Source organism: Ranitomeya imitator, chromosome 7 (assembly GCF_032444005.1).
Source record: "Ranitomeya imitator isolate aRanImi1 chromosome 7, aRanImi1.pri, whole genome shotgun sequence".
NCBI classification, from domain to species: Eukaryota; Metazoa; Chordata; class Amphibia; order Anura; family Dendrobatidae; genus Ranitomeya; species Ranitomeya imitator.
In genome coordinates this window covers 192,569,516-192,702,491 of record NC_091288.1, presented here as the reverse complement: position 1 = coordinate 192,702,491, position 132,976 = coordinate 192,569,516, and the positions used below count along the sequence as shown (strand labels likewise).

At 44.9% G+C, this 132,976-nt stretch overlaps 3 protein-coding genes across 4 annotated transcripts; all 3 read right to left on the bottom strand.

Moving 5' to 3' along the window:
* Window positions 1-13,609: 13,609 nt before the first annotated feature.
* LOC138645173 (cytochrome P450 2K6-like) lies at window positions 13,610-20,351 on the bottom strand. The gene is made up of 5 exons (XM_069734271.1): window positions 20,200-20,351; window positions 17,300-17,441; window positions 15,617-15,804; window positions 15,322-15,463; window positions 13,610-14,180 (listed from the first exon to the last, which is right to left on the bottom strand). Exons 1-5 carry the CDS (start codon window positions 20,287-20,289, stop codon window positions 13,993-13,995), a joined length of 750 nt encoding a protein of 249 aa, XP_069590372.1. The 5' UTR covers window positions 20,290-20,351; the 3' UTR covers window positions 13,610-13,992.
* A 6,498-nt stretch (window positions 20,352-26,849) lies between these two features.
* LOC138645179 (cytochrome P450 2K6-like) lies at window positions 26,850-33,261 on the bottom strand. The gene is made up of 5 exons (XM_069734280.1): window positions 33,110-33,261; window positions 30,210-30,351; window positions 28,527-28,714; window positions 28,232-28,373; window positions 26,850-27,090 (listed from the first exon to the last, which is right to left on the bottom strand). Exons 1-5 carry the CDS (start codon window positions 33,197-33,199, stop codon window positions 26,903-26,905), a joined length of 750 nt encoding a protein of 249 aa, XP_069590381.1. The 5' UTR covers window positions 33,200-33,261; the 3' UTR covers window positions 26,850-26,902.
* A 6,168-nt stretch (window positions 33,262-39,429) lies between these two features.
* Window positions 39,430-122,302, bottom strand: LOC138645174 (cytochrome P450 2K1-like). 2 transcript variants are annotated; one of them, XM_069734274.1, is made up of 9 exons: window positions 67,818-68,185; window positions 64,384-64,546; window positions 61,036-61,185; window positions 60,460-60,620; window positions 46,083-46,256; window positions 43,184-43,325; window positions 41,440-41,627; window positions 41,144-41,285; window positions 39,430-40,001 (listed from the first exon to the last, which is right to left on the bottom strand). In XM_069734274.1, the coding sequence occupies exons 1-9, from the start codon at window positions 68,010-68,012 to the stop codon at window positions 39,814-39,816; spliced, it is 1,503 nt and encodes a 500-aa protein (XP_069590375.1). In that variant the 5' UTR covers window positions 68,013-68,185; the 3' UTR covers window positions 39,430-39,813. The 2 variants fall into 2 exon arrangements, with proteins under 2 accessions (XP_069590375.1, XP_069590374.1); XM_069734273.1 differs by lacking the exon at window positions 67,818-68,185 and adding an exon at window positions 122,098-122,302 and having other exon boundaries at window positions 39,674-40,001.
* Between the last annotated feature and the right edge of the window lie 10,674 nt (window positions 122,303-132,976).

The following is a 132,976-nucleotide window of genomic DNA, read 5'->3' as shown; positions in this document are numbered from 1 at the left end:
ATTACATTCATCGGCGCCTGCACTGTAGCATGATACAATGTATAATGTGCATATATTCATTTTGTTTAAGCATTTTGCTTTGTTAAAAAAAATCATCTTAATCAAAATAGCGTCGGTGGCTGCGCCTGCGCAGTAGCACCAAGAGATGCTACTGCACAGGCACCGCCGGCGCCACCATTTTGGTAGAGAGAAAAAATGTAGGCTCCGTCAATGCGATAGATGCTAGTGCACAGGCGCTGCCACTAACGTCATTTCGATTAAGCCAATTTTTTTTCCAGTAAAGGGGCGTCGGTGTTGGTGCCTATGCATTAGCATCTATTGCATTCCAATAGATGCTACTGCACAGGCGATGCCAGCGACATCTTGATGGAGACTTTTTTTCTCTACCAAAATGGCAGCGGTTGCTGAATGCCTGCTCTCATTTTACCGTGGGCATATTATTACTAAGACAACGCAGGATGAGGGTAAAACAGTAAAACAGTGTTGCAATGTTGCAATACTTTATTGAGCCACAAAAACAGGCAAATAACACAGAGAACAGTCCCAGCACAATACCCCAGATGGTTCACATTACAGAGTCCTATTATTCTGCTCACTCATCGGGATAACAGCAGCTGTGACTTCATAGCTTCCTGGTCCAACTACACCACCTTTGACATGCACAGAGAGGAGGTAACAAAAAGCTTAGGAAGATAACAGTCCATCAGGGTATAAGGTCAGTTGACCAGAGGATCACAACCTGGCTTCTCCGAACATCTCCATGGAGCCAGGTGACCAGTGGGTCCCATTCCCCACAACCCCAAATGTATCCATGGTTCAGCAATGGTCAATGGAGCTGAATTCTTCCTGCCTGGGCCATGGCCCCTAAGCTGGCATCTTGTAGAATGTCAAATCTGTGTCCCTCGTGATGGAGCGATGATGTTCTGACTGCTGTCTTATAAAGTTCATCTGATTCTTTGGATGTCTGGATGTCTTGGCTGACTCTGTGTATGATTGTATATTTCTCACTTATATAGCTAAAATAGCGGCTATCCTTAAAGCAGCATCCACAGGTAAAGGGGAAGAATGATGACAAGATCAACTCACATTCTTTTATTATTTAATTTATTTGCATAGTTTTTCTTCCTCTATTTTTCAAATAAACAAACTGGCTGGCCTGGACAATGTGTAACCAACATATCACCAAACATCATTGTTGAATGACCCTGTATTACTAGTAGGGTTGAGCGACTTTTGTTTTTATAGGATCGGGTCGGATTTCACGAAACCCGACTTTTTCAAAAGTCGGGTTGAGTGAAATCGGCCGATCCTATAGAAAAGTCGGGGTCGGGGTCGGCCGAAACACGAAACCCAATGCAGTGCATTGGGTTTCTAATGGTTCCCAGGGTCTGAAGGAGAGGAAACTCTCCTTCAGGCCCTGCGATCCACATTAATGTGTAAAATAAAGAATAAAAATAAAAAATATTGCTATACTCACCCTCGGATGCGCCCTGGTTGTAACCGGGAGCCTTCCTTCCTAAGAATGAGCGACTGAAGGACCTTTCGATGACGTCGCGGCTTGTGATTGGTCGCGTGAGCGGTCACATGGGCGTCACGCAACCAATCACAAGCCGCGACGTCATCTAAGGTCATTCAAGCGCTGATTCTTAGGAAGGAAGGCTGCGGGTTAGAACCAGGGCGCGTCCGAGGGTGAGTATATTCCTAATAGGTATATACTCACCCTCGGACGCGCCCTGGTTCTAACCCGCAGCCTTCCTTCCTAAGAATCAGCGCTTGAAGGACCTTTCGATGACGTCGCGTCTTGTGATTGGTCGCGTGACGCCCGTGTGACCGCTCACGTGACCAATCACAAGCCGCGACATCATCAAAAGGTCCTTCAGGCGCTCATTCTTAGGAAGGAAGGCTCCCGGTTACAACCAGGGCGCGTCCGAGGGTGAGTATAGCAATATTTTTTATTTTTATTCTTTATTTTACACTTAAATCTGAATTCCGATACCGATTCCCGATATCTTAAACATATCAGGAATCAGTATCGGAATTCCGATTCCAGTTCAGAAGATCGCCGACCTCATGGCCGACCCCACACAGGGGTTGGGTCGGGTTTCATGAAACCCGACTTTGCCAAAAGTCGGCGACTTCTGAATCTGGCCGACCCGTTTTGCTCAACCCTAATTACTAATCATCCAGTATAACAGCACAATATGTCACAACAAATTGTCAACTTACAAGTCAATATTACAGGTTTATATGAACAAAAGTCTGTGTTTTCTTGACTAGCCAGAAAGAAACACATACTTTCAAAAGTCAACTTATAGATAACAGTCTATTCCTCCTGGCTTGCTGAAAATAGACTTCTGGTTAATAAAGATAAAATACTGTGTCATCACAAGGAGTTTAATCCACATCTTGAATCAACACTACTGCAACTCTAACGCCTACTCTAAATGATAGACTTGGAGAAAATTGCTATACATGATAAACACTTTCCCCTTTCTAATGTCACCCCTTGGTTGGTCTATTTGGTTGAGCTAAAAAATTTTATGCAATTTGTCACTTTCATAGCTGACTTGCTTTTTTATAATCTTGCCTCTAAACACATTTTTTAATTTGTCGAATGAAGCAAAAAAAAGTATTGCAAAAAACACATACATAGAAAAAGTGCTAAATAACCCCTCGAAGTGCTAGACCTTAGTGCTGAAGGTCTGTGCAGTGTTTCGGCCGGGACGGATATGGTTACCAATGTGAATCAATCTTGAACCTATCCGGAGAGTCAGGCAGTACTAGAGGCTGAGACTGTGAAGATGGTAAACTAGAGGATGGAAGTCAAGACAGAGGGCTTAAGTGGAGCTGAAAATAATTGGTCGATATACAACCTTGACTCTTTTTGCTCACATTTTTGTGGGAAGATCAGATATCTCCAGTGTGCAAAATTTTGCATTATAATCGACTATGTAGGCTTGTTGTAGCTGATGTAATTCTGTGGCCATTGATGCAATTTATTAGGATGGATATTTGGAATTTCCTCATAGTATATTTGTGAATATTATATTATGATCTGTATATATATTTGTATTAAAGTGGTGGTGACTGATGGCTTGTTATATTATCTATAATTTTATTATTATTTTATTATTATTATTTTTGTTATATATTTGCATTTATTCAATTTTATTTATTATTATTCATCATTTATTATTCAATGATCAATATTTTTCTATTATTCATTTATTTATTTTGTTATTATTTATTTTTTAATTAACTATTTTTTTCATTTTCTATAATTCTTTTATTTTTCTTTACTTTTGTGTGTGTATATGCATGCATGTATATGCACGTAAGTGCATGATTATTTTTTTCACCATTTTCAATTCACACTCTGTACAGGGTGGGCCATGTATATGGATACACATAAATAAAATGGGAATGGTTGGTGATATCAACATCGTGTTTGTGGCACATTAGTATATAGGAGGGGAAAAACTTTTCAAGATGGGTGGTGACCATGGCAGCCATTTTGAAGTCGGCCATTTTGGATCCAACTTTATTTTTTCAAATGGAAAAAGGGACATGTGACACATACACTTATTGAGAATTTCACAAGAAAAGCAATGCTGTGCTTGGTTTTAGTGTAGCTTTATTCTTTCATGATTTATTTACAAGTTTCTCTTTGTTTACAGCCATTGACATGTCGCAGATGTTAACTCATGAGGAGCAGAAAGAGATTGTGTTTGTTAGGAGTTGAGTTCCCGCCTCTGCACAAGGGGAATCTCGGGCCATCTCCACTGCGGTCTCCCATTCTTCTCCTGCCACAGTGGAGCCTGCTCAGCGGAGATGTCGGTCCAAGTGTCTTGCTCAGTCTGACTCTGTACAAAGAGTTACTGATGCTTTTCCTGCTTCTGCCATTGAAGCCAGTGCTGGGCAGCGGCGAGCAGACACTTCTAGGACTAAGTGCTGCATTTCTCGTTCTGGGCATGCCGAGAGTAAAATCTCTCAGTGGAAATCGAGGGTCACATGTTCAGATACTGCAGCTGAATCCATTGGTCATTCAGGAAGGTCTTGTAGGTGCTCAGGCTCTGTGGCAGCCTCTCATTGGTCCTTCTAGGAAGGTCCTGTACTTGCTGCAACTACTTAAAGCTCGCATGGCCGCACGGCCATGCGCTAGTATCTTTCTAAGTTATGTGCTTTGCGCCAGTGTGGTCATGTAAGATTGTGTTCAGGGACCTGACTGAAATAAGCCCCTAGAATACTGGCACATCCGGCGAGGATATTGTGTTTGTATGTATTCAGAGATCTGGCTGAAATAAGCCCCTAGAATGCTGGCACCTCCAGCGAGGAGTTTTGTGTGCATGCATGACCACTGACTGCTCTCAGTTGGGTAGTTAGCCTGTGCCTCTGTGAAGTCTAACAGGGTGCACTGCTTTGCTTTCATGGCTACTCTGTGAAATAACAGAGCTAGTTCATACCACCATATAGTGCCGCCGTTTGCAAGCAGCAGGTTCTCCTGCACGGTGGACCCCGGGCTGCGAATGCATCTATAACAATAAAACATCTATATTTACTTGGTGCGTTCCGCTAGCCCTAACAGAATACTAGCGCCAGGGTCTGGCTAGTAAATGGCGGACATTCAGTAATCCTTGCGGTATATCCAGCAGCTGGAGGGTAGGTTGGCGACTCTCGAGAGCACAACCTCAGCTATGGATGTTACCGCAGTTGCTGTATAGGCTGCTAGCGTGGCTGCAGCAACCTTGTCCACTGCCACCCCGACATTATCCACTATTCACATTATCCATTGTCCACTTTTCCGACATTATCTCGCCTCCCGCTGCCAGAAAAATTTTCTGGAGGTAGTAAATTTTGTAGGGGTTTCATGAGTCAGGGCTCTATTTACCTCGAGCTCCTGGCTGCACGTTTTCCCACAGAGTGGGCAAAGGTGGGATTAATTGTGTCTCTCTTGTCGGACAGGGCGTTGTAATGGGCTACGCCATTGTGGGAGCGTGGCGATCATGTGGTGCAGAGTGCGCCGTTGTTCCTGAGCACTCTGAAACAGGTCTTCTTAGGACCTCGAGTCACCCATGACACGGCGCTCCAACTACTAGAATTGACTCAGGGTTTGTCCTTGGTCAGCCATTTTGCCGTCCACTTCCGTACCCTAGCATCTGAGCTGGAGTGGTCGGATAAAGCCCTTATCCCCATATTTTGGAGGGGGCTGGCTGACCACGTGAAGGACACTCTGGCCACTAGGGAGATTCCTGCCACACTGGAGGAGTTAATAGCTGTCTCCACACGTATTGACCTCCGGTTTAACGAGCGGAGGTTAGAGTGAGCCCAGTGTAGGCAGAGGTTTCGGCTGGCTCCCACCTTCGCCAAACCTCTGGAATCCCCGGTCTGGTTCCTGAGTCACATGAGGCCATGGAAGTGTCATGAGCGGGATCTAAGTCCCGGACCGCTTGTGCACTCAAGGTCTGTCATGTTTGCCAGCAGTCAGGGCATCTTGCCACCAGATGTCACCAGCGTTCGAGGAAACGTCAGCATCTAGTGGTAGTAGGTGGAGGTATATTAGACACGGCAACGTTTGCCTCCAAATTGTCTTTTAAGGGGACAATTATTATAGGCTCATCCTCCCATTCGGTAGAGCTCTTCGTGGATTCTGGGGTGGAGGGCAATTTTATGTCTTCTGCCTTTGTCCAACATCACGCAATACCCCTGGTAATGCTAGCTCAACCAGTAATGGTATGAGTGGTGAATGGGTCGACACTGCCCTCACAGATAACACACCAGACCATCCCGTTTACTCTGTCCATGTCGCCATCCCATCAGGAGATTATATCTCTGCTTGTCATTCCTGAGGGAATTGATGAGGTCCTGTTGGGGATACCTTGGCTACGGTACCACTGTCCTCATATCGAGTTGTCCTCAGGCAGAATTTTGGGATGGGGTGAATCTTGTGGGGGTAGGTGTCAGAGGGAGTGCATTCAGGTTGCTACTACAGAGGTACCCACAGATCTATCCTCTCTCCCCAAGCAATATTGGTCCTATGCGGACGTGTTCTCCAAAAAGGCGGCGAAGACCCTTCCGCCCCATCGCCCCTATGATTGTCCTATTGATCTCGTGCCTGGTGCTGAGCCTCCCCGCGGTCGAGTCTATCCGTTATCTCTCCCGGAGATGGAGGCAATGTCTCAGTACGTTCAAGAGAATCTGGCAAGAGGGTTCATCAGGAAGTCAATGTCACCTGCTGGGGCAGGGTTCTATTTCGTGCAGAAGAAGAATGGGGAACTACGTCCATGCATAGATTATAGGGGTCTTAACGCCATCACCGTTAAGAATAACTATCCTTTGCCCCTGATATCTGAGCTTTTTGATAGGCTTCGGGGAGCAAGGGTATATACTAAATTAGATCTGAGGGCTGCTTACAACCTGATTCACATCCGTGAGGGGGACGAATGGAAGACGGCTTTTAACACCAGGGATGGGCACTATAAATATCTGGTGATGCCCTCCGGGCTCTGTAATGCCCCAAGACTTTGTGAACGACATCTTCCGGGATATGCTCTCCACCTCAGTTGTAGTCTATCTGGATGATATTCTCATCTACTCACCAGATATTGACTCCCACCGGAGAGATGTTTGCAAAGTCTTCGATCTCCTATGGGCAAACTCCCTCTATGCCAAGTTGGAGAAGTGTGTGTTCGAGCAGGAGTCCTTATCTTTCCTGGGCTATATTATCTCCGTCCAGGGATTGGCTATGGATCCTGCCAAACTACAGGCTGTGATGGACAGGCAGGAACCCCATTCTCTTAAAGCGGTGCAGCGCTTTATGGGGTTCATTAACTACTATCGCCAGTTCATTCCACACTTCTCAACTTTGGTAGCACCCTTGGTTGCCCTCACCAAGAAGGGAGCAAATCCCAAATTGTGGTCTGAGGAGGTCTCCAAGGCCCTTATCTCCATTAAGTCATACTTTGCTAGTGCTCCCATCCTACATCGCCCCGATGTAGATAAGCCATTTATAATGGAGGTGGATGCCTCATCTGTTGGTGCTGGAGCAGTCCTTTTCCAAAAGGATGCTCAAGGTCGGAAGCATCCTTGCTTCTTCTTCTTCTCTAAGACCTTCTCACCAGCAGAGAGGAATTATTCCATCGGGGACAGGGAGTTGCTAGCCATGAAGTTGGCTTTCTCGGAGTGGAGACATCTCTTGGAGGGAGCTCGTTTTCCCTTCCAAGTCTTCACAGATCATAAGAATTTGGTTTACCTGCAGACAGCCCAGCGGTCCTTGTTTTTCTCCCGCTTTCATTTTACCTTTCATTTTCTTTCTGGGGAGCACCTCCCGACTGTCTCCCCACCCTGTCTCTATATCTGGTAAGTTTTTGCCCCCATGTCAGCCACTATAATTTTTGGTGCCACCATGGAGTCCTAGCATGGACGGTCTTGTTGCATGCATGGGTGTTTGCTTCTCAGGTTAGGCATACTTGTGCCTTTGCTTACCTGCCTTTATACTTGGTAAGTTTTTTGCCCCCATGTCAGCCACCATGATTTTTGGTGCCACTATGGAGTCCTAGTATGGACAGTTTTGCTGCATGCATGGGTGTTTGTTTTTCAGGTTAGGCACACTTGTGCCTTTGCATACCTGCAATTAGTGACTGGTTATCTACTATCCTCCCCTCCCTTTTCTGGGGGGTAGGGCAGGGGTTCTTTGTGTGCTTCCATTTTGGTAGTTACACTAGGGGGGATTGGGGGTATGGGGGCATTTTTACAGCATGTCTCAAGCATTCATCTTTGTTCGTATTATTACTTCATGATACTTGATATTAAATTATATGTCATTGTACTAGTTATGGAATAAAGTTTGTCTAAATTAAATGTTCATCAATGCTCTGTATCTTTCTCCTTATATTATGATATGTTTTGAGTGGATTTAGTGAGTTCGGGGATGACTGGCGGTATTTTCGCCAGACCTCGTTTTCTCACATTATGCAGTTGGGATCTCTGTTTTCACTTCTCAACTTTGGTAGCTCCCTTGGTTGCCCTCACCAAGAAGGGAGCAAATCCCAAATTGTGGTCTGAGAATGTCTCCAAGGCCTTTATCTCCATTAAGTCATACTTCGCTAGCGCTCCCATCCTACATCGCCCCGATATAGATAAGCCATTTATAATGGAGGTGGATGCCTCATCTGTTGGTGCTGGAGCAGTCCTTTTCCAAAAGGATGCTCAAAGTCGGAAGCATCCTTGCTTCTTCTTCTTCTCTAAGACCTTCTCACCAGCAGAGAGGAATTATTCCATCGGGGACAGGGAGTTGCTAGCCATGAAGTTGGCTTTCTCGGAGTGGAGACATCTCCTGGAGGGAGCTCGTTTTCCCTTCCAAGTCTTCACAGATCATAAGAATTTGGTTTACCTGCAGACAGCCCAGCGGTTAAATTCTCGCCAAGCCAGATGGTCCTTGTTTTTCTCCCGCTTTCATTTTACCCTTCATTTTCTTTCTGGGGAGAAGAACATTTGTGCTGATGCTCTCTCTCGCTCAGTTGTATCATCTGTGGAGGAGGAAGAGGAGCCTCGGCTTATTGTCCCCACCGAGAGCCTGAGAACTATGGCCCCGGTTTCGCTAGAGTCTGTGCCTCCGGGCAAGACTTTTGTACCATCCAGTTTGCGACCGGAGGTTCTCTCTTGGGCTCACTCATCCAGTGTGGGTGGACATTTTGGTTCCAAAAGGACATCTGAGATACTGGCAAGGACATACTGGTGGCCGCATATGGCTCGTGATGTCGCAGACTATGTTCGGGCGTGTGTCTCTTGCGCCAACAACAAGTCTCCTCGGCAATGGCCAGCTGGATTGCTTTATCCTCTGCCGGTGGTGGACAGGTCCTGGGAGATGGTCGGGATGGACTTTGTGGTGGGCTTACCCAAGTCTCGTAGCTGCACCATTATCTGGGTGATCACGACCATTTTTCCAAAATGGTTCATTTGGTGCCTCTTCCACGGCTACCTTCTGCATGGGATCTGGCAGAGTTGTTCATCAAGCATATCTTTCACCTACACGGTATGCCGGACAAGATTGTCAGTGACCGGGGTACCCAGTTTGCCTCTCGGTTCTGGAGAGAGCTTTGTCGTCTGCTCAGTATTGAGTTGAATCTCTCCTCGGCTTATCATCCCGAGACGAATGGGTTGGTTGAGAGGGCCAATCAGACTCTGGTCACATATTTACGACATTTTGTTTCTGCCAGGCAGGATGACTGGGCATCCTTGTTACCGTGGGCAGAGTTTGCCCTTAACAACGCTGTAGCCGACTCCACCGGTCAGACTCCTTTCCTCCTTAATTACGGCTAGCATCCGTTGGTTCCTGTGCCTATGCCCGTGTCCTCTGCTGACTCCAGGGTGGCAGACTGGGCAGTGGAGGCACAGGACATTTGGGACCGCACTCAGGATGCCATCCGGGCCTCCAAGGAGAGAATGAGGTCCTCCGCTGATGCACATTGGCGCCCTGCCCCGACCTTTGCTCCTGGCGACTTAGAGTGGCTCTCCGCCCGTAACATCAGGCTGCTTGTTGAGTCCTCTAAGTTTGCACCTCGCTACTTGGGTCCCTTCAAGGTCCTCGAACAGGTTAGTCCTGTGGTCTACCGTCTAGCCCTTCCTCCACGCCTTGGTATCACCGACACCTTTCATGTGTCCCTCCTTAAGCCCGTATACATGTCCCGGTTTTCTGAGTCATCTGCCGGGGCATCGAGTTCATCTACAGACGATTACGAGGTGAATGCTATTTTGGGGTGCAAGGTGGTACGTGGCAAAAAATTTTATTTGGTGGACTGGAAGGGTTACGGTCCTGAGGATAGGTCCTGAGAGCCTGCTGAGCACATTCAGGCTCCGCAGCTCATTGCCGCCTTCGAGCGTAGCGAGGCCCAAGGGGGGGCCCTAGGGGGTGATAATGTTAGGGGTCGAGTTCCCGCCTCTGCACAGGGGGAATCTCGGGCCATCTCCGCTGCAGTCTCCCATTCTTCTCCTGCTGCAGTGGAGCCTGCTCAGCGGAGACGTCAGTCCCAGTGTCTTGCTCAGTCTGACTCTGTACAAAGAGTTACTGATGCTTTTCCTGCTTCTGCCATTGAAGCCAGTGCTGGGCAGCGGTGAGCAGATGCTTCTAGGACTAAGTCCTGCATTTCTCGTTCTGAGCATGCCCAGAGTAAGATCTCTCAGTGGAGATCGAGGGTCACATGTTCAGGAAGGTCTTGTAGGTGCTCAGGCTCTGTGGCAGCCTCTCATTGGTCCTTCTAGGAAGGTCCTGTACGTGCTGCAACTATTTAAAGGGACACTGTCACCTGAATTTGGAGGGAACAATCTTCAGCCATGGAGGCGGGGTTTTCGGGTGTTTGATTCACCCTTTCCTTACCCACTGGCTGCAATATTGGATTAAAGTTCATTCTCTGTCCTCCATAGTACACACCTGCACAAGGCAATCTTGCCTTGCGCAGGCGTGTACTATGGAGGACAGAGAATTAACTTCAATCCAATATTGCAGCCAGCATGCAGCCAGCGGGTAAGGAAAGGGTGAATCAAACACCCGAAAACCCCGCCTCCATGGCTGAAGATTGTTCCCTCCAAATTCAGGTGACAGTGTCCCTTTAAAGCTTGCATGGCCGCACGGTCATGCGCTAGTATCTTTCTAAGTTATGTTCTGTGCACCAGTGTGGTCATGTAAGATTGTGTTTAGGGACCCGGCTGCAACTAGCCCCTAGAATGCTGGCACCTCCGGCGAGGAGTTTTGTGTGAATGCATGACCACTGACTGCTCTCAGTTGGGTAGTTAGCCTGTGCCTCTGTGAAGTCTAACAGGGCGCAGTGCTTTGCTTTCACAACTACTCTGTGAAATAACAGAGCTAGTTCATACTGCCATATAGTGCCGCCGTTTGCTAGCAGCAGGTTCTCCTACACGGTGGACCCTGGGCTGCGAACGCATCTATAACAATAAAATATCTATATTTACTCAGTGCGTTCCGCTAGCCCTAAGAGTGTTGATGTATGGTAAACGCATTACTCGAGTCATTGCAGCAGATTTCAATGCAAGACACCCTACGCAAGAAAACTGTCACCATTCCAATGTTATTTAGGTGTATCCATATAAATGGGCCACTCAAAAAAGTTTGCCTCATCAGAGTCATCACTGAACATAATGTTCTGTCATTGAGGGTCCGGTTCCAATTTTATTTTGCCCATTCTGCATATTCAACATGCCGATCTGGCATCAGTCGAACATCTCTTCGGTGGATATTAGCTACTTACAAATAGCAGTCTTACAAAATCCAGCTGCTGCAGCATCTCCATGAGGATGACCCAGATTGGCGCTCTGAATTTGCAGAATGGGCAAAACAAAAATTGGAAAAGTACCCTCAGTTTAAACAGAACATTCTTAGGGCTATCGGAACGCACCAAATAATTAGAAAGATAGTGTAAGGTGCGTTCGCAACCCGGGGTCCACCGTGAAGAGATGGAACCTGCTGCTAAGTAATGACGGAATATATGGCGGTATAATATGGATTCACACATGGGTTAACTTCACCCATTATGAAGAAGGTGAACCCTGTTACGTCACAGGGCTGCGGTACCGCACAAGGAGCGCAAGCAAGGAGTCACAGAACTCTACCCGAAGACTCAGGATAGAGTACAACTAGACCTCTTGTGCTCGACACCGCAACTGGGGTGTCATAGTAACAGAAATAATAATTAATATGCACGGGAGTGCGTGCAGTGCCGCACTGGCGGATGCCACTAACCACTCAGACTTGGCTTAGGAAAGCACTGTGATAGCGCACGGCGCCACATTGGCGGTCACAGCAAACAGACACTGTTTCGTGTGTTCTAGTGCTGATAACAAGTCGGGCGCTAGATAGCAATCATCCACCTTTCACAAGCAGTCAAACACAAGGGAGGGGATAATTAAAGAGCGACTTTGTCTCATCAACACGCACACGTTCACAAGTGTACACTAGTGCATGGCCAAGCGGCCATGCGAACCTTTTATAGCGGCAGTGCTACAAGACCTTCCAGATGGAACAATAGGAGCCGCAACAGGACCTGAGCATGTAACCCCCGACCTCCAATGGGAGGTCGTCCCATGGGCATGCTCAGCATGTGAAAAGCAAGACTTAGTCTCAGAAAGACCTGCTCGCAGCTGGAAATTACTGGCTACAACGACAGAACCTGGATGGGCAGTAGTAATTAGTTGTCCAGTATTCAGCCTGAGCTAGATGCTGGGACCGTTGTCTCCGCTGAGCAGACTCCACTGGGGCTGGAGAAAGAATGGGAGATCGCAGTGGAGATGGTTTGAGACTCCCCCTGTGCAGAGGCGGAAACTCGACACCTAACAAACATTATGTTCAGTGATGAGGCAAACTTTTTTTGGGTGGCCCATTTATTTGGATACACCTAAATAACATGGGAATGGTGACAGTTTACTTGCGTAGGGTGTCTTGCATTGAAATCTGCTGCAATGACCCCTGTACTGCGTTCACCAGACATCAACACAACTTCTATCCACTCCTCACGTGTTATCCTCTGTGACATGTCAATGGCTGTAAACAAAGAGAAACTTGTAAATAACTCATAAAAGAATAAAGATACATTAAAACCAAGCACAGCATTGTTTTTCTTGTGAAATTCTCAATAAGTTTGATGTGTCATATGACCCTTTTCCCATTGGAAAAAATAAAGTTGGATCCAAAATGGTCAACTTCAAAATGGCCACCGTGGTCACCACACATCTTGAAAAGTTCTCCTCCTCCCATATACTATTGTGCCACAAACAGGAAGTTGATATCACCAACCATTACCATTTTATTTAGGTGTATCCATATAAATGGCCCACAGTGTAGATATGTATCTCTGCATCACGAGATATGCAGCACCTGAAACAACCGATATTTGAAGCCTGTGCTAGCATTTCTTCTGTGGTGTTGCTATCAGTGTGTCAAGAGTGGGACAAAAGGGTTGCATTGACAATCCAACACAATGGGCAGCACTTTGAACACATTTTATAAGTGGTCATAAACTTGTAAATAACTCATGAAAGAATAAAGTTATGTTAAAACCAAGCACACCATTGTTTTTCTTGTGAAATTCTCAATAAGTTTGATGTGTCACATGACCCACTTCCCATTGAAAAAAATAACATTGGATCCAAAATGGCCAACTTCAAAATGGCTGCCATGGTCACCACCCACCTTGAGAAAAGTTTTCCCCCTCCCATATACTAATGTGCCACACACATGAAGTTGATATCACCAAACATTTCCATTTTATTTAGGTGTATCCATATAAATGGCCCACCCTGTATATACCAGTGCATTATTTCCCTGCATGTGTGTGCAATAATAACAGCAGCAATTACAATTATTCACTATCGCTGGAAGACCCCTAGAGTACTTTCCTCTGTTTTATGTCTTATGCCATTGGGTGTAATGATCGTTTTTAGGACTTCCCTCTTCTGAATAATTGCATTGTTGTCAGTCAACGGGATGGGGAATGGCCGAAAGACCCTGATTAGTGATCTATAAGTGCCGATAAACCTAGGAAAAGATCAGCCTCAATCGACTAATAACCATCTCTACTGACATTCCAAAATATGTGCACTCTTGGTTTGTAAATGTTTAATGGCAAAACTGGAGAAAGGCTTACAGCAATTAACTTGATAATGACTGAGCGTCCTTTCTGACTTCATTAGTTGGAGAAAAGTCAGGGGGTCCCTATACACATTAGATGTTTGTTCAACTTTAGCGTAATGTGTATATGGTTTCGCACCAATCAAAAAAATCCTATCAGCATTTTCAAAAACTAAAAAAAAATCCTTTAGCTTAAAATTCAATTAAGATAATTGGAGGCAATTGCAAGATTTATTCCACAGCTTTCAACTAAAGAGATTTGAAAATGAGATTTTTTTAAAATAGAAAATAAATATATTAAAATATAATCAAACAAAAAAATCAGTCTTTGTGTTGTCTCTGTTTTTCACTCCAAACTAATAGTTTGGCTTCGCACAAGTCATGTATGGTGTGGGCACTAATGTGAATCCAACGACAGGCTTGAGACTGAGGTCTTCTCTGGAAACTCCTGGAGGGGGATAGAAAGTAAATGCTTGAAGAAGTCCAGTAAAAAACAGGAAAAGTTCCATCTTGGCCAAGGCCTCCCCAGCACAAGCTCTTCTTCCTGTAGAAAAGGGATTAGTAAGTTAACAATTTGATGTTAAAAGTAGATTTTGACTCTAAGGCCGGAGTCACACTAGCGTATGGCATCGGATGCGAGATCATCAGATGCGATATGCTAAGGAACCTCTGCTCCTGCTCTGCTGCAAGCAGGAGCCGAGTGTCATGCTACTGTGCTTCGATCCCCTTGCACAGAGAGGATCGAAGCACAGGTGTGGAGGAGGTAGAGGAATTATTTTCTCCATCTCCTCCGCTGCAGGCGTCGGCATTTAACGAGTGCTGTGAATTGTGTCACTGGCACTCATAGACTTGTTCTCGCATGCCGATTTGGCATGAGAAAATAATCGCAGATGTGAGCTACCCCATAGAGTAACACTGGGCTGAGTACTATGCAATGTATTAGCGCATGACAGTCAGCCATATTGTAAGGTAGTGTGACTCTGGTCTAACACTTGTAGTAATGAAATAAATTGGAAATAATGCATACTTTTCAAATCCCTCTAAATGACTGCGAGGGTCCTAGAAAATAAAGGAGACCTCAAGAAAGTCACAAAACTTTCCCAGACCCCCTGGAAAGAATTGTTAACTGAATGGTTCTTCTTCATGGCTTCAGGATGTTTTGCATCCAGGCCAGCCCAAGCTTATACTATACATGCATGTAGACCTGCGGATCATCCATGGACACTGACATGGGGAACGTCTTCAAGATGTCTCCACAAGAAAAATTAAATCAATATAATATATTGAATGCGCTAAGTCCGCATGAGGATTTACCTGCGTTCAATAAAAGGCAGCGCTTAGGACGCAGTGAGCATACGCTGATTCCAAAGCGCTGATAGTTCCAGATTGTGGGCACATAGCCTTTTTGTAAAATGCTGTATAATATGTTGGCATTGAATAAATACAATTATTATTATTGCTCTAGGCTATGTTGCAAAAAAATAAATAAAGTGCTCATTCATATACTGAGCATCTTAATAAGCCCATAGCACGTTTTTAAACTTTTTGGAAGATAAAATATGAGATTTAGAAAACATACATATTATTCCTTGTTAAAATATAGTCATTCTGTTGGGTAGTGTTTTGTCAGGTAGGTAACATGTAAAATGATTTTATTTTTCATCTTAATGCTCCTCATTGCTTACCTACTGAGAATGGCATAAATGCATCAGGTCGGACAAATTTCCCATTTTCATCTAAGAAGTGATTAGGATTGAAATCATAGGGAGTTTTCCATTGAGTTTTGTCAAAGAGAACTGATGTCAGGAATGGAATAACCTCTGTATCCTGGGAACAATAAATCAGCAAATTTTTTTTATTATTTAAATTTAAAAATTGTGAGATAATTTGGATGGCTGTGAACCCCATAGCAGTCCCTTTTACTAATAGGTAAATGCTTACAGTACTTGAGTATAAGGACTTTTTTATACATAAACTCACTTTTGGGATCAGGTAACCCCGCAAATAGACATCAGTTGAAGTTGAGTGCACACCGCTCAATGGGAGAATATTTCCAAACCTTTGTATTTCATGTATTACTGCATCAGTATAGGGCATTTTCTTCCGATCTTCAACTGTCGGCAGTTGTCCAGGTTTGATATGTGTTTTAATTTCCTCCTGTACCTTCTCTATAAAGCAAAGGAAAACATATTTCATTACCTTTTGTACTTGCACAACAATGCCAATGTATTTAATTAATATATTATAGGCTTTTGTTATGATTTGTATGGTCAGTCAGTGCTAGGGCGTGGTTACCACTGATGCTCACTATGTACTGACCTTTGACTGAAGCCGCGTTTGCTGCCCCACTATGACTGAAAGCCAGAGGCTGCAGAGAGGAATAAATTAAATTTCCTCACAGTAGCTGAGCTTTCAATGCAGTGAAATGTTATTAACCTGCGGATTAACCTTGCATCTGCATGTTAGTAGTGTTTGAGAACATGACAGGTTATCTTTAAATAGAGTTGAGATAAAGCATGGGCACTGCGGCTCCATTCATTCTCTATTGGACTGCTGATTTTTATTGGCTATGAAAAAATATATTTTAGGTGCAATCTAAATATCACATTCTGTCAAAAATCACATGTCCCGGTCTAGGTTGAGTGTCAGCATCATGCTAGAACATTAGAAAATATAAAACATGCAATAAATGAAAAAATATACACTAGAATTACTTCAACATAATTGATAATTTGTTCATACAATTATAGTAGAATTGCAATTAAAAATTGACTTCTACAGGGGCGGTCATCAAAAAGACGGCCATTATACAGTAAATAGAATATGATGCAAAAGTGAATAAATAACAGAAAATCTGGGTAAAGTGGTAGCCTTCAGAAAAAGGTGACTTGATGCTCTATAGAGATTGTAGCTAGGGTTGAGCGACTTTTACTTTCATAGGATCGGGTCGGGTTTCACGAAACCCGACTTTCTCAAAAGTCGCCGATCCTATAGAAAAGTCGGGGTCGGGGTCGGCCGAAACACGAAACCCAATGCAGTGCATTGAGTTTCTAATGGTTCCCAGGGTCTGAAGGAGAGGAAACTCTCCTTCAGGCCTTGGGATCCATATTTAAGTGTAAAATAAAGAATTAAAATAAAAAATATTGCTATACTCACCCTCGGACGCGCCTTGCTTCTTTCCGGCAGCCTTCCTTCCTAAGAATCAGCGCTTGAAGGACCTTCGGTGACGTCGCGGCTTGTGATTGGTCGCGTGAGCGGTCACATGGGCGGTCGCGCGACCAATCACAAGCCGCGACGTCATCTAAGGTCTTTCACGCGCTGATTCTAAGGAAGCAAGGCTGCCAGTTAGTACCAGGGCGCGTCAGAGGGTGAGTATAGCAATATTTTTTATTTTAATTCTTTATTTTACACTTAAATATGGATTCCGATACCGATTTCCGATATTGCAAACATATCGGAACTCGGTATCGGAATTCCGATACCAGATTCAGAAGATCGCCGATCTCATGGCCGACCCCACACAGGGGTCGGGTCGGGTTTCATGAAACCCGACTTTGCCAAAAGTCGGCGACTTCTGAAAATGGCCGACCCGTTTCGCTCATCCCTAATTGTAGCTGTTCATTTACGGTCTTATATAACTTTTAAAAATATATCAAGAATTACTTTGAATCTCCGGATACTTCATCATCAATAATATTCCCCACCGGACTGTTGTAGATGTGGTTTCAGTTCCAGCAGCGAAGAGATCCAGGACAGAAATAAGTAGATTTTCTTCATTAAAATATGTCTGAGCTTTCGTTGCTTCCTAAAATTACATAACATGAATATTCCCCATGTTACAATAATCAGCTTGTTCCCAGGTAATTATCATCTGATTCTTTTTCTTATTTGGTACTCACCGTCCCCTTTTTCTTAACATTTTTTTTGCCTGAAATACTAAGTTTGTCACAGTAATGTTCTCATGACTATAGCTTTCTGAATGGGAAGTTTTAAGGAAATGTTACGGTTGCACCCCTCAGTGTGTCTGGGATGCAGTTATTGACAGCTCAGCAGTCCAATCTTGTACAGGGGCGTGCTGAGCTGTCATTGTGTTGATTGACAGCTCGACTGTCCAATCTGAGACTGGGAGGCGCAGGCTGCTTCCAGGTGTTCAAAGTGCCAGGTGATTGCCAGGCTACTTTACTGGGCTGTTCCTGCCAGACATCTTCCTAACGTACAGTACATTCAGCTAAGTGTGGTTTGTCTCTCTGTGCCTTGAGTTCTGTTTGTAAATCTTTCATTGTCTGACCTTGTTCTAGCCATCCATCTTTTTAACACCTTCTGTTCTGATCTACTATCCTCCTGGTGTTCTTAATTTCCAAAATCATCACAATGCCAATTGTAGGATCAGATAATTAATTTGTTGAAGACCACTTACAGCCGTCCACTGACAGCATGGGCTGTGACATCAATACCCTCTGATGCACAGTTGATCTCTCTCGAACCTGTAATAACCCTCTTTGATTAATTTTCAGGAGAGAAAGACCAGGGCATTTAGGGAAAGCTGTCAGTTATTTTTTACCATGTGCATCCGGTCATCAGGGGAGGAGTGGGAATAACTATGTCCCTACTGAGAAGGTGTCCTCAGAACAGGGCATTTTCATTGTCCCCTCAAGCCCCAGAACAGTTCTCTGTTGATGCCTTTTTTGACAGTTTAGGTCTGATATATGACTAAGATCATGAACTCGGCACAGAGAGGTCACACAGTTGAGGACTACTGTACTAAGTTCCAGCAGTGGTCCACTGAAGTTCTGTGGAATTATGCAGATCTCAGGAGCCAATTCCTCAAAGGGCTTTTCCGAAACATTTAAGGACTCTGGTTCTTCATGAAGCCCCTTGTTCTCTGGAAAAGGCCATGACCCAGGCCATACAAATGGACTGTAGAATCTGTGAGAGATGTGTTGAACAGTAGGCTATCCGTCATACTTCCCTGCAGCAGGTCCATTTGCCGAAGGTGGATCCATTGGAGGTTAGCGTTGACAGTCTTCGTGTTGTGAAAAAAACACATAGACAAAATCTTACTCTGGAAAAGTATTGATAAATACAGTGTTATCTTTTGAGAACCAGGTGTTATCAATATTGGTGTTCATTGACTTTGGGTCTGCTGCTAGCTTTATTGATTCCAGACTGGTTTTCAATTTAGAGTTAAGGACAATCAGTTTAGAAAGGCCCATTCAAATATTCACCCTTGACAGGACACTTTAGCCCGGAATATTGTCAAGAGAGTAAAGGTGGATTTCACTCTCCAAGTGGCAGCACTTCACTCTGAATCCATCTCCTGTTTTGTGTTGGATGATTTACCTGCTGGGTTGGTACTGAGGCTTCCATGGTTGCAGATTCACAATCCTGTTATTGATTAGTTTTAGAAGGAGATTGTTAAATGGTGCCCCAATTGTTTCAAGAAATGTCTAAAAACTTTACAAATATGCTTCGCTTGTCTGAAAGGTCTGTCGGGATAAACTGAAGGTCTTCGGAGATGTGATCTCGGAAAAAACATATGGCTCAATGGCCTAATTTAAATTTCTGATAACAAATGATAAAAAACCTTGAAAAATAAAGTGCGATGCAAACAATAGTCCCCCGAAACACAGTATAATGCACCCACAGTGAATTCCTCAACAGTACTCACTTTTGCCCGTTCCCAACACTGTTCAGGTCTCTTCATGGTGTCATCAGATCCTCTGCATATATCAATACAGAGGGCGCATTGCAATGACATAATTGCGCCCGCTGCACTGAGATGTCAGACGCACAGGGGGACTCATGGGAGAGTGTCAGCTCTGATTTCCTAGTTGTATTATATGCGAAGGCAGTGATGTGAGTACAATTACTGACTACAGGGCTGGCATGAGGAAGGGGGTCCTGGGCAACTCCCTCTACAAAGATGCATAATAGTTACTCAGGGTAAGAGACTTTTGGACCTAAGGGCACGAATACAGATCAAGGATGCAAAATATCAGTGAACATAACTCTGCAGACACAAATTGTGGCTGGAAGAAGTCTTCATAGCGGTCTAAGCCACGTGAAAAAGATGGGAAAAGTGAACAAGTCCAATAAGAGAAGACATTGGTCTTGGATTGGATTTATAAGACACACTGAGGAGAAACACTAACAATTGCCTCCCTATTCTGCCCTGCAGGTCATTAACAATTGTGACATTGACCTCACACGCACTTTTTTATACTGCCAGGACAGTTTTGATTGGTAGAACTTATGTTGCCTAAACCTGTGGTGCATCTTAAAATCCAAAAATTGAACCCTAGCAGTGCCCAAACATCGGTGCCTCTGCTCTGCTCTCAGCACAAGACCTTCTATGCTGACTGAATATGATTGTGTGTTGTTGGTATAAATAGTTCAGCATTTACCATCTCACTTTTACTTTCGGCCACAGGGTCACACGTCACCTAAAACCAACCGTGACTAAGTAGATTGTAAAATCCTCAGATGTTCCCAGAATAATTGATATCACACCCTTTTTGATCTTACAATGGAAAATGAGGGTAACATATGCACCATTAACGCACCTGTTCCTGCTTCAGAAGATATGCATCGATGAATCCTGTGATATTATTTGCATTGAAATCCAATCGTTGATTCGTGAAACGTTTAAGCATAAATCTCTTCTGATCTTCTATGTTCTGCTTTACTTTCTTATGTAGGCCAAGGAGTGATCCGAGGAAAGTTTGCCTCTCGGTTCTGGAGAGAGCTTTGTCGTCTGCTCAGTATTGAGTTGAATCTCTCCTCGGCTTATCATCCCGAGACGAATGGGTTGGTTGAGAGGGCCAATCAGACTCTGGTCACATATTTACGACATTTTGTTTCTGCCAGGCAGGATGACTGGGCATCCTTGTTACCGTGGGCAGAGTTTGCCCTTAACAACGCTGTAGCCGACTCCACCGGTCAGACTCCTTTCCTCCTTAATTACGGCTAGCATCCGTTGGTTCCTGTGCCTATGCCCGTGTCCTCTGCTGACTCCAGGGTGGCAGACTGGGCAGTGGAGGCACAGGACATTTGGGACCGCACTCAGGATGCCATCCGGGCCTCCAAGGAGAGAATGAGGTCCTCCGCTGATGCACATTGGCGCCCTGCCCCGACCTTTGCTCCTGGCGACTTAGAGTGGCTCTCCGCCCGTAACATCAGGCTGCTTGTTGAGTCCTCTAAGTTTGCACCTCGCTACTTGGGTCCCTTCAAGGTCCTCGAACAGGTTAGTCCTGTGGTCTACCGTCTAGCCCTTCCTCCACGCCTTGGTATCACCGACACCTTTCATGTGTCCCTCCTTAAGCCCGTATACAGTTAGGTCCATATATATTTGGACAGAGACAACATTTTTCTAATTTTGGTCATAGACATTACCACAATGAATTTTAAACAAAACAATTCAGATGCAGTTGAAGTTCAGACTTTCAGCTTTCATTTGAGGGCATCCACATTAAAATTGGATGAAGGTTTAAGGAGTTTCAGCTCCCTAACTTGTGCCACCCTGTTTTTAAAGGGACCAAAAGTAATTGGACAGATTCAATAATTTTAAATCAAATGTTCATTTTTAGTACTTGGTTTAAAACCCTTTGTTGGCAATGACTGCCTGAAGTCTTGAACTCATGGAAATCACCAGACGCTATGTTTACTCCTTTTTGATGCTCTGCCAGGCCTTCACTGTGGTGGTTTTCAGTTGGTTTGTTTGTGGACCTTTCTGTCTGAAGTTTAGTCTTTAACAAGTGAAATGCATGCTCAATTGGGTTGAGATCAGGTGACTGACTTGGCCATTCAAGAATATTCCACTTCTTTGCTTTAATAAACTCCTGGGTTGCTTTGGCTTTATGTTTTGGGTCATTGTCCATCTGTAGTATGAAACGACGACCAATCAGTTTGGCTGCATTTGGCTGGATCTGGGCACACAGTATGGCTCCAAATACCTCAGAATTCATTCGGCTGCTTCTGTCCAGTGTCACATCATCAATAAACACTAGTGCCCCAGTGCCACTGGAAGCCATGCATGCCCAAGCCATCACACTGCCTCTGCAGTTTTACAGATGATGTGGTATGCTTTGGATCATGAGCTGTACCACGCCTTTGCCATACTTTTCTCTTTCCATCATTCTGGTAGAAGTTGATCTTGGTTTCATCTGTCCAAAGAATGTTCTTCCAGAACTGTGCTGGCTTTTTTAGATGTTTTTAGCAAAGTCCAGTTTAGCCTTTTTATTCTTGATGCTTATTAGGGGCTTGCACCGTGCAGTGAACCCTCTGTATTTACTTTCATGCAGTCTTCTCTTTATGGTAGATTTGGATATTGATACACCGACCTCCTGGAGAGTGTTGTTCACTTGGTTGGCTGTTGTGAAGGGGTTTCTCTTCACCATGGAGATTATTCTGTGATCATCCACCACTGTTGTCTTCCGTGGGCGCCCAGGTCTTTTTGCATTGATGAATTCACCAGTGCTTTTTTTTTCTTTCTCAGGATGCTAATATTGTAGCAATTTCTCGGATGGGTTTTTTCTGTTTTCGCAGCTTAAGGATGGCTTGTTTTACCTGCATGGAGAGCTCTTTTGACCAGATGTTTACTTCACAGCAAAACCTTCCAAATGCAAGCACCATACCTCAAATCAACTCCCGGCCATTTATCTGCTTAATTGAGAATGACATAATGAAGGGATTGCCCACACCTGTCCATGAAATAGCCCTGGAGTCAATTGTCCAATTACTTTTGGTCCCTTTAAAAACAGGGTAGCACATGTTAAGGAGTTAAAACTCTTAAACCCTTCATCCAATTTAAATGCGGATACCCTCATATGAAAGCTGAAAGTCTGAACTTCAACTGCATCTGAATTGTTTTGTTTAAAATTCATTGTGGTAATGTCTATAACCAAAATTAGAAAAATGTTGTCTCTGTCCAAATATATATGGACCTAACTGTACATGTCCCGGTTTTCTGAGTCATCTGCCGGGGCATCGAGTTCATCTACAGACGATTACGAGGTGAATGCTATTTTGGGGTGCAAGGTGGTACGTGGCAAAAAATTTTATTTGGTGGACTGGAAGGGTTACGGTCCTGAGGATAGGTCCTGAGAGCCTGCTGAGCACATTCAGGCTCCGCAGCTCATTGCCGCCTTCGAGCGTAGCGAGGCCCAAGGGGGGGCCCTAGGGGGTGATAATGTTAGGGGTCGAGTTCCCGCCTCTGCACAGGGGGAATCTCGGGCCATCTCCGCTGCAGTCTCCCATTCTTCTCCTGCTGCAGTGGAGCCTGCTCAGCGGAGACGTCAGTCCCAGTGTCTTGCTCAGTCTGACTCTGTACAAAGAGTTACTGATGCTTTTCCTGCTTCTGCCATTAAAGCCAGTGCTGGGCAGCGGTGAGCAGATGCTTCTAGGACTAAGTCCTGCATTTCTCGTTCTGAGCATGCCCAGAGTAAGATCTCTCAGTGGAGATCGAGGGTCACATGTTCAGGAAGGTCTTGTAGGTGCTCAGGCTCTGTGGCAGCCTCTCATTGGTCCTTCTAGGAAGGTCCTGTACGTGCTGCAACTATTTAAAGGGACACTGTCACCTGAATTTGGAGGGAACAATCTTCAGCCATGGAGGCGGGGTTTTCGGGTGTTTGATTCACCCTTTCCTTACCCACTGGCTGCAATATTGGATTAAAGTTCATTCTCTGTCCTCCGTAGTACACGCCTGCACAAGGCAATCTTGCCTTGCGCAGGCGTGTACTATGGAGGACAGAGAATTAACTTCAATCCAATATTGCAGCCAGCATGCAGCCAGCGGGTAAGGAAAGGGTGAATCAAACACCCGAAAACCCCGCCTCCATGGCTGAAGATTGTTCCCTCCAAATTCAGGTGACAGTGTCCCTTTAAAGCTTGCATGGCCGCACGGTCATGCGCTAGTATCTTTCTAAGTTATGTTCTGTGCACCAGTGTGGTCATGTAAGATTGTGTTTAGGGACCCGGCTGCAACTAGCCCCTAGAATGCTGGCACCTCCGGCGAGGAGTTTTGTGTGAATGCATGACCACTGACTGCTCTCAGTTGGGTAGTTAGCCTGTGCCTCTGTGAAGTCTAACAGGGCGCAGTGCTTTGCTTTCACAACTACTCTGTGAAATAACAGAGCTAGTTCATACTGCCATATAGTGCCGCCGTTTGCTAGCAGCAGGTTCTCCTACACGGTGGACCCTGGGCTGCGAACGCATCTATAACAATAAAATATCTATATTTACTCAGTGCGTTCCGCTAGCCCTAAGAGTGTTGATGTATGGTAAACGCATTACTCGAGTCATTGCAGCAGATTTCAATGCAAGACACCCTACGCAAGAAAACTGTCACCATTCCAATGTTATTTAGGTGTATCCATATAAATGGGCCACTCAAAAAAGTTTGCCTCATCAGAGTCATCACTGAACATAATGTTCTGTCATTGAGGGTCCGGTTCCAATTTTATTTTGCCCATTCTGCATATTCAACATGCCGATCTGGCATCAGTCGAACATCTCTTCGGTGGATATTAGCTACTTACAAATAGCAGTCTTACAAAATCCAGCTGCTGCAGCATCTCCATGAGGATGACCCAGATTGGCGCTCTGAATTTGCAGAATGGGCAAAACAAAAATTGGAAAAGTACCCTCAGTTTAAACAGAACATTCTTAGGGCTATCGGAACGCACCAAATAATTAGAAAGATAGTGTAAGGTGCGTTCGCAACCCGGGGTCCACCGTGAAGAGATGGAACCTGCTGCTAAGTAATGACGGAATATATGGCGGTATAATATGGATTCACACATGGGTTAACTTCACCCATTATGAAGAAGGTGAACCCTGTTACGTCACAGGGCTGCGGTACCGCACAAGGAGCGCAAGCAAGGAGTCACAGAACTCTACCCGAAGACTCAGGATAGAGTACAACTAGACCTCTTGTGCTCGACACCGCAACTGGGGTGTCATAGTAACAGAAATAATAATTAATATGCACGGGAGTGCGTGCAGTGCCGCACTGGCGGATGCCACTAACCACTCAGACTTGGCTTAGGAAAGCACTGTGATAGCGCACGGCGCCACATTGGCGGTCACAGCAAACAGACACTGTTTCGTGTGTTCTAGTGCTGATAACAAGTCGGGCGCTAGATAGCAATCATCCACCTTTCACAAGCAGTCAAACACAAGGGAGGGGATAATTAAAGAGCGACTTTGTCTCATCAACATGCACACGTTCACAAGTGTACACTAGTGCATGGCCAAGCGGCCATGCGAACCTTTTATAGCGGCAGTGCTACAAGACCTTCCAGATGGAACAATAGGAGCCGCAACAGGACCTGAGCATGTAACCCCCGACCTCCAATGGGAGGTCGTCCCATGGGCATGCTCAGCATGTGAAAAGCAAGACTTAGTCTCAGAAAGACCTGCTCGCAGCTGGAAATTACTGGCTACAACGACAGAACCTGGATGGGCAGTAGTAATTAGTTGTCCAGTATTCAGCCTGAGCTAGATGCTGGGACCGTTGTCTCCGCTGAGCAGACTCCACTGGGGCTGGAGAAAGAATGGGAGATCGCAGTGGAGATGGTTTGAGACTCCCCCTGTGCAGAGGCGGAAACTCGACACCTAACAAACATTATGTTCAGTGATGAGGCAAACTTTTTTTGGGTGGCCCATTTATTTGGATACACCTAAATAACATGGGAATGGTGACAGTTTTCTTGCGTAGGGTGTCTTGCATTGAAATCTGCTGCAATGACCCCTGTACTGCGTTCACCAGACATCAACACAACTTCTATCCACTCCTCACGTGTTATCCTCTGTGACATGTCAATGGCTGTAAACAAAGAGAAACTTGTAAATAACTCATAAAAGAATAAAGATACATTAAAACCAAGCACAGCATTGTTTTTCTTGTGAAATTCTCAATAAGTTTGATGTGTCATATGACCCTTTTCCCATTGGAAAAAATAAAGTTGGATCCAAAATGGTCAACTTCAAAATGGCCACCGTGGTCACCACACATCTTGAAAAGTTCTCCTCCTCCCATATACTATTGTGCCACAAACAGGAAGTTGATATCACCAACCATTACCATTTTATTTAGGTGTATCCATATAAATGGCCCACAGTGTAGATATGTATCTCTGCATCACGAGATATGCAGCACCTGAAACAACCGATATTTGAAGCCTGTGCTAGCATTTCTTCTGTGGTGTTGCTATCAGTGTGTCAAGAGTGGGACAAAAGGGTTGCATTGACAATCCAACACAATGGGCAGCACTTTGAACACATTTTATAAGTGGTCATAAACTTGTAAATAACTCATGAAAGAATAAAGTTATGTTAAAACCAAGCACACCATTGTTTTTCTTGTGAAATTCTCAATAAGTTTGATGTGTCACATGACCCACTTCCCATTGAAAAAAATAACATTGGATCCAAAATGGCCAACTTCAAAATGGCTGCCATGGTCACCACCCACCTTGAGAAAAGTTTTCCCCCTCCCATATACTAATGTGCCACACACATGAAGTTGATATCACCAAACATTTCCATTTTATTTAGGTGTATCCATATAAATGGCCCACCCTGTATATACCAGTGCATTATTTCCCTGCATGTGTGTGCAATAATAACAGCAGCAATTACAATTATTCACTATCGCTGGAAGACCCCTAGAGTACTTTCCTCTGTTTTATGTCTTATGCCATTGGGTGTAATGATCGTTTTTAGGACTTCCCTCTTCTGAATAATTGCATTGTTGTCAGTCAACGGGATGGGGAATGGCCGAAAGACCCTGATTAGTGATCTATAAGTGCCGATAAACCTAGGAAAAGATCAGCCTCAATCGACTAATAACCATCTCTACTGACATTCCAAAATATGTGCACTCTTGGTTTGTAAATGTTTAATGGCAAAACTGGAGAAAGGCTTACAGCAATTAACTTGATAATGACTGAGCGTCCTTTCTGACTTCATTAGTTGGAGAAAAGTCAGGGGGTCCCTATACACATTAGATGTTTGTTCAACTTTAGCGTAATGTGTATATGGTTTCGCACCAATCAAAAAAATCCTATCAGCATTTTCAAAAACTAAAAAAAAATCCTTTAGCTTAAAATTCAATTAAGATAATTGGAGGCAATTGCAAGATTTATTCCACAGCTTTCAACTAAAGAGATTTGAAAATGAGATTTTTTTAAAATAGAAAATAAATATATTAAAATATAATCAAACAAAAAAATCAGTCTTTGTGTTGTCTCTGTTTTTCACTCCAAACTAATAGTTTGGCTTCGCACAAGTCATGTATGGTGTGGGCACTAATGTGAATCCAACGACAGGCTTGAGACTGAGGTCTTCTCTGGAAACTCCTGGAGGGGGATAGAAAGTAAATGCTTGAAGAAGTCCAGTAAAAAACAGGAAAAGTTCCATCTTGGCCAAGGCCTCCCCAGCACAAGCTCTTCTTCCTGTAGAAAAGGGATTAGTAAGTTAACAATTTGATGTTAAAAGTAGATTTTGACTCTAAGGCCGGAGTCACACTAGCGTATGGCATCGGATGCGAGATCATCAGATGCGATATGCTAAGGAACCTCTGCTCCTGCTCTGCTGCAAGCAGGAGCCGAGTGTCATGCTACTGTGCTTCGATCCCCTTGCACAGAGAGGATCGAAGCACAGGTGTGGAGGAGGTAGAGGAATTATTTTCTCCATCTCCTCCGCTGCAGGCGTCGGCATTTAACGAGTGCTGTGAATTGTGTCACTGGCACTCATAGACTTGTTCTCGCATGCCGATTTGGCATGAGAAAATAATCGCAGATGTGAGCTACCCCATAGAGTAACACTGGGCTGAGTACTATGCAATGTATTAGCGCATGACAGTCAGCCATATTGTAAGGTAGTGTGACTCTGGTCTAACACTTGTAGTAATGAAATAAATTGGAAATAATGCATACTTTTCAAATCCCTCTAAATGACTGCGAGGGTCCTAGAAAATAAAGGAGACCTCAAGAAAGTCACAAAACTTTCCCAGACCCCCTGGAAAGAATTGTTAACTGAATGGTTCTTCTTCATGGCTTCAGGATGTTTTGCATCCAGGCCAGCCCAAGCTTATACTATACATGCATGTAGACCTGCGGATCATCCATGGACACTGACATGGGGAACGTCTTCAAGATGTCTCCACAAGAAAAATTAAATCAATATAATATATTGAATGCGCTAAGTCCGCATGAGGATTTACCTGCGTTCAATAAAAGGCAGCGCTTAGGACGCAGTGAGCATACGCTGATTCCAAAGCGCTGATAGTTCCAGATTGTGGGCACATAGCCTTTTTGTAAAATGCTGTATAATATGTTGGCATTGAATAAATACAATTATTATTATTGCTCTAGGCTATGTTGCAAAAAAATAAATAAAGTGCTCATTCATATACTGAGCATCTTAATAAGCCCATAGCACGTTTTTAAACTTTTTGGAAGATAAAATATGAGATTTAGAAAACATACATATTATTCCTTGTTAAAATATAGTCATTCTGTTGGGTAGTGTTTTGTCAGGTAGGTAACATGTAAAATGATTTTATTTTTCATCTTAATGCTCCTCATTGCTTACCTACTGAGAATGGCATAAATGCATCAGGTCGGACAAATTTCCCATTTTCATCTAAGAAGTGATTAGGATTGAAATCATAGGGAGTTTTCCATTGAGTTTTGTCAAAGAGAACTGATGTCAGGAATGGAATAACCTCTGTATCCTGGGAACAATAAATCAGCAAATTTTTTTTATTATTTAAATTTAAAAATTGTGAGATAATTTGGATGGCTGTGAACCCCATAGCAGTCCCTTTTACTAATAGGTAAATGCTTACAGTACTTGAGTATAAGGACTTTTTTATACATAAACTCACTTTTGGGATCAGGTAACCCCGCAAATAGACATCAGTTGAAGTTGAGTGCACACCGCTCAATGGGAGAATATTTCCAAACCTTTGTATTTCATGTATTACTGCATCAGTATAGGGCATTTTCTTCCGATCTTCAACTGTCGGCAGTTGTCCAGGTTTGATATGTGTTTTAATTTCCTCCTGTACCTTCTCTATAAAGCAAAGGAAAACATATTTCATTACCTTTTGTACTTGCACAACAATGCCAATGTATTTAATTAATATATTATAGGCTTTTGTTATGATTTGTATGGTCAGTCAGTGCTAGGGCGTGGTTACCACTGATGCTCACTATGTACTGACCTTTGACTGAAGCCGCGTTTGCTGCCCCACTATGACTGAAAGCCAGAGGCTGCAGAGAGGAATAAATTAAATTTCCTCACAGTAGCTGAGCTTTCAATGCAGTGAAATGTTATTAACCTGCGGATTAACCTTGCATCTGCATGTTAGTAGTGTTTGAGAACATGACAGGTTATCTTTAAATAGAGTTGAGATAAAGCATGGGCACTGCGGCTCCATTCATTCTCTATTGGACTGCTGATTTTTATTGGCTATGAAAAAATATATTTTAGGTGCAATCTAAATATCACATTCTGTCAAAAATCACATGTCCCGGTCTAGGTTGAGTGTCAGCATCATGCTAGAACATTAGAAAATATAAAACATGCAATAAATGAAAAAATATACACTAGAATTACTTCAACATAATTGATAATTTGTTCATACAATTATAGTAGAATTGCAATTAAAAATTGACTTCTACAGGGGCGGTCATCAAAAAGACGGCCATTATACAGTAAATAGAATATGATGCAAAAGTGAATAAATAACAGAAAATCTGGGTAAAGTGGTAGCCTTCAGAAAAAGGTGACTTGATGCTCTATAGAGATTGTAGCTAGGGTTGAGCGACTTTTACTTTCATAGGATCGGGTCGGGTTTCACGAAACCCGACTTTCTCAAAAGTCGCCGATCCTATAGAAAAGTCGGGGTCGGGGTCGGCCGAAACACGAAACCCAATGCAGTGCATTGAGTTTCTAATGGTTCCCAGGGTCTGAAGGAGAGGAAACTCTCCTTCAGGCCTTGGGATCCATATTTAAGTGTAAAATAAAGAATTAAAATAAAAAATATTGCTATACTCACCCTCGGACGCGCCTTGCTTCTTTCCGGCAGCCTTCCTTCCTAAGAATCAGCGCTTGAAGGACCTTCGGTGACGTCGCGGCTTGTGATTGGTCGCGTGAGCGGTCACATGGGCGGTCGCGCGACCAATCACAAGCCGCGACGTCATCTAAGGTCTTTCACGCGCTGATTCTAAGGAAGCAAGGCTGCCAGTTAGTACCAGGGCGCGTCAGAGGGTGAGTATAGCAATATTTTTTATTTTAATTCTTTATTTTACACTTAAATATGGATTCCGATACCGATTTCCGATATTGCAAACATATCGGAACTCGGTATCGGAATTCCGATACCAGATTCAGAAGATCGCCGATCTCATGGCCGACCCCACACAGGGGTCGGGTCGGGTTTCATGAAACCCGACTTTGCCAAAAGTCGGCGACTTCTGAAAATGGCCGACCCGTTTCGCTCATCCCTAATTGTAGCTGTTCATTTACGGTCTTATATAACTTTTAAAAATATATCAAGAATTACTTTGAATCTCCGGATACTTCATCATCAATAATATTCCCCACCGGACTGTTGTAGATGTGGTTTCAGTTCCAGCAGCGAAGAGATCCAGGACAGAAATAAGTAGATTTTCTTCATTAAAATATGTCTGAGCTTTCGTTGCTTCCTAAAATTACATAACATGAATATTCCCCATGTTACAATAATCAGCTTGTTCCCAGGTAATTATCATCTGATTCTTTTTCTTATTTGGTACTCACCGTCCCCTTTTTCTTAACATTTTTTTTGCCTGAAATACTAAGTTTGTCACAGTAATGTTCTCATGACTATAGCTTTCTGAATGGGAAGTTTTAAGGAAATGTTACGGTTGCACCCCTCAGTGTGTCTGGGATGCAGTTATTGACAGCTCAGCAGTCCAATCTTGTACAGGGGCGTGCTGAGCTGTCATTGTGTTGATTGACAGCTCGACTGTCCAATCTGAGACTGGGAGGCGCAGGCTGCTTCCAGGTGTTCAAAGTGCCAGGTGATTGCCAGGCTACTTTACTGGGCTGTTCCTGCCAGACATCTTCCTAACGTACAGTACATTCAGCTAAGTGTGGTTTGTCTCTCTGTGCCTTGAGTTCTGTTTGTAAATCTTTCATTGTCTGACCTTGTTCTAGCCATCCATCTTTTTAACACCTTCTGTTCTGATCTACTATCCTCCTGGTGTTCTTAATTTCCAAAATCATCACAATGCCAATTGTAGGATCAGATAATTAATTTGTTGAAGACCACTTACAGCCGTCCACTGACAGCATGGGCTGTGACATCAATACCCTCTGATGCACAGTTGATCTCTCTCGAACCTGTAATAACCCTCTTTGATTAATTTTCAGGAGAGAAAGACCAGGGCATTTAGGGAAAGCTGTCAGTTATTTTTTACCATGTGCATCCGGTCATCAGGGGAGGAGTGGGAATAACTATGTCCCTACTGAGAAGGTGTCCTCAGAACAGGGCATTTTCATTGTCCCCTCAAGCCCCAGAACAGTTCTCTGTTGATGCCTTTTTTGACAGTTTAGGTCTGATATATGACTAAGATCATGAACTCGGCACAGAGAGGTCACACAGTTGAGGACTACTGTACTAAGTTCCAGCAGTGGTCCACTGAAGTTCTGTGGAATTATGCAGATCTCAGGAGCCAATTCCTCAAAGGGCTTTTCCGAAACATTTAAGGACTCTGGTTCTTCATGAAGCCCCTTGTTCTCTGGAAAAGGCCATGACCCAGGCCATACAAATGGACTGTAGAATCTGTGAGAGATGTGTTGAACAGTAGGCTATCCGTCATACTTCCCTGCAGCAGGTCCATTTGCCGAAGGTGGATCCATTGGAGGTTAGCGTTGACAGTCTTCGTGTTGTGAAAAAAACACATAGACAAAATCTTACTCTGGAAAAGTATTGATAAATACAGTGTTATCTTTTGAGAACCAGGTGTTATCAATATTGGTGTTCATTGACTTTGGGTCTGCTGCTAGCTTTATTGATTCCAGACTGGTTTTCAATTTAGAGTTAAGGACAATCAGTTTAGAAAGGCCCATTCAAATATTCACCCTTGACAGGACACTTTAGCCCGGAATATTGTCAAGAGAGTAAAGGTGGATTTCACTCTCCAAGTGGCAGCACTTCACTCTGAATCCATCTCCTGTTTTGTGTTGGATGATTTACCTGCTGGGTTGGTACTGAGGCTTCCATGGTTGCAGATTCACAATCCTGTTATTGATTAGTTTTAGAAGGAGATTGTTAAATGGTGCCCCAATTGTTTCAAGAAATGTCTAAAAACTTTACAAATATGCTTCGCTTGTCTGAAAGGTCTGTCGGGATAAACTGAAGGTCTTCGGAGATGTGATCTCGGAAAAAACATATGGCTCAATGGCCTAATTTAAATTTCTGATAACAAATGATAAAAAACCTTGAAAAATAAAGTGCGATGCAAACAATAGTCCCCCGAAACACAGTATAATGCACCCACAGTGAATTCCTCAACAGTACTCACTTTTGCCCGTTCCCAACACTGTTCAGGTCTCTTCATGGTGTCATCAGATCCTCTGCATATATCAATACAGAGGGCGCATTGCAATGACATAATTGCGCCCGCTGCACTGAGATGTCAGACGCACAGGGGGACTCATGGGAGAGTGTCAGCTCTGATTTCCTAGTTGTATTATATGCGAAGGCAGTGATGTGAGTACAATTACTGACTACAGGGCTGGCATGAGGAAGGGGGTCCTGGGCAACTCCCTCTACAAAGATGCATAATAGTTACTCAGGGTAAGAGACTTTTGGACCTAAGGGCACGAATACAGATCAAGGATGCAAAATATCAGTGAACATAACTCTGCAGACACAAATTGTGGCTGGAAGAAGTCTTCATAGCGGTCTAAGCCACGTGAAAAAGATGGGAAAAGTGAACAAGTCCAATAAGAGAAGACATTGGTCTTGGATTGGATTTATAAGACACACTGAGGAGAAACACTAACAATTGCCTCCCTATTCTGCCCTGCAGGTCATTAACAATTGTGACATTGACCTCACACGCACTTTTTTATACTGCCAGGACAGTTTTGATTGGTAGAACTTATGTTGCCTAAACCTGTGGTGCATCTTAAAATCCAAAAATTGAACCCTAGCAGTGCCCAAACATCGGTGCCTCTGCTCTGCTCTCAGCACAAGACCTTCTATGCTGACTGAATATGATTGTGTGTTGTTGGTATAAATAGTTCAGCATTTACCATCTCACTTTTACTTTCGGCCACAGGGTCACACGTCACCTAAAACCAACCGTGACTAAGTAGATTGTAAAATCCTCAGATGTTCCCAGAATAATTGATATCACACCCTTTTTGATCTTACAATGGAAAATGAGGGTAACATATGCACCATTAACGCACCTGTTCCTGCTTCAGAAGATATGCATCGATGAATCCTGTGATATTATTTGCATTGAAATCCAATCGTTGATTCGTGAAACGTTTAAGCATAAATCTCTTCTGATCTTCTATGTTCTGCTTTACTTTCTTATGTAGGCCAAGGAGTGATCCGAGGAAAGTTTGCCTCTCGGTTCTGGAGAGAGCTTTGTCGTCTGCTCAGTATTGAGTTGAATCTCTCCTCGGCTTATCATCCCGAGACGAATGGGTTGGTTGAGAGGGCCAATCAGACTCTGGTCACATATTTACGACATTTTGTTTCTGCCAGGCAGGATGACTGGGCATCCTTGTTACCGTGGGCAGAGTTTGCCCTTAACAACGCTGTAGCCGACTCCACCGGTCAGACTCCTTTCCTCCTTAATTACGGCTAGCATCCGTTGGTTCCTGTGCCTATGCCCGTGTCCTCTGCTGACTCCAGGGTGGCAGACTGGGCAGTGGAGGCACAGGACATTTGGGACCGCACTCAGGATGCCATCCGGGCCTCCAAGGAGAGAATGAGGTCCTCCGCTGATGCACATTGGCGCCCTGCCCCGACCTTTGCTCCTGGCGACTTAGAGTGGCTCTCCGCCCGTAACATCAGGCTGCTTGTTGAGTCCTCTAAGTTTGCACCTCGCTACTTGGGTCCCTTCAAGGTCCTCGAACAGGTTAGTCCTGTGGTCTACCGTCTAGCCCTTCCTCCACGCCTTGGTATCACCGACACCTTTCATGTGTCCCTCCTTAAGCCCGTATACAGTTAGGTCCATATATATTTGGACAGAGACAACATTTTTCTAATTTTGGTCATAGACATTACCACAATGAATTTTAAACAAAACAATTCAGATGCAGTTGAAGTTCAGACTTTCAGCTTTCATTTGAGGGCATCCACATTAAAATTGGATGAAGGTTTAAGGAGTTTCAGCTCCCTAACTTGTGCCACCCTGTTTTTAAAGGGACCAAAAGTAATTGGACAGATTCAATAATTTTAAATCAAATGTTCATTTTTAGTACTTGGTTTAAAACCCTTTGTTGGCAATGACTGCCTGAAGTCTTGAACTCATGGAAATCACCAGACGCTATGTTTACTCCTTTTTGATGCTCTGCCAGGCCTTCACTGTGGTGGTTTTCAGTTGGTTTGTTTGTGGACCTTTCTGTCTGAAGTTTAGTCTTTAACAAGTGAAATGCATGCTCAATTGGGTTGAGATCAGGTGACTGACTTGGCCATTCAAGAATATTCCACTTCTTTGCTTTAATAAACTCCTGGGTTGCTTTGGCTTTATGTTTTGGGTCATTGTCCATCTGTAGTATGAAACGACGACCAATCAGTTTGGCTGCATTTGGCTGGATCTGGGCACACAGTATGGCTCCAAATACCTCAGAATTCATTCGGCTGCTTCTGTCCAGTGTCACATCATCAATAAACACTAGTGCCCCAGTGCCACTGGAAGCCATGCATGCCCAAGCCATCACACTGCCTCTGCAGTTTTACAGATGATGTGGTATGCTTTGGATCATGAGCTGTACCACGCCTTTGCCATACTTTTCTCTTTCCATCATTCTGGTAGAAGTTGATCTTGGTTTCATCTGTCCAAAGAATGTTCTTCCAGAACTGTGCTGGCTTTTTTAGATGTTTTTAGCAAAGTCCAGTTTAGCCTTTTTATTCTTGATGCTTATTAGGGGCTTGCACCGTGCAGTGAACCCTCTGTATTTACTTTCATGCAGTCTTCTCTTTATGGTAGATTTGGATATTGATACACCGACCTCCTGGAGAGTGTTGTTCACTTGGTTGGCTGTTGTGAAGGGGTTTCTCTTCACCATGGAGATTATTCTGTGATCATCCACCACTGTTGTCTTCCGTGGGCGCCCAGGTCTTTTTGCATTGATGAATTCACCAGTGCTTTTTTTTTCTTTCTCAGGATGCTAATATTGTAGCAATTTCTCGGATGGGTTTTTTCTGTTTTCGCAGCTTAAGGATGGCTTGTTTTACCTGCATGGAGAGCTCTTTTGACCAGATGTTTACTTCACAGCAAAACCTTCCAAATGCAAGCACCATACCTCAAATCAACTCCCGGCCATTTATCTGCTTAATTGAGAATGACATAATGAAGGGATTGCCCACACCTGTCCATGAAATAGCCCTGGAGTCAATTGTCCAATTACTTTTGGTCCCTTTAAAAACAGGGTAGCACATGTTAAGGAGTTAAAACTCTTAAACCCTTCATCCAATTTAAATGCGGATACCCTCATATGAAAGCTGAAAGTCTGAACTTCAACTGCATCTGAATTGTTTTGTTTAAAATTCATTGTGGTAATGTCTATAACCAAAATTAGAAAAATGTTGTCTCTGTCCAAATATATATGGACCTAACTGTACATGTCCCGGTTTTCTGAGTCATCTGCCGGGGCATCGAGTTCATCTACAGACGATTACGAGGTGAATGCTATTTTGGGGTGCAAGGTGGTACGTGGCAAAAAATTTTATTTGGTGGACTGGAAGGGTTACGGTCCTGAGGATAGGTCCTGAGAGCCTGCTGAGCACATTCAGGCTCCGCAGCTCATTGCCGCCTTCGAGCGTAGCGAGGCCCAAGGGGGGGCCCTAGGGGGTGATAATGTTAGGGGTCGAGTTCCCGCCTCTGCACAGGGGGAATCTCGGGCCATCTCCGCTGCAGTCTCCCATTCTTCTCCTGCTGCAGTGGAGCCTGCTCAGCGGAGACGTCAGTCCCAGTGTCTTGCTCAGTCTGACTCTGTACAAAGAGTTACTGATGCTTTTCCTGCTTCTGCCATTAAAGCCAGTGCTGGGCAGCGGTGAGCAGATGCTTCTAGGACTAAGTCCTGCATTTCTCGTTCTGAGCATGCCCAGAGTAAGATCTCTCAGTGGAGATCGAGGGTCACATGTTCAGGAAGGTCTTGTAGGTGCTCAGGCTCTGTGGCAGCCTCTCATTGGTCCTTCTAGGAAGGTCCTGTACGTGCTGCAACTATTTAAAGGGACACTGTCACCTGAATTTGGAGGGAACAATCTTCAGCCATGGAGGCGGGGTTTTCGGGTGTTTGATTCACCCTTTCCTTACCCACTGGCTGCAATATTGGATTAAAGTTCATTCTCTGTCCTCCGTAGTACACGCCTGCACAAGGCAATCTTGCCTTGCGCAGGCGTGTACTATGGAGGACAGAGAATTAACTTCAATCCAATATTGCAGCCAGCATGCAGCCAGCGGGTAAGGAAAGGGTGAATCAAACACCCGAAAACCCCGCCTCCATGGCTGAAGATTGTTCCCTCCAAATTCAGGTGACAGTGTCCCTTTAAAGCTTGCATGGCCGCACGGTCATGCGCTAGTATCTTTCTAAGTTATGTTCTGTGCACCAGTGTGGTCATGTAAGATTGTGTTTAGGGACCCGGCTGCAACTAGCCCCTAGAATGCTGGCACCTCCGGCGAGGAGTTTTGTGTGAATGCATGACCACTGACTGCTCTCAGTTGGGTAGTTAGCCTGTGCCTCTGTGAAGTCTAACAGGGCGCAGTGCTTTGCTTTCACAACTACTCTGTGAAATAACAGAGCTAGTTCATACTGCCATATAGTGCCGCCGTTTGCTAGCAGCAGGTTCTCCTACACGGTGGACCCTGGGCTGCGAACGCATCTATAACAATAAAATATCTATATTTACTCAGTGCGTTCCGCTAGCCCTAAGAGTGTTGATGTATGGTAAACGCATTACTCGAGTCATTGCAGCAGATTTCAATGCAAGACACCCTACGCAAGAAAACTGTCACCATTCCAATGTTATTTAGGTGTATCCATATAAATGGGCCACTCAAAAAAGTTTGCCTCATCAGAGTCATCACTGAACATAATGTTCTGTCATTGAGGGTCCGGTTCCAATTTTATTTTGCCCATTCTGCATATTCAACATGCCGATCTGGCATCAGTCGAACATCTCTTCGGTGGATATTAGCTACTTACAAATAGCAGTCTTACAAAATCCAGCTGCTGCAGCATCTCCATGAGGATGACCCAGATTGGCGCTCTGAATTTGCAGAATGGGCAAAACAAAAATTGGAAAAGTACCCTCAGTTTAAACAGAACATTCTTAGGGCTATCGGAACGCACCAAATAATTAGAAAGATAGTGTAAGGTGCGTTCGCAACCCGGGGTCCACCGTGAAGAGATGGAACCTGCTGCTAAGTAATGACGGAATATATGGCGGTATAATATGGATTCACACATGGGTTAACTTCACCCATTATGAAGAAGGTGAACCCTGTTACGTCACAGGGCTGCGGTACCGCACAAGGAGCGCAAGCAAGGAGTCACAGAACTCTACCCGAAGACTCAGGATAGAGTACAACTAGACCTCTTGTGCTCGACACCGCAACTGGGGTGTCATAGTAACAGAAATAATAATTAATATGCACGGGAGTGCGTGCAGTGCCGCACTGGCGGATGCCACTAACCACTCAGACTTGGCTTAGGAAAGCACTGTGATAGCGCACGGCGCCACATTGGCGGTCACAGCAAACAGACACTGTTTCGTGTGTTCTAGTGCTGATAACAAGTCGGGCGCTAGATAGCAATCATCCACCTTTCACAAGCAGTCAAACACAAGGGAGGGGATAATTAAAGAGCGACTTTGTCTCATCAACATGCACACGTTCACAAGTGTACACTAGTGCATGGCCAAGCGGCCATGCGAACCTTTTATAGCGGCAGTGCTACAAGACCTTCCAGATGGAACAATAGGAGCCGCAACAGGACCTGAGCATGTAACCCCCGACCTCCAATGGGAGGTCGTCCCATGGGCATGCTCAGCATGTGAAAAGCAAGACTTAGTCTCAGAAAGACCTGCTCGCAGCTGGAAATTACTGGCTACAACGACAGAACCTGGATGGGCAGTAGTAATTAGTTGTCCAGTATTCAGCCTGAGCTAGATGCTGGGACCGTTGTCTCCGCTGAGCAGACTCCACTGGGGCTGGAGAAAGAATGGGAGATCGCAGTGGAGATGGTTTGAGACTCCCCCTGTGCAGAGGCGGAAACTCGACACCTAACAAACATTATGTTCAGTGATGAGGCAAACTTTTTTTGGGTGGCCCATTTATTTGGATACACCTAAATAACATGGGAATGGTGACAGTTTTCTTGCGTAGGGTGTCTTGCATTGAAATCTGCTGCAATGACCCCTGTACTGCGTTCACCAGACATCAACACAACTTCTATCCACTCCTCACGTGTTATCCTCTGTGACATGTCAATGGCTGTAAACAAAGAGAAACTTGTAAATAACTCATAAAAGAATAAAGATACATTAAAACCAAGCACAGCATTGTTTTTCTTGTGAAATTCTCAATAAGTTTGATGTGTCATATGACCCTTTTCCCATTGGAAAAAATAAAGTTGGATCCAAAATGGTCAACTTCAAAATGGCCACCGTGGTCACCACACATCTTGAAAAGTTCTCCTCCTCCCATATACTATTGTGCCACAAACAGGAAGTTGATATCACCAACCATTACCATTTTATTTAGGTGTATCCATATAAATGGCCCACAGTGTAGATATGTATCTCTGCATCACGAGATATGCAGCACCTGAAACAACCGATATTTGAAGCCTGTGCTAGCATTTCTTCTGTGGTGTTGCTATCAGTGTGTCAAGAGTGGGACAAAAGGGTTGCATTGACAATCCAACACAATGGGCAGCACTTTGAACACATTTTATAAGTGGTCATAAACTTGTAAATAACTCATGAAAGAATAAAGTTATGTTAAAACCAAGCACACCATTGTTTTTCTTGTGAAATTCTCAATAAGTTTGATGTGTCACATGACCCACTTCCCATTGAAAAAAATAACATTGGATCCAAAATGGCCAACTTCAAAATGGCTGCCATGGTCACCACCCACCTTGAGAAAAGTTTTCCCCCTCCCATATACTAATGTGCCACACACATGAAGTTGATATCACCAAACATTTCCATTTTATTTAGGTGTATCCATATAAATGGCCCACCCTGTATATACCAGTGCATTATTTCCCTGCATGTGTGTGCAATAATAACAGCAGCAATTACAATTATTCACTATCGCTGGAAGACCCCTAGAGTACTTTCCTCTGTTTTATGTCTTATGCCATTGGGTGTAATGATCGTTTTTAGGACTTCCCTCTTCTGAATAATTGCATTGTTGTCAGTCAACGGGATGGGGAATGGCCGAAAGACCCTGATTAGTGATCTATAAGTGCCGATAAACCTAGGAAAAGATCAGCCTCAATCGACTAATAACCATCTCTACTGACATTCCAAAATATGTGCACTCTTGGTTTGTAAATGTTTAATGGCAAAACTGGAGAAAGGCTTACAGCAATTAACTTGATAATGACTGAGCGTCCTTTCTGACTTCATTAGTTGGAGAAAAGTCAGGGGGTCCCTATACACATTAGATGTTTGTTCAACTTTAGCGTAATGTGTATATGGTTTCGCACCAATCAAAAAAATCCTATCAGCATTTTCAAAAACTAAAAAAAAATCCTTTAGCTTAAAATTCAATTAAGATAATTGGAGGCAATTGCAAGATTTATTCCACAGCTTTCAACTAAAGAGATTTGAAAATGAGATTTTTTTAAAATAGAAAATTAAATATATTAAAATATAATCAAACAAAAAAATCAGTCTCTGTGTTGTCTCTGTTTTTCACTCCAAACTAATAGTTTGGCTTCGCACAAGTCATGTATGGTGTGGGCACTAATGTGAATCCAACGACAGGCTTGAGACTGAGGTCTTCTCTGGAAACTCCTGGAGGGGGATAGAAAGTAAATGCTTGAAGAAGTCCAGTAAAAAACAGGAAAAGTTCCATCTTGGCCAAGGCCTCCCCAGCACAAGCTCTTCTTCCTGTAGAAATGGGATTAGTGAGTTAACAATTTGATGTTAAAAGTAGATTTTGACTCTAAGGCCGGAGTCACACTAGCGTATGGCATCGGATGCGAGATCACCGGATGCGATATGCTAAGGAACCTCTGCTCCTGCTCTGCTGCAAGCAGGAGCCGAGTGTCATGCTACTGTGCTTGGATCCCCTTGCACAGAGAGGATCGAAGCACAGGTGTGGAGGAGGTAGAGGAATTATTTTCTCCATCTCCTCCGCTGCAGGCGTCGGCATTTAACGAGTGCTGTGAATTGTGTCACTGGCACTCATAGACTTGTTCTCGCATGCCGATTTGGCATGAGAAAATAATCGCAGGTGTGAGCTACCCCATAGAGTAACACTGGGCTGAGTACTATGCAATGTCTTAGCGCATGACAGTCGGCCATATTGTAAGGTAGTGTGACTCTGGTCTAACACTTGTAGTAATTAAATAAATTGGAAATAATGCATACTTTTCAAATCTCTCTAAATGACGGCGAGGGTCCTAGAAAAAAAATGGAGACCTCAAGAAAGTCACAAAACTTTCCCAGACCCCCCTGGAAAGAATTGTTAACTGAATGGTTCTTTTTCATGGCTTCAGGACGTTTCGCATCCAGGCCAGCCCAAGCTTATACTATACATGCATGTACGCCTGCGCATCATCCATGGACACTGACATGGGGAACGTCTTCAAGATGTCTCCACAAGAAAAATTAAATCAATATAATATATTGAATGCGCTAAGTCCGCATGAGGATTTACCTGCGTTCAATAAAAGGCAGCGCTTAGGACGCAGTGAACATAGGCTGATTCCAAAGTGCTGATAGTTCCAGATTGTGGGCACATAGCCTTTTTGTAAAATGCTGTATAATATGTTGGCATTGAATAAATACAATTATTATTATTGCTCTAGGCTATGTTGCAAAAAAAAAATAAAGTGCTCATTCATATACTGAGCATCTTAATAAGCCCATAGCACATTTTTAAACTTTTTGGAAGATAAAATATGAGATTTAGAAAACATACATATTATTCCTTGTTAAAATATAGTCATTCTGTTGGGTAGTGTTTTGTCAGGTAGGTGACATGTAAAATGATTTTATTTTTCATCTTAATGCTCCTCATTGCTTACCTACTGAGAATGGCATAAATGCATCAGGTCGGACGAATTTCCCATTTTCATCTAAGAAGTGATTAGGATTGAAATCATAGGGAGTTTTCCACTGAGTTTTGTCAAAGAGAACTGATGTCAGGAATGGAATAACCTCTGTATCCTGGGAACAATAAATCAGCAAATATTTTTTTATTATTTAAATTTAAAAATTGTGAGATAATTTGGATGGCTGTGAACCCCATAGCAGTCCCTTTTACTAATAGGTAAATGCTTACAGTACTTGAGCATAAGGACTTTTTTATACATAAACTCACTTTTGGGATCAGGTAACCCCGCAAATAGACATCAGTTGAAGTTGAGTGCACACCGCTCAATGGGAGAATATTTCCAAACCTTTGTATTTCATGTATTACTGCATCAGTATAGGGCATTTTCTTCCGATCTTCAACTGTCGGCAGTTGTCCAGGTTTGATATGTGTTTTAATTTCCTCCTGTACCTTCTCTATAAAGCAAAGGAAAACATATTTCATTACCTTTTGTACTTGCACAACAATGCCAATGTATTTAATTAATATATTATAGGCTTTTGTTATGATTTGTATGGTCAGTCAGTGCTAGGGCGTGGTTACCACTGATGCTCACTATGTACTGACCTTTGACTGAAGCCGCGTTTGCTGCCCCACTATGACTGAAAGCCAGAGGCTGCAGAGAGGAATAAATTAAATTTCCTCACAGTAGCTGAGCTTTCAATGCAGTGAAATGTTATTAACCTGCGGATTAACCTTGCATCTGCATGTTAATAGTGTTTGAGAACATGACAGGTTATCTTTAAATAGAGTTGAGATAAAGCATGGGCACTGCGGCTCCATTCATTCTCTATTGGACTGCTGATTTTTATTGGCTATGAAAAAATATATTTTAGGTGCAATCTAAATGTCACATTCTGGCAAAAATCACATGTCCCGGTCTAGGTTGAGTGTCAGCATCATGCTAGAACATTAGAAAATATAAAACATGCAATAAATGCAAAAATATACACTAGAATTACTTCAACATAATTGATAATTTGTTCATACAATTATAGTAAAATTGCAATTAAAAATTGACTTCTACAGGGGCGGTCATCAAAAAGACGGCCATTATACAGTAAATAGAATATGATAACAGGAACACATGGGCTACTTGCACAGTGAACAAGTCTGTATGATCATGTTCACACACCACCAGTAAATAGAATATGATGCAAAAGTGAATAAATAACAGAAAATCTGGGTAAAGTGGTAGCCTTCAGAAAAAGGTGACTTGGCTAGGGTTGAGCGACTTTTACTTTTATAGGATCGGGTCGGGTTTCACGAAACCCGACTTTCTCAAAAGTCGCCGATCCTATAGAAAAGTCGGGGTCGGGGTCGGCCGAAACACGAAACCCAATGCAGTGCATTGAGTTTCTAATGGTTCCCAGGGTCTGAAGGAGAGGAAACTCTCCTTCAGGCCTTGGGATCCATATTTAAGTGTAAAATAAAGAATTAAAATAAAAAATATTGCTATACTCACCCTCGGACGCGCCTTGCTTCTTTCCGGCAGCCTTCCTTCCTAAGAATCAGTGCTTGAAGGACCTTCGGTGACGTCGCGGCTTGTGATTGGTCGCGTGAGCGGTCACATGGGTGGTCGCGCGACCAATCACAAGCCGTGACGTCATCTAAGGTCTTTCACGCGCTGATTCTAAGGAAGGAAGGCTGCCAATTAGTACCAGGGCGCGTCAGAGGGTGAGTATAGCAATATTTTTTATTTTAATTCTTTATTTTACACTCAAATATGGATTCCGATACCGATTTCCGATATTGCAAACATATCGGAACTCGGTATCGGAATTCCGATACCAGATTCAGAAGATCGCCGATCTCATGGCCGACCCCACACAGGGGTCGGGTCGGGTTTCATGAAACCCGACTTTGCCAAAAGTCGGCGACTTCTGAAAATGGCCGACCCGTTTCGCTCATCCCTAATTGTAGCTGTTCATTTACGGTCTTATATAACTTTTAAAAATATATCAAGAATTACTTTGAATCTCCGGATATTTCATCATCAATAATATTCCCCACCGGACTGTTGTAGATGTGGTTTCAGTTCCAGCAGCGAAGAGATCCAGGACAGAAATAAGTAGATTTTCTTCATTAAAATATGTCTGAGCTTTCGTTGCTTCCTAAAATTACATAACATGAATATTCCCCATGTTACAATAATCAGCTTGTTCCCAGGTAATTATCATCTGATTCTTTTTGTTATTTGGTACTCACCGTCCCCTTTTTCTTAACATTTTTTTTGCCTGAAATACTAAGTTTGTCACAGTAATGTTCTCATGACTATAGCTTTCTGAATGGGAAGTTTTAAGGAAATGTTACGGTTGCACCCCTCAGTGTGTCTGGGATGCAGTTATTGACAGCTCAGCCGTCCAATCTTGTACAGGGGCGTGCTGAGCTGTCATTGTGTTGATTGACAGCTCGACTGTCCAATCTGAGACTGGGAGGCGCAGGCTGCTTCCAGGTGTTCAAAGTGCCAGGTGATTGCCAGGCTACTTTACTGGGCTGTTACTGCCAGACATCTTCCTAACGTACAGTACATTCAGCTAAGTGTGGTTTGTCTCTCTGTGCCTTGAGTTCTGTTTGTAAATCTTTCATTGTCTGACCTTGTTCTAGCCATCCATCTTTTTACCACCTTCTGTTCTGATCTACTATCCTCCTGGTGTTCTTAATTTCCAAAATCATCACAATGCCAATTGTAGGATCAGATAATTAATTTGTTGAAGACCACTTACAGCCATCCACTGACGGCATGGGCTGTGACATCAATACCCTCTGATGCACAGTTGATCTCTCTCGAACCTGTAATAACCCTCTTTGATTAATTTTCAGGAGAGAAAGACCAGGGCATTTAGGGAAAGCTGTCAGTTATTTTTTACCATGTGCATCCGGTCATCAGGGAGGAGTGGGAATAACTATGTCCCTACTGAGAAGGTGTCCTCAGAACAGGGCATTTTCATTGTCCCCTCAAGCCCCAGAACAGTTCTCTGTTGATGCCTTTTTTGACAGTTTAGGACTGATATATGACTAAGATCATGAACTCGGCACAGAGAGGTCACACAGTTGAGGACTACTGTACTAAGTTCCAGCAGTGGTCCACTGAAGTTCTGTGGAATTATGCAGATCTCAGGAGCCAATTCCTCAAAGGGCTTTTCCGAAACATTTAAGGACTCTGGTTCTTCATGAAGCCCCTTGTTCTCTGGAAAAAGCCATGACCCAGGCCATACAAATGGACTGTAGAATCTGTGAGAGATGTGTTGAACAGTAGGCTATCCGTCATACTTCCCTGCAGCAGGTCCATTTGCCGAAGGTGGATCCATTGGAGGTTAGCGTTGACAGTCTTCGTGTTGTGAAAAAAACACATAGACAAAATCTTACTCTGGTAAAGTACTGATAAATACAGTGTTATCTTTTGAGAACCAGGTGTTATCAATATTGGTGTTCATTGACTTTGGGTCTGCTGCTAGCTTTATTGATTCCGGACTGGTTTTCAATTTAGAGTTAAGGACAATCAGTTTAGAAAGGCCCATTCAAATATTCACCCTTGACAGGACACTTTAGCCCGGAATATTGTCAAGAGAGTAAAGGTGGATTTCACTCTCCAAGTGGGAGCACTTCACTCTGAATCCATCTCCTGTTTTGTGTTGGATGATTTACCTGCTGGGTTGGTACTGAGGCTTCCATGGTTGCAGATTCACAATCCTGTTATTGATTAGTTTTAGAAGGAGATTGTTAAATGGAGCCCCAATTGTTTCAAGAAATGTCTAAAAACTTTACAAATATGCTTCGCTTGTCTGAAAGGTCTGTCGGGATAAACTGAAGGTCTTCGGAGATGTGATCTCGGAAAAAACATATGGCTCAATGGCCTAATTTAAATTTCTGATAACAAATGATAAAAAACCTTGAAAAATAAAGTGCAATGCAAACAATAGTCCCCCGAAACACAGTATAATGCACCCACAGTGAATTCCTCAACAGTACTCACTTTTGCCCGTTCCCAACACTGTTCAGGTCTCTTCATGGTGTCATCAGATCCTCTGCATATATCAATACAGAGGGCGCATTGCAATGACATAATTGCGCCCGCTGCACTGAGATGTCAGACGCACAGGGGGACTCATGGGAGAGTGTCAGCTCTGATTTCCTAGTTGTATTATATGCGAAGGCAGTGATGCGAGTACAATTACTGACTACAGTGCTGGCATGAGGAAGAGGGTCCTGGGCAACTCCCTCTACAAAGATGCATAATAGTTACTCAGGGTAAGAGACTTTTGGACCTAAGGGCACGAATACAGATCAAGGATGCAAAATATCAGTGAACATAACTCTGCAGACACAAATTGTGGCTGGAAGAAGTCTTCATAGCGGTCTTAGCCACGTGAAAAAGATGGGAAAAGTGAACAAGTCCAATAAGAGAAGACATTGGTCTTGGATTGGATTTATAAGACACACTGAGGAGAAACACTAACAATTGCCTCCCTATTCTGCCCTGCAGGTCATTAACAATTGTGACATTGACCTCACACGCACTTTTTTATACTGCCAGGACAGTTTTGATTGGTAGAACTTATGTTGCCTAAACCTGTGGTGCATCTTAAAATCCAAAAATTGAACCCTAGCAGTGCCCAAACATCGGTGCCTCTGCTCTGCTCTCAGCACAAGACCTTCTATGCTGACTGAATATGATTGTGTGTTGTTGGTATAAATAGTTCAGCATTTACCATCTCACTTTTACTTTCGGCCACAGGGTCACACGTCACCTAAAACCAACCGTGACTAAGTAGATTGTAAAATCCTCAGATGTTCCCAGAATAATTGATATCACACCCTTTTTGATCTTACAATGGAAAATGAGGGCAACATATGCACCATTAACGCACCTGTTCCTGCTTCAGAAGATATGCATCGATGAATCCTGTGATATTATTTGCATTGAAATCCAATCGTTGATTCGTGAAACGTTTAAGCATAAATCTCTTCTGATCTTCTATGTTCTGCTTTACTTTCTTATGTAGGCCAAGGAGTGATCCGAGGAAAGGATAATAATTATACAGCTGTGGAAATCAACAATTCCTCTTTAGATTTTCTTGCAACAAAAAGTACAGACCAGTTCAATAACGGTGTATATTGGTAGCAGCTCGGCCAGTCAGTGGCGCTCCACCCTACATCACTAGGAGCCTAGGTTAGAATTCGGCCAAGTGTATTCCCTGAATTGGGCCCTGTTCGTTTTCTACATCACTTTTATCAGTATAGTGGATCCAACTGTATACATTTTTAGTCCTTGTGGATGGATTTTTTTTACCATTCATGTGTGTCATCCATTTTTCTCATATGAGAGAAAAACACAAGTTTCCCAAGCCGGAGACCATGGGACATGCAGGGACCGCGTCAGGAGCGCCTGGAGCAGGTGAGTATGTGACCGTCATTGCTCCCCCTCACCCGCCGACCCCTCCGTCGACCATGACTCGAGTATAAGCTGAGAGGGGCACTTTCAGCCCATTTTTTTGGGCTGAAAATCTCGGCTTATACTCGAGTATATACGGTAAGTCTTTTTTGCTATTAAGTGCTAATACTGATTTATATGATACCGCTATGTCTGTTTATTGTGTCATCATCACCAACTATCCATCATTCTACTGATATTTTATGGCTTTTTGTATTATTTAATAAAGCTACCGTATATACACTTTTTCACTATTATGTGTACCTTGAAATATATTTTTGGGGCGTTATACTCTGGTGGTCTCTATAGGTTTAATTTATAATGGGAGTTGTCCGGCTGTCCAGAGATAACTTTGACATCCTTCCCATATAGGGCAATAGCTGATATCTTAAATATGTCGTTTATGTTCAATTTATAGACTATAATAGTAGCAAATAAGAAAACACAAAACATGTACGCAAAACCTGTGTAAATGGGACTTAAGTTGCTATGTTCTCCTTGTAGGCTTGCACGGGTTCCCTCGAGGCTCTCCACTTTTTTCCATATTCTAAAAAGCATACGGGTAAGCTCATTGGTCCTAGTGTGTAGGTGAGTGAGAGGCAGATTTAAGGTTGTGACCCTCATTGGGGACAACAACTGATAAGAGTAATGGCGATCTCTGTGGAGCGCTGTACAATATTATAGTACAAACCTATTTATCAAAGAGAGGACACGTCACATCAATCAATTAATTATAGGCATTAATTAATTCATTAATTAATTAATTGCTCATCTTCTCTCAAAATCACACCTCACCACTTGTGCACTTGACCCCATCCCATCCCACCTCCTCCCCAACCTCACCACCACACTAATCCCATCCCTAACCCATCTCTTCAACCTATCACTAACTTCTGGTACCTTCCCCACTGCTTTCAAACATGCCACAATCACACCTATCCTCAAAAAGCCATCCCTAGACCCAAGTGCTAAGTCCAGCTATCGCCCCATATCTTTGCTCCCATTTGCATCCAAACTCCTTGAGCAGTACGTCCATGCTGAACTTTCCTCTCACTTTGTATCTATATCTCTCTTCAACAACCTACAGTCTGGCTTCCGTCCCCACCATTCCACTGAGACTGCTCTGACTAAAATTACTAACGACTTACTTACAGCCAAAGCTAACGGACAATTCTTTATACTCCTCCTTCTAGACCTGTCCTCTGCCTTCGACACAGTTGACCACAGCCTCCTACTACAGATCCTCTCTTCCTTTGGGGTCAAAGACCTTGCCCTATCTTGGATCTCCTCACACCTTACCAACCGCACATTAAGGCTATGTGCACAAGATCAGGTTTTTTCGTGTTTTTTTCCCGCATTTTTTTGCGATAAAAACACTATAAAAACTCATTAAAAATGCATATATTATACATTCTATCATTTAGAATGCATTATGCATGTTTTGTGCACATGGTGCATTTTTTTCTGTGAAAAAAACGCATTGCGGTAAAAAAGGCAGCATGTTCATTAATTTTGCGGATTTTCCGCGTTTTTCCCGCAATTCTATGCAGTTGGGAAAAAACGCACAAAAAATACATTAAAAACGTGGTAAAATCGTGGTAAAAACGCATCTGGATTTCTGGCAGAAATGTCCGGTTTTTGTCAGGAAAATTTCTGCCAGAAATCCTGATGTGTGCACATAGCCTTAGCATTTCCTACTCCCATACCACCTCTTCATCTCGCCCCCTCTCTGTTGGTGTCCCTCAAGGCTCTGTCCTTGGGCCATTACTCTTCTCAATTTATACACTCGGCCTGGGACAACTCATAAGGTCCTATGGCTTCCAGTACCATCTATATGCTGATGACACTCAGATCTACCTCTCTGGCCCAGATGTCACCTCTCTGCTCTCCAGAATAACGGAGTGTCTATCAGCCATATCGTCCTTCTTCTCCTCTTGCTTCCTCAAGCTCAATGTGGACAAATCTGAGCCAATTGTCTTTCCTCCATCTCGCATATCTTCCCTACCTGATCTATCTATCAAAATAAATGAAATCACACTTTCCCCTGTCCCCAAAATCCACTGTCTCGGAGTAACTCTGGACTCTGCCCTGTCCTTAAAACCGCACTACAAGCTTTTGCCAACTCCTGTCGCCTCCAGCTCAAAAATATTTTCAGAATCCGTCCTTTCCTCAACCCTCACTCTACACAAATGCTTGTGCATGCCCTAGTCATCTCCCACCTCGACTACTGCAACATCCTTCTCTGTGGCCTACCTTCTGACACTCTCGCACCCGTCCAGTCCATCCTTAACTCTGCTGACCAACTAATTAATCTCTCTCCTCGCTACACTCCTGCTTCCCCTCTTTGCAAATCCCTTCACTGGCTCCCAATTTTCCAGCGTATGCAGTTTAAACTACTAACACTGACCTACAAAGCCATCCATAACCTTTCTCCTCCGTATATTTCCAAACTAATATCTCAATATCTTCCCTCACGTAATTTCCGGTCTTCCCAATACCTCCTCCTCTCCTCCACGCTTATTCGCTCCTCACCCAATCGCCTCCAAGACTTCTCCCGAATATCCCCCATCCTCTGGAATTCTGTGCCCCAACATGTCCGGTTATCCACCACATTTGGATTCTTCAAAAGAAACCTGAAAACCCATCTCTTCAAAGACGCTTACAGCCTGTAACGACCACACGGCCACCTCAACACGATTTGAGCTACTGCAACCCTCGACCTACTGTCTCCTTCCCCATAATCCTGTAGAATGTAAGCCCGCAAGGGCAGGGTCCTCTCCCCTCTGTATCCGTCCGTCATTGTTAATTTTGTTTACTGTAAGTGATATTTGCATTTTGATGTAACCCCTTCTCAAGTACAGCACCATGGAATTAATGGTGCTATATAAATAAATAATAATAATAATAATTATGATTAGAAAAAGGGTCTCCCTTTTATGAAAACGTAATGCTTCAGCTGTGTCTAGTTTTTCACCTAAAAATAATTCACTTATAGGGAAGCTATCATCAGAAAATGACCAGAATGACCTACTGTTTGTGTTACTTTTTTTCTTTTTACTATTAAGATCTTTATTTAAAATAAAACAAAAGTAATCTTGCAATTTTCACACTGGCCACTGGGGCTTTTTTAGCCTCATACTTCCTGTGCTTACAGGAACAGTTTGAAACAGACTCTATATCATCAGAGGCAGGATTACAATGACTAGTGACAACTCTATACTCAGCTGATAACAAAAGATCCACCAACCACAATAGGCAATGTCACAGCTCTCCCTGCTATCCCTGATTTCACAATGACCTTTGCACATGCTCATAAAAACCTGATGTATTCAATAGGTAATATTATTCCCTTTAATTAATTAAAGACTATTCTTTCTTACCTAGCAGCTTATCTGTGTGCTATAAGGAACTCAGTACCATTTATCAGTGCGAATACTAAAAAGCTCCTTATTCACTTACATGAAATATGAAAAACATCTATGAGATCTACTAACTGCTAATCCTAATGATCCCTGCTGATTCTCCTGGATCTCTCTTCAGCATCTAACACTGTGGATCACCAGCTCCTCCTCACTACGCTCCGCTCTATCGGCCTCTAGGACACTGTTCTATGCTGGTTCTCCTCCTACCTCTCTGACCGCTTTCTCACTGTATCTTTTGCTGGCTCCTCTTCCTCTTCTCTTCCCCATCAATGTTCCTCAAGGATCGGTTTTTGGCCTCCTCCTTTTCTCCTTATATATTGCCACTATAGGACAAGCAATCAGTAGTTTTGGTTTTCAGTACTATCTCTATCAGGATGACACCCAATTATACACATTGTCTCCTGACATCACTTACGCATTTTTACAAAACACAAGTGATTGTCTTTCCATCTAAAAATGAATCTGTCAAAAACTGAACACATTGTGTTTCCTTCCTTTACAAAGATGTCTAATCAAATATTGCCATTTCCACATGTGGTTCTGCCATTAGTCTCCATCAGCACGTTCACTGTCTTGGGTTCATGTTTGTCTCAGATCTTTCCTTCATTCCCCACAGTCGATCACTCGCTAGCTCATATCCCCTACAGTTAAAACCAAAAGTTTGCATACATTATATATAAAGACACATACATACGTCTTTCTCAATATCTGACATGAAATCAAAATATACCTTTCCCATTTTAAGTCAATTAGGATTACCATAGTTATTAATATTTGCCAAATGCCAGAAAAATAAGATAGAGAATGTTTTAAGGCACATTTATTACTTACTGCAAGGTCAAAAGTTAACATACAGTAAGATTACTGTGCCTTTAAACAATTCTGGACTGCCCATATGATGATGTCATGTGTTTGGAAGCTTCAATTTTTTGGCAACATCTGATTTAATTAGCGACACACCTGTGGATGTATTTATGTGTCACATATTTGCGACATTTTGTTTCTGCCAGGCAGGATGACTGGGCATCCTTGCTACCGTGGGCAGAGTTTGCGCTTAACAATGCCGTAGCCAACTCCACCGGTCAGACTCCATTCCTCCTAAATTACGCCAGCATCCGCGTGTCCCTGTGCCCATGCCCGTGTCTTCCGCCGACTCGAGGGTGGCAGACTGGGCTGTGGAGGCACGGGACATTTGAGACTGGACTCAGGATGCCATTCGGGCCTCCAAGGAGAGAATGAGGTCCTCCGCCAATGCTCATCGGTGCCCCGCTCCGACCTTTGCTCCTGGCAACTTAGTGTGGTTCTCCGCCCGTAACATCAGGCTGCGTGTTGAGTCCACTAAGTTTACACCTCGCTACTTGGGTCCCTTCAAGGTCCTCGAACAGATTAATCCTGTGGTCTACCGTCTGGCCCTTCCTCCACGCCTGGGTATCACCGACACCTTTCATGTGTCCCTCTTGAAACCCGTATACATTTCCCGGTTTTCCGAGTCATCTGCCGGGACATCGGGTTCGTCTACGGACGATTACGAGGTGAATGCTATTTTGGGGTGCAAGGTGGTACGTGGCAAAAAATTCTATTTAGTGGATTGGAAGGGTTATGGCCCAGAGGACAGGTCCTGGGAGCCTGCTGAACACATTCGAGCTCCACAGCTCATTGATGCCTTCGAGCGTAGCGAGGTCCAAGGGGGGGGGGCCCTAGGAGGGGGGTAATGTTAGGTGTCGAGTTCCCGCCTCTGCACAGGGGGAATCTCGAACCATCTCTGCTGCAGTCTCCCATTCTTCTCCAGCCGCAGTGGAGTCTGCTCAGACGTCGGTCCCAGCGTCTTGCTCAGTCTCACTCTGTGCATAGGGTTACTGCTGCTTTTCCAGCTTCTGCCATTGAAGCCAGTGCTGGGCAGCGGCGAGCAGACGCTTCTGGGACTAAGTCCTACTTTGCACACACTGAGCATGCCCAGGGCAAGATCTCTCAATGAAGATCTTGGGTCACATGCTCAGGTACTGCAGCGACTTCCATTGGTCCTTCTCACGGAAGGTCCTGCAGGTATTTGGACTAAGTTCTGCTTTGCACACTAAGCATGCCCAGGGCAAGATCTCTCAGTGGAGATCTAGGGTCACATGCTCTGGTACTGCAGCAATTCCATTGGTCCTTCTTTGAAGTGTCCTGTACGTGCTGCAGCTATTTAAGGCTCGCATGGCCGCACGGCCATGCGCTAGTGTACATTTGTAAACATGTGTGTGTTGTGAGAGAAAGTCGCTCTTTAAATAAACCTCCCTATGGGATGACTGTTTGCGGAAGGTGTATGTTTGCTATCTAGCGCACGACTTATCCAACAGCACATCACACACTAATACAGCGTCTAGTTGCTGTGTCCGTCAGTGCGGCGCAGTGCGCTTTCACAGTGCTTTCCTGACCCAAGCCTGGGTGGTTAGTGGCGTTCGCCAGTGCGGCACCGCACGCACTCTCGTGCATTCCTTTGTTATTATTTTGGTTATGCTGACACCCCAGTTGCGGTGTCGACCGCAAGTAGTCTTCACAGACTCAGATCCCAAGTCTTAGGACTGAGCTCGGAGACTCCTTGCTTGTGCTCTTGTGTGCGGTACCGCGGCCCTGTGACTTAACAGGGTTCGCTTCCTTCATACAGGGTGAAGTTAACCCGTGTGTATTCACATTGTACCACCATATAGTCCATCATTACTTGGCAGCAGGTTCCATCTCTGCACGGTGGACCCCGGGCTGCGAACGCACCTTATTCTACCTATCTTATTATTTGGTGCGTTCCGCTAGCCCTAACAACTCCAACCGTTACTCTTATTCCTTCTCGTCAGGACTATTAGAACTCTCTACTAATCGGTCTCCCTCTTACTAAACACTGCGCTCTCCAATCTATCCTCAATGCAGCAGCCAGGATCACATTCCCTTCCAACCACTATATCGATTCTTCTACCCTATGCCAGCCATTGCACTGGTTGTCGATCCACTAGAGTCCAATATAAACTTAACGCTCTCACTTGCAAAGTGTAGCACCATCCTAAATCTCATCCCTTATCTCAGTCTACCACCTTATCTGTGCCCTTCATACTTAAGGTACCGTCACACATAACGATATCGTTAACGATATCGTTGCTTTTTGTGACGTAGCAACGATATCGTTAAGGAAATCGTTATGTGTGACAGCAACCAACGATCAGGCCCCTGCTGGGAGATCGTTGGTCGCTGCAGAAAGTCCAGCACTATATTTCGTCGCTGGACTCCCTGCAGACATCGCTGAATCGGCGTGTGTGACGCCGATTCAGCGATGTCTTCACTGGTAACCAGGGTAAACATCGGGTTACTAAGCGCAGGGCCGCGCTTAGTAACCCGATGTTTTCCCTGGTTACCAGCGTAAACGTAAAAAAAAAAAACACTACATACTTACCTTCCGTGTCTGTCCTCCGGCGCTGTGCTTTCCTGCACTGGCTGTGAGCGCCGGCCAGCTGTAAAGCACAGCGGTGACGTCACCGCTCTACTTTCCGGCTGACCGGTGCAGAGGAAAGCAGAGCGCCGGAGGACAGACACGGAATAATAATAATAATAATAATCTTTATTTATATAGCGCCAACATATTCCGTAGCGCTTTACAGATTAACAGTTTCAAACACAACAGTCATAGGTAACAATGTTAACAATACAGTAATAAAGCAAAATAAGACGACCCTGCTCGTGAGAGCTTACAATCTACAATGAGGTGGGGGAGATACAAAGTACAGGTGTGTATTTACAATGATGTATTTACAATGATGGTCCAGCCATCTTCAGGGGGTGGGGGATAGATGGAGATAGTGAATGGGCTACACACACACAAGCATAAAATGACTGATTAGGGAACGTGATAGGCCGCTCTGAACAAATGAGTTTTGAGCGAGCGCCTAAAACTATGCAAGTTGTGGATGGTCCTAATATCTTGGGGTAGAGCATTCCAGAGGATTGGTGCAGCACGGGAGAAGTCTTGGAGTCGGGAGTGGGAGGTACGGATTAGTGCAGAGGTTAGTCGAAAGTCGTTTGCAGAGCGCAGCGGTCGGCTAGGCCGATAGACAGAAATGAGAGAGGAGATGTAAGAGGGTGCTGCACTGTGAAGAGCTTTGTGGGTGAGAACAAGTACTTTGAATTGTATCCTGTAATGAATGGGCAGCCAGTGTAATGACTGGTGAAGGGCGGACACGTCCTAGTAACGATTAGCCAGATGGACAACCCTGGCTGCTGAATTAAGGATAGACTGGAGAGGGGAAAGTCGCGTGAGGGGGAGGCCAATTAATAGAGAGTTGCAGTAGTCCAGGCGGGAGTGGATTAGGGCGACAGTGAGAGTTTTTGTTGTCTCCATGGTGAGAAAAGGGTGGATTCTAGAGATGTTCTTTAGGTGTAAACGGCACGAGCGGGCAAGAGATTGTATGTGGGAGGTGAAGGAGAGATCGGAGTCAAACATAACACCCAGACAGCGTGCCTGCTTCCTAGGCATTATTATGGTGCCACCCACGGAGAGGGAAATGTCAGGTTTAGGGAGGTTATTAGATGGTGGGAGTAGAAGAAGTTCCGTTTTGGAGAGGTTGAGTTTCAAATAGAGAGCGGACATGATGTTAGAGACTGCAGACAGACAGTCAGTGGCGTTTTGTAGTACAGCGGGGGTAAGGTCAGGGGCTGACATGTATAGTTGTGTGTCATCAGCATAAAGATGGTACTGAAAGCCAAATCTGCTGATGGTCTGTCCAATTGGGGCTGTGTAGAGGGAGAAGAGAAGGGGGCCAAGGACTGAGTCCTGAGGGACCCCGACAGTGAGAGGAAGAGGAGATGAAGTGGAGCCGGAGAACAGAACACTGAAGGAGCGGTCACAAAAAAGATAGGAAGAGAACCAGGAGAGAGCAGTGTCCTTAGAGAGTAGGAGAGGGTGGTCAACAGTGTCAAAAGCTGCAGAAAGATCGAGGAGAATGAGCAGAGAGTGGTCACCGTTACATTTACGGAAGGTAAGTATGTAGTGTTTGTTTTTTTTACTTTTAGGATGGTAACCAGGGTAAACATCGGGTTACTAAGCACGGCCCTGCGCTTAGTAACCCGATGTTTACCCTGGTTACCAGGGGACTTCGGGATCGTTGGTCGCTGGAGAGCTGTCTGTATGACAGCTCTCCAGCGACCAAACAGCGACGCTGCAGCGATCGACATCATAGTAACATAGTAACATAGTTAGTAAGGCCGAAAAAAGACATCTGTCCATCCAGTTCAGCCCACACTCCATCACAACAAATCCCCAGATCTACGTCCCTCTACAGAACCTAATTGTATGATACAATATTGTTCTGCTCCAGGAAGACATCCAGGCCTCTCTTGAACCCCTCGACTGAGTTCGCCATCACCACCTCCTCAGGCAAGCAATTCCAGATTCTCACTGCCCTAACAGTAAAGAATCCTCTTCTATGTTGGTGGAAAAACCTTCTCTCCTCCAGACGCAAAGAATGCCCCCTTGTGCCCGTCACCTTCCTTGGTATAAACAGATCCTCAGCGAGATATTTGTATTGTCCCCTTATATACTTATACATGGTTATTAGATCGCCCCTCAGTCGTCTTTTTTCTAGACTAAATAATCCTAATTTCGCTAATCTATCTGGGTATTGTAGTTCTCCCATCCCCTTTATTAATTTTGTTGCCCTCCTTTGTACTCTCTCTAGTTCCATTATATCCTTCCTGAGCACCGGTGCCCAAAACTGGACACAGTACTCCATGTGCGGTCTAACTAGGGATTTGTACAGAGGCAGTATAATGCTCTCATCATGTGTATCCAGACCTCTTTTAATGCACCCCATGATCCTGTTTGCCTTGGCAGCTGCTGCCTGGCACTGGCTGCTCCAGGTAAGTTTATCATTAACTAGGATCCCCAAGTCCTTCTCCCTGTCAGATTTACCCAGTGGTTTCCCATTCAGTGTGTAATGGTGACATTGATTCCTTCTTCCCATGTGTATAACCTTACATTTATCATTGTTAAACCTTATCTGCCACCTTTCAGCCCAAGTTTCCAACTTATCCAGATCCATCTGTAGCAGAATACTATCTTCTCTTGTATTAACTGCTTTACATAGTTTTGTATCATCTGCAAATATCGATATTTTACTGTGTAAACCTTCTACCAGATCATTAATGAATATGTTGAAGAGAACAGGTCCCAATACTGACCCCTGCGGTACCCCACTGGTCACAGCGACCCAGTTAGAGACTATACCATTTATAACCACCCTCTGCTTTCTATCACTAAGCCAGTTACTAACCCATTTACACACAATTTCCCCCAGACCAAGCATTCTCATATTGTGTACCAACCTCTTGTGCGGCACGGTATCAAACGCTTTGGAAAAATCGAGATATACCACGTCCAATGACTCACCGTGGTCCAGCCTATAGCTTACCTCTTCATAAAAACTGATTAGATTGGTTTGACAGGAGCGATTTCTCATAAACCCATGCTGATATGGAGTTAAACAGTTATTCTCATTGAGATAATCCAGAATAACATCCCTCAGAAACCCTTCAAATATTTTACCAACAATAGAGGTTAGACTTACTGGCCTATAATTTCCAGGTTCACTTTTAGAGCCCTTTTTGAATATTGGCACCACATTTGCTATGCGCCAATCCTGCGGAACAGACCCTGTCGCTATAGAGTCCCTAAAAATAAGAAATAATGGTTTATCTATTACATTACTTAGTTCTCTTAGTACTCGTGGGTGTATGCCATCCGGACCCGGAGATTTATCTATTTTAATCTTATTTAGCCGGTTTCGCACCTCTTCTTGGGTTAGATTGGTGACCCTTAATATAGGGTTTTCATTGTTTCTTGGGATTTCACCTAGCATTTCATTTTCCACCGTGAATACCGTGGAGAAGAAGGTGTTTAATATGTTAGCTTTTTCCTCGTCATCTACAACCATTCTTTCCTCACTATTTTTTAAGGGGCCTACATTTTCAGTTTTTATTCTTATACTATTGATATAGTTGAAGAACAGTTTGGGATTAGTTTTACTCTCCTTAGCAATGTGCTTCTCTGTTTCCTTTTTGGCAGCTTTAATTAGTTTTTTAGATAAAGTATTTTTCTCCCTATAGTTTTTTAGAGCTTCAATGGTGCCATCCTGCTTTAGTAGTGCAAATGCTTTCTTTTTACTGTTAATTGCCTGTCTTACTTCTTTGTTTAGCCACATTGGGTTTTTCCTATTTCTAGTCCTTTTATTCCCACAAGGTATAAACCGCTTACACTGCCTATTTAGGATGTTCTTAAACATTTCCCATTTATTATCTGTATTATTAGTTCTGAGGATATTGTCCCAGTCTACCAGATTAAGGGCATCTCTAAGCTGGTCAAACTTTGCCTTCCTAAAGTTCAGTGTTTTTGTGACTCCCTGACAAGTCCCCCTAGTGAAAGACAGGTGAAACTGCACAATATTGTGGTCGCTATTTCCTAGATGCCCAACCACCTGCAGATTTGTTATTCTGTCAGGTCTATTAGATAGTATTAGGTCTAAAAGTGCTGCTCCTCTGGTTGGATTCTGCACCAATTGTGAAAGATAATTTTTCTTGGTTATTAGCAGAAACCTGTTGCCTTTATGGGTTTCACAGGTTTCTGTTTCCCAGTTAATATCCGGGTAGTTAAAGTCCCCCATAACCAGGACCTCATTATGGGTTGCAGCTTCATCTATCTGCTTTAGAAGTAGACTTTCCATGGTTTCTGTTATATTTGGGGGTTTGTAACAGACCCCAATGAGAATTTTGTTACCATTTTTCCCTCCATGAATTTCGACCCATATGGACTCGACATCCTCATTTCCTTCGCTAATATCCTCCCTTAAAGTGGACTTTAGACAAGACTTTACATAGAGACAAACCCCTCCTCCTCTCCGATTTTTACGATCCTTTCTAAACAGACTGTAACCCTGTAAGTTAACTGCCCAGTCATAGCTTTCATCTAACCATGTCTCGGTTATTCCCACTATGTCAAAGTTACCTGTAGATATTTCTGCTTCTAGTTCTTCCATCTTGCTTGTCAGGCTTCTGGCGTTTGCAAGCATGCAGTTTAGAGGATTTTGTTTTGTTCCAATCTCCTCGCTGTGGATTGTTTTAGAAATGTTCTTACCTCCCTTCTGAGTATGTTTTCCTGGATCTTCTTTGTTCAAGTCTAATGTTTTTCTTCCCGTCCCCTCTTCTTCTAGTTTAACGCCCTCCTGATGAGTGTAGCGAGTCTTCTGGCGAATGTGTGTTTCCCAGGTTTGTTGAGGTGTAGTCCGTCTCTGGCGAGGAGTCCATCGTACAAGTAATTCACACCGTGGTCCAGGAATCCGAATCCTTGTTGTCTGCACCATCGTCTTAGCCAGTTGTTTGCATCAAGGATCCTGTTCCATCTCCTGGTGCCATGCCCGTCTACTGGAAGGATAGAAGAAAAAACTACCTGTGCATCCAGTTCCTTTACTTTCTTCCCCAACTCTTCAAAGTCTTTGCAGATTGTCGGTAGGTCCTTCCTTGCCGTGTCATTGGTGCCAACATGTATCAGAAGAAATGGGTGGACGTCCTTGGAGTTGAAGAGCTTTGGTATCCTATCGGTCACATCCTTGATCATCGCACCTGGAAGGCAGCATACTTCTCTTGCAGTTATGACCGGTCTGCAGATGGCTGCTTCTGTGCCTCTCAGTAGTGAGTCTCCCACCACCACCACTCTTCGTTGCTTCTTGGCTGTACTTTTTGCTGTCACTTGTTGCTGTGTGCCCTTTTCTTTTTTGCTTGCTGGTATTGCTTCATTCTTAGGTGTGCCATCTTCATCCTCTACAAAGATTTGATATCGGTTCTTCAGTTGTGTGGTTGGTGATTTCTCCATGGTCTTCTTGCTTCTTTTGGTCACATGCTTCCACTCATCTTGTTTTGGAGGTTCTCTGACACTTTTTTCACCTTCTGTGACCAGTAGAGATGCTTCTGTTCTGTCTAGAAAGTCTTCATTCTCTTTGATGAGTTTCAAGGTTGCTATTCTTTCTTCCAGACCCCGCACCTTTTCTTCTAAAAGGGCCACTAGTCTACACTTCTGACAGGTGAAATTTAATTCTTCTTCTGGTCGATCTGTGAACATGTAGCACATGCTGCAGCTCACCATGTAGGTTGTCACATCTGCCATGTTGCTCCTAGATCCTGCTGACTTGCTGTGTGTTTTCCTTCTTGTGTAATCTACTCAGCCAAGCTCTCTTGCAATAATGTCCTTACGGCGCGCGGTTTACGACATCGTTGAGTGTGAAGTTACCATTAGTGACCTAAAACTTACATACTCAATAATCCAAACCTCCCACTCCTGTCTCCAAGACTTCTTACATGCTTCACCATTTTTTTGGGAATGCACTACCCCTGACAATAAGATTAGTTCCCAATACCCCCAATTTTAAGTGTGGCCTAAAACACATTTCTTTAGATTGGTCTATCACCTCTCCTCACTTATCTAAATATCCCATTTTTGCCCATACAAAATTTTCTATGAAATCAAAACCTTTCTAGCACATATTCACACATACTCTATGCACTTAATAGCCCTCTGTATCAGTACTTGTACACATACTGGCTGGTGACTCGTTCATGCAGCGTTATGTATCTTATTTATGATATTAATAACCGGACCACACAACACAATCACTTTTTGCCATCTACCATTCAGGGCCCTCACTCCTCTTGGTATTTTATTTATTATTATTATACATTTTTATAGCGCAATTTATTCCATGGCACTTTACATGTTAAAGGGGCAAATATAGACAAGCACAATAAGCATAACCAAAACAAGGCAAACACAAGTACAGAAGAAGAGAGGACCCTTCCCGCGAGGACTCACAGTCTACAGGATCTGAGTTATGTGTAATTCTTTAATTGTCTGTACAAGTCCCATCTAAAATGTGAAGTGCTGTGAAATATGTCGGTGCTGTAGAAATAATAAATCAATAGAGGAACACAATCAGTATTATCTAGCCTCCATAGCAGTCTGTTTCCTTAAACTCCCTATTATGTTCATATTACACCCACTGTATTTGGTGAAAGTCTGAGGACTGTTCTGCTCCAGTATAGTGACCCATTGAATTTGAGAAAGGGGAAAAAAATATTAATTGGATATTGTACATTAATTGTAAGGAACCATGCACAGAACCAAGTTTGTACATCATCATCTACTATGTAGGACACTTTCATTATATAACTGAAGCAACTTGAGTGTATTGGGTGAGAACCAAAAGATGAGTTTGGCTCTGTTTGTCTGAGCTCATGATTGCACTACAATTAGTCCTAAATGTGAAACAGATACTATTCTTCTGAGAATTCACTAAAAAGGTTAGATATAGCATTTGAAGGTTTTCTTACCAGCACTTTGGGTGAACCGACCAGGTTGACATTTTCATCTACGATTTTGATTAATTTTTCAAACTCTGGGTCATCGTACTCAAACCTTTTCCCAAAGATAATAGAGCAGATTACATTGGAAATGGCAGTGTTTATCACAATGTGAGTATTAAATGGTTTGCCTAAAATAATAAAAATATACATACAGTATACAATAAAATAAAATAAGAATAAAAAATGCTCCAGGTATTGTAACCTCAGGTCAAAACTATCTTCAGTAATGACAGTAGATTACTGAAGCAATCAAGTGATAATTGAAGCAAATCTACAGCCAATTAAACTTCTAATATGTTTAGATGCTGCAGATGTTTTCCACGTGCAGCAAAATATGATTCAAATATAAAGCAAAAACTTCACACTGTGGTGTATCCTCTACTATATGTGAATGGGGGTCTACAAAACCCCTCTGAATATCGTTATAGTTTAACTGTGTTGGGGATTGACAATGTGGATTGTGTAGACCGGGTTGTAGAAAGCAACAGACAAGAGGTTAGAGTATATGAAATCTAGGAGATAAATGGGAATGATGTATCTTACCATTGTGAGATCTAAAACTTTCTATAAGGGGCATTAATTCATCTTGAATTCTGGCTTCCATACTTTTCTTCCCCATTCCAAAGTCTCGAAGTGTTGATAGCATGAATCTCCTCATGGATCTCCATGTTTCTCCATTGGAAAATAGTACACCTAAAATATAGTTACGGTAAATATGAAAAACTTTGGCAAGTATAAATTAATCAAACTGAATAGAAAACAGCCTTTAGTAATCTAAACAATCCAACAAGTGTTTTTTTTTTAAAGTTGAAGAACTTTAATTCTGTGACTTAAAAATGTCATTTATAAAAAACACCCACAAGTAAGAAAATACAAGTAAATTGACAACCAAGGGTGTCATACACAATAATAATTTTATTAATAACTAGATGGTGGCCCAATTAGAACGCATCAGGTATTCTAGAATATGTATGTAGTTTATTTATGAAGATTTCAGAATAGTGCAATGAATACACAGGATTCGGCCGGCCGGGTGCAACCAATTAGCGAAGCGTGGTTCAAATCCGGGGCCACTTCGTGGCCGGACTGCGCCCGTCGCTGATTGTTCGTGGCCGGCTGCGAACAATAAGTGAAGCCAGGGCCCGCTGCAGGTTTTTGAGGGCCCCGGGCAAAAGAGTCTCACAGCCCACACGTAGCATATAACACAGCCCATGTAGTATATAGCACAGCCACGTAGTATATAGCACAGGCACATAGTATATAGCAGCCACATAGTATATCGCCCAGCCACGTAGTATATAGCACAGTTACATAGTATATAGCACAGCCCGAGCAGTATATAACACAGCCACGTAGTATATAGCACAGCCATGTAGTATATAGCACAGCCACGTAGTATATAACACAGCTCACATAGTATATAGCACAACTACGTAGTATATAGCACAGCCCATGCATTTTATAACACATCCACGTAGTATATAGCACAGCCCATGCAGTTTATAACACAGCCACATAGTATATTGCACAGCCACGTAGCATATAGCACAGGTATGTAGTATATAGCACAGGCACATTGTATATAGCACAGCTATGTAGTATATAACACAGCCACGAAGTATATAACACAGCCATGTAGTAAATAGCACAGCCACATAGTATATAACACAGCCCATGCAGTATATAGCACAGGCCACGTAATATATAGCACAGCCCACGCAGTATTTAACACAGCCCATGCAGTATATAACACAGCCCATGTAGTATATTGCACAGCCCACATAGTATATAGCACAGCCCACACAGTATATAACACAGCCCACACAATATGTAACACAGCCCACGCAGTATATGATGTAGCCCATGTAGTATATAACACAGCCCACGTAGTATATAGCACAGCTCACGCAGTATATAACACAGCCCATGCAGTATATATAGCACAGCCCATGCAGCATATAACACAGCCATGTAGTACATAGCACAGCCATGGAGTATATTGCACAGCCATGTAGCATATAGCACATCCCACGTAGTGTAGAGCACAGTGACGTAGTATATATAACACAGCCCACGCAGTATATAAAACAGCCCACGCAGTATGGAACACAGCCCACGTAGTATATAACACAGCCCACATAGTATATAGCAATGTGGGCACCATATCCCTGTTAAAAAAAAAGAATTAAAATAAAAAAATAGTTATATACTCACCTTCCGGCAGCCCCCAGATCCAGGCCAGGCCTTTAGCGATGCTCCTCGCGATGCTCCGTTCCCAGTAATGCCTTGTGGCAATAACCTGTGGTGATGTAGCGGTCTCGTGAAACCGCTATGTCATCATCTCGCGAGACAGCTACGTCATCACGGGTCGTTGCCGCAATACATTCTTGGGCGTTGCGAGGAGCCGGAAAGGCAGCCTTGGACGCCGGAAGGTGAGAATATAATGGTTTTTTGTATTATTATTTTTAACATTTTATGTTTTTACTATTGATGCTGCATAGGCAGCATCAATAGTAAAAAGTTGGTTACACAGGGTTAATGGCAGCGTTAACGGATTGCGTTACACCATGTTATGCAGCGGTGTAACACAGTCTGTTTAACAGACTGCTAAAACGCTATGTGGGTGCTGACTGGAGGGGAGTATGGGGGCACTGACTGGAGGGGAGTAGGGATTGGCCAATTTGCGGCCGGACTATGCCGGTCGCTGATTGGTCGCACCCAGCCAGCGACGCGGGATTTCCACGACAGACAGACAGAAGTGGAAAACAGATGGAAATGAACCTTATACAATTATATATAGATGAGAAAGATGAAAATGTTGCAAAAGTAAGAGGAAAGAAGAAGAGAAGAAACAGAAAAGAAAAAGATGATGGTTACAGAAAAGATGGAGAAAGGGAGGACAAAAAAAAGAAAAAGATAAGAAAATAACAGGAAAAGTAAGAAAGAGAGAATTACGAAAATTACAATAAAACTGAAGAAGAAAGTTGGAGAAGAAGAAGATGGATGATGAAGACGAAACAAAGGAAGAAATTTAAACCGTAGATAATAATAATAAAGATGGTGATGAAAAAGGTGAAGGCAGAATAGTCAAGATGATGTTATGATAATGATGATGCAGGAGATGGAAAAGAAGACAAGAAGTAGATAAGGTGAACATAAGATAAAAATGAAGAGAATCATGAAGTAGATGAATAATTAGATAAAGAAAGAAAAACAGAAAGAAGATGAAATCAAAGAAAAGAACAAAATGAATAAGGAAGAAGACTGAACATAATCATCATGAGGAAGATGAATGAGAAGAAGGAAACGGAAAAAGAATGGTGTACAGAAGTAGAAGGAGATGAAATAGAAAGAGGATAAGGAGAAGGTAGATAAAAGTGAAAAGCAGGACCGCGGGTTACTTCCCAAGGATAACCTGAGCGCTTCCCTCCCTTCCCTTTTTCTTTTGTTTCTTTCTTTTTCATGTTCACCCTTGACTTATAAAAAATGTTCACTTGTTTGTTCCCCTGGATTTGTTCAGTGTATAATAGAAGCTTCATTTTAATATATATTAATTTGTGAAAAATTCACAGAAAAATGTTGAAAATGAGAGAAAGGACGTAGAATGATGATGACAATAAGGTAGGAATAAGAAGAATGCAGAAGTATAGACACTAGACGCTACGACTTTCTGCAGTCATTACGCAACTTCTAACAGTCGGCTTCCATGTCTAAAGTGTTCTTCATTCATAATATTTGCTCATAAATTTCCTTTGCTGAGGTTTTTAGTGAATCTTTTATTAGCAGAATCAGCTATATTTACTAGACTCTATAGTATTCTTCTACTCTTACAGGTCACCATTGTGGATTTTACGATTCATAGAATGCACAATATTATAGTTCTATAAATACCATGTCCATTAGAGAGGATATCGAAGAGTGGAGTAGTCGGCCGTTCTGAAAAATCCTCAGCTTGCGTAACAAGTGCTTCCTTTATAATCTTATATCCAGCAAGTATCACCATTTTCTTGGGTCCAAAATGCAAAGTAAATACTTCACCATACTTCTCAGAAAGCTGCAAAACATTAATTTGAGTTGTACTTCTGTAAAGACAAAACATGTACAACCCCTGGCAAAAATTATGGAATCACCGGCCTTGGAGGATGTTCATTCAGTTGTTTAATTTTGTAGAAAAAAAGCAGATCACAGACATGGCACAAAACTACAGTCATTTCAAATGGCAACTTACTGGCTTTAAGAAACACTAAAAGAAATCAAGAACGAAAAATGTGGTAGTCAGTAATGGTCACTTTTTTTAACCAAGCATAGGGGAAAAATTATGGAATCACTCAATTCTGAGGAAAAAAATCTGGAATCATGAAAAACAAACAAACAAAAAACACTCTAACACATCACTAGTATTTTGTTGCACCATCTCTGGCTTTTATAACAGCTTGCAGTCTCTGCGGCATCGACTCAATGAGTGTCACACAGGACTCTTCATCAATCTGGCTCCAACTTTCTCTGATTGCTGTAGATCAGCTTTGCAGGTTTGATCTTTGTCGTGGACCATTTTCTTCAACTTCCACCAAAGATTTTCAATTAGATTGAGATCCGGACTATTTGCAGGCCATGACATTGACCTTATGTGTCTTTTTTCAAGGAATGTTTCCACAGTTTTTTCTCTATGGCAGGATGCATTATCATCTTGAAAAATGATTTCAATTGACATCTCTCGTGTTGGAGCCATGATTCATGTCAGTCCACTTGGTGCAACAGCTCACCAAGGTCTGATCACTTCTTTTTAGATGCAGACTAACGAGCAGATCTAATTTGATGCAGGTGGTTTTTTGGGGTATGAAAATTTACAGGGAAATTCCATAATTTTTTTCTCAGAATTGAGTGATTCCACAATTTTTCCCCTATGCTTGGTTAATAAAAGTAACCATTACTGATTACCACATTTTTTGTTCTTGATTTCTTTCAGTGTTTCTTAAAGCCAGAAAGTTGACATTTGAAATGACTTTAGTTGTGTGCCATGTCTGTGATCTGCTTTTTTTCTACAAAATTAAACAACTGAATAAACATCCTCCAAGGCCGGTGATTCCATAATTTTTGCCAGGGGTTGTATTTTCAAACCACAATATCACTTAAACAGAGCGAAAAAAGATAAACTTCTAAAAAGCCACAGTTGCTGTTGATGCCATGATGCTGGGGAAATATGCAAAAATCATGATATGATCAAGGAATTTTGCCTTACCACTAATTTTAGGGAACAAGAGGCGTAAAGATCTGTTCAGAACAGCTAAAAAATTAAAATTGACAGGAGAGGAGGTGATGTGGCCTGAACTGAGAGTCTCTATGACTTGAGACATTGGTGATAAAATTTGACCTGCACCAGAACTGGGCAAAGGGAGAGTGCGTGTGTCTCTGGAAGCAGTAAAGCCTTGCACAGGTAAGACAGTGCAAGGCATGTTCTGAGAGATACTTGGAACCACTGAGTAATTGAGATATGATTGTTAGTGGTCTCATATTCACATTACTCAGTCCCATTACTCCGAAAGGTGTGACTAATATATAGAATTCCATCAATAAAAGATAATCTTTATTTTTCATAATTAAAAGTGAAAAATTACCACTGTAGTCCCCAAATTATCCAAATTTATAATAACACAAGTGGTTTCAGTATCCACTATTGCGCCAAGTGAACTATAGGACAAGATAGGTCAGACAATGCCCTCTCAATAGCCCTACCTGCCCGTGAAGGCTGGCACCCTAGATACACCATGCAAGAATGTCGCCCACGCTCACCATCGTCTAGCCCAGGGGTCCCCAACTCCAGGCCTCGAGGGCCGCCAACAGTGCAGGTTTTCAGGATTTCTTTAGTATTGCATCGGTGGTAATGTGATCATCTGCACAGGTGATGATTCCAACCCCTGTGCAATACTAAGGAAATCCTGAAAACCTGCACTGTTGGCGGCCCTTGAGGCCTGGAGTTGGGGACCACTGGTCTAGCCCTTTATTAACTCATGATGAATCAACACATTCATTGACTCTGAGTTTAGACAAATTTCTTTGAAGTTCAGTTTGGGTCATAACTATCAACAGTGATCCTGAAAATCAACTATTTAAAGAGCGTCATAACTTTTATACTTTTTTTTATATTTTGATGACACTTTACGGAGGGAGCCTGGGTCCTGAGACCCTCACCGATCGCCCCAAATATGGCAGAGAAATGTGTGACCCAGGATAGCTCTTGTTCATGAGAGAACGCAAAACAGAGTACGGATATAATAGATTCTATTACTCTCTAATGCGTCTTTACATTTGGCCATATATTAAATGCTATGGTATTGTCATTAATCCATTTTTTATTCTCTCATTGTTTTGATAAACGAACAAGAAGCTAACTTTGTAAATTACTACATAAAACCATTATAGCAGAACATGGTTGCACGTGTCTCCAGCAACATGACAAGTGTGCGGCTCTTCAAGAGGTTCTTGACTTTGCACAATCCCTATTTTACATTTCTGACTTTGAGAGCCACATTCAGCTGTGCAAGAGGGTCGCAAGCCATATCCAGCTCCTGTCTCCCCTCACAGTAGTGGCAACTAAAGCCCCCATTATGGGTATAATGATAACCAAAGCTTTTCCACACAAATCACCCTGAAGCAGTATACCAAGATCCAGGGATTCCCACCATACCCCCATTCAGCATTCTTCCATCACGCACTCCCAACACAGTCACATCCAGCTTCAAACACCTCCTGTGACCGGTAGTATCATCCTGTCTCCAGCATACCATACTTACATTATCTCTAAACCCCCAACACCAGTAGATGTGCACCCAGATCTGCTCTTCTCTGCAGGGCTACTCACAAAGTTCACCATTTTGAGATGTGCTCTTCATACCAGTTAACTAAATCTGGAGCTAATGCACCAAACTGGCAGACAGCGGCGAGCCTCAATTCATGGGACCGCAAGCCACATGTGACTCCCAAGCTACAGGTTGGGGACCCCTGTATTAGATGGTCCCTTAACAATAGTTTCATCACAAAGTGTCTACCTGCCAGAAATTGGAGGAATCAGCTATTATTCCAGGGAAATCTGACAGTAAGTATTCAATCTCTCTCCCTCGCCACCACAGAGGAAATGCAGAGTTACACAGTGCCCATTCACATCAATGGTTAGTATATAATGCAGCAAAGGACAAGACCTCTAGACCTTTAGTGCCCACCATGAATCCATTCATACCAGTCTCATTCAGCAACCACCCCCAATTCCTTTGCCCCCAGCTAAATACTGTTGCACCCTCCTTGACCATACAGTAAGTACAGTATCCTACCTGCATCAGAGATTCATGGGGCTTGTTCAGGTCCAGCAGGTTGAGATTTCCAATGACCGGCAGAGGCATAGGTCCAGGGGGCATCTTTGCTGTGCTCTTCCTAATTCCATTTATCCAATAGATGAATAATGCAATGAAAATTGAAAAGTATACCAACACATCGGCTCTAGCCAAGAAGTAGGCAATGAAAGCCATAGCGAAGTACTGGTAAAAGTGAGTTCTGATTGTGCTCCTGTCCTTATATTTATACACTTGGGCTTATTTTTTTCTACACGTGTTAATCTTTACTAGGGCACAAATAACCTACAATAAACTGATTGGTCAATTGCCATTTACCTTTGTCACACAATCGTGGCTTGGCCGTTCTTGTTTTTATATACATAACATTATGCATTTTATCTAAATGAATGTTGGCCAAGGTGTGTCATCACGTGATGTATCCAGTGCGATAATGGAATTTTTTATCTTATCCATTCTGCAGCTGGACCAGTGCCAAGGGGTAGAGTTCACATACTGATGTTTGGGAAAACGACACAAATTAATCTATTTGCAGTTATAGCAGAATGAACTTTATACAGTATCTATTGTGCTGGAGTCTATTGCACTAGATTTTGTGTATTACAGTTTTAATAAATTACCAATGTAATCAGCTAAACAGAATTTGGTGGGCAAAAGGTTGAAAAGATTTTCCAGTTTTAGAGATGTCTGACAATTACATCTATGGGAGCCTAGAAGTTGCAATTCCAACATTGGTCTACATTGAAGAAAGAGAACCTCATCGCGGAAATTGTGCCAGGTGTGGAGAAACGGGGTCAGTGGGTGCTCTCGTCCGCTCGCCCGGCTGTCTTTAGCAAGACTTCATGGACCACGGCTCATACCACTGAACGCCCGCTCTATCTTCCAGTGGGCAATACACTACACAGACAACACAGGGTTAAAGGGAACCTGTCACCCCGTTTTTTCAGATTGAGATGAAAATACTGTTGAATCGGGCCTGCGCTGTGCGTTACAATAGTGTATGTAGCGCATGTCCAAGTTCCGAATCCACTGCGCGCAGGTGAAGAAAAAGTGCGCGATCTGCGCTATTACCCTTGTCATCGGTGGGGGCGGCCATCTTCCTGAGGCCGCGAGTGTGCAGATGGAGTGCTCTGCTGCACAGGGCTTCAGGAAAATGGCCGCGGGATGCCGCGTGTGCGCAGATGGAGATCGCGGCGTCCATTTTCCTGAAGCCGAGATGCAATCTCGGCTTTGGGAAAATGGCCACATGCGCACACCACTACGCCACCAACGGAAAGCTGGGGAAGAAACAGCGATGTCACCACGCCCACCCGACCTGACCAGCCTGATTGACAGGTGAAAACGGCGACTTTGGTAATGTATTTCGCAGCATAGGTGGGGAATCAGGGTACACTACATACACTATTGTAACGCACAGCGCAGGCCCTATTTAACAGTATTTTTATGTCAATCTGAAAAAACGGGGTGACAGGTTCCCTTTAAGGTAAAACAGTGTGGCAATACTTTATTGAACCACAGCACACAATAGCAAACAGAACAATCCCACCATGGCTGGAATCGCTTGGTTACATGGGCGCATATAAAATATCACTGCGTCTCCACGTATTTCCAGTATGGCATGATGTCAGAGCTCCCAGGGTCGCTACTCCATCTGTGGATGAACGCACAGAGAAGAGGTAACGACAAGCAAAGGGAGATGACCAAGAACTGTCCATAGAGTCCATACAAGGTCCAAAGCTAGTTGACACAATGTCAGAGCTCCCAGGGTCACTACTCTATCTGTGGATGAATGCACAGAGAAGAGGTAAGGACAAGCATAGGGTTGGTAGCTCTGTGTACTTCAGTCTCCCCCCGGATGTGATCTCTCAGTCTTTTTTATACCCAAAGCATGTAAGCTACCCTTAAGGTACCGTCACATTAAGCGACGCTGCAGCGATATAGGCAACGATGCCGATCGCTGCAGCTTCGCTGTTTCGTCGTTGTGTGGTCGCTGAAGAGCTGTCACACAGACAGCTCTCCAGTGACCAACGATGCCGAAGTCCCCTGGTAACCAGGGTAAACATCGGGTTACTAAGCACAGAGCCGCGCTTAGTAACCCGATGTTTACCCTGGTTACCATTGTAAATGTAAAAAAACCAAACACTACATACTTACATTCTGGTGTCTGTCGTGTCCCTCACCGTCACCTTCCCTGCACTGTGTAAGCGCCGGCCGTAAAGCAGAGCGTTGACGTCACCGCTGTGCTCTGCTTTATGGCCGGCCGGCGCTGACACAGTGCGGGAAGCTGACGGCGAGGGGACGCGACAGACACCGGAATGTAAGTATGTAGTGTTTTTTTTTTTTTACATTTACAATGGTAACCAGCGTAAACATCGGGTTACTAAGCGCGGCCCTGCGCTTAGTAACTCGATGTTTACCCTGGTTACCCGGGGACTTCGGCATCGTTGGTCGCTGTAGAGCTGTCTGTGTGACAGCTCTCTAGCGACCACGCAACGACCTAAACAGCGATGCTGCAGCGATCGGCATCATTGTCTATATCGCTGCAGCGTCGCTAAATGTGACGGTACCTTTACACAGTATGTCAGATAGTATCAGTTTGCAAGTCTGTCTTCTTGAACCACCAGACATAAACACTTAAATGCACAAGCCAATATACAGATGAAAAGTCAGTTCTTATTGGTTTGCAAAAACGTAGCTCTCTGGGTAATTAAGATACAATCTGGTTTCTTCACACCAGGTTTTGCCACAAAGAACATGATCTACAGAATAAGCCCAGTACCTACAGCACTAGATATATTTAATTCAGGAGGACCAATCAAGTTAATGCATGTTGTGAATAGTAATATATGTTTTTTAATAAATAATCTTTATTTTTGTATAGCGCTAACATATTCCGCAGCGCTTTACAGTTTGCACACATTATCATCGCTGTCCCCGATGGGGCTCACAATCTAGATTCCCTATCAGTATGTCTTTTGGAATGTGGGAGGAAACCAGAGTACCCAGAGGAAACCAACGCAAACACGGAGAGAACATACAAACTCTTTGCAGATGTTGTCCTGGGTGGGATTAGAACCCAGGACTCCAGCGCTGCAAGGCTGCAGTACTAACCACTGCGCCACCGTGCTGCCCGGTATGTCACTCTCCATAAGGAGAAACGTTACCCCTTAGACCCCAGTCCAGAGCCTCTCACCTAGCCAAATCAGTTCTCATGCTTCGCACTGACGAGGGCCAACATTCCCAAACACCGTGTCTGCGAATTGAGATACTGATTTGGCTTTTATCCTAAGTCATATTGCACGACTCGTTAAAGGGTTGATTGTGACTTTTAGGATCGCTACTTCCAACAGGTGGCGCTATAGAGTTTAAGTCCTCTTTTTCTCAGAAGAGGCAATTTGCATGTTTGATAACTGTTCGTTCACCAAAAGTCTAACTTGATTTTCACATTAAAACTGTTTATCATTGTTAATAGACTGTTTCAGTGAAGAGTGGGCGAGTGGGCGGGGGATAGATCTGTGCTGAAATAATGATGATCTCCTTTTTTTTTTCTTTCCCGCATTAACAGTGGGGTGGTGCAGTCTCTCAGCCTATCAGCAGTGCACACACACACAGCAATGTGCATGTGATGCACACAAGCAAGGGAATGTGTCATTGGCTGTGTATGTCACATGTCCTTGCCCTATAAGAACCAGCCATTTGCCCCATCGCCACCATTTCCTCACTGCTGCAACTTAGTGTTAGATGGCACCGCTGCTGCTGTGGGCGCTATACAGACTAAGAGTCTTTTTTGGGAGCGAATTGTCAGAGAGATAGGTTTAGGGAGTCGGGGAAGTCGGGACTAGTTGTAATATCAGCCCTTTTCAGGGTAGGTTACAGCAGTTCCTAGCACTTTTTGCCAGGCAGGTCTGTGCCAGTGCTGTGCAAGTGTTTGTCACAGCATTTGGTGTAATCTAGCTCAGCCAATCCTTTTGGGCTTAGTAGCATTGTCTGATAGTCATCTGTGTAGCCCGCCAGTGAAGCTAGCTACACCGCCTGTGTATCTAAATTTTTACTTCATCTAACCCAGTAAATAGTTTTGGGCCTAGGAGCAGTGTCTGCACGTCAGCGGAGTAGCCCGCCTGTGAAGCTAACTACACCGCCTGTGTATCTAAATTTTTACTGCATCTAACCCAGTAAATTATTTTGGGCCTTGGAGCAGTGTCTGCACATCAGCGGAGTAGCCCGCCTGTGAAGCTAACTACACCGCCTGTGTATCTAAATTTTTACTGCATCTAACCCAGTAAATAGTTTTGGGCCTAGGAGCAGTGTCTGCACGCCTGTGTATCTAAATTTTTACTGCACCTAACCCAGTAAATTGTTTTGGGCCTAGGAGCAGTGTCTGCACGTCAGTGGAGTAGCCCGCCTGTGAAGCCAACTACACGGCCTGTGTATCTAAATTTTTACTGCATCCAACACAGTAAATAGTTTTGGGCCTAGGAGCAGTGTCTGCACGTCAGTGGAGTAGCCCACCTGTGAAGCTAACTATGCCGCCTGTGTATCCAAATTTTTACTGCATCTAACCCAGTAAATAGTTTTGGGCCTAGGAGCTGTGTCTGCACATCAGCGGAGTAGCCCGCCTGTGAAGCTAACTACACTGCCTGTATATCTAAATTTTTACTGCATCTAACCCAGTAAATAGTTTTGGGCCTAGGAGCTGTGTCTGCACGTCAGCGGAGTAGCCCACCTGTGAAGCTAACTACACTGCCTGTATATCTAAATTTTTACTGTATCTAACCCGGTAAAAAGTTTTGGGCCTAGGAGCTGTGTCTGCACGTCAGCGGAGTAGCCCACCTGTGAAGCTAACTACACCGCCTGTGTATCTAAATTTTTACTGCATCTAACCCAGTAAATAGTTTTGGGCCTAGGAGCAGTGTCTGCACGCCTGTGTATCTAAATTTTTACTGCATCTAACCCAGTAAATAGTTTTGGGTCTAGGAGCTGTGTCTGCACATCAGCGGAGTAGCCCGCCTGTGAAGCTAACTACACCGCCTGTGTATCAAAATTTTTACTGCACCTAACCCAGTAAATCCTTTTGGGCCTAGTACCACAGTTTGGTCACTCAGTTCTGCTCTGTTTTCATCCATCGGTTTTTGTACCAACAACTACAGATACAGAATTGCCAATTAGTTACGCGCCAAAATGAGTGGCAAAAGGCCTGCTGCTGGTGGAAAGGGGAATAGGCATGTTGGAAAGGGAAAAAAAGGTTGTGTCCATGAGGTAGGTGGTAAAGTAACAGTAACATCTGCAGAAGAAAGACCATCTTCCAGCCAAAGTAAGATGTCTACTTCTTTTCGAGGACAATCTGATATGATCCCTTTCTTATGACCATCGCTACGAGCATCGCCAAAAATTCCAGATGAGGCACAAAAATAGCAGGTGCTTGAACAGATATCAAGTGCTCGTTCTAATGGGCTCTCCTCCATGTCAACTTCAACATCACAACTACTCCAGTCCTCAGAGTTGTCACCCCAATCGCACTTGCTTCCTCACAGCTCCCAAGTCTCCAGCCGCCCGTCTGAGTATGGGGAAACACAGATGGTTGAGTCTGCAGAGCTGTTTACTCATACTATAGCCTGGGAATCAGAAGTCTGCTCCAGAGCTTCTGTGAATCCAGACAAGGAAATGATTTGCACTGATGCCCAGAATCTTTGTGAGTCGGATCCAGGCCCAGATGAAGAAGGTTCAGAGCATAATTCCCAAACTGTAACTCCTGTTGGTGGAGACAATGAGGAAGATGATGATGAGACTGAGATACCTAATTGGAACAAAAACATGACTTTTCGGTCAGGGCAGGAAGAGGTTGGCTCTCAGGACGATAGGTGTGAGAACACACAGGATGATGATGATGAGGTTGGAGACCCCACTTACTGGCAACCCACAGTCCGCCAGTCCATGAGGTCAGCAGAGGAGGTGGAGGAGGATGCTAGTGACGAGTCTGACGACGAGGTTAGGTTGCGCCTTCCTGGACAGAGACAGAGTACTGGAAGCACGTCAACAACTGCATCCTCAACCCCAACTGTGCCTCTGAGCAGAAGTCGTGGTGGCTCTTCCGGTCGCATGGGCTCTAAGCCTTGCATAGCCTGGGCATTTTTTGACATTGCAAAGGATGACCCAACTCATGTTGTCTGTAATTTGTCACCAAAATCTCAGTAGAGGCCAAAAAATGACTAGCTTGAGAAGTTCATGCATGAACCGTCACATGGATATGAGGCATAAGTTGCAGTGGGAAGCTCACTGTGCTACAATGCGGCCTAGTGGGTCGGGTCAACCACTGTCTGCCCCATCAAGTGCATCCGCATCCTCTTCATCCTCTATGACTTTGGGGACAGCAGTCGCACATGGTTTTGGACGCAGACCTTCCACCTCTTTACCCGCAACAGCCAGTGTGACTGTCAGGTCGTCAGGACATTTGCAAGTGGAAACACCTGCTGGTGTTGAGCGCTCTCCGACATCGAGACCACATTTTGAGCAAGGCAACATAACATCTCCGCCTGCACCTTCCTCACAGACCAGCAGTTTGCCGGGGACACCCTACTCAACTCCGTCTAAGCACAGCAGCCAGCCCTCAGTCCCTCAGATGTGGACAAGTAAAAGACCATTTCCTCCTAGCCATGACAAAGCTAAGAGGTTGAATTTTACCATCTGCAAGCTGTTGGCTACAGAAATGCTGCCTTTCCGCCTGGTGGACACAGAGGATTTTTGAGACCTTTTGTCTGTCGCAGTGCCCCAGTACCAGATGCCCAGTCGCCGCTGCTTCTCAAAGAAAGCTGTGCCTGCGCTACACCAGCATGTCGCACACAACATCACTGCTTCCTTGAGAAACTGTGTGCATGACAGGGTGCATTTCACCACAGACACTTCGACGAGTAGACATGGACAGGGGCGTTACATGTCGGTGACTGGGCACTGGGTAACTATGGTGACATCAGGAGAAGGGGCTGCTGTCCAAGTCTTGCCATCCCCACGAGTTGCTCGTCGATCCTCTGTATCTAGAAGTTCCTTCACTGTTTCTGCCTCCTCAACCTCCTCTGGTCCTCCACCTGCACCCAAAGCCTGTCTGGTAATGCCACCCGCATTCTAACTGCGCAGAAGGAATCCTACACACCTCTTTACTATGCTGAGTTTACATTGAAATGTCTGGGAAATGTGAATCACACAGCTGAGGAGTTGTGGTCAGCTCTGTAGACCAAGTTCCATCAACTATGCTATGCAAACTGTCAGATCACCGATCTGTGATGTCCCCCCCTGGGACAAAGTAAAAAACGAAAAAAAAAATTTCCAAATGTGTAAAAAAAAAAAAAAAAATATTCCTAAATAATGAAAAAAAAATATATATATATTATTCCCATAAATACATTTCTTTATCTAAATAAAAAAAATAAAATAAAAGTACACATATTTAGTATCGTATAAAACTGGCCCACTAGTTAACCCCTTCAGTAGACACCGTAAGGAAAAAAAAAACGAGGCAAAAAACAACGCATTATTATCATACCGCCGAACAAAAAGTGGAATAACACGCGATCAAAAAGACAAATATAAATAACCATGGCACCACTGAAAACATCATCTTGTCCAGCAAAAAACGAGTCACCAGACAGAATCATCAGCAAAAAAATAAAAAAGTTATTGGCCTGAGAATAAAGCGATGCAAAAATAATTATTTTTTCTATAAAATAGTTTTTATCGTATAAAAGCGCCAAACCATAAATCAATTGTATAAATGAGGTGTCGCTGTAATCATACTGACCTGAAGAATAAAACTGCTTTATCAATTTTTACCAAACGCGAAATGGTATAAACGCTTCCCCCAAAAGAAATTCATGAATTGCTGGTTTTTGGTCATTCTGCCTCACAAAAATCGGAATAAAAAGCGATCAAAAAATGTCACGTGACCAAAAATGTTACCAATAAAAACATCAACTTGTCCCGCAAAAAACAAGACCTCACATGACTCTGTGGACCAAAATATGGAAAAATTATAGCTCTCAAAATATGGTAACGCAAAAAATATGTTTTGCAATAAAAAGCATCTTTCAGTGTGTGACAGCTGCCAATCATAAAAATCCGGTAAAAAACCCGCTATAAAAGTAAATAAAACCCCGCTTCATCACACCCTTAGTTAGGGAAAAATTAAAAAAATGTATTTATTTCCATTTTCCCATTAGGGCTAGGGTTAGGGTTAGGGCTAGGGTTAGGGCTAGGGTTAGGGTTAGGGCTAAGGTTAGGGCTAGGGTTAGGGCTAGGGTTAGGGTTAGGGCTAGGGCTAGGGTTAGGGATAGGGTTAGGGCTACAGTTAGGGTTGGGGCTAAAGTTAGGGTTAGGGTTGGGGCTAAAGATACGGTTAGGGTTTAGATTACATTTACAGTTGGGAATAGGGTTGGGATTAGGGTTAGGGGTGTGTCAGGGTTAGAGGTGTGGTTAGGGTTACTGTTGGGATGAGGGTTAGGGGGGTGTTTGGATTAGGGTTTCAGTTATAATTGGGGGGTTTCCACTGTTTAGGCACATCAGGGGCTCTCTAAACGTGACATGGCGTCCGATCTCAATTCCAGCCAATTCTGCGTTGAAAAAGTAAAACAGTGCTTCTTCCCTTCCGAGCTCTCCCGTGTGCCCAAACAGGGGTTTACCCCTACATATGCAGTATCAGCGTACTCAGGACAAATAGGACAACAACTTTGGTGGTCCAATTTCTCCTGTTACCCTTGGGAAAATACAAAACTTGGGGCTAAAAAATAATTTTTGTGGAAAAAAAAAATATTTTTTATTTTCACGGCTCTGAGTTATAAACTGTAGTGAAACACTTGGGGGTTCAAAGTTCTCACAACACATCTAGATGAGTTCCTTAGGGGGTCTAGTTTCCAATATGGGGTCACTTGTGGGGAATTTCTACTGTTTAGGTACACTAGGGGCTCTGCAAATGCAATGTGACGCCTGCAGACCATTCCATCTAAGTCTGCATCCAAATGGCACTCCTTCCCTTCCGAGCCCTCCCATGCACCCAAACGGTGGTTCCCCCCACATATGGGGTATCAGCGTACTCAGAACAAATTGGACAACAACTTTTGGGGTCGAATTTCTCCTCTTACTCTCGGGAAAATACAAAACTGGGGGCTAAAAAATAATCTTTTGGGGAAAGTTTTTTATTTTTTATTTTCACGGCTCTGCGTTACAAACTGTAGTGAAACACTTGGGAGTTCAAAGCTCTCACAACACATCTAGATGAGTTCCTTAGAGGGTCTAGTTTCCAAAATGGTGCCACTTGTGGGGGGGTTTCTACTGTTTAGGTACATTAGGGGCTCTGCAAACGCAATGTGACACCTGCAGACCATTCCATCTAAGTCTGCATTCCAAATGGAGCTCCTTCCCTTCCGAGCCCTTCCATGCGCCCAAACAGTGGTTGCCCCCCATATATGGGGTATCAGCACACTCAGGACAAATTGGACAACAAATTTTGGCGTCCTATTTCTCCTGTTACCCTCGGGAAAATACAAAACTGGGGGCTAAAAAATAATTTTTGTGGGAAAATTTTTATTTTTACGGCTCTGCATTATAAACTTCTGTGAAGCCCTTGGTGGGTCAAAGCGCTCACCACACATCTAGATAAGTTCCTTAGGGGGTCTACTTTCCAAAATGGTGTCACTTGTGCGGGGTTTCTACTGTTAAGGTACATTAGGGGCTCTGCAAACGCAATGTGACACCTGCAAACCATTCCATCTAAGTCTGCATTCCAAATGGCGCTCCTTCCCTTCCGAGCTCTCCCATGTGCCGAAACAGTGGTTCCCCCCACATATGGTGTATCATCGCACTCAGGACAAATTGGGCAACAAATTTTGGGGTCCAATTTCTCCTGTTACCCTCGGGAAAATACAAAACTGGGGGCTAAAATATAATTTTTGTGGGAAAAAAATTTTGTTTTATTTTTACGGCTCTGCATTGTAAACTTCTGTGAAGCCCTTGGTGGGTCAAAGCGCTCAAAACACATCTAGATAAGTTCCTTAGGGGGTCTACTTTCCAAAATGGTGTCACTTGTGGGGGGTTTCAATGTTTAGGCACATCAGTGGCTCTCCAAACGCAACATGGTGTCCCATCTCAATTCCTGTCAATTTTGCATTGAAAAGTCAAACGGCGCTCCTTCCCTTCCGAGCTTTCCCATGCGCCCAAACAGTGATTTACCCCCACATATGAGGTATCAGCGTACTCAGGGCAAATTGTACAACAACTTTTGGGGTCCAATTTCTTCTTTTACCCTTTGGAAAATAAGAAAATTGGGGGCGAAAACATAATCTTTGTGAAAAAATATGATTTTTATTTTTACGGTTCTGCATTATAAACTTCTGTGAAGCACTTGGTGGGTCAAAGTGCTCACCACACCTCTAGATAAGTTCCTTAGGGGGTCTACTTTCCAAAATGGTGTCAATTGTGGAGGGTTTCAATGTTTACGCACATCAGTGGCTCTCCAAACACAACATGGCGTCCCATCTCAATTCCTGTCAATTTTGCATTGAAAAGTCAAACGGCGCTCCTTCCCTTCCGAGCCCTCCCATGCGTCCAAACAGTGGTTTACCCCCACATATGGGGTATCAGCGTACTCAGGACAAATTGTACAACTTTTGGGGTCCAATTTCTTCTCTTACTCTTGGGAAAATAAAAAATTGGGGGCAAATTTGGTATATATTCTCCTCTGTGTAACGTGGATAAGACCCTATTGCGCTCTTTGTCTCCCTATTGTTTTTCAATTTGTACGACATGTGCATATCAACCCAAGGGCAAAAGCAAAAGACCTTGTGAAGATGATGGTGGAAGCTGGTAAGATTGTGTCAATATCCCCAGTGAAACGAATATTGTATCAACATGGGCTGAAAGGTCACTGTTATGATCTGGTGATTAAGGAGCGACATGTGACTAGCTCTGAGCAGGTGGTAGCTATACTGACCGCAGTCCCTAAGCTCAACACAACACTAGAAGTAGCCGTGGGGGGTACCTGAAACTCCCTAGACCCCTCGACACAGCCTAAGAGCTAACTACCCCTAAAGAAAGAAGCAGGAAAACTATCTTGCCTCAGAGAAAATCCCCATAGGATAGATAGCCCCCCACATGTAATGACTGTGAGAGGAGAAGGAAATGACATACGTAGTATGAAACAAGATTTAGCACAGGAGGCCACTTCTAGCTAGATAGAAAAAGTACAGAAAAGAGCACTGTGCGGTCAGTAAAAAAAAACTAGAAAAAGTCCACCGCAGAGAAATGCAAAAAGTCTCCACACCTAACTAAAGGTGTGGAGGGCATACTCTGCTGCCCAGAGCTTCCAGCTAGCTGAATAGATCCATATTGATAAGCTGGACAAAAGAGCAAAAACTACAAAATGCTGATCAACAAAATCCACAAAAAGTGAGCTGCAAAAAGACAAGCAAGGACTTAGCTTTGCAGAGCTGGTCAGAGTGTCAGGAAATCCTAAGAGCAATGACTCCAGGCAGGAACAATTGACAACTGGCAATGAATGAGAGAAAAGGCCAGACTAATATAGCCGAGCCAAGAAGACGATCAGTGAAAACAGCTGCAAAAGCTAAATCCAAGAAGCAGCCATACCACTCAAAACCACAGGAGGGAGCCCAAGAGCAGAACTCACAAAAATGCTACTTACAACCACCGGAGGGAGCCCAAGAGCGGAATTCACAACAGTACCCCCCCCTTGAGGAGGGGTCACCGAACCCTCACCAGAGCCACCAGGCCGATCAGGACGAGCCAAATGAAAAGCACGAACCAAATCGGCGGCATGAACATCGGAGGCAACAACCCAAGAATTATCCTCCTGGCCATAACCCTTCCACTTGACAAGATACTGAAGCTTCCGCCTTGAAAAACGAGAATCCAAAATTTTCTCAACCACATATTCCAACTCCCCCTCAACCAACACCGGGGCAGGAGGATCAACAGATGGAACAACGGGCACCACATATCTCCGCAACAAAGATCTATGGAAAACATTGTGGATGGCAAAAGAGGCTGGAAGGGCCAAACGAAAAGACACAGGATTGATAATCTCAGAAATCTTATAAGGACCGATAAACCGAGGCTTGAACTTAGGGGAAGAAACCTTCATAGGAACATGACGAGAGGACAACTGTTATGATTAGGTAATTCAGAACCACAATGGACCTTGAAGTTCAGAGCACACAAAGTGACCTGACAATATCCAAAAGACATAGGATGAGCTCTGAGACGTGGGAACTCTGCTGACCGCAATCCCTAATCCTATCCAACCACACTAGAGGCAGCCGTGGATTGCGCCTAACGTTCCCTATGCAACTCGGCATAGCCTGAGAAACTAGCTAGGCCTAAGATAGAAAAATAAGCCTACCTTGCCTCAGAGAAATACCCCAAAGGAAAAGGCAGCCCCCCACATATAATGACTGTGAGTAGAGATGAAAATACAAACGCAGAGATGAAATAGATTTAGCAAAGTGAGGCCCAACTTACTGAACAGACCGAAGATAGGAAAGATAACTTTGCGGTCAACACAAAACCCTACAAACAACCACGCAGAGGGGGCAAAAAGACCCTCCGCACCGACTAACGGTACGGAGGTGCTCCCTCTGCGTCCCAGAGCTTCCAGCAAGCATTAAAACCAATAAAGCAAGCTGGACATAAAAAATAGCAAACAAAAATAACACAAGCAAAACTTAGCTTATGCAGAGCATAACAGGAACGATCCAGGAGGAAGCAAGACCAATACTAGAACATTGACTGGAGGCCAGGAGCAAAGCACTAGGTGGAGTTAAATAGAGCAGCACCTAACGACTTCACCACATCACCTGAGGAAGGAAACTCAGAAGCCGCAGTACCACTCACATCCACCAACGGAAGCTCATAGACAGAATCAGCCGAAGTACCACTTGTGACCACAGGAGGGAGCTCTGCCACAGAATTCACAACAGACAACCAGACCAAATCCCCTACACGAAGCCGAGGACCAACACACCGACGGCAGTTAGCAAAACGCTGAGCCTTTTCCTGGGACAACGTCAAATTGTCCACCACATGAGTCCAAATCTGCTGTAACCTGTCCATCACAGAATCCACACCAGGACAATCAGAATGCTCAACCTGCCCTGAAGAAAAACGAGGATGGAAACCAAAATTACAAAAGAAAGGCGAAACCAAAGTAGCCGAACTGGCCCGATTATTAAGGGCAAACTCGGCCAACGGCAAAAAAGTCACCCAATCATCCTGATCAGCAGACACAAAGCATCTCAAATAGGTTTCCAAGGTTTGATTAGTTCGCTCAGTTTGGCCATTTGTCTGAGGATGGAACGCCGAAGAAAAAGACAAATCAATACCCATCCTAGCACAAAAGGCCCGCCAAAACCTGGAAACAAACTGGGAACCTCTGTCAGACACAATATTCTCCGGAATGCCATGAAAACGAACCACATGTTGAAAAAACAATGGAACCAAATCAGAGGAGGAAGGCAATTTAGGCAAAGGTACCAAATGGACCATTTTAGAGAACCCAGATAACAGACATCCTCTGAGACACAAGAAGATCCAAAATAAAATCCATGGAAATATGCGTCCAAGGCCTCTCCGGAATGGGCAAAGGCAAAAGGAACCCACTAGCGCGGGAACAGCAAGGCTTAGCCCGGGCACAAGTCCCACAGGACTGCACAAAAGATCGCACATCCCGCGACAAGGAAGGCCACCAAAAGGACCTAGCAACCAAATCTCTGGTACCAAAAATCCCAGGATGACCGGCCAACACAGAACAATGGACCTCAGAAATTACCTTACTTGTCCATTTATCAGGAACAAACAGCTTCCCTACAGGACAGCGGTCAGGTTTATTAGCCTGAAATTCCTGAAGCGCCCACCGCAAATCAGGGGAGATGGCAGACAGAATCACCCCTTCCTTAAGAATACCAACCGGCTCAAGGACTCCAGGGGAATCAGGCAAAAAACTCCGAGAGAGGGCATCCGCTTTAACATTCTTAGATCCTGGAAGATATGAGACCACAAAATCAAAACGGGAGAAAAACAGGGACCACCGAGCCTGTCTAGGATTCAGCCGCTTGGCCGACTCAAGGTAAATCAGATTCTTATGATCGGTCAAGACCACAATGTGGTGCTTGGCTCCCTCAAGCCAATGTCGCCACTCCTCAAATGCCCACTTCATAGCCAACAACTCCCGATTGCCGACATCATAATTGCGTTCCGCAGGCAAAAAACTTTCGGGAAAAGAAGACACATGGCTTCATCAAGGAACCATCAGATATCCTCTGTGACAAAACGGCCCCTGCCCCAATCTCAGAAGCGTCAACCTCAACCTGAAAAGGAAGAGAAACATCCGGCTGATGCAAGACAGTGGCAGAAGTAAATCGGCATTTAAGCTCCTGAAAGGCCTCAACAGCCTCAGAGGACCAATTAGTCACATCAGCGCCTTTCTTCGTCAAATCGGTCAGGGGTTTAACCACACTAGAGAAGTTGGCAATGAAACGGCGATAAAAATTAGCAAAGCCCAAAAATTTCTGAAGGCTCTTCACAGATGTGGGTTGAATCCAGTCATGAATGGCTTGGACCTTAACAGGATCCATTTCTATAGACGAAGGAGAAAAAATAAACTCCATAAAAGAGACCTTCTGAACTCCAAATAGGCACTTAGACCCCTTCACAAATAGAGCATTATCACGAAGGATCTGGAATACCATCCTGACCTGCTTCACATGAGACTCCCAATCATCGGAAAAAATCAAAATATCATCCAAATACACAATCAAGAATTTGTCAAGATAATTGCGGAAAATATCATGCATAAAGGACTGAAATACAGAAGGGGCATTAGAAAGCCCGAAAGGCATCACTAGGTATTCAAAATGGCCTTCGGGCGTATTAAATGCAGTTTTCCATTCATCACCCTGATTAATACGAACAAGATTATATGCCCCTCGAAGGTCAATTTTGGTAAACCAACTAGCCCCCTTAATCCTAGCAAACAAATCGGAGAGCAAAGGTAAAGGGTATTGGAATTTGACTGTGATTTTATTAAGAAGGCGATAATCAATACAGGGTCTTAAGGAACCATCCTTCTTGGCAACAAAGAAGAATCCCGCTCCCAATGGTGACGAAGACGGCCGAATATGCCCCTTCTCTAAAGACTCCTTGACATAGCTCCGCATGGCGGCATGCTCTGGCACAGACAGATTGAAAAGTCGGCCCTTAGGGAACTTACAGCCAGGAATCAAGTCAATAGCACAATCACAGTTCCTGTGTGGAGGAAGGGAACTGGACTTGGGCTCATCGAATACATCCTGGAAGTCTGACAAAAATTCAGGAACATCAGAAGAGGGGGAAGAGGAAATTGACATTAAAGGAACGTCACTATGTACCCCTTGACAACCCCAACTAGTCACAGACATTGATTTCCAATCCAGCACTGGATTGTGTACTTGTAACCATGGAAAACCCAGTACAAAAACATCATGTAAATTATGCAACACCAGAAAACGGCAATCGTCTTGATGTGCAGGAGCCATGCACATAGTCAGCTGAGTCCAATACTGAGGTTTATTCTTGGCCAATGGTGTAGCATCAATACCCCTCAAGGGTATGGGACTCTGCAAAGGCTGCAAAGAAAAACCACAGCGCCTAGCGAATTCTAAGTCCATTAAGTTCAGAGCAGCGCCTGAATCCACAAATGCCATGACAGAAAAAGATGACAATGAGCAAATAAGGGTCGCAGACAGGAGAAACTTAGGCTGCACAGTACTAATGGTAAAAGATCTAGCGACCCTCTTAATACGCTTAGGGCAATCAGAAATAGCATGAGCAGAATCACCACAGTAAAAACACAGCCCATTCTGACGTCTGTATCCCCTCTGTTCCGCTCTAGTCAAAATCCTATCACATTGCATGGGCTCAGGGCTCTGCTCAGAGGACACTGCCATATGGTGCACCACTTTGCGTTCGCGCAGGCGCCGATCAATCTGAATGGCCAGAGACATAGATTCGCTCAAACTGACAGGCGTGGGAAACCCCACCATAACATCTTTAAGGGCTTCAGAGAGACCCTTTCTGAAAATTGCTGCCAGAGCATCCTCATTCTATTTAGTGAGCACAGACCATTTTCTAAATTTCTGGCAGTATAATTCTGCCGCTTCCTGACCCTGACACAGGGCCAACAGTGTTTTCTCAGCATGCTCTACAGAGTTAGGTTCATCATACAATAATCCAAGCGATTGAAAAAATGCATCCACATTAAGCAATGCCGGATTCCCTGACTCAAGAGAGAATGCCCAGTCCTGAGGGTCACCACGCAGCAGAGAAATAACTATCTTTACTTGCTGAATAGGATCACCAGAGGAACGGGGTTTCAGAGCAAAAAAAAATTTGCAGTTATTTTTAAAGTTCAAAAACTTAGATCTATCCCCGTAAAACAAATCCGGAGTAGGAATTCTAGGCTCTAAGGCCGGAGTCTGAACAACATAATCTTGAATACTCTGTACTCTTGCAGCAAGCTGATCCACACGAGAAAATAACCTCTGCACATCCATGCCTGCATCCAAATCCTGAATCACCCAGAAATTAAGAGGAAGAAAAATGACAAAACAAACCAAAGAAAAAAAAATGGCTCAGAACTCCTTTTCTTTTCCTTCTTTTGAGATGCATTCAGCTCATTTTTGGCCAGTTGTACTGTTATGATCTGGTGATTAAGGAGCGACATGTGACTAGCTCTGAGCAGGTGGTAGCTATACTGACCGCAGTCCCTAAGCTCAACACAACACTAGAAGTAGCCGTGGGGGGTACCTGAAACTCCCTAGACCCCTCGACACAGCCTAAGAGCTAACTACCCCTAAAGACAGAAGCAGGAAAACTATCTTGCCTCAGAGAAAATCCCCAAAGGATAGATAGCCCCCCACATGTAATGACTGTGAGAGGAGAAGGAAATGACATACATAGTATGAAACAAGATTTAGCACAGGAGGCCACTTTTAGCTAGATAGAAAAAGTACCCTGTGCGGTCAGTAAAAAAAAACTAGAAAAAGTCCACCGCAGAGAAATGCAAAAAGTCTCCACACCTAACTAAAGGTGTGGAGGGCAAACTCTGCTGCCCAGAGCTTCCAGCTAGCTGAATAGATGCATATTGATAAGCTGGGCAAAAGAGCAAAAACTACAAAATGCTGATCAACAAAGTCCACAAAAAGTGAACTGCAAAAAGACAAGCAAGGACTTAGCTTTGCAGAGCTTGTCAGAGTGTCAGGAAATCCTAAGAGCAATGACTCCAGGCAGGAACAATTGACAACTGGCAATGAATGAGAGAAAAGGCCAGACTAATATAGCCGAGCCAAGAAGACGATAAGTGAAAACAGCTGCAGAAGCTAAATCCAAGAAGCAGCCATACCACTCAAAACCACAGGAGGGAGCCCAAGAGCAGAACTCAAAAAAATGATACTTACAACCACCGGAGGGAGCCCAAGAGCGGAATTCACAACAGGTCACTCTACCAGGAAGAAGCCATTACTCCAAAAGAAACATAAAAAAGGCAGATTAATGTTTGCAAATGCACACAGGAACAAAGACCTTAATCTTTGGAGACATGTCCTGTGGTCTGATGAAACTAAAATTGAACTTTTTGGAAATAATGAACATCGTTATGTTTGGAGGCAAAAGGGAGAAGCTTGGAAGCCTAAGAACACCATCCAACTCTGAAACACGGGGTGGCACCATCGTGTTGTGGGGTTGTTTTGCTGCTGGAGGGACTGGTGCACTTCACAAAATAGATGGCATTGTGAGAAAAGAAGATTATGTGTCAATACTGAAGCAACATCTCAAGACATCAGCCAGGAAGTTAAAGCTTGGGCAGAAATGTGTCTTACAAATGGTCAATGGCCCGCAGCATGCTGCCAAAATGGTAACAAAGTGGCTTAATGACAACAAACTCATTGTTTTGGAGTGGCCATTACAAAGCCCTGATCTCAATCCTATTGAAAATTTATGGGCAAAGCTGAAATGGGAGGTGCCAGCAAGGCGTCATACAAACCTGGATCAGGTACACCAATTTTGTCAGTAGGAATAGGCCCAAATTCCGACCATCTACTGTGAGAAACTTGTGGAAGGATATTCCAAACGTTTGACCCAAGTCATTCAGTTTTAGGGCAATGGTACCAAATACTAATGAAATGTATGTAAACTTTTGACTTTGCAGTAAGTAATAAAAATGCCTCAAAACATTCTCTCACATTATTCTGGCATTTGGCAAATATTAATAATTATGGTAATCCTAGTTGACCTAAAACGGAAAAGGTTTATTCTGATTTCATGTCAGATACTGAGAAAAACATGCATATGTGTCTTTTTATATAGTGTATGAACACTTCTGGCTTTAACCATACATCTCAAAAACAACTCTAGAATTTGACCCTTTCTTACCTAGTGACTCAGCAAAAACTCTAACCATTACTCTTATTCATTCTCGTCAGGACTAGTGTGGAGCATTCCGATACCGCAAGTATCGGGTATCGGCCGATATTTGCGGTATCGGAATTCCGATACCGAATTCCGATATTTCCCGCATATCGGATACCGGAATCGGAAGTTCCCAGAATTCAAACTGCACGCAGCAGCCAATGAGGAATGAATGGAAGTGTGGGCACATCCTGTTTAGCATGGTGGGCATGTAAGTACTGGCAAGGCTGTGATTGGCTGCTGAAATGATGTGACTCTGCACTATAAAAAACACTGCCGCCATTTCGCGCTCACTCTGCTGTGATTTCAGTTAGGGACAGGACGCTGTGTTCTAACTTAGGGCCAGTTGAGATAGCTAATTGCTTTATTTTGCTTTTCCAAGGCTAATTTAGCAAACGCTGTGTGTTCACCTTGCTCTTGCCTTGCAGCGCTGTTTTAAGGCTACGTTCACACTAGCGTTGTGCACCGCTGCGTCGGCGACGCGACGCACAACGCACCGAAAAACGCGTGCAAACGCACGCAAAAACGCTGCGTTTTTCGACGCGTGCGTCGTTTTTTGACGAAAATCGGACGCAAGAAAAATGCAACTTGTTGCGTTTTCTTGGTCCGACGCTAGCGTCAAAAAAGACGCACGTGTCGGAAAACGCAACAAGCAAAAATGCATGCGTCCCCCATGTTAAACATAGGGGCGCATGACGCGTGCGTCGCCGCTGCGTCGCCCGACGCTAGCGCGACGCACACTAGCCGAACGCTAGTGTGAACGTAGCCTAACAGCGTTCTGCAAGGTCTCTGTGTGTGTGTGTGTGCAGCTCACTCTGTAGTCTGTGTGCAGCCATATACCCGGTTGTATACAGCTCAGGGGGGGTTGACACTGCCTCATACAGTTCTATCCATTGTCCTTTTTTGCTCATAGTGCAGCCTGCTGTACATTTTTTCTAAAAATTCCTATTAGTGTTTTTCCACCCGTCTCCAGCTAAATTGTGAAAAAACACTACATAGGATAACCTAGAGGGGTTTTTTTGGGCCTTGCAGCGCCGTTTACGGCTGTCTGCACGGTCTCCGTGTGAGCGCAGCTCACCCTGTAGTCTGTGTGCAACCACAGCCGAGTGTATTCAGCTCAGGGTGCGTCACTGCCTCATACCGTGAAAAAACTTTTCCTTTTTTTCAAAGAGTGTAGCCTGCTGTAAATTTTTCCAAAAATTTCCTATTAGTGTCTTTCCACCCGTCTCCAGCTAAATAGTGGAAAAACACTACATAGGATAACCTAGAGGAGGGTTTTTGGGCCTTGCAGCGCCGTTTATGGCTGCCTGCACGGTCTCCGTGTGAGCGCAGCTCGCCCTGTAGTCTGTGTGCAGCCACAGCTGGTTGTATTCAGCTCAGGGTGCGTCACTGCCTCATAACGTTGAATAACTTGTCCTTTTTTTCAAATAGTGCAGCCTGTTGAAAATTTTTCCAAAAATTTCCTATTAGTGTCTTTCCACCCGTCTCCAGCTAAATTGTGGAAAAACACTACATAGGATAACCTAGAGGAGGGTTTTTGGGCCTTGCAGCGCTGTATACGGCTGTCTGCACGGTCTCTGTGTGAGCGCAGCTCGCCCTGTAGTCTGTGTGTAGCCACAGCCGGTTGTATTCAGCTCAGGGTTTCTCACTGCCTCATACCGTAAAATAACTTGTCCTTTTTTGCAAATAGTGCAGCCTGCTGCACATTTTATCAAAAAATTCCTATAAGTGTCTTTCCACCCGTCTCCAGCTAAATTGTGAAAAAACACTACATAGGATAACCTAGAGGAGTGTTTTGGGGCCTTGCAGCGCCGTTTACGGCTGTCTGCACGGTCCCCATGTGAGTTAAACTCGCTCTGTAGCCCCATCTTCACAAAAAAAAAAGTTAAGTTCACCAAACACCACTTAACACTTGTGCAGGCCACATTTTATCAATAATAAAGTCTAGTCCACACTTTACAAAATTAGTGTTTCTTACACCTGTTAGGAGGAGCATTTCAGGAATAAGCACACTAAGGCCTTAGTACTTTTCTGCTTATCTTTATCTGTCAACCAAGATGAAGAGGGCAGGGAGTAAGGCGCGTGGGCGTGGGCGCGGAGCAGGGAGAGGAGCAGGGAGAGGACGTGGTGATTCTGTGCCTGCTGCGGGCACCGGTGACTCATCATCACCCAGTTTCAGCAGGGAACAGTCCTTCATGTACAGCTTTGTCGGAGAGCGCCGTGCACCGCTGCTGTGTGAAGATCAAATTGAAGGTGTTGTCGGATGGATGGCAGCTAACGCATCGGCATCAACTTCAATTAGTGCCACATCCTCTCAGGCATAGACAACTGGAGAGCAGCCATCTGTCTCTTCACCACCTGCCAAATTGGCCGGGCAGTCAGAGAGCCCAGGACAGGAGCCGTCTCTACTTCTGTTCTCTGAATCTCTTGGCTTGGAAACAGGGGGCCAGCCAAGCAGCATTGGAGAAATGGAAGAAGAGGCAGTGTGCAGTGATGCCCAACAGCTTTGTCTCTCTGACTCTCAAGAGGCAGGTGGGCCAGTGCCTCCGGTGACCACAGCACAGTACGCATCTGATGATGAAACTCAGGTGCCGCTTTCTGGTGCGTACTGTGCTGCCGAGACTACCCAGGAGGAGCAGTTGGTGGCAGAGGGTAGTGGAGATGATGAGGTCCTTGACCCATCGTGGCGTGAGGAACAGGAAGGTGGTGGGAGCAGCTCTGAGGAAGAGATTCCCCAAACGGGCCAAAGAGGGAGAGGGAGAGGGAGGGGGAAGACTGCGGAGCCTGTAGCCTCCACTTTGGCACCCGTTAGGAGCCTGTCTCTTCCAAAAGCCAAAAAGGGCGCTCCCAAGACTTGCAGTGCCTGGTCCTTTTTTGACACAGTTGCAGATGACATTTGTTTTGTCAAATGCAAGCTGTGTCATCAGAAAGTCAAAAGAGGGAAAAGTGTCAGCAACCTCAATACCACAAATAAGTGGAAACATGTGCGGAACAGGCACGCGGTGGAGTTACAAAAACACACTGAAGGCCTAGGCCAACCAACAGCGGCAGCTACCACCTCTTCAGCTCATGTTGCCTCTTCCTCCAGCTCACACACAGCTGGTTCGGCTTCCTCCCAGGATCGCCATGGAAGAACCTCTGGCACTGTTGTCCAGAGACCTAGTGTAATTCCACCCACAGCACGACGTTCCCAGTCATCCTCACACTCCCAGCCTAGTCTACAGCCATCGGTAGTACAGGCATGGGAGAAAAGGCGGACATTCTCGGCAAACCACCCCCAAGCACAGGCTCTGAATGCAGGCATTGCCAAAATTCTGTCACTGGAAATGCTCTCATTCAGGCTGGTGGAGACTGACAGCTTCCGTGACTTGATGGCATTGGCAGTCCCACAGTACAAGGTGCCCAGCCGCTTTTACTTCAGCAGGCAAGCCATCCCTGCCCTGCACAAGCATGTGGAGGGACACATAAAACACGCGCTACTGAACGCCATCAGTAGCAAGGTCCACCTCACCACCGATGCGTGGACCAGTCAACATGGACAGGGGCGATACCTTTCCGTCACTGCCCATTGGGTTAATGTTGTTGAGCCGGGTACAGACCGTGCGAGTGGCGCAGGACGTGTCCTGCCCACTCCAAGGATTGCAGGAATCCAGTCTGTACGCATTGACTCCTCCTCATACACAAGTTCCTCAGAATCATCGCTGCAGGAGCCGTCACAGTCCACCTCCACATGGACCCGTGAACGTTTACCTGTTACGACCGACATGAGCACAGCCGTGGCCAAACGTCAACAGGCCGTCTTGAAATTAGTTTCTTTGGGGAATCGAAGCCACACAGCGCAGGAGCTCTGGAATGCCATCAAGCAGGAGAGCAATGTGTGGTTTGTGCCAGCGAATCTCCAGCCAGGCATGGTAGTGTGTGACAATGGCCGAAATCTGGTGGCAGCTTTGGCCCTTGGCAACCTCACTCACATCCCATGTCTGGCACATGTGCTCAATTTGGTTGTGCAGAGTTTTCTGAGGGACTATCCGGATCTTGATGCACTTCTGTACAAGGCCCGCCTAGAGTGTGCTCACTTGCGGCGTTCCAGCTTGACAAGATCCCGCATTGCTGCTCTGCAGCGCCGATTTCGCCTTCCGGAACATCGCATCATATGTGACCTACCTACCAGGTGGAATTCCACGTTACATATGTTGGAGCGGTTGTGTGAGCAGCAGCAAGCAGTAATGGAGTACCAGCTGCATCAACGCAAAGAAGTCGCAGTCAGCGCCGATCAGTAGGGTTGAGCGAAACGGGTCGTTCATTTTCAAAAGTCGCCGACTTTTGGCAAAGTCGGGTTTCATGAAACCCGATCCGACCCCTGTGCAGGGTCGGCCATGCGGTACGCGACTTTCGCGCCAAAGTCGCGTTTCAATGACGCGAAAAGCGCCATTTCTCAGCCAATGAAGGTAAACGCAGAGTGTGGGCAGCGTGATGACATAGGTCCTGGTCCCCACCATCTTAGAGAAGGGCATTGCAGTGATTGGCTTGCTGTCCGTCACAGGGGCTATAAAGGGGCGTTCCCGCCGACCGCCATGTTACTGCTGCTGATCTGAGCTTAGGGAGAGGTTGCTGCCGCTTCGTCAGAAGCAGGGATAGCGTTAGGCAGGGTCCATTAACCACCAAACCGCTTGTGCTGTAGCGATTTCCACAGCCCAACACCACCTTCGGTGTGCAGGGACAGTGGAAGCTACATTTTTTTTTTTTCCTCAGCGCTGTAGCTCATTGGGCTGCCCTAGAAGGCTCCCTGATAGCTGCATTGCTGTGTGTACGCCGCTGTGCAAACCAACTGCTTTTTTCAAAGCACAAATCCTCTTGTTCCTTCCTTTCTGCACAGCTATCTTGTTTGTTTGTCCACACTTTTTATTTAATTTGTGCATCAGTCCACTCCTTATTGCTGCCTGCCATACCTGGCTGAAATTACTGCAGGGAGATAGTAATTGAAGGACAGTTCCTTTTTTTTTTTTTTGTGGGAGATTAAGATTGGCATTTCTGCTAGAGTGCCATCCCTGTCTGTGTCATCTCTCACTCAGTGGGCCAAAGAAAGCCTATTTATTTTTTTGCTTGATTTGGGTTCTAAAATCTACCTGAAAAAATCACTACATCAATCAGTGGGAGAAAAATATTGGCCTCAGGGCTTGTGTGCCACTCCTTACTCCTGTGTGTGCCATCTCTCACTCAGTGGGCCATAGAAAGCCTATTTATTTTTTTGCTTGATTTGGGTTCCAAAATCTACCTGAAAAAATCACAACATCAATCAGTGGGAGAAAAATATTGGCCTCAGGGCTTGTGTGCCACTCCTGACTCCTGTGTGTGCCATCTCTCACTCAGTGGGCCATAGAAAGCCTATTAATTTTTTTGCTTGATTTGGGTTCTAAATTCTACCTGAAAAAATCAATAAATCAATCAGTGGGAGATTAATATTGGCCTTTGGGCTTGTGTGCCAGTCCTAAGCGTGCCATCTCTCTCTCTCAGATAGTGGGCCATAGAAAGCCTATTTATTATTTTTTTTATTGGGTTTATAAATTTTCCCTGGAAAAAAAAAAAAAAGTGGGAGATTAATATTGGCCTCTGGGCTTGTGTGCCAGTCCTGAGCTTGCCATCTCTCTCAAATAGTGGGCCATAGAAAGCCTATTTATTTTTTTGGTTGATTTGGGTTCTAAATTCTACCTGAAAAAATCACTAAATCAATCAGTGGGAGATTAATATTGGCCTTTGGGCTTGTGTGCCAGTCCTAAGCGTGCCATCTCTCTCTCTCAGATAGTGGGCCATAGAAAGCCTATTTATTATTTTTTTTATTGGGTTTATAAATTTTCCCTGGAAAAAAAAAAAAAAAGTGGGAGATTAATATTGGCCTCTGGGCTTGTGTGCCAGTCCTGAGCGTGCCATCTCTCTCACAAATAGTGGGCCATAGAAAGGCTATTTATTTTTTTGGTCGATTTGGGTTCTAAATTCTACCTGAAAAAATCAATAAATCAATCAGTGGGAGATAAATATTGGCCTCTGGGCTTGTGTGCCACTCCTGACTCCTGTGTGCGTCCTCTCTCACTCAGTGGGCCCTACAAAGCCTATTTTTTTTTAATTTGTTTTCTAAATTCTCCCTGAAACAATCATTTTATTTTATTTGGTTTCTAAATTATTCCTGAAAAAATCATTTTTTTTGTATTTTTTTTTTCTAAAGTCTCCCTGAAAAAAAAAAAAAAAATCAAATCAGTGGGAGATTAATATTGCCCTTTCTGCTTGTGTGCCAGTCTTGACTCCTGGGTGTGCCTTCTCTCTCTCTCCAATTGTGGGCCATAGAAAGCCTATTAATTTTTTTGCTTGATTTGGGTTCCAAAATCTACCTGAAAAAATCACTAAATCAATCAGTGGGAGATAAATATTGGCCTCTGGGCTTGTGTGCCACTCCTGACTCCTGTGTGCGTCCTCTCTCACTCAGTGGGCCCTACAAAGCCTATTTTTTTTAATTTGTTTTCTAAATTCTCCCTGAAACAATCATTTTATTTTATTTTGTTTCTAAATTCTTCCTGAAAAATTCATTTTTTTGTATTTTTTTTTTCTAAAGTCTCCCTGAAAAAAAAAAAAAAAATCAAATCAGTGGGAGATTAATATTGCCCTTTCTGCTTGTGTGCCAGTCTTGACTCCTGGGTGTGCCATCTCTCTCTCTCCAATTGTGGGCCATAGAAAGCCTATTAATTTTTTTGCTTGATTTGGGTTCCAAAATCTACCTGAAAAAATCACTAAATCAATCAGTGGGAGATAAATATTGGCCTCTGGGCTTGTGTGCCACTCCTGACTCCTGTGTGCGTCCTCTCTCACTCAGTGGGCCATAGAAAGCCTATTTTTTTTTATTTGTTTTCTAAATTCTCCCTGAAACAATCATTTCATTTTATTTGGTTTATAAATTCTTCCTTAAAAAATCATTTTTTTTTATTATTTTTTTTTTCTAAAGTCTCCCTTTTAAAAAAAAAAAAAAAAATCAGTGGGAGATTAATATTTACATTTGCGCTTCAGTGACAGTCCTGCGTGTGTGGCATCTCTCTCATTTGTTGCCACCAACAACAGAGTGTGTAACATTGTGCCTGATTTTCGTTGTGGTCTCACCCACCTGTAAAGGGGTAGCTAAATCATACTGAAGTTATAGCTCACCGTGTAAGTTGTGTGACAGCAACAAATACCGTTAGTTTGGTAACGTTTTTAAAACAATGAGGAAGTCTGGTGGAAGAGGTCGTGGCCGGGGGCGTTCATTGTCAGCTGGTAATGAGGGTAGTGGTAGTGGTGGAGCATCAGGTGGTCGTGGGAAAAAAAATATTGCACCTAAGTCTGGAGCTGTGGAGCCAGGTTCGTCGTCTGGCTACACAAGGCCTCGAACGCTCCCTTTTCTGGGAGTAGGAAAACCGCTTTTAAAGCCGGAGCAGCAAGAGCAAGTTTTGGCTTATCTTGCTGACTCAGCCTCTAGCTCTTTTGCCTCCTCTCGTGAAACTGGTAAAAGTAAAAGCAGCGCGTCGTTAGTGGATGTTCACGGTCAGGGACAAGTCGCTTCCTTGTCCTCTTCAGCAAAAACAACAACAGAGAAGAATGCAGCAGGCGACACAATGGGTTACTCCATGGAGCTCTTTACACATACCATCCCTGGCTTAGAAAGTGAAGCAGTTAACAGTCCATGCCCATTACAAGTTGAATCTGACATGGAGTGCACTGATGCACAGCCACAGCCAGACTACTATGCTGGTCCTTTGACTCAGACCACAACATTGCCCTCGCAGGGTGCTGATCAAGAATCAGACCCTGATGAGACTATGTTGCCCCATCACGAACGCTATACCACCGACCGACACAGTGACACAGATGAAGTTGCACACGAGCTACAAGAAGAGGTAATAGATGACCCAGTTCTTGACCCCGATTGGCAGCCATTGGGGGAACAGGGTGCAGGCGGCAGCAGTTCTGAAGTGGAGGAGGAGGGGCCGCAGCAGGCATCAACATCGCAACAGGTTCCATCTGCCGGGCCCGTATCTTGCCCAAAACGCGTGGCAAAGTCAAAACCTGCTGGAGGACAGCGTGGCCATCCGGTTAAAGCTCAGTCTGCAATGCCTGAAAAGGTATCCGATGCTAGAAAGAGTGCAGTCTGGCATTTTTTTAAACAACATCCAATTGATCAGCGCAAAGTCATCTGTCAAAAATGTTCAACTACCTTAAGCAGAGGGCAGAATCTGAAAAGTCTCAATACAAGTTGCATGCATAGACATTTAACCACCATGCATTTGCAAGCTTGGACTAACTACCAAACGTCCCTTAAGGTTGTAGCACCCTCGGCCAATGAAGCTAGTCATCAACGCAACATCCCTTCCGGCAGTGTAGGGCCACCATTTTCTGCACCACCTGCAGTATCTGTGCAGGTTTCTTTGCCAGGCCAAAGCAGTCAGGGTCAGGGAATCACCAGTTTCGTAGTAGGAAACACTGCATCTAGGGCACCGGCGGCAACAATACCATCTCCCACCGTCTCTCAGTCTGCCATGTCCACCGGCACCCCCGCTAGTTCCACGATCTCCAGCTCTCCAGTCCAGCTCACCCTACATGAGACTATGGTTAGAAAAAGGAAGTACTTAGCCTCGCATCCGCATACACAGGGTTTGAACGCCCACATAGCTAGACTAATCTCGTTAGAGATGATGCCCTACTGGTTAGTTGAAAGCGAAACTTTCAAAGCCCTGATGGACTACGCTGTACCACGCTACGAGCTACCCAGTCGACACTTTTTTTCCAGAAAAGCCATCCCAGCCCTCCACCAGCATGTTAAAGAGCGCATCGTCCATGCACTCAGGCAATCTGTGAGCACAAAGGTGCACCTGACAACAGATGCATGGACCAGTAGGCATGGCCAGGGACGTTACGTGTCCATCACGGCACACTGGGTAAATGTGGTGGATGCAGGGTCCACAGGGGACAGCAAGTTTGGGACAGTTCTGCCTAGCCCACGGTCTAGGAAACAGTTGGCTGTAGCCGTTCGCACCCCCTCCTCCTCCTCCTCGATCCTCCTGCAGAAGCGAGACCTCGTCCACAGACCGCAGTCGCACAACCACTCCATCCGCAGCTGCCACTGTTGCACACCAGGTCTCCCATTATGGGGCAGCTACTGGCAAACGTCAGCAGGCTGTATTGGCTATGAAGTGTTTGGGCGACAACAGACACACCGCTGAAGTTCTGTCCGAGTTCTTGCAGAAAGAAACGCAGTCGTGGCTGGGCACTGTAGATCTTGAGGCAGGCAAGGTAGTGAGTGATAACGGAAGGAATTTCATGGCTGCCATCTCCCTTTCCCAACTGAGACACATTCCTTGCCTGGCTCACACCTTAAACCTGGTGGTGCAGTGCTTCCTGAAAAGTTATCCGGGGTTATCCGACCTGCTCCTCAAAGTGCGTTGACTTTGCTCACATATCCGCCGTTCGCCCGTACACTCCAGCCGTATGCAGACCTATCAGCGTTCTTTGAACCTTCCCCAGCATCGCCTAATCATAGACGTTGCAACAAGGTGGAACTCAACACTGCACATGCTTCAGAGACTGTGTGAACAGAGGCGGGCTGTTATGTTTTTGTGGGAGGATACACATACACGGGCAGGCAGTAGGATGGCAGACATGGAGTTGTCAGGTGTGCAGTGGTCGAAGATTCAAGACATGTGTCAAGTCCTTCAGTGTTTTGAGGAATGCACACGGCTGGTTAGTGCAGACAACGCCATAATAAGCATGAGCATTCCCCTAATGCGTCTGCTGATGCAAAGTTTGACGCACATAAAGGATCAGGCGTCTGCAGCTGAGGAAGAGGAAAGCCTTGATGACAGTCAGCCATTGTCTGGCCAGGGCAGTATACAGGACGAGGTAGCGGGCGAACAGGAGGAGGAGGACGAGGAGGATGATGGGGATGATTATATTTTTAATGAGGAAGCTTTTCCGGGGCCAGTGGAAATTGTTGGCGCGGCAAGGCCGGGTTCTGGTTTTTGGAGGGACACAAGTGACGTGGATTTGCCTGAAACTGCCCCTCAACCAAGCACAACCGCAGATTTGACAACTGGAACTTTGGCACACATGGCGGATTATGCCTTACGTATCCTCAAAAGGGACACACGCATAACAAAAATGATGAACGATGACGATTACTGGTTGGCCTGCCTCCTTGATCCTCGCTATAAAGGCAAATTGCAAAATATAATGCCACATGAGAACTTGGAACTAATATTAGCAACCAAACAATCAACTCTTGTTGACCGTTTGCTTCTGGCATTCCCTGCACACAGCGCCCGTGATCGTTCTAACACGAGCTGCAGGGGCCAGCAGACCAGAGGTGTTAGAGGGGCAGAAATCAGAAGTGGCGTTGGCCAGAGGGGTTTTCTGACCAGGTTGTGGAGTGATTTTGCTATGACCGCAGACAGGACAGGTACTGCAGCATCAATTCAAAGTGACAGGAGACAACATTTGTCCAGTATGGTTACTAACTATTTTTCATCCCTTATCGACGTTCTCCCTCAACCGTCATTCCCATTTGATTACTGGGCATCAAGATTAGACACCTGGCCAGAATTGGCAGAATATGCATTGCAGGAGCTTGCTTGCCCGGCAGCTAGTGTCCTATCAGAAAGAGTATTCAGTGCTGCAGGTTCAATACTAACAGAAAAAAGGACTCGTCTGGCTACCCAAAATGTAGATGATCTAACCTTCATTAAAATGAACCACAACTGGATTTCGAAATCTTTTGCCCCACCTTGCCCGGCTGACACCTAGCTTTCCTATGTAAAGGTCTTGCCTGTGGACTATTCTGAACGACTTTTCCAATCTCGTAATTTGCAGCACCTGATTGTCCAGCATCCGACATGTTAACACCTCCCTAAATGGCCAAAGTCCCCACACGGGGCCGTGGTATCGCCACTTGGCGCCAGCACCCGTGAGAGTACTGTTTGTCTGAGGAGGTGGGTGTGCCCGCTTTTGGTCGACGGCACTGCCACTAGGTCCCTCATAGTACAATAAAGTGTCTGGCGGTGGTGGTGCGCACCCAACGTCAGACACACCGTTGTAATATGAGGGGCCCTGGGCCTGTACCGCCGGCCACAAGACAGTCCCCCCCCCAGCTCAAACAGTGCTCTACCACTTGCAAAATTTTCTCTCACAGCTCCACCAATGTTTAGTCTATGCGCTGACATCCTTCAATGCCTGGCACTGTCAATACCATTGTATTGACATTTTTCTTATGTTAGGCCTTCGAAGCCTGTCTGCGGTCACTCCTTCCACTAGGCCTCCACTGACCTGTCTACTGCTGCCCGTGTTCCCCTGGAACCAATTTTAAATTGCCTACAGCCCAATTTTTGTTATGTTAGGCCTTCGAAGCCTGTCTGCGGCCCGTTCTTTCCACTACTACTACACTGACCAGGCCACTGCTGCCCGTGTTCCCCTGGAACCAATTTTAAATTGCCTACAGCCAGCCCAATTTATTATGTTAGGGCTTCAAAGCCTGTCTGCGGTCCCTCCTTCCACTAGGCCTCCACTGACCTGTCTACTGCTGCCCGTGTTCCCCTGGAACCAATTTTAAATTGCCTACAGCCCAATTTTTGTTATGTTAGGCCTTCTAAGCCTGTCTGCGGCCCGTTCTTTCCACTACTACTACACTGACCTGGCTACTGCCGCCCGTGTTCCCCTGGAACCAATTTAAAATTGCCGACAGCAAGCCCAATTTATTATGTTAGGGCTTCGAAGCCTGTCTGCGGTCCCTCCTTCCACTAGGCCTCCACTGACCTGTCTACTGCTGCCCGTGTTCCCCTGGAACCAATTTTAAATTGCCTACAGCCCAATTTTTGTTATGTTAGGCCTTCGAAGCCTGTCTGCGGCCCGTTCTTTCCACTACTACTACACTGACCAGGCCACTGCTGCCCGTGTTCCCCTGGAACCAATTTTAAATTGCCTACAGCCAGCCCAATTTATTATGTTAGGGCTTCGAAGCCTGTCTGCGGTCCCTCCTTCCACTAGGCCTCCACTGACCTGTCTACTGCTGCCCGTGTACCCCTTGAACCAACATCAGAAAATATAAAAATAAGTATTTTGCTTATAAAAAAGAAAATACTGGAGAGATATCAAATGCAGACATTTTAACATTAAAAACAAACACATACAACAAAAATCTGGTACAGTACTAAAAATGGCCACCAGCTACAATAACTTTCTCCTGCAAGTAGTTAACTGAAAGTTTTTTTCAATTTAAAACACAGATATGGCATCCACCGAGTGTTGTCCTGTCGCGTCTTCTTTATATTATTGCCAAGAAGATGCAAAACAATGAAAATAATAAAATCATTATTTACCAAAAAAATAGAGTAAGTCAAAACCACATTGCAAATAAACATTCATTACAAATAAAGAAGCAGGGCGCGTCCGAGGGTGAGTATATACCTAATAAGAATATAATCACCCTCGGACGCGCCCTGCTTCTTTCCGACAGCCTTCCTTCCTAAGAATCAGCCCTTCCGTGGTGTAGAGAGAGGGTGTGTTACACTCCAAGGTGTTCCCCAGGTTGCCTTTCCTGAGCTTCGATCTTCATGCTCTCGCTTAGTAGTTGTCGGAAAGTAGGCTGCATTAGGCCTACAAATTGGGTATGGGGTGGAGAGAGATGGTGTGTTACACTCCAAGGTGTTCCCCAGGTTTCCTTGCCATTGCTTCGGTCTTCCGACTCTCGTTTAGTAGTTGAAGAAAACTACACTGCATTAGGCCTACAAAATGGGTATCGGGTGGAGAGAGATGGTGTGTTATACTCCAAGGTGTTCCCCAGGTTTCCTTGCCATTGCTTCGGTCTTCCGACTCTCGTTTAGTAGTTGTAGAAAACTACATTGCATTAGGCCTACAAAATGGGTATGGGGTGGAGAGAGATGGTGTGTTCCACTCCAAGGTGTTCTCCAGGTTGCCTTTCCTGAGCTTCTATCTTCAGGCTCTCGTTAAATTGTGGTTAAATGGAACAACTGCATTTGGCGTACTAGTTGGTTTGGGGCCTACTAACAGTGTCTGCCGCTCCTTGCTGTTCTCCTGGTTTCCTGTCCTGAAATTCCGTTTTCAGGCGCTCGTTAAGTAGTTGTTAATGTTAGACTGCATTTGGCCTACTAGTTGGGTTGGGGCCTTCTATCGGTGTCTGCCACTCCTTGCTGTTCTCCTCCACTGAACAAAGCTGTGCCGACTGTTTACTACGGTTGCCAATTTTGAACTGCATTTCGACTACTTACTGATTTGGGCCTACTCTCTGTGTCAGCCTCTCATTCCAGTTGTCCTCCACTGCAATGCCCCCTGGTTATTCCTGTGTTACCAATTTTGAACTGCATTTAGCCAACTTTATTCTTTGGGCCTATATCTGTGTTTCCTCCTCATCCTGCCCATTGCCCAGCCAGTGATAGATGAGTCTGCTGGTACATTGACCCATAACGCAACATTCCCCGTGCACGCTACACAACAACATTGTGACCCTGCTGAAAGTCAGGTTGCTCTTCCCGCATACCATACCACCTTACACGGGGACAAAGAGGAAGGTGCAGATGAAAGTGCAGGTTCCTTCATCAGGTGGGGGGAGGAATACTAGTTGGCGACGTCACTGGCACAGGGCCTCTCATAGTACGCAAAAGTGTTGCTGCCGGTGGGAGGCGCCCCCGCCGTGCAAGCACACCGCTGTACTTTGAGGGGCCCTGTGCCAGTGCCAATGCCAACGAGTGGGCCCCCCCTGCTTGCTCAGGTTCACAGCACTTGCAAAGTTGAAATACTTACCTCTCCCTGCTCCACTGCCGTGACGTGGTCCAGATTTCCTGGGCCCACTAATTACTTGAACCAGCCCTACCCACCACAACTTTAGCCAAATGACCCCCAATTTCAAATGCCTTCCAATTATTATAAGGTAAATTACGCTTGACAAGCTTCATTAAGAAGAATGGATGGTTTTGACATTAAAATGGGCACTCTAGGTGTTTTCCTGGCCCCCACTCACTGCCGACTATGCTGCCCCATTGACTTGCATTGGGTTTCGTGTTTCGGTCGATCCCGACTTTACGTCATAATCGGCCGATTTCACTCGACCCGACTTTTGAGATAGTCGGGTTTCGCGAAACCCGGCTCGACTCTAAAAAGGTCAAGGTCGCGCAACTCTACCGATCAGACTTCACAACCACAGAGTGGGCCACTATGAAGGACGTCTGCCAGGTTTTGCGTCCTTTCGATTATTCCACGTGGATGGCAAGTGCAGATGATGCACTAGTCAGCATGACTGTCCCCCTTATCTGCCTGCTTCAACAAACACTGCAAGCGATAAGGGATGATGTTGCGGAAGAGGTGGAGGATGAGTAGTCACCTTTTCCATCAGCTTCTGGACAGTCAGCGCCACGTGGTTCCTCACAAAGGGGTCGGCAGGGGACACTTTGTGAGGAGGATGAGGAGGAGTCAATGGAGGAGGAAGAGCTCCGTCCAGAGGAGGGAGTTACACAATTGTCCAGTGGTCAGTGTGTACAGCGAGGGTGGGGTGATGAAGAGCAGGCAGAGATCATGTCTCAAGCAGGGGACAGCGTTTCTGGGCCAGTTGGCAGTCTGCAGCACATGGTTGATTTCATGTTGCAGTGCCTGAGAGACGACCGCCGCATCGACCACATTCTCAACATGCCTGATTATTGGGTGTACACCCTCCTCGATCCTCGCTACCGGGACAACATCCAAAACCTCATCCCAGCGTTGACCCGGGAGCGTAAAATGCGGGAGTACCACGACACACTGGTGAATTCCATCATCTTCTCCAGTCCAACTGAGAGGAGTGCTGCTAGTGCTTTACAAATCAGCTCAGTGCGTCTAGACAATGAAGGAGGCTCTGCACAAAGAGGGAGCAGAAGCAGTGCCTCTGCCCAAAGCAAGACCAGTATGGCCCAACTGTGGAAAACTTTTGTGTGCCCGCCCCAAATGTCTACACCATCACCGGCGGCTCCAGTCAGCAGGAGGCAACGGTTCCGTCAGATGGTGACAGACTACATGTCTTGCCCTCTTACTGTACTCCCAGACGGCTCTTCCCCTTTCAAGTTTTGGGTCTCTAAGCTGGATACATGGCCAGAGCTAAGCCAGTATGAATTGGAGGTGCTGGCTTGCCCTGTGGCTAGTGTCTTATCGGAAGGTATCTTTAGTGCCGCAGGTGGTGTACTAACAGACCGTCGCATGCGACTATCCTCCGATAACGTTGACCGGCTTACTTTTCTGAAAATGAACCAGGCCTGGATCTCGCAGGAATTTGCCACTCCTCTGCCTGATTAAGTAATTGGGTGTCATCCAGGTCTCCTGATGTGTTCATCTTTCTACCACCTGAACTGTAATTCCTGGGCTCCAACACCGCCAGTTGCGGCTCAGAAGTGCAGGCTGCACAGTCAAAACATACGACCCAGTGTTATTGGGTTTCAGTAACGTCAGCTGATCCACAGCTGTGTAGCCGGCAATGTGTCCTGCGACCGCCACGCTGGCACAACAACCTAAATGTAAGGGAACCTGTCCCCCCCCCCTGGCATTTGTTACTGAAAGAGCCACCTTGTGCAGCAGTAATGCTGCACAAGGAAAAGGTAGCTCTTTTAGTTTAGCTCCTTGCACACGCAGAACTTAACACTTATAAAATGTGTTCACTGATACCGTTATACCGTCCCGGAGGTTGGACTTTGCTTCGTAATGTGACGCAGCACAGCCGTCATTCCTACCCCCTTGGTGCCGTGCGCTGCCTCCTCAGCGTTGTTTTAAGCTGTCACGGAGCCTGCGCTGTTCTGTTATCCCTTGGCCATGCCCCATTTGCGCTGCCTGTCTCCTGACATAATTTGGTGTCAGGCTGCCTGCGCCTGTGCGGCCGCGCTGCCCGAGATCCCGCCTCGCAGTGTCTTCTGATTTAATCACACTGCGGGCCTGGGATCCATGGGCATGCGCAGTGCATATCTTCCCCTCAGGCTCTCACTCATCTCCCTCCGCCTTCTTCAGACTGTGCGCAGTCAGCTGATCCCTAATAGCATGCCACGGCCGTGACGCCACACAGTCTGAAGAAGAGGGAAGGAGGGGAGTGAGAGGCGAGGATATGCACTGCCCATGGATCCCAGGCCCGCAGTGGGATTACATTAGACGACACTGCGAGGTTGGATCTCGGGCAGCGTGGACGCACAGGCACTGACAGCCTGACACCTAAATGATGTCAGAAGACGGGCACCGCTAAGTGTGCATGGCCAAGGGATAACAGAACAGCGCAGGCTCCGTGACAGCTTAAAACAACGCTGATGAGGCGGCGCACGGCACCAAGGGGATATGAATGACAGCTGTGCTGCGTCCCATTACGAAGGAAATTCCCACCTCCGGGACGGTTTTACGGTATCATGGGACACATTTTATAAGTGTTTACTTCTGTGTTTGCAAGGAGCATAATTAAAAGAGCCACCTTTTCCTTTTGCATCCTTAGTGCTGCACAAGATGGCTCTTTCAGCTACAAACGCCTTGGGGGGGGGGGTTAAAGGTTCCCTTTCAACTTGCTACAATCAGGCTTTGGCCTACACTCTGTTCCTCTGCTACTTGTGCTGTCCCTGGGCTCTAACACTGCCAGTTGGTGCCTGGAAGTGCTGTCCGCACAGTCAACAGTCGCTCCTCTGTTATTGGGGTTCAGTAACGTCAGCTGATCCCCAGCTGTGTGTGCGGCAATACCTCCAATCTGCTCCTCCTGCTGTCCCTGGGCTCTAACACTGCCAGTTGGTGCCTGGAAGTGCTGTCTGCACAGTCAACAGTCGCTCCTCTGTGATTGGGGTTCAGTAATGTCAGCTGATCCCCAGCTGTGTATCCGACAACGTGTCATGCGACCGCCACGCTGGCACACTAACAGACATTTACATGCCTACAGTGCAGGCTTCGGCCTACACTCTGCTCCTCCTGCTGTCCCTGGGCTACAACACTGCTGGTTGATGCCCGGAAGTGCTGTTTGCACAGAGCCAAACACCTCGCCAATGTGTTAGTGGGGTTCAGTCACGCCTGCTGCTCCCCTGCTGTGTATCCGGCAACGTGTCATGCGACCGCCACGCTGGCACAATTAAAATGTAAGGGAACCTGTCCCCCCCCCTAGGCGTTTGTTACTGAAAGAGCCACCTTGTGCAGCACTAATACTGCACAAGGAAAAGGTGGCTCTTTAAATTATGCTCCTTGGAAACGCTGAACTACACACTCATGTAATGTGTCCCCTCACACCGTCAAACCGTCCCGGAGGTGGGACTTTCCTTTGTAATGTGACGCAGCACAGCCATCATTCCTACCCCCTTGGCTCCGTGCGACGCCTCCTTAGCGTTGTTTGATTCTGTCACTGACCCTGCGCTGTTATGTTATCCCTTGGCCATGCACAGTTTGCGCTGCCCGTCCTCTGACATCATTTGTTGTCGGCCTGGCTGCGCCTGTGCGTCCACGTTGCCTGAAATCCCACCTCGCAGTGTCGTCTAATGTGATCCCACAGTGGGCTTGGGATCCATGGCCATGCGCAGTGCATATACTCGCCTCTCACTCCCCTTCTTCCCGCTTCTTCAGACTAGGCGGCGTCAGCTGATCCCTAGTAGCATGCCACGGCCGTGGCGCCGCACAGTCTGAAGAAGCAGGAAGGAGGGGAGTGAGAGGCGATGATATGCACTGCGCATGCCCATGGATCCCAGGCAGGCAGTGGGATTACATTAGATGACACTGCGAGGTTGGATCTCGGGCAGCTTGGACGCACAGGCACTGCCAGCCTGACACCTAAATGATGTCAGAAGACGGGCACCGCTAAGTGTGCATGGCCAAGGGATAACATTACAGCGCAGGCTCCATGACAGAATCAAACAACGCTGAGGAGGCGGCGCACGGCACCAAGGGGGTTGGAATGGCAGCTGTGCTGTGTCACATTACAAAGGAAAGTCCCACCTCCGGGACGGTTTAATGGTGTGAGGGGACACATTATATGAGTGTGTAGTTCAGCGTTTGCAAGGAGCATAATTTAAAGAGCCACCTTTTTCCTTTTGCAGTATTACTGCTGTACAAGATGGCTCTTTCAGCAACAAATGCCTGGGGGGGGGGGGGGTTAAAGGTTCCCTTTCAACTTGCTCCAGTGCAGGCTTCGGCCTACACTCTGCTCCTACTGCAGACCCTGGGCTCTAACACCGCCAGTTTTTGCCCGGAACTGCTAGCTGCACAGAGAAAAACACCAGCCAATGTGTCAGTGGGGTCCGCAATGCCAGCTGTTTCCCTGATGTGTAGCCGGCAACATGTCCAGCACAAGCCACAATGGCACATTACACCTAAAGCTGCCACCAGTGCAGGTTTCGGCCTACACTCTGCTCCTCTCCTCCTCCTGCTGACCCTGGGCTCTAACACCGCCAGTTTTTGCCCGGAAGTGCTAGCTGCACAGAGAAAAACACCAGCCAATGTGTCAGTGGGGTTCAGCACCACCAGCTGTTCCCCTGCTGTGTAGCCGGCAACGTGACCTGCAAACGCCACGCAGGCACCTGAACTGAAATTAAAGGGACCCTGCCCCCCCCAGGTGTTTGTATGTATAACAGCCACCTTGTACAGCAGTAATGCTGCATTTGTACAAGGTGGCTGACTTTTTCTCCTTGCCCACGTGGAACTCCACACGTACAAAATGTGTCTCATTAGAGACCATTACACTGTCCCTGAGGTGGGACTTTCCTTTCTAATGATACGCAGCACCTCCCTTGGTAGCGCTGCCCGTCTTCTGACATCATTGGTCGGCTGGCTGCGCCTGTGCGTCCGCCCTGCTCGACACAACGCCCCTCGGTGTCTTATTAATTTTGACTGCGAGGGTGTGATTGATGGGCATGTGCAGTGCATATGTTCGCCTGTCTTCACTCATCTCCTTCCGCCTTCTTCAGACTGTGCGGCCTCATGGCCGCGGCATGCGATAAGGGATCAGCGGAGGCCGCCCAGTCTGAAGCTGGTGTAAGGACATGTGTGAGCGGCGAACATATTTACTGCACAAGGCCATGAATCCAAGCCCCGCAGTGTGAATTTTTGAAAACACACTGTGGGTCTGGGATTCATGGCCATCGCTAACCGCACCGGCCTACATGAAATGAGGTCAGAAGACAGGCAGCGCTCACAGTTCATGGCAAAGGGATAACACAAGAGCGCAGACTCCTGTACAGCAAATAACAACGCTCAGGAGGCTGCGCCCAGCAACAAGGCGTTATTTTGGACACCTGTGCTGCGTCTCCTTAAAAAGAAAACTCACGCCTCCACTACAGTTTCACTGTATAATGGGCTAAAATGTGTACGTGTTTCATTCAGCGTGTGCAAGGAGAAAAATTCATAGAGCAAACGTTTACTTGTGCAGCATTAATGCTGCACAAGGTGTGGCTCTTGTACTTTGTAACACCTGAGGGGGGGTTAAAGGTTACCTTTGAAATTGGTTCAACTAGGCTTCGGCCTACACTCTGCTCCTCCTGCTGACCCTGGGCTCTAACACCGCCAGTTTTTGCCCGGAAGTGCTAGCTGCACAGAGAAAAACACTCGCCAATGTGTCAGTGGGGTTCAGCACCGCCAGCTGTTCCCCTGCTGTGTAGCCGGCAACGTGTCCAACACAAGCCACGCTGGCACAACAGACATAAAGCTGCCACCAGTGCAGGCTTCGGCCTACACTCTGCTCCTCTCCTCCTCCTGCTGACCCTGGGCTCTAACACCGCCAGTTTTTGCCCAGAAGTGCTAGCTGCACAGAGAAAAACACCAGCCAATGTCAGTGGGGTTCAGCACCGCCAGCTGTTCCCCTGCTGTGTAGCCGGCAACGGGTCCAGCACAAGCCACGCTGGCACAAAAGACTTAAAGCTGCCACCAGTGCAGGCTTCGGCCTACACTCTGCTCCTCTCCTCCTCCTGCTGACCCTGGGCTCTAACACCGCCAGTTTTTGCCCGGAAGTGATAGCTGCACAGAGAAAAACACCCGCCAATGTGTCAGTGGGGTTCCGCAACGCCAGCTGTTCCCCTGCTGTGTAGCCGGCAACGTGTCCAGCACAAGCCACGCTGGCACAACAGACTTAAAGCTGCCACCATTGCAGGCTTCGGCCTACACTCTGCTCCTCTCCTGCTCCTGCTGACCCTGGGCTGTAACACCGCCAGTTTTTGCCCGGAAGTGCTAGCTGCACAGAGAAAAACACCAGCCAATGTGTCAGTGGGGTTCAGCACCGCCAGCTGTTCCCCTGCTATGTAGCCGGCAACGTGACCTGCAAACGCCACGCAGGCACCTGAACTGAAATTAAAGGGACCCTGCCCCCCCCAGGTGTTTCTATGTATAACAGCCACCTTGTACAGCGGTAATGCTGCATTTGTACAAGGTGGCTGACTTTTTCTCCAAGCACACGTCGAACTCAACACGTACAAAATGTGTCTCATTAGAGACCATTACATTGTCCCTGAGGAGTGACTTTCCTTTTTAAATGACACGCAGCACCCCCCTTGGTAGCGCTGTCCGTCTTCTCACATCATTGGTCGGCTGGCTGCGCCTGTGCGTCCGCCCTGCTCGACACAACGCCCCTCGGTGTCTTATTAATTTTGACTGCGAGGGTGTGATTGATGGGCATGTGCAGTGCATATGTTCGCCTGTCTTCACTCATCTCCTTCCGCCTTCTTCAGACTGTGCGGCCTCATGGCCGCGGCATGCGATAAGGGATCAGCGGAGGCCGCCCAGTCTGAAGCTGGTGTAAGGACATGTGTGAGCGGCGAACATATTTACTGCACAAGGCCATGAATCCAAGCCCCGCAGTGTGAATTTTTGAAAACACACTGTGGGTCTGGGATTCATGGCCATCGCTAACCGCACCGGCCTACATGAAATGAGGTCAGAAGACAGGCAGCGCTCACAGTTCATGGCAAAGGGATAACACAAGAGCGCAGACTCCTGTACAGCAAATAACAACGCTCAGGAGGCTGCGCCCAGCAACAAGGCGTTATTTTGGACACCTGTGCTGCGTCTCCTTAAAAAGAAAACTCACGCCTCCACTACAGTTTCACTGTATAATGGGCTAAAATGTGTACGTGTTTCATTCAGTGTGTGCAAGGAGAAAAATTCATAGAGCAAACGTTTACTTGTGCAGCATTAATGCTGCACAAGGTGTGGCTCTTGTACTTTGTAACACCTGAGGGGGGGTTAAAGGTTACCTTTGAAATTGGTTCAACTAGGCTTCGGCCTACACTCTGCTCCTCCTGCTGACCCTGGGCTCTAACACCGCCAGTTTTTGCCCGGAAGTGCTAGCTGCACAGAGAAAAACACTCGCCAATGTGTCAGTGGGGTTCAGCACCGCCAGCTGTTCCCCTGCTGTGTAGCCGGCAACGTGTCCAGCACAAGCCACGCTGGCACAACAGACATAAAGCTGCCACCAGTGCAGGCTTCGGCCTACACTCTGCTCCTCTCCTCCTCCTGCTGACCCTGGGCTTTAACACCGCCAGTTTTTGCCCAGAAGTGCTAGCTGCACAGAGAAAAACACCAGCCAATGTGTCAGTGGGGTTCAGCACCGCCAGCTGTTCCCCTGCTATGTAGCCGGCAACGTGACCTGCAAACGCCACTCAGGCACCTGAACTGAAATTAAAGGGACCCTGCCCCCCCCAGGTGTTTCTATGTATAACAGCCACCTTGTACAGCGGTAATGCTGCATTTGTACAAGGTGGCTGACTTTTTCTCCAAGCACACGTCGAACTCAACACGTACAAAATGTGTCTCATTAGAGACCATTACATTGTCCCTGAGGAGTGACTTTCCTTTTTAAATGACACGCAGCACCCCCCTTGGTAGCGCTGTCCGTCTTCTCACATCATTGGTTGGCTGGCTGTGCCTGTGCGTCCGCTCTGCCCGACACAATGCCCCTCGTTGTCTGATATATTTTGACTGCGAGGGTGTGATTGATGGGCATGTGCAGTGCATATGTTCGCCTGTCTTCACTCATCTCCTTCCGCCTTCTTCAGACTATGCGGCCTCATGGCCGCGGCATGCGATAAGGGATCAGCTGAGGCCGCCCAGTCTGAAGCAGATGTAAGGACATGTGTGAGCGCCGATCATATTTACTGCGCAAGGTCAGGAATCCCAACCCTGCAGTGTGACTTAATGAAAAGACACTGTGGGTCTGGGATTCATGGCCATCGCTAACCGCACCGGCCAACATGAAATGAGGTGAGAAGACAGGCAGCGCTCACAGCGCATTGCCAAGGGATAACAAGAGCGCAGACTCCTGTACAGCAAATAACAACGCTCAGGAAGCTGCGCCCAGCACCAAGACTTTATTTGGGACACCTGTGCTGCGTCTCCTAAGGCTACGTTCACACTAGCGTTGCGCCGCCCTGCGTCGGCGACGCAACGCATGGAAAAATGCGCGCAAACGCGCGCAAAAACGCGCGCATTTTGCAACGCGTGCGTCGTTTTTGACGAAAATCGGACGCACAGAAAATGCAACTTGTTGCGTTTTCGTGCGTCCGACGCCAGCGTCGGAAACGACGCACGTGGCGAAAAACGCCACCCAAAAAACGCACGCGTCCCCTATGTTAAACATAGGGGCGCATCGCCGCTGCGTCGCCGACGCAACAGCGGCGCAACGCTAATGTGAACGTAGCCTTAAAAAGACAAATCACGCCTCCACTACAGTTTGACTGTATAATGGGCTAAATTGTGTACGTGTTTCATTCAGCGTGTGCAAGGAGCAAAATTCATAGAGCAACCTTTCACTTGTGCAGCATTAATGCTGCACAAGGTGTGGCTCTTGTACTTTGGAACACCTGAGGGGGGGTTAAAGGTTACCTTTGAAATTGGTTCTACTAGGCTTCGGCCTACACTCTGCTCCTCTCCTCCTCCTGCTGACCCTGGGCTCTAACACCGCCAGTTTTTGCCCGGAAGTGATAGCTGCACAGAGAAAAACACCCGCCAATGTGTCAGTGGGGTTAAGCAACGCCAGCTGTTCCCCTGCTGTGTAGCCGGCAACATGTCCAGCACAAGCCACGCTGGCACAAAAGACTTAAAGCTGCCACCAGTGCAGGCTTCGGCCTACACTCTGCTCCTCTCCCTCTCCTGCTGACCCTGGGCTCTAACACCGCCAGTTTTTGCCCGGAAGTGCTAGCTGCACAAAGAAAAACACCCGCCAATGTGTCAGTGGGGTTCAGCACCGCCAGCTGTTCCCCTGCTGTGTAGCCGGCAACGTGTCCAGCACAAGCCACGCTGGCACAAAAGACTTAAAGCTGCCACCAGTGCAGGCTTCGGCCTACACTCTGCTCCTCTCCTCCTCCTGCTGACCCTGGGCTCTAACACCGCCAGTTTTTGCCCGGAAGTGCTAGCTGCACAGAGAAAAACACCAGCCAATGTGTCAGTGGGGTTCAGCACCACCAGCTGTTCCCCTGCTGTGTAGCCGGCAACGTGACCTGCAAACGCCACGCAGGCACCTGAACTGAAATTAAAGGGACCCTGCCCCCCCCCCAGGTGTTTCTATGTATTACAGCCACCTTGTACAGCGGTAATGCTGCATTTGTACAAGGTGGCTGACTTTTTCTCCATGCACACGTCAAACTCAACACGTACAAAATGTGTCTCATTAGAGACCATTACACTGTCCCTGAGGTGGGACTTTCCTTTTCAAATGATACGCAGCACCCCCCTTGGTAACGCTGGCCGTCTTCTGACATCGTTGGTTGGCTACCTGTGCCTGTGCGTCCGCCCTGCCCGACACAACGCCCCTCGTTGTCTTACTTATTTTGACTGCGAGGGTGTGATTGATGGGCATGTGCAGTGCATATCTTCGCCTGTCTTCACTCCCCTCCTTCCGCCTTCTTCAGACTGTGAGGCCTCATGGCCGTGGCATGCGATAAGGGATCAGCTGAGGCCGCCCAGTCTGAAGCAGGTGTAAGGACATGAGTGAGCGGCAAACATATTTACTGCACAAGGCCATGAATCCAAGCCCCGCAGTGTGAATTTTTGAAAACACACTGTGGGTATGTTCTGAGGGCATTTATTTATCATTGGTGTCACAGTGGGGGTGCGCGTGCGGGCCGCGGTCCCGGCTCCTGGCTATGTGGTGGTGCGTCTCTATCCTTGTCCGTGCGAGGGGGGATTTCTCCTCCTCCCCCCTCGCACGTGACGACGATGACGCTCTGCTTCACCGGCCGGGGGTCTGGGATCCGCGGTGCGCATGCGCCGCTTACCTCACTTGTGATTGGCCGGCCGGATATCACATGCCGGTTCAGAGGTCAATTTAAGGTCCTGTCTGGGCAAGCGCTGTATCCCCTTGATAAAGCGGGGCTTTCTACCCGCGAAACGCGCGTCGGGGCATGCACACCCGGTCCAGGACTCCCACACTCTGGCCCTTGGTAAGCATTCCACCCCCAATGATATTTAGTAACATACTACTACTGTGATTACTCTTGGGGTGTATGGGGATGCTGCCTGTATGCAGAATGGACATTGGACTTGCACCTTATGTTATATATGGAACCTGCTTTGCATTTTTTGGCTAGGCACTTAGTGTGGAGCCCTGTGTTTCCTTTATGGTGCTTCTTCTTGCTATTTTTTGTGTTACCTGATGTTGTCTTTTAATGGTATTAATAAATTTTTGCTGAGTTTTAAGTGATACCTGTTTGCTCCTTTTTCTCCGGATGTACAATATGCTACTTTGAGCGGGGTTTTGTTCTGTGATAGCCTGGCTAAATATAGCCTTATAGGTGTGGCATTTTTATAATGTCACTGAGGTTGTGGTATTTATTAACCTTTTACTTGTGCAGCATTAATGCTGCACAAGGTGTGCCTCTTGTACTTTGGAACACCTGAGGGGGGGGGGTTAAAGGTTACGTTTGAAATTGGTTCTACAAGGCTTCGGCCTACACTCTGCTCCTCTCCTCCTCCTGCTGACCCTGGGCTCTAACACCGCCAGTTTTTGCCCGGAAGTGATAGCTGCACAGAGAAAAACACCAGCCAATGTGTCAGTGGGGTTCAGCAACGCCAGCTGTTCCCCCGCTGTGTAGCCGGCAACGTGTCCTGCAAACGCAACGCAGACACAAAGCTGCCTCCAGTGCAGGCTTCGGCCTACACTCTGCACCCCCTGCTTACCCTTTGCTCCAACACCGCTAGTTGGGGCTCTAGGAAGACAATCTTGAATAGGCAACGCATCCGGGTTCCAGTACCGTCAGCTGGTTCTCGGCAGTGTCTTTGTCAGGGGTACTCCTTCGTGCCCAGCCTGGGTCCAGCACCGTCAGCTGTTTCCGGGTAGTGTCAAGGTCACTTAGACGCCAATACGTTGTCCCGTCGTGTTGTGGTCGGGTTAGCCAACTCCATGGTGCCTCCAGTTTAGGAGCTTCCTATGTGGGCTGCGGGAATTGGCAATCAAGGCTGGTTCTGTAGTGCCAGTAGGCCAAGCTCCCCCTGTAGGACTGTTGGTGTTCGGTAACTGTGGCAGTCTTGCGGCCTAGCTGTTCTCTCCTCTCCTGTGGACCTTCTGGTCCACATCCAGGTTCCAGCACCGTCAGCTGGTCTTCGGTCATGCCATTGGCTCTTGCACAGTTGGCCAATGCATCCGGGTTCCAGTACCGTCAGCTGGTTCTCGGCAGTGTCTTTTGCTCTTGTACCTTCTGCTCTCCATCCTGGTTCTAGTACCGTCAGCTGGTTCCGGGCAGAGCCTTTGGCTTAGGTGCCTCCTTCTGGGTATCCGAGTTCCACCAACGTCAGGTGGTCCTTGGTAGTGCTTTCAGGCACGGGTGCCTCCTGCTTAGTAACTGGGTTCCAGTAACGTCAGCTGGTCCTCGGTAGTTCCATTGGCTCTTGGACCTTCGGCTACCCATCCGGGTTCCAGTACCGTCAGCTGGTTCTCGGTAGTGTCTTTTGCTCTTGTACCTTCTGCTCCCCATCCTGGTTCCAGTAACGTCAGCTGGTTCCGGGCAGAGCCTTTGGCTTAGGTGCCTCCTTCTGGGTATCCAAGTTCTGCCAACGTCAGGCGGTCCTTGGTAGTGCTTTTTAGCATGGGTACTTCCTGCTTAGTAACTGGGTTCCAGTAACGCCAGCTGGTCCTCGGTAGTTCCATTGGCTCTTGGACCTTCGGGTAGCCATCCGAGTTCCAGTTCCATCAGCTGGTTCTCGGCATTTTCTCAGCCTTCTTGTACCTTCTGCTACATTTCCAAGTTCAAGACCCTAAAGACGACGACCCAGAAGACCACCCCTAAGATGACGACGACACCAGAGACGACAACCACTGAGATGACGACGACCCTGGAGACGACGACCCTGAAGACCACCCCGATGACGACGACGACGATGACGGCGGAGACGATGACGCTGGAGACGACGACCCTGGAGACGACGACCCTGGAGACGACGACATGGAAGACCGAGAAGCAGAAGAACAAGAGGCTGCAGAACAAAAAGCAGAAGAACATTAAGCATAACACTTAATATCAGAGCAAAAGATATTATCTAAATTATATGCAGAAGAAGACTAAGCAGTGTATGGGGGTGAGTCTGTTCCTCCTCGTGGTGCCCCTGGATAAAGCCTGATGCTGCAGGCCAAACTGAACGCGGACAAATGTAACTTTTGTGACAGGCAGAACGGAAGGTGTAATCTTCAAACTTTTATAGATAACAACTACGGGAATGCCTGTCACAAATGAGAATATGATGAAGAAGTAGAATAGGAAGAATAATAATAGTTGAATAAAATGAATATGAAGAATGTAATAAAAAAAAAAATGAGGTAGAAGATGAAGAAGAAGATGAATAAGGTGAAGAAGAAGTTGATGTCAAAGATGCTGATGATGATGAAGATGAAAGTGTGGGAAAAGTAAAAAAAAAAGGTGAACGGCGTGGAATGGTGAAACATCAATATCTGACAAAATAAAAAAAATCTTAACATAGTCAATATCTTTGTAACTCCGAACGTCTTAAAAAAAAAATTAAAATTCCTGCTATTCTATTTGATTGGGCTAAACCTCTATGCCTTTAATGTCTCCGCCACCTCCCCAAATACATCCTGCATTATTCTTAGTTGTTTTCCTTCATGTAGAATGAACCTACAAGGAAATAAAGGGTTTATTTTAATTCCGATATTTTCGTCCCATTGACTTACATTGGGATCGGGTATCGGTATCGGCGATATCCAATATTTTTTGAATATCGGCCGATCCAATCCGATACCGATACTTTCCGATATCGGAAGGTATCGCTCAACACTAATAATAACCCAAGTGGTTTGAATATCCACTATTGCGTCAAGTGAACTACAGGACAAGATAGGTCAGACAATGCCCTCTCAAAAGCCCTACCTGCCCGTGGAGGCTGGCACCCTAGAGACACTATGCAAGAATGTCGCCCACGCTCACCATCGTCTAGCTCTTTATTAAGGGTACCGTCACACAGTGGCATTTTGATCGCTACGACGGCATGATTCGTGATGTTCGAGCGATATATCTGTGACGTTCCAGCGATCTCGTTGTGTCTGACACGCTCCTGCGATCAGGGACCCCGCTGAGAATCGTACGTCGTAGCAGATCGTTTGAAACTTTCTTTCGTCATCTAGTGTCCCGCTGTGGCGGCATGATCGCATGGTGTAACAAAGGTGTGCACGATATTGTATACGATGTGCGCATAGTGACCAACGGCTTCTACATCGCACATACGTCATGAAATTATCGCTCCAGCGTCGTACATTGCAAAGTGTGACAGCAGTCTACGACGCTGGAGCGATATTGTTACGATGCTGGAGCGTCACGGATCGTGCCGTCGTAGCGATCAAAATGCCACTGTGTGACGGTACCCTAACTCATGATTAATTAACACATTCATTGACTCTGAGTTTAGACAAATGTCTTTTTAGTTCAGTTTGGGTCATAACTATCAACATTGATCCTGAAAATCAACTATTTAAAGAGCATCATAACTATTATACTTTTTTTATTTAAATGACACTTTACGGAAGGAGCCTGGGTCCTGAAACCCTCACCGATCGCCCCAAATATGGCAGAGTATTGTGCAGTGTGTGACCCAGGAGTGCACAGCTCTTGTTCATGAGAGAACGCAAAACAGAGTATGGATATAATAGATTGTATTACTTTCTAATGCGTCTTTACATTTGGCCATATATTAAATGCTATGGTATTGTCATTAATCCATTTTTTATTCTCTCATTGTTTTGATAAATGAACAAGAAGCTAACTTTGTAAATAACCACATAAAACCATGATAGCAGAACGTGGTTGCACGTATCTCCAGCAACATGACAAGTCTACGGCTCTTCAAGAGGTTCTTGACTTTGAACAATCCCTATTTTACATTTCTGACTTTGAGAGCCACATTCAGCTGTGCAAGAAGGTCGCAAGCCACATCCAGCTCCTGTCTCCCCTCACAGTAGTGGCAACTAAAGCCCCCATTACGGGTATAATGATAACCAAAGCTTTTCAACACAAAGCAGTATACCAAGATCCAGAGATTCCCACCATACCCCCATTCAGCATTCTTCCATCACGCACTCCCAACACAGTCACATCCAGCTTCAAGCACCTCCTGTGACCGGTAGCATCATCCTGTCTCCAGCATACCATACTTACATTATCTCTAAACCCCCAACACCAGTAGATGTGCACCCAGATCTGCTCTTCTCTGCAGGGCTACGCACAAAGTTCACCATTTTGAGATGTGCTCTTCATACCAGTTAACTAAATCTGGAGCTAATGCACCAAACTGGCAGACAGCGGCGAGCCTCAATTCATGGGACTGCAAGCCACATGTGGCTCCCAAGCTACAGGTTGGAGACCCCTGTATTAGAGGGTCCCTTAACAATAGTTTCATCACAAAGTGTCTACCTGCCAGAAATTGGAGGAATCAGCTATTATTCCAGGGAAATCTGACAGTAAGTATTCAATCTCTCTCACTCGCCACCACAGAGGAAATGCAGAGTTACACAGTGCCCATTCACATCAATGGTTAGTATATAATGCAGCAAAGGACAAGACTTCTAGACCTTTAGTGCCCACTATGAATCCATTCATACCAGTCTCACTCAGCAACCACCTCCAATTCCTTTGCCCCCAGCTAAACAATGTTGCACCCTCCTTGACCATACAGTAAGTACAGTATCCTACCTGCATCAGAGATTCGTAGGGCCTGTTCAGGGCCACCAAGTTGAGATTTCCAATGACCGGCAGAGGCATAGGTCCAGGGGGCATCTTTGTTGTGCTCTTCCTAATTCCATTTATCCAATAGATGAATAGTGCAATGAAAATTGCCAAAAAATAGGCAATGAAAGCCATAGCGAAGTACTGGTAAGGTTCCGTTCTGATTGTGCTGCTGCCCTTATATTTATACACTTGGGCTTATTTATATGTATATATGCTACATATGTTGATTTTTACTAGAGCACAAATAAACTATAATTAACTGATTGGTCAATGGTCATTTACCTTGGTCAGACAATCTTGGCATTGCTGTTCTTGTTTTTACATACATAGCATTGTGTATTTCATCCAAATAAATGTTGGCCAAGTGCGTTATAACGTGATGTGTACATTGAGATAAAGGAAAATGATTTGCAGTTTTTTATCTTATCTGTTCTGCAGCTGTACCAGTGCCAAGGGGTAGAGTTCACATACTAATGTTTGGGGACATGAATGAATCTATTTGCAGTTATAGCAGGATGAACTTTATATCTATTTTACTGGAGCCTTTTGCACTAGATTTTGTGTAATAAAGTTTTAATAAATTACCAATGTAATCAGCTACACAGAATTTGGTGGTTTATACATATTAGTCCAAAAAAAATCAAGAACACATTCCACTATATTAATACACAAGAGGCCTAACAACTATATAAATCAGGCCACAGAATGTTTAAGTTCAAAGAAATATAAATTTATTATTGATAAATAGAATAAAACATTACTTTCACTAAATACAAAGAATGCCTCCAATCCAATGTCCGGCTTTATATGCAATGCAGGTATACAGCAATAGCAGGTTTAATATTGTATAATACGTTTTTAATAATTACCCTGTATCTATGGCTGAAAGTTATATATTGATATGCTGGAGGGTTACTGGTGAACACAAGAAGATCTGTTACACCACGATGTATCGTATCTATGTCCATATACCTGACTATAAAATGGCTTGTAAAATTTATATCAAAAGTACAAATTAACCCATCTCAGGGTACAGAAAATCGACCATAAATATTGCCACATAGCCTGTAGCATACGGTACCTAGCTCATAAGGTATGTCTGATAGCCTATAGGGCTTATCTCGAAACATAAGGAGATCTATCTTAATCCTGACCACATACTCCTATGCAATACGGCACCTAAGTGGTAAGTATATCAAATTGCGCAAAAAATAAGCCACCAGAGCTCAACTCCTAAGGTTTGTTCAATGGCCAATAAGGCCTAATTCATAACATAAAAAGGTCCATCTTAACGTGACCACATATCTCAATTTATGCGACACCCAAGTGGTAAGATGTATCAAGTAGCGCAAATACAAAAGCCACCAGCTAACTAATCCGAAATCATAATTACCTCTGCACGCACTTTACAAAGCCGGTGTGATACCCCTACGCGCGTTTCGATATGTCTCTTCTTCCGGGGGCGTGTGTATAAAGAGAGGAAATGAGGGTCTATTTAAATGACTCTCCAGCCAATAGCCATAACACCGAAAAGAACACACATTCAAGTAGGGACACTATCACTATATTGTGCGCCAATACAAGATGACGTAAATAACAAGTGCCGCGTTGCTAAGTTACCAGATCGCCGCATTGCTAAGTTACCAGGTCGCCGCGGAATGCGCAGATGCGGAAGTGCGCTGTCATAGTGTATTCGTAATCTCTTGTGTAACCAAGCAACCGAGGCACGCATCATGAGTAGGTACGCATGCGCAACAATAAAACATAAATGCCATAATATTCTTTGGTGCAAGTGGGGCCGCCGACCCTAAACGATCCAGATATCTGGTGCCGTATTATTGAATTGCCCAACCGGCGTATACCATTGGCATATCTACCCCACATGATACACATGCAGTGCGCAACTGCGGAAGCGCGATTACATAGCGCGATCGTCATCTGTCACGTAACCAGGCAACCATAACGCTGGCCGTGAATAAGTGCGCATGCGCAAAAATATACATCCCACAAGTACCCGTGTCGCCAAGTAACCATGACGCCTACAGCGTGCGAGATAACAAGTGACGGCACAAATTTGGAAATAAGCGCAGCCAGAAGGCAGCGCATAACCCAGCGACCACAGATGCAATCCACAAATGCTATCCGCACATAAAGTGATCTGACAAGGTAAGCATAAATTGAACACAAAATCAATGGTAAAAAGCTGACCACCAACCACTTAAATAAGCCACGTTGCCAATAATGTTAGACTGCCTTATTTAAATGACATCTTGATAAGTTACCATAGCAATCTTCTGTACGGATCTAATAACGGCAGGGAGGCTATATTTGTAGTGTATCGCGTTGACTAGGTAGCCCTGACAACTGCAATCTAAAATCAAGCCCTAACCGTAACAAAATAAAAAACAGAATTTAGCACTACTTATATCGTGCATAATTAAAAAGAACTTACTTCATTATAAGCCATAGACTATAAATCAAGACTATATCAGCTAACCCATTAGCTAAGCGTACTGCCAAAGTCATTACATAGAGCTTGAATAATTGAAGACCACTACAAAGACAACCATTCATGCGCCATATGACTTAGATTACGCCAAAAGTTGCTTCATACGTCTAGTGAAATATAAGAAATATAAATAAAATTTTAAAGCTGATTGAAGGCCAATTGCTAAGATGCAACTCAAATGTTGCCCTCAATAATGTGTGCTATAAATGTTGGATGTGATTATTTGTTGTGCATCAAGGGAAGCGGGATCATTGGCGCATGTAAATACGAGAGCCCATGCTAAAGGATCCACGCACCCCCGGGACCGACCACACCAGCACACCAGCCATAAGGGGTGGGGCGCGGGAGTGATACCTTGGCCAGGGGCGAGAAAACCCAGCATGTGGCACACGCTGCCATGCGCACACCAGCTTCCCTAAGAATGATGATAAAATACTGTGAAGTAATTGATGTGAAGCATATATTTACGAGCAAAAAAAGGGGGGTTGGTAGTGACAATACCATTCCTAAAGTGCTAGTGCTGATGTTTATAAATGTGTTAAACACCTACAATCTGGACAATACATCATAAAGTCCAGGTAGGTAATATAATGTGACAAAATATATCCCATTACACAGATGGCACGGGACTATACAGAAAAGAAAGTGCTAAGTGCAAGAAAAAGACTTATACATTTATAGACAACTTTTGCTAAATCACATTTCTCATGATGTTCATTTGAGGAAAAATATATTCCGTTGTACTTCATAATGGTCCAAAATCTGACATCACTCTAAAGTTCACAATGCAAGGTCATCGTTGGCAGGCAGAATAGGTGCAAGTCAGATGTCTGTTTTTGCTCATGGATTCATTTCGGTGCAATGTCATCTTTGGCAGACAGAGCGAATGCAAGTCAGATGTCTATCTTTGCTCATGGATTCATCTCGGTGAATGATGTAAGGCTGGAGCTCAGTGGATGGTCAATACTATAAACTAATGACGTGAAAGAAAAAAGAAAAACATTAAAATCAACACTATAACTAAACCCACAAAACCCATAAAACTGTACCAGACATAACTATAAAGAAAGGAAAGACAATTACAGAAAAGCTCCAAAGCCAAAGGTTTCATTAAGACCTTGAGGAGCCATAGTGCCCAATCTATATATCCACCGACTTTCGACTTGGGCCAGGATTTTGCCGATGTCCCCTCCCCGTATCCCCATGTTGACAGCATCTATGCCTCTCACTATCAAGCCCGTAGCACTGCATGCATGGTATTTTTTGAAATGTCTAGGCAAAGTATTTAGACTAGTTTCATCACCTACAGCCTTAGCCTTCTCGATATCCATGCAGAGTTCTCTTATTCGAATTTTTAATTCACGGGTAGTGAGACCAATATAGATTTTGCCACATGGGCAGGTGGTGTGATAGATGACTCTTCAAGTCGAACAAGTAATATATTTCCTAATGTCATAATGTTTAGTTCCATCGAAATTAACAAAACTCTTGGTTTTGATAGTATTGGAGCAGGCCTTACACAGGCCACATGGGTGGAAACCCGCGTTGGTCACCTTTTTGGATTTTTTATTTGATCCTGCTGGGTCATAAAAACTGTGTACCAGGGTATCAAAAAGATTTTTCGATCTTCTAGCCGTTATCTGTGGCTTTTTCGGTAGAACCCTTTTTAAAATCGGGTCAGTAAACAGCACATCCCAATGTTTGGTTATAATTTCACGAAACTGGTGCCATTTGTTGTGGAATGTAGTGATCAATCTAACTTGGTCAGAATCAGCTTTCCTAGCAATGATCTGTCCACTAGTCCCATACAACAAATCCGCCCTAGAACTCTTATTTGCCCTCACAAAGCCTCTTCTAATTGTTCTCCTGCTGTACACCCTTTCCTGAAAGCGGTCGGCAAGATCGCGTGACTGCTCGATAAAGTCTTCTGTGTTGGTACATATTCTTTTCGCTCTCAAAAATTGTCCCACTGGGATCCCCCGGATTGTAGCTTGAGGATGGGACGATGTTGCATGTAAGAACGAATTTGAGGCTGTGGGCTTTCTATATAAGTTTGTATAGAGATTGCTATTTACGTCAGCACTGACAAAAAGATCTAGGAATTCCACCTTACGGCCAAACTTGAAAGTAAGTTTGACGTTAACTTCATTATCATTCAGATGATTCATGAATGCAGTTAAATCACCCACAGCGCCCTCCCATATGAACCAGATGTCATCAATATACCTCATCCAGCCAGAAACCTGGCTGGAATGAGGTATAGGTTCACTGACAAAAAATTGAAACTTTGACCTGCACCAGAACTGGGCAAAGGGAGAGTGTGTGTCTCTGGAAGAAGTTAAGCCTTGCACAGGTAAGACAGTGCAAGGCATGTTCTGAGAGATACTTGGAACCACTGAGTAATTGAGATATGATTGTTAGTGGTCTCATATTCACATTACTCAGTCCCATTACTCCGAAAGGTGTGGCTAATATATAGAATTCCATCAATGAAAGATAACCTTTATTTTTCATAATTAAAAGTGAAAAATTACCACTGTAGTCCCCAAATTATCCAAATATATAATAACCCAAGTGGTTTGAGTATCCACTATTGCGCCAAGTGAACTACAGGACCAGATAGGTCAGACAATGCCCTCTCAATAGCCCTACCTGCCCGTGGAGGCTGGCACCCTAGATACACCATGCAAGAATGTCGCCCACACTCACCATCGTCTAGCCCTTTATTAACTCATGATGAATTAACACATTCATTGACTCTGAGTTTAGACAAATTTCTTTTTAGTTCAGTTTCGGTCATAACTATCAACAGTGATCCTGAAAATCAACTATTTAAAGAGCATCATAACTTTTATACTTTTTTTTATATTTTAATGACACTTTACGGAGGGAGCCTGGGTCCTGAGACCCTCACCGATCGCCCCAAATATGGCAGAGTAATGTGCAGCGTGTGACCCAGGATAGCTCTTGTTCATGAGAGAACGCAAAACAGAGTATGGATATAATAGATTGTATTACTTTCTAATGCGTCTTTACATTTGGCCATATATTAAACGCTATGGTAATGTCATTAATCCATTTTTTATTCTCTCATTGTTTTGATAAACGAACAAGAAACTAACTTTGTAAATTACCACATAAAACCATGATAGCAGAACATGGTTGCACGTATCTCCAGCAACATGACAAGTGTACGGCTCTTCAAGAGGTTCTTGACTTTGAACAATCCCTGTGTTACATGTCTGACCTTGAGAGCCACATTCAGCTGTGCAAGAAGGTCGCAAGCCATATCCAGCTCCTGTCTCCCCTCACAGTAGTGGCAACTAAAGCCCCCATTATGGGTATAATGATAACCAAAGCTTTTCCACACAAATCCCCCTGAAGCAGTATACCAAGATCCAGGGATTCCCACCATACCCCCATTCAGCATTCTTCCATCACGCACTCCCAACACAGTCACATCCGGCTTCAAGCACCTCCTGTGACCGGTAGTATCATCCTGTCTCCAGCATACCATACTTACATTATCTCTAAACCCCCAACACCAGTAGATGTGCACCCAGATCTGCTCTTCTCTGCAGGGCTACTCACAAAGTTCACCATTTTGAGATGTGCTCTTCATACCAGTTAACTAAATCTGGAGCTAATGCACCAAACTGGCGGACAGCGGCGAGCCTCAATTCATGGGACTACAAGCCACATGTGACTCCCAAGCTACAGGTTGGGGACCCCTGCATTAGATGGTCCCTTAACAATAGTTTCATCACAAAGTGTCTACCTGCCAGAAATTGGAGGAATCAGCTATTATTCCAGGGAAATCTGACAGTAATTATTCAATCTCTCTCACTCGCCACCACAAAGGAAATGCAGAGTTACACAGTGCCCATTCACATCAATGGTTAGTATATAATGCAGCAAAGGACAAGACTTCTAGACCTTTATTGCCCACCATGAATCCATTCATGCCTATCTCATTCAGCAACCACCCCCAATTCCATTGCCCCCAGCTAAACAATGTTGCACCTTCCTTGACCATACAGTAAGTACAGTATTCTACCTGCATCAGAGATTCATAGGGCCTGTTCAGGTCCACCATGTGGAGATTTCCAATGACCGGCAGAAGCATAGGTCCAGGGGGCATCTTTGCTGTGCTCTTCCTAATTCCATTTATCCAATAGATGAATAATGCAATGAAAATTGAAAAGTATACCAACACATCGGCTCTAGCCAAGAAGTAGGCAATGAAAGCCATAGCGAAGTACTGGTAAGGGTCCGTTCTGATTGTGCTGCTCCCCTTATATTTATACACTTGGGCTTATTTTTCCTACATGTGCTAATTTTTACTAGAGCACAAATAAACTATAATTAACTGATTGGTCAATTGTCATTTACCTTGGTCAGACAATCTTGGCTTGGCCGTTCTTGTTTTTACATACATAGCATTGTGTATTTCATCCAAATAAATGTTGGCCAAGGTGTGTTATAACGTGATGTATCCAGTGGGATAAAGGAATATGATTTGCAGTTTTTTATCTTATCTGTTCTGCATTTGTGCCAGTGCCAAGGGGTAGAGTTCACATACTAATGTTTGGGGACATGAATGAATCTATTTGCAGTTATAGCAGGATGAACTTTATATCTACTGTGCTGGAGCCTTTTGCACTAGATTTTGTGTATTACAGTTTTAATAAATTACCAATGTAATCAGCTAAACAGAATTTGGTGGGCAAAAGGTTGAAAAGATTTTCCAATTGTAGAGATGTCTGACAATTACATCTATGGGAACCTAGAAGTTGCGTCTCCAACATTGGTCTACATTGAAGAAAGAGAACCTCATCGAAAAAATTGTGCCAGGTATTCCACAAAGGACATGATCTACAGAATACGCCCAGTACCTACAGCATTACCTATATTTAATTCAGGAGGACCAATCAAGGTAATGCATGTTGTGAATAGTAATATATGTTTTTTCAATTGAATCTGGATAAAATTGTATTCCCAGCAGAGGCGTCGTAAAGAAATTGAAAACCTTTTCTTGCTTTCCATCACCGATTGCAGCTGATCTCTAGAAGCTCAGCAGTGATGAGAATAGATTAGTATTGAAGAACGTTTTGGTCGAAACAGTGGTTAAAGTGAACCTGTCAGCAGGATTGTGCTCAGTAACCTACAGACACCTACAGTCAGTTTGGCACCATTACACTAATTAAAATGATTCCTTGGTTGATGAAATCTGTCTTGTGGTTGTTGTTTAATCTTTATTTGCAGTCTTCAGTTAATGAGATTCTGGTGGTTCTGGGCGGCCTGTGGGTGGGTCTGTAGAAGTGTTCTATGTGATGCTCTTCTTAGATATAAATCCTTATAGGTTTATGACAGGATGCTTTAGAACCTGCCCCGTATTTTACATACAGAATATACTATTCTTTGAAAAAAAAAAATTACATTCATCGGCACGGTGGCGGCGCCTGCACTGTAGCATGATACAATGTATAATGTGCATATATTCATTTTGTTTAAGCATTTTGCTTTGTTAAAAAAAATCATCTTAATCAAAATAGCGTTGGTGGCTGCGCCTGCGCAGTAGCACCAAGAGATTCTACTGCACAGGCACCGCCGGCACCACCATTTTGGTAGAGGAAAAAAAATGTAGGCTCCATCAATGCGATAGATGCTAGTGCACAGGCGCTGCCACTAACGTCATTTCGATCATGCAATTTTTTTTTCCAGTAAAGTGGCATCGGTGGTGGCGCCTATTCATTAGCATCTATTGCATTCCAATAAATGCTGCTGCACAGGCGATGCCAGCAACATCTTTTTCTCTACCAAAATGGCAGCGGTTGCTGAATGCCCGCTCTCATTTTACCTTGGGCATATTATTACTAAGACAACACAGGGTGAGGGTAAAACAGTGATGCAATACTTTATTGATCCACAAAAACAGGCAAATAACACAGAGAACAGTCCCAGCACAATACTCCAGATGGTTCACATTACAGAGTCTTATTATTCTGCTCACTCACCAGGAAAACAGCAGCTGTGACTTCATAGCTTCTTTGTCCAACTACACCACCTATGGCATGAATAGAGAGGAGGTAACAAAACGCATAGGAAGATGACAATCCATTGGGGTACAAGGTCAGTTGACCAGAGGATCACAACCTGGCTTCTCCGAACATCTCCATGGAGCCAGGTGACCAGTGGGTCACATTCCCCACAACCCCAAACGTATCCATGGTTCAACGATGGTCAATGGAGCTGAATTCTTCCTGCCTGGGACAGGGTCCCTAAGCTGTCATCCTGTGGAATGTCAAATCTGTGTCCCTCGTGATGGAGCGATGATGTTCTGACTGCTGTCTTATAAAGTGCATCTGATTCTTTGGATGTCTGGATGTCTTGGCTGACTCTGTGTATGATTGTATATTTCTCACTTATATAGCTAAAATAGCTGCTATCCTTAAAGGCAGCATTCACAGGTAAGGGGGAAGAATTATGACAAGATCAACTCACATTCTTTAATTATTTAATTTATTTGCATAGTTTTTCTTCCTCTATTTTTCAAGTAAACAAACTGGCTGGCCTGGACAATGTGTAATCAACATATCAGCAAATATCATTGTTCAATGACCCTGTATTACTAGTCATCCAGTATAACAGCACAATATGTTACAACAAATTGTCAACTTACAAGTCAATATTACAGGTTTATACGAACAAAAGTCTGTGTTTTCTTGACCAACCAAAAAGAAACACATACTTTCAAAAGTCAACTTATAGATAACAGTCTATTCCTCTTGGCTTGCTGAAAATAGACGTCTGGTTAATAAAGATAAAATACTGTGTCATCACAAGGAGTTTAATCCACATCTTGAATCAACACTACTGCAACTCTAAGGCCTACTCTAAATGATAGACTTGGAGAAAATTGCTAGACATGATAAACACTTTCTGTGCAGTGTTTCGGCTGGGACGGATATGGTTACCAATGTTAATCAATCTTGAACCTATTCAGATAGTCAAGCAGTACTAGAGGCTGAGACTGTGAAGATGGTAAACCAGAGGATGGAAGTCAAGACAGAGGGTTTAAGTGAAGCTGAAAATAATTGGTTGATATACAACCTTGACTCTTTTTGCTCACAATTTTGTGGGAAGATCACATATCTCCAGTGTGCAAAATTTTGCATTATAATCGACTATGTAGGCTTGTTGTAGCTGACGTAATTCTGTGGCCATTCATGCGATTTATTAGGATGGATATTTGGAATTACCTGATAGTATATTTGTGAATATTATATTATGATCTGTATATATATTTGTATTAAAGTGGTGGTGACTGATGGCTTGTTATATTATTTATCCTTTTATTATTTTTGTTATTATTATTATGTTTTTAAATATTTGCATTTATTCATTTGTATTTATAATTATTCATCATTTATTATTCAGTGATCAATATTTTTATATTATTCATTTATTTATTTTGTTATTATTTATTTTTTAATTAACTATTTTTTTCATTTACTATAATTCTTTTATTTTTTTTTACCTATTTTTGTGTGTATATATGCATGCATGTATGTGCTTAGCATGTATATGCACGTAAGTGCATGATTTCTTCATTATCATATTATTTTTTTCACCATTTTCAATTCACACTCTTTACAGGGTGGGCCATGTATATGGATACACATACAGTGCCGACAAGTAGTATTCAACCCCCTGCAGATTTAGCAGGTTTAATAAGATGCAAATAAGTTAGAGCCTTCCAACTTCAAACAAGAGCAGGATTTATTAACAGATGCATAAATCTTACAAACCAAAAAGTTTTGTTGCTCAGTTAAATTTTTATAAATTTTAAACATAAAAGTGTGGGTCAATTATTATTCAACCCCTAGGTTTAATATTTTGTGGAATAACCTTTGTTTGCAATTACAGCTAATAATCGTCTTTTATAAGACCTGATCAGGCCGGCACAGGTCTCTGGAGTTATCTTGGCCCACTCCTCCATGCAGATCTTCTCCAAGTTATCTAGGTTCTTTGGGTGTCTCATGTGGACTTTAATCTTGAGCTCCTTCCACAAGTTTTCAATTGGGTTAAGGTCAGGAGACTGACTAGGCCACTGCAACACCTTGATTTTTTGTCTCTTGAACCAGGCCTTGGTTTTCTTGGCTGTGTGCTTTGGGTCGTTGTCTTGTTGGAAGATGAAATGACGACCCATCTTAAGATCCTTGATGGAGGAGCGGAGGTTCTTGGCCAAAATCTCCAGGTAGGCCGTGCTATCCATCTTCCCATGGATGCGGACCAGATGGCCAGGCCCCTTGGCTGAGAAACAGCCCCACAGCATGATGCTGCCACCACCATGCTTGACTGTAGGGATGGTATTCTTGGGGTCATATGCAGTGCCATCCAGTCTCCAAACGTCACGTGTGTGGTTGGCACCAAAGATCTCGATCTTGGTCTCATCAGACCAGAGAACCTTGAACCAGTCAGTCTCAGAGTCCTCCAAGTGATCATGAGCAAACTGTAGACGAGCCTTGACATGACGCTTTGAAAGTAAAGGTACCTTACGGGCTCGTCTGGAACGGAGACCATTGCGGTGGAGTACGTTACTTATGGTATTGACTGAAACCAATGTCCCCACTGCCATGAGATCTTCCCGGAGCTCCTTCCTTGTTGTCCTTGGGTTAGCCTTGACTCTTCGGACAAGCCTGGCCTCGGCACGGGAGGAAACTTTCAAAGGCTGTCCAGTCCGTGGAAGGCTAACAGTAGTTCCATAAGCCTTCCACTTCCGGATGATGCTCCCAACAGTGGAGACAGGTAGGCCCAACTCCTTGGAAAGGGTTTTGTACCCCTTGCCAGCCTTGTGACCCTCCACGGTCTTGTCTCTGATGGCCTTGGAATGCTCCTTTGTCTTTCCCATGTTGACCATGTTTGAGTGCTATTGACAAGTTTGGGGAGGGTCTTAAATAGTCAGAAAAGGCTGGAAAAAGAGATAATTAATCCAAACATGTGAAGCTCATTGTTCTTTGTGCCTGAACTACTTCTTAATACTTTAGGGGAACCAAACAGAATTCTGGTGGGTTGAGGGGTTGAATAATAAATGACACTCTGAAATTTTTTTTCCCAATTTAAAAAAAAATAAACAAATAAATAACATTCTTTTTTGCTGCAGTGCATTTCACACTTCCAGGCTGATCTACTGTCCAAATGTCACAATGCCAAGTTACCGTATATACTCGAGTATAAGCCGACCCGAGTATAAGCCGACCCCCCTAATTTTGCCACAAAAAACTGGGAAAACTTATTGACTCGAGTATAAGCCTAGGGTGGAAATGCAGCATTTACCGGTGAATTTCAAAAATAAAAATAGATAATTATTTCCCCATAGCTGTGCCATATAGTGCTCTACACCGTTCATATTTCCCCATAGCTGTGCCCCATATAGTGCTCTGCACCGTTCACTGTGCCCCATAGCTGTGCCATATACAGTGCTCTGCACCGTTCATTGTGCCCCCTAGCTGTGCCATATACGGTGCTCTGCACCGTTCACTGTGCCCCATAGGTGTGCCATATACGATGCTCTGCACCGTTCACTGTGCCCCATAGGTGTGCCATATACGATGCTCTGCACCGTTCACTGTGCCCCATAGGTGTGCCATATACGGTGCTCTGCACCGTTCATTGTGCCCCATAGATGTGCCATATACGGTGCTCTGCACCGTTCACTGTGCCCCATAGCTGTGCCATATACGGTGCTCTGCACCGTTCACTGTGCCCCATAGATGTGCTCCATATACGGTGCTCTGCACCGTTCACTGTGCCCCATAGATGTGCCATATACGGTCCTCTGCACCGTTCACTGTGCCCCATAGATGTGCCATATACGGTGCTCTGCACCGTTCACTGTGCCCCATAGATGTGCTCCATATACGGTGCTCTGCACCGTTCACTGTGCCCCATAGATGTGCTCCATATACGGTGCTCTGCACCGTTCACTGTGCCCCATAGATGTGCTCCATATACGGTGCTCTGCACCGTTCACTGTGCCCCATAGATGTGCTCCATATACGGTGCTCTGCACCGTTCACTGTGCCCCATAGATGTGCTCCATATACGGTGCTCTGCACCGTTCACTGTGCCCCATAGATGTGCTCCATATACGGTGCTCTGCACCGTTCACTGTGCCCCATAGATGTGCTCCATATACGGTGCTCTGCACCGTTCACTGTGCCCCATAGATGTGCTCCATATACGGTGCTCTGCACCGTTCACTGTGCCCCATAGATGTGCTCCATATACGGTGCTCTGCACCGTTCACTGTGCCCCATAGATGTGCTCCATATACGGTGCTCTGCACCGTTCACTGTGCCCCATAGATGTGCTCCATATACGGTGCTCTGCACCGTTCATTGTGCCCCATAGATGCTCCACATTAATCTGTTCTGCCGCTGCTACTGCTGCAATAAAAAAAAAAAACACATACTCACCTCCCTTGATTGCAGCTCCCGGCGCCTCCATCTTCCCGGCGTCTCTGCTCTGACTGATCAGGCAGAGGGCGCCGCGCACACTGTATGCGTCATCGCGCCCTTTGACCTGAACAGTCAGAGTGCAGACGCCGGGAAGATGGAGACGCCGGGAAGATGGAGCGACGCCCGGCGGCTGGAACGTGGACAGGTGAATATAACATACTCACCTAGTCCTGGCGATCCTCGCGCTGTCCCTCTGCCTGGTCTTCGGTGCCGCAGCTTCTTTCTCTATCAGCGGTCACCGGCACCGCTGATTAGAGAAATGAATAAGCGGCTCCGCCCCTATGGGAGGTGGAGCCGCTTATTCATTTCTGTAATGAGCGGTCCCACGTGACCGCTGAAGAGAGGAAGAAGCTGCAGCGCCGAAGCCCGTGGGACGGCAGGGACAGCGCGAGGATCGCTGGGACTAGGTAAGTATGCCTCAGCGCCCTCACCCCCTCACCCGCCGACCCCACCGCTACCGTGACTCGAGTATAAGCCGAGGGGGGCACTTTCAGCCCAAAAATTTGGGCTGAAAATCTCGGCTTATACTCGAGTATATACGGTAATTCCAAATGTGTAAACCTGCTAAATCTGCAGGGGGTTGAATACTACTTGTAGGTAGGGTTGAGCGAAACGGGTCGAACATTTTCAAAAGTCGCCGACTTTTGGCGAAGTCGAGTTTCATGAAACCCGATCCGACCCCTGTGCGTTGTCGGCCATGCGGTACGCGACTTTCGCGCCAAAGTCGCGTTTCAATGACGCGAAAAGCGCCATTTCTCAGCCAATGAAGGTGAACGCAGAGTGTGGGCAGCGTGATGACATAGGTCCTGGTCCCCACCATCTTAGAGAAGGGCATTGCAGTGATTGGCTTGCTGTCTGCGGCGTCACAGGGGCTATAAAGGGGCGTTCCCGCCGACCGCCATGTTACTGCTGCTGATCTGAGCTTAGGGAGAGGTTGCTGCCGCTTCGTCAGAAGCAGGGATAGCGTTAGGCAGGGTCCATTAACCACAAAACCGCTTGTGCTGTAGCGATTTCCACTGCCCAACACCACCTTCGGTGTGCAGGGACAGTGGAAGCTACATTTTTTTTTTTTTCCTCAGCGCTGTAGCTCATTGGGCTGCCCTAGAAGGCTCCCTGATAGCTGCATTGCTGTGTGTACGCCGCTGTGCAAACCAACTGCTTTTTTCAAAGCACAAATCCCCTTGTTCCTTCCTTTCTGCACAGCTATCTTTTTTGTTTGTCCACACTTTTTATTTAATTTGTGCATCAGTCCACTCCTTATTGCTGCCTGCCATACCTGGCTGAGATTACTGCAGGGAGATAGTAATTGTAGGACAGTCCCTGTTTTTTTTTTTTTTTTTTTGTGGGAGATTAAGATTGGCATTTCTGCTAGAGTGCCATCCCTGTGTGTGCCATCTCTCACTCAGTGGGCCATAGAAAGCCTATTTATTTTTTTGCTTGATTTGGGTTATAAAATCTTCCTGAAAAAATCACTACATCAATCAGTGAGAGAAAAATATTGGCCTCAGGGCTTGTGTGCCACTCCTGACTCCTGTGTGTGCCATCTCTCACTCAGTGGGCCATAGAAAGCCTATTTATTTTTTTGCTTGATTTGGGTTATAAAATCTACCTGAAAAAATCACTACATTAATCAGTGGGAGAAAAATATTGGCCTCAGGGCTTGTGTGCCACTCCTGACTCCTGTGTGTGCCATCTCTCAGTCAGTGGGCCATAGAGAGCCTTTTTTTTTTTTTTTTTGGTTTCTAAATTGTCATTGAAAAAAATCATTTTATTTTATTTGGTTTCTAAATTATTCCTGAAAAAATCATTGTATTTTATTTTGTTTATAAAGTCTCCCTGAAAAAAAAAAAAATAGGTGGGAGATTAATATTGCCCTTTCTGCTTGTGTGCCAGTCTTGACTCCTGGGTGTGCCATCTCTCTCTCTCTCTCTCTCTCAAATTGTGGGCCATAGAAAGCCTATTAATTTTTTTGCTTGATTTGGGTTCTAAAATCTACCTGAAAAAATCACTACATCAATCAGTGGGAGAAAAATATTGGCCTCAGGGCTTGTGTGCCACTCCTGACTCCTGTGTGTGCCATCTCTCAGTCAGTGGGCCATAGAAAGCCTTTTTTTTTTTTTTAATTTGGTTTCTAAATTGTCATTGAAAAAATCATTTTATTTTATTTGGTTTCTAAATTATTCCTGAAAAAATCATTGTATTTTATTTTGTTTATAAAGTCTCCCAGAAAAAAAAAAAAAAGGTGGGAGATTAATATTGCCCTTTCTGCTTGTGTGCCAGTCTTGACTCCTGGGTGTGCCATCTCTCTCTCTCTCTCTCTCTCTCCCAAATTGTGGGCCATAGAAAGCCTATTAATTTTTTTGCTTGATTTGGGTTCTAAAATCTACCTGAAAAAATCACTACATCAATCAGTGGGAGAAAAATATTGCCCTCTGGGCTTGTGGGCCACTCCTGACTCCTGTGTGTGCCATCTGTCACTCAGTGGGGCATAGAAAGCCTTTTTTTTTTTTATTTGGTTTCTAAATTGTCATTGAAAAAATCATTTTATTTTATTTGGTTTCTAAATTATTCCCGAAAAAATCATTTTATTTTATTTTGTTTAGAAAGTCTCCCTGAAAAAAAAAAAATAGGTGGGAGATTAACCCCTTCGCAACATGCGCCGTACTAGTACTGCGCTGCCGGCACTGCATTAGTGCCAGCAGCAGTACTAGTACGGCGCACCGATCACCGCGGTCTCGCGCTGAGCGCCGCGGTGATCGGGTGCGGGGGTCAGCTGTATATGACAGCTGACACCCCGCAGCAATGCCCACGATCGGCGCTATCGCCGATCGCGGGCATTTAACCCCTCTGATGCCGCTGTCAGTAGTGACAGCGGCATAGAGGGGGATCGCGCAGGGACGGGGGCTCCCTGCGCTCTCCCACCGGAGCAACGCAATGAGATCGCGTTGCTCCGGTGACCCGGAAGGAGTCCCCGGATCCAAGATGGCTGCCGGACTCCTTCCGGGTCATGAAGTGACCTGGCTAGCCGGCGCCTGCTGAGAGCAGGCGCTGGAAAGCCAGCTAAACTGCATGTCAGATCGTTGATCTGACAGTGTGCTATGCACAGTGTCAGATCAACGATCTGATCTAATACAGAGATGTCCCACCCTGGGACAATGTTAGAAAGTTAAAAAAAAAAAAAATAGAATGTGTAAAAAAAAATAAAAAAAAATCCCCCCCCCAAAAAAAAAAAAACATTTCCCAATAAATCCATTTATTTATGTAAAAAAAAAAAAAACAATAAATGTACACATATTTGGTATCGCCGCGTCCGTAACGACCCGCTCTATAAAACTGTCCCACTAGTTAACCCCTTCAGTGAACACCGCAAAAAAAAAAAAAAAAAAACAAGGCAAAAAACAACGCTTTATTATCATACAGGCGAACAAAAAGTGGAATAACACGCGATCAAAACGACGGATATAAATAACCATGGTACCGCTGAAAACGTCATCTTGTCCCGCAAAAAAAAAGCCACCATACAGCATCATCAGCAGAAAAATAAAAAAGTTATAGCTCTCAGAATAATGCGATGCAAAAACAATTATTTTTTTATATAAAATAGTTTTTATTGTGTAAAAGCGCCAAAACATAAAAAAAATTACATAAATGAGGTATCGCTGTAATCGTACTGACCCGAAGAATAAAACTGCTTTATCTATTTTACCACACGTGGAACGGTATAAACGCCCCCCCTAAAAGAAATTCAGGAATTGCTGGTTTTTGTTCATTCCGCCTCCCAAAAATCGGAATAAAAAGCGATCAAAAAATGTCATCTGCCCGAAAATGTTACCAATAAAAACGTCAACTCGTCCCGCAAAAAACAAGACCTGATATGACTCTGTGGGCCAAAATATGGATAAATTATAGCTCTCAAATAAAATTTGCAATAAAAAGCGTCTTTTAGTGTGTGACAGCTGCCAATCATAAAAATCCGCCAAAAAACGCTATAAAAGTAAATCAAACCCCCCTTCATCACCCCCTTAGTTAGGGAAAAATAATAAAATGTAAAAAAATGTATTTATTTCCATTTTCCCATTAGTGCTAGGGTTAGGGCTAGGGTTAGGGCTAGGGCTAGGGTTAGGGCTAGGGTTAGGGCTAGGGTTAGGGCTAGGGTTAGGGCTAGGGCTAGGGTTAGGGTTAGGGCTAGGGTTAGGGTTGGGGTTAGGGTTTCAGTTATAATTGGGGGTTTCCACTGTTTAGGCACATCAGGGGCTCTCCAAACGCGACATGGCGTCCGATCTCAATTCCAGCCAATTCTGCTTTGAAAAAGTAAAACAGGGCTCCTTCCCTTCCGAGTTCTCCTGTGTGCCCAAACAGTGGTTCCCCCCAACATATGGGGTATCAGCGTTCTCAGGACAAGTTGGACAACAA

Coding starts and splice junctions, on each gene's coding strand:
- LOC138645173 (XM_069734271.1), bottom strand. CDS start 20,289: ATGCTTAAACGTTTCACGAATCAACGATTGGATTTCAATGCAAATAAT. Junction 15,464..15,616: donor GGGGTTACCTGATCCCAAAA/GTGAGTTTATGT, acceptor TATTGTTCCCAG/GATACAGAGGTTATTCCATT. Junction 14,181..15,321: donor ATTTATGCCATTCTCAGTAG/GTAAGCAATGAG, acceptor CCTTTTCTACAG/GAAGAAGAGCTTGTGCTGGG.
- LOC138645174 (XM_069734273.1), bottom strand. CDS start 122,292: ATGGCTTTCATTGCCTACTTCTTGGCTAGAGCCGATGTGTTGGTATAC. Junction 64,547..122,097: donor CCTATGAATCTCTGATGCAG/GTAGAATACTGT, acceptor AATGTTTTGCAG/CTTTCTGAGAAGTATGGTGA. Junction 41,628..43,183: donor GAAATATCCGGAGATTCAAA/GTAATTCTTGAT, acceptor TTTGCTTTATAG/AGAAGGTACAGGAGGAAATT.
- LOC138645179 (XM_069734280.1), bottom strand. CDS start 33,199: ATGCTTAAACGTTTCACGAATCAACGATTGGATTTCAATGCAAATAAT. Junction 30,352..33,109: donor ATCTTCTGAAGCAGGAACAG/GTGCGTTAATGG, acceptor ATGTAATTTTAG/GAAGCAACGAAAGCTCAGAC. Junction 27,091..28,231: donor ATTTATGCCATTCTCAGTAG/GTAAGCAATGAG, acceptor CCTTTTCTACAG/GAAGAAGAGCTTGTGCTGGG.